Source organism: Drosophila innubila (assembly GCF_004354385.1).
Source record: "Drosophila innubila isolate TH190305 chromosome 2R unlocalized genomic scaffold, UK_Dinn_1.0 1_C_2R, whole genome shotgun sequence".
Taxonomy (NCBI): domain Eukaryota; kingdom Metazoa; phylum Arthropoda; class Insecta; order Diptera; family Drosophilidae; genus Drosophila; species Drosophila innubila.
In genome coordinates, this window is record NW_022995374.1 from 9,415,010 (window position 1) to 9,540,890 (window position 125,881).

General features: G+C 36.5%; 3 protein-coding genes across 3 annotated transcripts; 1 reads left to right on the top strand and 2 right to left on the bottom strand.

Moving 5' to 3' along the window:
- Positions 1 to 2,685: 2,685 nt before the first annotated feature.
- LOC117785349 lies at positions 2,686 to 101,855 on the bottom strand. The gene is made up of 11 exons (XM_034623307.1): positions 101,798 to 101,855; positions 40,141 to 40,931; positions 32,790 to 32,967; positions 31,888 to 32,114; positions 30,879 to 31,032; positions 27,475 to 27,614; positions 27,032 to 27,161; positions 17,013 to 17,141; positions 16,307 to 16,507; positions 3,136 to 3,314; positions 2,686 to 3,068 (listed from the first exon to the last, which is right to left on the bottom strand). The coding sequence occupies exons 1-11, from the start codon at positions 101,853 to 101,855 to the stop codon at positions 2,763 to 2,765; spliced, it is 2,493 nt and encodes an 830-aa protein (XP_034479198.1). The 3' UTR covers positions 2,686 to 2,762.
- On the top strand, positions 52,092 to 52,705 carry LOC117785350. The gene is made up of 2 exons (XM_034623308.1): positions 52,092 to 52,386; positions 52,451 to 52,705. Exons 1-2 carry the CDS (start codon positions 52,157 to 52,159, stop codon positions 52,545 to 52,547), a joined length of 327 nt encoding a protein of 108 aa, XP_034479199.1. The 5' UTR covers positions 52,092 to 52,156; the 3' UTR covers positions 52,548 to 52,705.
- On the bottom strand, positions 85,531 to 88,902 carry LOC117785348 (axoneme-associated protein mst101(2)-like). Its single transcript, XM_034623306.1, has one exon. It carries the CDS (start codon positions 88,817 to 88,819, stop codon positions 85,706 to 85,708), a length of 3,114 nt encoding a protein of 1,037 aa, XP_034479197.1. The 5' UTR covers positions 88,820 to 88,902; the 3' UTR covers positions 85,531 to 85,705.
- Positions 101,856 to 125,881: the final 24,026 nt, after the last annotated feature.

Genomic DNA, 125,881 nt, shown 5'->3' on the forward strand with positions numbered 1-125,881 from the left:
ATAATTTTATATTGATATTTTAATCGAAATGCATTAACTTGATTACCTGTTGATCCGCTTAACCGCTGAACCCACTTATAAAACATTTAAAATTTTTTGTATTTTGCAATTTTATTTTTAAGTTTTATTTCATGTTCATTTTGTCGTTTGTTGTTAGTTTGTTTTGCTTCACTTTATGCTAAATTGGCTATTTTGTCTGTTGCTTTGTCTCTTAAACTTTTACATTTGTTCTGGCCTTTTTGCAGATTTTCCTGTCTTAAATTTAACAGTTTTGGTTTTGTTGCTTGCCCAAATGTTGAACTTATCAATGCTATTAATTAATTGGGCAGGCTTTGAGTTTTATTATTGTTTTCTTGCTGGTGCGCCTTTTGATTCTATTTTCTGCTCTTTTTGGGTAAGTTGTCGCCCAATTACATTTTATAGCTACAAATTTGTTGGTGGTTGTTACATTTTATTGGGCCTATGACTTAAACCTTTGCTTATTGTATTCTCGTAATCTTGTCTGTATATAATTTTTGTTTTGCTCAAAACAGTTTTGCACTTTGCGCTACAAATGAATCGAGGGACTTCGTTTCATAATATGTACGTTTAAAAATTAATTTGCCACATTTTCTTTCGGGTTTTAGTTTTGTCTTATGTACTAAGAATTATGGTATTATTCGTATGTATGTTTTATTTTCTTGCTTTAATTATAAATAATATTTTTTAAATATTATCATAATAATTATTCATATAATAAATACAATATGCATTTGACCACCCTTTGTAATGTTTTTAATGTATATATACATAAATATATAATACCATAATATGTTAATAATTAATTTTGTTAGTTAACATGACGACGTGTTTGTTTTTGCTTTGTTAATACAATTTGCAATTTTTTTTATAATAATTAAAAACGAAAAACTCTTAAATCAACTTTACATTGCACACACACAGTTAGGCTATTCATAAATCCATACTTAGTAAATGCTTATTGGCATATTTAATTCAATTAAAATTATAATGTCACAATGCTTCAAAAAACTTTTTTTTGTCTTGTTTTTTGATTTTTATTGTGCTGCTGAATTCTTGGAATTCTGCGTAAACCTCCTGCATATGCATTTTGAATTTTGTTTAAATTGGCGTTTCATTCTTCTAAGTAATTTGTGTTGATTTTTACATTTATGACTTATACTCCTAAATACTGTCTTATTTCGTATGTAATTATATGGCGCGTACATGTACGATACATATTACTATTTCCTAAGCTAAGATGCTCTATGAAATAAATTACAAAAGCTTTGGTTTTATACATGAAAACATCGCGCACACGTTCTTTTAGCTCTACTTGGAGTTTATTTTAATTATTTTACAATAGCGCATAATAAAAGTTTATTGGTTTGGATTATTCTTCATTATTTATGTTGTTTTTTAATGACATTTAAATTTGGCTTGCCTTTGTAGAGTTATTAGATCTGACATATTTGTTGGTCTTCCCCTTTTTTTTAAAGAACGTTTAACACTTGATATATATATAATATTGTTGTGACTTTCTTTTACTTCAAAAACATTTATGTACATTTTGTATGTGTGGAGGGTTTTTTTTTGGAGCTAATAGTATGCAATGTTATGTTCACGTTAGTTCGTTATTTCATTTTTCGATATATCAAATGTTTTTTTTTTTCAATTTGTTGCAAAAAATCCAGTAATAATTATTTCAAGTTTTTTTGGTCATTAGAAATAATGTTAAATTAATTATTGACAAATAATAAAAGTTAAAACATTTAATTTGACTTTTCCTCATTAAATTAAAAGAAATAAATTTATTTTAATTTTACAAAATACATATAATTTAATCTTTCATATATTAATCGTTATCAATTATGTACTTACAGCTTGTTCTATTTTTGCCTGTTCAAGTGCGCAAAAATCGAAATGGAAGGAATTTGTTCGTACCTGGTAGGTTTTTTTTTTTGCCTTTCATTTACAATATAGTATATTTCAACTCTCTCTTTATCTCTTTAACTCTAATTGCCTCAAAATATTTAACAAAATCAGTCACTTTGCTTATTTTTCAAAAAGGAACTTAAAGTACAATAATTATGGCTCAACATTTAACAATATGTAAACGCATTTTAAAATTTCCTTTCATTTTAAATTTGGCATTTTAGTTAAGCACTTTGACTAGTACTACAAGTACATACACACACACTGATACAGTCACAATTACACTTACGGGTACATGCTACAGTATAAACATTGAGTATTCTTTATAAAGGGTTAGTGGTGTGGGTATTTGGGTAGGGGGGGGTTATGAGCATACATGTTTTGGTTTTCAATAAGAGGGCTTAGGTGACAACTTAGACGCCTACAAAGTGTGTGCAGTGTCGTTAGTGGATCTTAGCTTAGGGATTCAAGTTGCTAATTTCATTTTGATACTTTTGCTAATCGGTTACACATACACATACAAATAGCTTTTGAATAATAGTAGTTGTGGGTAGCAGCATATAGTAATACAGTAATACAGTAATACATATGTTAGATATAGTAGATACATGTATACGAGTATGTGCTTAGACATAGTGGGTAATTAATAGTAGATAGCTTTATGAATGGCATGCAATAGTCCGCATTTTCTCGCACTCTCTCTCTTTCTGATTCACTCTTTCTCTCTTACACACGCACACACACACACACACACACACACTCGTGTAAATAGACTCAGACATACAATATCATTGGCTATGTTTTCCTCTATCACACTAAAAAGCTTAAAGCTAATGGCATTGCAGCAGCGTAATACCAAAAAGAGTTAACACTAGGGCCAACTCGAGTCCCTGCTCGCTCGCAGTATTATTGCTGAAGACTGGGAAATGTATTTGTTCGGGTCGATTGAGCTCCTCTTCCTCGTCGTCATCAATTGCGTTCGACATTTGCCGATGGCGTTTCGTGAAGTTCACATTGAAGACGGCCTCAGCAACGCCACCTGGAGTCGAAACGATAAAGTAGAAAGTTCGAGGTACACGCTCGTGCATGCTGACATATGTCAGACGAGCCTCCTTACAGTAGGGTGTAGGTAGATCCTAAAAGAAAATAAAATTGAATTAATGACAATGAAATAATCATAAGTATTTTTATAATTCGACATACCTTAACCGAGTAGGCCAATACAGTGCTGCCATATTGATTTCCCGGCGTGAATACGCGATCGCCGTGTAACCAACGTGCCGCATGTGCTGGAGGATTTGCACAGAACTCCACATTAAGGTGCAGGGGTGAGCCTGGATAAGCTACGGGTGTGGCATTCAACGCCACAACTGTGGGTGCACCTGCAAAATAGCAAAGTTTAAGATTATACATTGCACATTTATAATTCTTGGGTCATTATCTCGTTAGCAACTTCTTGGATTTATCTTAAGTCTTCAGCTTGTTTGTAGTTTGTAGATCGACAAAGTTTGCGATTCACTGAGCAAACTAACAGCCGCTAATAGATGACATACATCGCAGTTGCTAAGTCAACTTGTACACAACTGTACTTGAGCTAAGCCACCGTGAGACACATCTGTATCCTCGCATCAGTTGCAATTAAAAGTGCTGCGAAAAGTTTAGTGCCAACACTATCGCCACTAATTAAAAACGTATCATCAACAAAATGGGCCGCAAGACGCCCAGCCCAGCCAGAGTAGGGCCAGTGTTGTACAATATGCAGAGAAATCAAAATAAATAGTGAACAACATGTCGTCGAGCAAAAAGTTTTTAAGAACGCCGAAACTTCATTAAAAAGTTTTTGGCAGAAGCAAACGAACGAAATTGTGTAACTTTTGTGGGTCACATGCTAAGGCCTTGGTTTCTCTTCGGATAACGTTGTGACGTTAGCCAACACTGTGACAATCCAATTAGACACATGTGCGCCCCCGACGCTTTCGCTAAGCATATTTAATTATCGAGAGGCACGAGAATTTGGCGATTTTCCTCATCAGTCTGGGGGTCTTGGGAGCCGGGAATTCACCAAATAAACTCCAGGAGTGGGCCACAATGGCGGCTCGAAAAACAAAATGGCTGTAAGTGTTAAGTAGAAATCAGTGTACGTTAGGGCTGTCGCAGTTAAATCTCATGCACAAATAAAAACAATTCGAAGCACCCATCGACGTTTCGCAAATTGATAACTCCCAGACCTAAACGACAAGCTGTAAAATCAATTAAAGCAAGTGAGTTCTCGGGGCTACGGTTGTGTTTATTCCGTGTGTGTGTGTGTGTGTGCGCATGCTAAATAATGCGTTCGTCGCCATTTTCGAGATATTCGGGGACAACTGGCCAATCCACCCACAAAAATCAACAAATGCAATTTATTTCACAGCTTAAACTGATTTCAGTGAAGTCCTAAACACACCCATCACTCAAAGAGGGTTAACACGAGTACTTCATACTGATTCGCAGTCCCTGAACTGCGTTTTAGCATTTTACCCTCCGCCCAGGTAACATCTTCATTATGGTTGTGAGCATAGCCCAAGGGTCAGCGCCTGGTCATTGGTGCGATTTTTAATTTGATTTAAGCATCAGGCTCTAAATTAAACGAGTTTTGAATTTTCTAATCGAATTACCAGCTATCTAACGGATGGAAGCGAGTATCACAATGTTCAAAGGAACATACATTTCATTTGTTATGAGATTTAAAAATAATAAAGAGACGATAAAGTCAAAATATGAATATGAGTATGAATTCTGTTTATATATTTTTGCTCAAAACCCTTCATTCGTTTCTGATAGTTATATTTAATTCGCAAGTATTTAAGATATTAAATAGTAAACTTAACTTAACTTATGTAAAACACATATAAATAATTAAAAGCCTCCTTTAGTAACTCTCTAGCATACAATCTGCGTTGCTTTCGTTTTCACAAATTCAATTTGCATGTTTAGCCGACTTTTAAGGAGTGCAAAGGTTTCTTGGCCCTCAGTTACATTAAAATATAAAGTAAAATTAACATTTAAACAATAACACCAAAATTGCATGTACTACAATTGTTGCAACTTGCAACAATAACAGTGAGCGGCAACCCTGGCCGAAAATAATAAAGTTTTACAGCTGAAAATTACTCAATTCCCGTTGCTCAGAAAAGTTAACTTAATTTTTGTAGTTGCCTTTTGTCAGCAAAGTTTCCAAAGAAGTGCAACGGCAACATCAACAACAACAAGAACAGAAACAGAAACAGAAACGTTTTGAAACACTTTGGCGGACCGTCGCCCAAGTGGGCAGACAAGGGACAATACGAGTACAGCGCAAAATGACAGGGTTGCAAATATTTCCCGAGGATGGGCACTGGCGAGTGGAGGGGCAGGCGGATGTTGGCAAACTGCGCGCCCCATTGATTGCACGTTACTGAAAGTCTTTTTTACTTTTTTTATACCCTGTACCCACTGGGGTAGGGTATTATAAGTTTGCGAAAGTTCAAAGTAAATTTCTTTTGCAGTAGGATGCGCCTCTGGGAAATATCTCGAATATAATATCTTTATTTGCACACAGTTTAAGTTTATTCCAAGTATTTAAATACAATGCAAAAGAAAAACTTTCGCACTCACAATAAACAAATTGTATTTCCCTACAAATAAAATTGTAAAAATAGAGCAGCATTTTAATGCAGCTATTGAAATCTGACTATAGGGTATCTCTTAGTTGAACAGTATTCCAATGTTAATATTGAAGACGCATTGGAGTCGGTTGGGTGTAGAAAAAACAATAATGACCGAAAATAATTGAATTTTCGCATTCATTCGCGTGTTGCAATTACTTTGTTAGCCGCGCCCGCATTCCAACTTCTCTGTATCTGTCTCTTTCTCTTTCTCTCTTTCTCTCTCATTGTCTTGGTCCCCACTGTCACTTCGTTGATTTGTTGTTTTTCCATCTTATTGCATCACTGTTGTCCTGTTATTGCGTTTTCTCAACGTTTATTGCGCTTTATGTGCAACATTTTATATTAAAATAAATCTGTATATCCATGTACTATTTATGAAATAAACAGTTGATATTGTTTTTAATTGTTACAACGAAAATATGGAAATAATAATATTTAGAATAACAAGCTTATTAGACTTAATAATTTATTTTATATTAAGTGCATACCCATTATTTAGTAAACCAAGTTTACTTCAAAAAGTGCTAAAAATAATACGTGTTTTGATTAAAAATGTGTATTGCTTAGACATACAAATCAAACTTGAACCAGGTAAGTTAACCATATTAATTTTTAAGTACTTGGGGCTTAGAGGGCGAAAAGTTTGTAAACTTCAAATAAATCTGAAACGCTTTGAAAGCCGTTAACTGTTTTGGGTGCTTGTCAACAAAATAATCTAAAATTCAATGCCAACGACAAATACGAATAATTCAATTAAAAGCGCCCTAAGGTAGGCAATACTAATGAAAATTCGCTAAGTGGCAAACCCAAGTTTCTTCTTTAGTTGCCAAAGCACGTTTATGCATACCCTGTACCAATTGAATACGGAAAAATTGACATCAATATTATTATGCGAGCTCATATTACTTTAATTAAAATATTTACAAATATACTTTTAAAGGTAAAATCTTAAATTTTATAAAGAACTATTAAACTTTTTCCAATGACCATTTTCCTTCGGAAAGTTCGGAAATTCGTTTCTTCTAATGTGAATATTTAGTTTTTATTCAGGTATTTTTTAATGAGCAGAATACAGGATATCATTTAGTCGAGTGGTTTTACTTCTATATTTGCAATTAGAGACCAATGAAAGTGGATTTTTGTTTATTACGAGCTGCCAGCATTGTTGGTAATTTTATTTGCTGCTTTGGTATTAAGTGCACACAATGTTTATTAATTATTCAAGGGCCAACATTGAGAAAGGGGACTGAGGCACACAGCGGGGTGTAGGACAAATGCCTCTGGTCAGCCAGTTGCCTTAGATGCTAACCAGGCAAATAAAGCATTGTAGTTGAACATTATGATTGTTATTTTCATTTGCTGCCTGTTGGATTGCTTGTTATTTTAGTATTTTGCTATATTTATATACATACGTACAAAATATGTATAAATATATGTACTTTACATTCCGGACGTATCTAAGGATAAGCAATTTAGACTTTCATGATTCTGACCGTTGCCCCAGGAGCATGTTTGTTTGTGTCTTTAAGTCAGGTTAGCACCTGTAAATGTCTGATTTATTTTGATTACTCTTCAGGGACCTTAATCTTCTATTCCATAGCAGATGCAATTTATTGTGTCCGAGTTGATTTCCCACAGTCACTGAAGCTGAGCAGTTTCTGCTGAATGTTGTAATTTTCATAGAATATTCTGAGTCTGTGTTAATAAATCGATCATTGAGATCAATCCTTTAAAGTATTATTAATTTTCAATTCAATTCGACACATATAACTCAATAACTTATCTTTAACCTGCTTTTCAGCATGTATTGATTACAAAGAGTGTCTGTTTATTTTGATTTACTTTGCTTACTAAATTTTAGTATTCAGCTTAACATCACTTAAAAGTTTTGAGGTCTCACTTTCGTGTTATTAGAAGGAAATAAATAAATAAAATGATAGAAGGGAATTTATTAAATTTTCAAGTGATAGCAGGGAGGAAACTTGCAACTTGTAAATTACACGACACACAACACAGCCAACAAAACTTTAAGTGGCACATGTGAAGCGATTTTTGGCAACTTGTGCAATTTGTATTGCCTGAATTGTAGGGGAGGATGGAGATGTTGGGGCTTGTGTTAGGGTTGATTCATTCAAAGTTTCATCTTGCTGCAAGATGCAAACACAAACTTTGTGGTACGACAAGACAAGAGAAGCTCGACTAGAGATGGGCACATGTGTATTTGCTAGACGACACGAGCACGCGTGACTTTTATTGAAAAAAAAAAAAAATTATTAAAATTTTGATTGAGTTTGAGATAAAGACAAGACAAGTTGTTTGTTAAAAACTGATACTTTTACTCCGGTTCAACAAATATTTTATATTGATATTTTGAGATGAAAAAACACGATACACGACCTACTCTAAAAACATAGATGAACATGTACAATCTCCACAATATCTACAAGAAGAAATCTTGACTGCTCGCTGCCAGGCAAAAGTTGCTGGCAACTCATTTGATATTGAAAGTGAAAGAGCATAGTTAAATATACTTATGCTACTGAATGCCAACGACTAACTGTTACTATTCACTATTACATGCTGGCTTAATTTGTGTTGACAACGCCAAATGAGGCCAGTGATGGTTGCCGCACGGGTTGAAGCAATGTGCGGGGTGCGGGATGAACTGTTGGTTCAGCACTTGATTCTGTACAGAAATACGCTTTGTAAATTTTTAAGATATGGGTTAGAGATATTTGCAGAAATAAACACAAACATACATCGAGTTGAAAAGTATAACATGTTCTTAGTTGCTTTTCAGTATTGCCACTTACTGCACTTCACCTTTGAAATAACCCTCTTATTCTCTGGGCTCTTTTTTGGATCTGCTGTTTTTAAGGTCGCTGCAATTGATTGCAATATTAAATAATTTGCTTCATGCTTTAAGTCTTATCAATTTCCATTAAACATCTTTTATAACTCATCCCGTAATGCAATGATAAAGCCAGGTTTGTTGACCAAATTGGCTGCAAAGTAAATATAAACAAAAGCTACAGTTTTCCCAGTAAAAGCGTGTCAGCATCGTGCTATCAACTGACCACAGGAACGCCCACTGCTGGAAAGTGGGGATTGTATCTCTAAAATGCACTATATGGCGCCTCATAAAATTTGTTGTGAATGAATGAGGGTGTGAACTTTGCGGCTGCCTGGCTACCAGTCAGTCACACACACACACACACACACACACACACACACACATATACAGCTCTTGGTGTGTATGTCAGGCCTATACTTTATAGTCTGACTTTTGACATTTTTATTAGCTTTGTGGCGGCGACGTTTAATTACTTTACGCGCTGCGTGCAACGGCAACAACAAGAACAGCAACGGCATTTTAATGCATTATCTGCAGCGGGGTCGTTGTGCCTGTCATGGCAATAGCAGTGACAATAACGACGGCACTTCACTGCACTGAAATACAATTAAAATTTGCATTTGAATTTTATTGCATAGCCTTAGGCGCACTGAAAATTGCAAATTTTATGCGTGAGCAGCTTATTAAACGGCAATGTCAAACGGATTGTGGGTTAACGGGCTGTAAACGAATTCTCTAGTAAAGTATATAAATATTGTGGATATTCCAAATACATGTATATTTATTTATAGCTTAACATCCTGAAGAACATTTTGAATTTGTTATTGCCTTATCAAATTTAATTAAAATATGCAATAGATTCAATTTTATTTAAAAAATGGTTTTCTGTACTATTTTTATATATTTTAATTTTTTTCTAATTAATCAATTAATAAATTGTTTAAATTAATAAGTTTGTATGCACAAAACAAGCGCAAAGAGAATAATGTGTACTATATATTAACTTATCTTATTTTCTACAATTGCAGACTATAAACTTTATTCGCTTTACAATCGCCGATAATCATGCAATCTTCATAGTCATCATCAGTGTCGTTAGGCGACAAAGTAATAATTAAATTAATAAGGTTTTCTGTATTTTTTTATATATTTTAATTTTTATCTAATTAATCAATTAATAAATTGTTAAAATTAATAAGTTTGTAGGCACGAAACAAGCGCAAAGAGAATAATGTGTACTATATATTAACTTATCTTATTTTCTACAATTGCAGACTATTAACTTTATTCGCTTTACAATCGCCGATAATCATGCAATCTTTATAGTCATCATCAGTGTCGTCAGGCAACAAATTGCATTATTAATGCGCTTCACTTACCCCTTTGCCCTATCTCCACGGTGCACTGTGGACCACCCGTCAGACATTTTTATTCGGCGAAAAAAATAGCTTTAGCAATTTCACATAATCCACTTGAGACTGCTGGTGGGGGGTTCCTGCTGTTCCCGCTGTGGAACAGTGGTCGTCATCATTATAAAGCGATTCAGTTGAAGTAGTGCCGCTTATTAGTTGGTGCAACCAGCGCATGTGGCAGCCGCGGGGCACAATTCGTGGCCTGACTCGAAATGGGACTCGAAAATAGCCAATAGCTTGAAGCTGCTCAAAGCTCACAACCCTTGAGCGAAAGCTCAGCCCAACAGCGATATCTTGTGGTGCAAATTTGCATGCTCGAGTGTCAATTTCAGCTGCATGGCTATTGCTTTGTTAGGGCATTCAATAAGTTATACGCTTTTGCCCTTTAAGCTCAGCTAACGACACAATTGAAGCATAAAGTGTGGAAGAGGATGGCTTTGGGGGTTGGCACTTGGTACTCGGGAATTAGTTTTCATATGTTTACGCATACAACTGCGACCAAGTGACAGACGCTGCTCGAGGGCGAGTTGAACTGTCAGCTTGTTTTACTGCTTATATCCGGTCACGAAGATGTCCTGAGATGAGTTGGGAGTTGGTAGTTGGTAGTTGGGTGAGGTATTATATGAAGGCGACTGGGCTTGATGTTGCTTTCGGCGACATTGCGACGTCTCTTGGCGTCTATTTGCGCAACTTTTGCAACTCATTTCCGCTGCAGTTGCAGACAGACACCCACATAGTCAGCAGCACAATATGACTATTTGACTAGATATACATACATATACACGTACATATATATCTGTCTCGCTCCCTTACGCAACATGGCTATCCCTCAAAATGATTTCTGTAACTGTCTGAAAAGTTTTTACATAGGGCATTTTGGGTCGGACGGCTATTTGCCTCTCAGATGACAGTTTCTCTGTTCAGATTTTAACTAACGACTGGCGACTTTCACGACACACACACACACACACACACACACACACACACACACACAGCATCTCCGCGGCACATATGGAATATTATAATTTAGTCAACTTGGCAAGATGCCTTTTTTAGTTGCCATCTCTCTGCTATTCTCTTCTTCACTCTCTCTTATTCTCTGTCACTTTCTCGCTTGCATGTTTTGTTTGAAAATTGAAGCGTAAAAATGAATGCTTGGCTGAACTTGTGAAAACGACAACATACACTCACACACACACATACACAAAACTAACATCAACAAGAGCTAAAGAACAAAACTGTAGAATAGTATATAGAATAATTGAGAATAAAGCAAAATTATTCTGACAATTTTTCAATAAATTTAAAAAATGTATTAAAAATTATTATATGTAATTTCGTTGCATTTAACAAATACAAATACCTAGTCTTGTAGAAACGGAAATTGGTTGCAAATAGGAAATTAAGCTGTTTAGTATAACAAGTTTGAGGGCAGTAAAATTTTCTGAATACTAATCTAAGGGACTATTCGAGTTTTAAGCACCAAATTCAACTATTTTTGTATGCTCTTCATAATTAAATATTTGGGTAGTTTACAGTTGAAAGAGAACTGTTTGAGTTATTTATTTTGCAATTGCAAGCAATTGATTTTCATTTCCAAAATACAACTTTAAATTCCTTTCGAACTATTGAAAATATATGGAAAATTCCCTAGGGCTCGAATTTTTTCATTATATTTTTTTTATTACTTGGGGGTTTTGATGAAAAATTGTGCTTTGAAGTTTCAGCGGCTTTCAGTTTAATTTTCATTTCGTTTGTGGCGCAGCAACCCTCGCCAAAATCCATTCAGAAAACGTTTATCTAATGCTTAAGATCGCGGCTAAGGGATAGAAATGAGGTGGTGTGCTGGGATGAGAGGTGCGGGGTATATGCCGTAAACATTTAACATGCAATTTGGCGCAGCTGCTGTAAAAATTGGAAAGAACTCATAAATTGCTATTTAAATGAGGCACAAATGAAAAACGCCAAAGGAGAAAACGAGCATACACTCATACATACATACATACTCGTCAATATGCACACACACACACACACATTTGTGTAGGAGTACTCTCTGCTTTTAGCCATGTTAGTATCCCCAGCAGAGCATTACCTAATGAGTAGAAACAATGCAATATTTGCCAGCAATGCGCCAAATTTCACAGCAAAAATTTGACAAGAAGAAAAATAACGCGTGGAAAATGAAAAAAAAAAAGAAAACGGCAATGAAAATATTTACGAGCTGCTTTGGGGTAGGAGATTGTTCCGGCCTCATACGTTGTATGTATGCACACATACATATGTACGTTGATATATATGTTGATCAAAAGGCATGCGGCAAAAAGGAACTTGCACATAACAAATTAGCATGCATAAAACAATGCCACCACTTTTCCGCGCTCCCCTTTCTCAGATTGGGGGCGTGTCAGCATACGTATGTGTGTGTGTGTGTGTGCGAGCATAAAGCAATATTTATGCTCATGCACGCATATTTTTGGAGAAGGAAAACCGTCCATCTCATAACTTAGCCTCCTCTCTAAATTAAGCATTGAATATGCGTGGCGCTTTTATTAGAAATAAGTCAAGAATCAGTAAAGACAGAGAAAGAAAAGAGAACAGAGAGGCATAATGGGAATTGTTGTTTAATATTGGACATGGCAGAAAGAATGAGGCTTTACTCGTTGCGCTCTCTTTGTAATAAAAATTCCATAATAAATTATTAGGACGCAGCCTAACAGATGTCATAGTCAAAAGCTAACAATCAAAGATTCAAATTATCAAATGAAATTTATTAAATCTTTCCTTTTTTTCCACGAGTAAATGATCAGTAAATCAGTATAAATATTATTAATTAACTAAATACTTCCTCATTGTAATCAAAATTAATAAATATTCAAAAGTTTTGCCTATTAGGGAGACTTAGATAAGTTTCTTTAGTTGTTGAAGAGCTACTCATCTCTAAGACGAGTAATATTTACATTATACGAGAAAGAGAATATTTATTAATTAAGTAATATTATATTGTTATTCAAATCAATAAATATTAAATAGCATAGCCTATTAAGGGGACTTGGATAGGTTTCTTTAGTAGTTGAAGAGCTCCTCATTGTTACGACTTATTAAAAGACGAAACTACTTTGCAATTTTGATTCCGATTGCCTACTGAGATAACAATCAAAGAGATAATCCGCAGGAACGCTGCAGTTAATTACAAAATGCCGACCTAAAAATTCTGACAACAAAAGTAAGCCAGGTAGGAGTAAATGAATTGCCGACTCAATGATTTTGTTCAGTTCTGGCTTTTAATTAGTTGGCTGAAAAATGTGCAGTCGAAACACTAAGAAAGCAAAGATTCACATAGACTTTCAATACATACATACAATATAAATATGAAAGTTGTGGCTTTTTTTTTGGGTGGGCGTGGCATGCTAAAGCGCTTTGCTTATGCGCCTCGATTTATGCAACAAATACGTAAGCATCAACTACTTGTATATACAGTACGTTTAAGTAAAAAAGAGAAGAGTTTCCGGTTGGGAGCGAAGGGGAATAAAATAAATGTGCATATGAATTTTGAAGAAACGGCAAAGTCTTGGCGGCTGCTGCCAATGCAAAAGTGCACTTACTTACCAACACACATGCTCACACAGACACACACACGCACACACTCACACAGATCTGCTAGCTAAATTTATGCTTGTGTTAAAGTTTCTAGTGCGTGTGTTGGCCAAAAAGTTTGCGAGCAAAAACTTGAGCAACAGCAGCTGCAAAAATTTTCAGCACTCACACAAATTAAATAACAATTTTCTCTCACAATTTCGCAACGTTTTCGCTTCGGCTTCAGCTTCAGCTTCAGCCTTGGCTTTCGTTGAGTTTTCTTTACTTTTCTTTTTGCCCACTTTTTTTTGTTTCGCCAAACGCTGTCGTTAACTTTATGTGGGCGTCCTTGTTGACAATGTATATGAGAAAGGGTGCGGGGCCGAGTTGGAGATGGAGGCGTGGCTAAGTCTGCATATGTTAAGTGGCTGCTTGCAAAGTGTCTCAGTAGACTTTTTCGCTACTTTTTGGCCCACAATTGGCCCAGAGTTGGCTCCCAGTTGGCCGCCATGTGGTTAGTGTTTTGATTACAATTTGTTTTAAGTAATTTAAATACAATTCAGAAATATTTTGTTTTTGTTTTATGCATTTTTCAGAAAAAGCGTAATTTTTTATTAGTTTTTAAGTGCACTTTAATGAAGATATTTCCGACTACTCCCAGAATAATTTATGAAAAAATTATTCGAAAGGAATGAGGCTCTGTTGGAATATTGACATTTAGTTTTAATTGAAAACATGAAGATAAGATGGATGAGATTATAAATACAACTATAGTAAATTATATTCAACTTATGCCTCTATTATTTGATTTGTATTTGTTTTATTAAGCAGTTACCGTTATAGCCTTATGTAAATGTACTTTTTTTTAGGAGAGATTGAAATTCTGCTCAACTTTAGTTTCTTTTCGCTGCAGTTAACTCTCGGGACAATTTACTGTTTATCACTTGGGTAAATTTATAAATGTTATTATCCATTCTCCCTTGAACTACAACTCTTAACAATTACTCTAGAGCTTCTTGCTTGTGATGCTCCTTGAAATAGAATATTATGAAAGAACCGGAAACTTTGTAGACTGAGAAACTTGCTCACTTTTTACTCTGTAGTTTTCGAGTTTGTGCCATTTTCCTTTTGAATTCTGTTTAATTTTAGAAGTAAACACAAATACGGAACGGACCCGAGTACAAAAACAGTGAAGCCATTTTTCCCAAGGGGTTAACATACTCAACTTCTGACTTGTCTGACTATCTCTTTCTATCGCTCTGTCTTCGTTTAAGCGTGTAGTAAATTTAATCTCTTGTGAGCCAGTTGTATATGTATCTATTAGAGTGTGCGTGCCTGTGTGTGTGTGTGTGTGTGTGTGTGTTTCACGTTTACAGCATTTTCATGCAGTTGTTGTTTCGTATCTTTTCACCTGCTATCTCCCTATATCACATATCCTGTCGTCTTTGACTCCTCTCATCTTGTTACCAGGCAATCCTTTCTAGCTCCCACTTGATAAATATGACTATTTTACGCTGCCAGAGAGCAACTTACCAGCTCACCCTCTGCACTGTTTCCTTGTAACTTGTTTATTCGCGTTAAGCGTTACCTGCAACGCCTCAGTCATATTTTACTTGCTCTCCATGTCGGTCTACTCCATGTCCTGTCTGCTGTCTCCTGACCGTGGCCCTGGCCCTGGCCCTGGATCTGTCCCCGACTGTGTATTTTGTTTATACAGCACTCAATTTCGCAGTTTTAATGACAAAATGTCTTACCTTCAAACTGTATGCGAATGAACACTATATGTATGTTCATGTTCATGTCTATGTCGGTATATGTGTCTGTATATGTCGTTGCATATGTTGTTCAGTTGTTCAATTGTCTCCTCCATCCGTTTGGCGCTCAACTTCAGCGACTTTGTTTGATTGCTTTGGCCACAGCTTGGAAGCAACTGTGAGCTGACATGTTTGTATTGCACTCGAGGGCTCTAAGTCAGGCTGGACTGACTGTCAGCTGGCATTCGCTTAACCCACCAGGAAGACAGCAGAAGCACTTGCCAAGTTTTATTGTCTCAGTGTCCACTTAGATTTCGCCTCAAGACAACTTAATGCTCCCCGCGTTTTGATGAGAGAATGGACGGCAAACACAATGGAGACAACCGAGTATAAGAGAGTTGAAAGTGTCAATATGAAATCAAAGCTTTGGGTATTTTCTCTAATTTCCGGTCGCATGATTTTCCATTTTTCTTTAAAATTCGAACACGTTGACATTGTCAGCTGAACGTTTTATTCATGGCGTATGCGTAATTTTTCCATGCCTGAGCGAGAACTGATTGGAATTGGCTCTGACTTCGCCGAGTCATCAATCATGCTTCGGTTTTACACACACACACACACACACAGGCAAAGATTTGACAAGTGTCAATGTGACAAGTCAGATAGAGTAAGAGAAAGGAAGACAGAGAAGTCCTTGGGCAAGTCCCGACAGTCAAATGCTAAGTAAATGTTCAAGTTTTGACAGCCAACGTAGGGAACAAATTATCAAAAGCTAAGACGCAAAAACTTTTCCTTTGTTTTGCAATGTGCTGAAAACTGCTGTCAAAGTTTTTAATGTTTTTAACTTGGTTCTGTCACCTGCCAAACCCGAAAAGTAGGCTACATAAACTGTGCAAAATACTTGAAGCTGTAACAGTTGTGTTGGAAAGCACTTGACGAACTACTTCCAATAGAATGTAATATTTCTTTAGATTTTTGCATATTTTCTATTTTCAAATCAAATCAATTTCATCTTAAAGCACCAAAAAATACTAACAGTCAGAATGATTTCAAAAATTGATAGTCAATAAAAAAAAAATTGGAAATTTCACTTACCTTTAACTGCAACGATGACACTTTGAAGCACTTCGAGCTTCTTCTTATTGGCCAGAGATTGGCCCACGCACTTGTAGGTGCCCGCATCCTGATACATGACATCTTTGAGCGAGAATTGACCCGTTGGTTGGGAACTGCCATAGCCAAGGCCACGGAGCCTAGCCGAAACAGGATCCAAGTGCGACCAACATCCCAGGGAGCCTATGGAACAGGGAGATAGCAGACAGACAGAGCAGAGAGAACATTAAAGTCATGGCATAAATCGAGAGGGCGCCATTTCTAATTTAATTAATTGACTATGGCTGGTACACAAGTTCTAATTTCTTTAATTGATGCGTTCCGAGTCGTAAACAACAAAACGCTTCCACTTCCATTTGTAAAGGAAGCCAACCCCCCTCCCGCCCTTGTGGTAGCCACCCAACTGCTCTTCCAGGCCGTTTGTCTTCGAGTATTTGTCGACGGCCTAAAAGTGAGCAAAGTAAATTGCACGCATAATTAATTTTCAATTGTGCTAATTAATGAATGGGCCTCCATTCTTTTACTCTTGGACTCTTCGATCTCTGCCTCAATTAGTATAGGAAAATGTAAAATTTAATTAGATACAGCGCTCATTTCCCTTAATTCACTGTAGACTTTCCATTGCTTTGATCTATTTATTTGATGCCGGCAGCATTTCAAGTTTTTCAAGTCTTTCAAATTTGCTTACCTTGCGGACATTGCAGCGTTACAGCTCCGCCAAGTTGCACCTCCAGCTGCCCCTTGTTGGGATTATGCGAGGCAGCTGCCACAGAGACATCCTGATCATCAGGCTCCGATGTGACATCCACTGAGTCATCTGAAATGGAAAGAAAATGTGTGAAAATTTATGAATATCTGTGTTATACTCTGCAGTCACATCTGTGAGAGCATAAAATATGATAAGCTTTTCAGCAATTGTCAATTGTGACAATATTTCAATGGCAAAACTGAGCTCAAAGGTCGACAGTTCCTCACCAGCCAGCTTAAAGCAATACAAATTGCGCTGCCTTGACGGGATGCGGGTGACACTTTGGATGCTGGAAAGCACCTGAGTCGTTCCCGGGCGTACTTGAAAGCTACACAATGAGTTGGCACTTCCGATTTGCGTGATTTGACTGGCTATTGAAGTTGAACGGGAACTTAAAGTGAACATCGCTGCTCAGGCAGCTGGAAAATTGAAAATTGACATAACTTTTACTCATCAATTTATGCTTAACATCATAAGTATGTTTAAGGGTAGCAACATATCTCTGATCCTAGACCTCAGCAGGAGTAGTAACGATCCAAGTTCACACTTGTCTACAATATTGGATAAATCCTCCTCATTTGCATCTGTTAAAGTACATAGAAACAGGGTATCTCTCCTAGCGACTAGAAGACTCTTTCTTCTTTAATAAGAATGAGAATGAAAGGCAAAGACATTACGATGCTTCATTCCAATTTCGTGGCCTGAAGAAAATGACATCAAATTTATGCGACATATTCATGCTGAACAGGGGGAAACTCGTAACTGGTAAATGTATACTGTGTGTGTATGTTTGTGTAATGTGCTGTGCTTTAAATTTCAAGCTGCTTTTGTGCCACATACTTTATAGCGCTGTTCATATTACGTATAAATTACAATTAACGTTGACATACGCCTAAAAGTATGCAATGTGCGGCTTTTGTTTGAGACCGGATATCATAACAATATGTTGCCAAGTGGATGCTTGGGCAAAAATCATGACAAAGGACTCCCGCAATTTGTCTCAATGTGGTTGGGTCTTCGAGGCAAGAACTTGGGTCACATACATCTACAGACCCTGAACAATTTTAAAAGTCCACCAATTTGTGGTTGCACCTCAAAACGCTCATAAAATTAGCCTCGCAACTCAAAGGTGAACCGCTTTTCAGTTAATAGAAACCGGTAAAAGAAATATATATGTATCCGGTGTCGTTCAAGTATTCTCCGAGATTGAGGTGTTCTTATAGATAACAAATGGGACAGTTCCATCCATGAATTGGAAAAAGGTTGTTCCCGTTGAGGGGAAAATAAATTAATTGTGGGCTGAACACTTGTAAGTACCAAAGTAAAAATTAATTGTGTGCTCATTTCGAAACAGAAACATTTGAAGAAAGTAGCTTGACATTGGTGATAAAAACAACCCCTAATCGTGTTTAGCAACCCTTGCGAATCTTATTGCTGACAATAGCGAGATATATTGTAAGCAGGTTGTCTTTAAAAAAAATCACGATGTTATAAACATTTTTTATTGTTGGAACATAAAAAGACAAAACAGCGCTGCTTAAATTGGCAAATTGAGGGATTCTAGGTATGTTACTCTTGCTATCTTTTTCTCCTTATACTGTTAAAAAATATTTGGGTTCTCGTCACAATTTTTAGTTGAAAATTCTTAGCTACAAAAATATGTCTAAAATAAAATTTTTAAGAAATAAAGAAAAAATCTGAAATAAATTACCGTAAATATTGTGGTATCTAAATATTTGTATATATATAATATTATATATAATATTATGTTTCAAACACCATTAAACAATTTTATAAGAAATAAACAACGAACTCATCAATTGCGACTAAAAATTGACCGCTTGGATTACTTCCAATAAATTAACTTGTATCTCGTTGTCCAGCACATTTCTTTGGTATTTTTGGCATAAGTTACTGCAATCACTTGTACTTATAATTATTCCAGACAAATTTATTGAACGATATCTCTTCTTAACTCCCTTCCCTTACGCAGCACAGAGCATAACATAATTCCCAGCACTCACTTCATGCATATGTATATATTCTGTTGAATAGCCACTCATAAGTACGAACTATCCTCCCCTAACAACCAACAAATAGAAAAAGATATAAAGACAACAAATAACTTCAAGTAACGCTCATATGTTGTTGGAGAAAGACAGAAGGAGGATGAAAGATGGGGAGATGGAGATTCCTCTTGGAAAGCAAAACAACAACGGAAACAAATATGAAGAGCAAACAATAAACACTAATGCAAACAGGAGAAATCAATATGCCACTCACGCAGGGTAAAAGAGAGTGGGAGAGAGACATAGCCAGAGGAATTGATAGATAGACAAAGGCTGCAAATTCTCGACAAGAGACTGTTACAAGGGCGGAGTGTATATTAAGTCTCACTATTTTCTCGCCGACAATAATTAATCATAAAGCATCAACATCAGCATGTTGACGTTGGCTTTAAGTAGAGCCTGCACTCCATGAATGCTTAAAGGACTGTTAAGTGTCCTGGATTGAGCTGAGATTGGGTTGACTTGGGTCTGTGCCTGCCAACTGCAGCTCAGTCACAGAATTCACACCCTGTTTGGGCAGTCGGAAAATATTCACACAACCCTTCAGTCTTTGTGCTCACAAGTTATTGAATATGGCATAATGTCGCCGTGCAGAGATTAAAAACTCTTTAACACGCTTTAATTTATATACCCATTTTTATTGATGGACCACAAGTATCTACAATATTTACTTATATAGTAATTAACTAGTTTTCAGTTTTCATTACCCACAAGTCTTATTTTTTATGCGCGAGTGCTCAAAAATGCATCAGCATATTTATTCATGAAGCTCCATCTTCAGCATCAGCATCAGCATCAGAAGAGGCAACAATCAGCTCAACTTACAAGCTTCATAAACAGCTAGCGGAAGCAACATAGCTGCATGCAACGAACTGGCGAAAGGGGCAAAGAAGAGTGGGAAAGCTGGAGACAGTTACTTGCCTCGTCAAGTGAAACTGTGTGGGTGCATTTGATTGCGTTTGTGTCTTGGTTATACATTTTAATTTTTTGTGCTGTCTCAACTTGTGTTGAACGTACCAGTATAGTATTTTTAGCACAATTTTTCGCATTTGCCTGCTACTATTTTTGTTGCCTTTGGAGCAGAGCTTATGACAGGGCTAAAAGCAATGGGATTGGTAGTGAGTTGGTTGGTTGGATGGTTTTCGTATTCAGTATACGATTAATTTGCAATGAACTGAAATTGAAGATGATTGCAATGTGCAGCATTATGCACACAAGAACAAGTAAGAAGATGAACTTTGGATTCCAAGGTAATGTTATACTTGAAAGAAACGTACAGAGCTTACTTTTCGGAAAACTCTGGAATCTTAAATAAAAATTAATTTTCATCTTAAGCCTAAGATTACAAATTGTGTTAATTCCAAAAAAAAAAATTAATATAAACATTATAAAAACATCATTTAAGAACATATAAAATGCATAATGGGTTTTTAATATATATTTAAGCGGCCAAGAAAACAGCATGAGGAAGAAAGGAAAATAAACGAAATGAGCTTTTTGTTTTATTTGAAGTAAAAGAAAAAACAAGTCAAATAAAATTTTATTGCAAATCTTCCTGTGCTGCCTTCAGAACCAATTTCTTGGTCACTCCTGCCCCAATCTGTAAGAGACCAAGCTGAAGGACAAACACATAGTGAAATGTAATCGCCGGCTATAAAAACAAAAGCAGCAAACAAAAAACTAATAATCATGCGCTCCGATAAACACAAAATTTCCAGAGGGCACGAAAATTCCAGTATAGGGGTAATGGGACAGAAGGGATGAACGGGGAAGAGTAGCCAGAAAAATGCTTCATATCGCATTGAATGAGGCGAACTTAACGATAAAGCTAAACCGCGATAACCAGTATGACTAACGACAACATATGTATGTATTTCTAAGGACATTACCGATTAGCCGTTGTCGACTGTTAAGTCGTAAGAAATAAGAATAAAGTCCCTGAAACGCAATAATTTGAGACAAAATACTCACGATAAAGTGTCAAATAAAATTTTATTGTAATTTTAAATCACAGAAAGCGAAACAAATATTTGTTATAAGAATTTTTTTTTTTGGTTATCTTATGACTTTATATAAATTTAACTCTACTTAAAAATCTGCAAATAATCTATTCGATTCAAGAAAGTATAAATTATGTCTCCTCTTATTTCCAAACGAATCGATATTTCTTAAGGCTTTATTTTACTTCATTTCTTGTAAGTCAAGGCTTTTACTAATTGCACTTTATTAGAAGAACAGCACAAACATGGTAGAAACCACTCAACATTCATTAGCCTCAAACTGAACTTTAACTCATTAATGAGGATGGCAAACAAACTGGTCTTCGTATACTTGGGATTAAGTCTAGCTACATATCGATAACTTTAGCCAATTACAGATGCGTCTCGTTCACTGTCACTTTTTACTTCTCAGTCTCTCTTCACGTACGTGTCAAATTAGCGACGTTTTAACAAGCTCACTGCGTCCGTTAACCGTTAGTTTCTCCCCCGTCCTTCGCGCAGCATCCCACATAGCTGGCAAATCAATCACGTCAAAGTGGCTAGCGAAAAAGTTAGAGAAACTACCTCAAATTGCCTACTTTTGTAACAAACGACAGGACGACGGGACGACAGGACGACACGACGACCATCGCATCGCATCGCGCTGTTGACTTTAGCCTTTAGTCCGCCGTATCCCTGAGCATGTCTTGTAGTTTTTGGGCGATGTTCCGTATAGGACACTGATTGCTTTTTCATTGCATTTCATCAGGCCCCGTCTAGGACACAGTCAGCCCGACTGTTGTGGAAATCAAAGTTTTCTTTTGCTACCTGCGCGGATTTTGCAGCTGAATGGCTGAAAGATTTTAGAACCGAGCTAGAAAACATATCGTCAGCAATTAAACGCGCATTCAAACGTCTGACTGGTTTTCAGTTTTTTTTTTGTGAGCCTAAGCTTTGGCTTTTTCTTTTATTCGTTGCCGCCGGTTGTTGAAATCAATATACTTTTTTTCAGTCCCCTTGTAGTTTCTTTTCTTTCTGATTTTTATGGTTGTGATGCCTTTTTTCCGGTTTGAGGGATTATATTTTATATCTTTTTCCAGTCTTATGTGATGCACAATTTATCAAATCTCTGCAGCTGTTTGCTAGTTTATGACAGCTAATTCTCGCATAGTAAATCTTATAGATATTGTTTTAAACTCTATCTGCACTCGCACACACAAAAATCTATATGGACTGTCATAAATTGACTGGATCCACGAGGTACTTTTATGGTACTATACTTGCCGACTGTTGCCAGAGTTTGATTTGCCATTTGGCAGTTTCGTAAACGTTTTACAAATTGATTTACGTGCTTAACATGTTGCCAGTTTCGTTGGCAGCCCCTCCAAACATTTCTTACAATTAGATTTCACTGCAAAATCAACAGCAAAAGTTTTTACAGAGCCTCCGCCCTCAAAACGAGAGGAAGAACGGAATCCAAGCCGTGGCTGACACATCAATCATCGATAAATGCCGATATGTCGGGCCATCAGTCGTCGCGAGGGTTGATGCGTACTTTCCTATGTGCTGACTTCACTTCTTGGCCTCTTTGGGCGATTTTATTTTTATTAATAAAGCATTTGTTTTCCCATAATGAGCAACGACAGCCGCCTGTCAGGATTCTTTTTGGTTTCTCGCCATTTTTTTTTTTTTTGCTAAAAAAAATACAATAAAATCTTGAAAATGGACGAAAAATCTCTCCCCTGGGTCTGCTTGGGCTGGAATTGTGGGTGTGCCATTGGCTTAAACAGTGGATGTGGCGGCTTCCTCGATGGGATTCACGTAAAAAGTGGAAACACTTTGTCAAGTTGTTATTACCAATAATATTTTTTGTGCTTTTCTTTCTTTGCCTAGTCGAAACTGCTGCCATTTGCTTTTGTTGGTGCCACTTCTGCCTCGGGAGGCGTCTGCCAGTCATTTTCTGTTTTTCGTGATTGATGAGCGCTTATTTTACGAGCTTTATAAGTTGCTTTTGGTAGGGCGCATTAAATGGCATATTTTTGTAGGTGCAAAGAGTAGCTCATCTTTGTATTCAAACTGTTTTTACCTAGGTCATGCTAAAAGCACCTTTAGTAAATACACTTTTCTTTGAAAATTAAAAAATTTAAATATATTTGTGTATATTTTAAATATATTTGTGTAATTCATGATGATCAAGAATATAACTATGATATATATTTATTGGATGATAAATGGCTTCGGTTCGAAAAAATTTCAAATTTTCTAGATGATAAAAATTTAAATGCAGAATCAATTAAGAGGCCAAATAATGATCAAAATGACATTGACGAAGTTATGAGAGATCAAAGTTTTTGAAAAAATGTCAAGGGGTAGGTATGGAAAATAGAATAATAAATGGCTTAGGTTCGAAAAAATATCAAATTTTCTAGATGATAAAAATTTAAATGCAGAATCAATTTAAAGGCCAAATAATGATCAAAATGACATTCCGCTTCAAAATCGGTTGATTTTTAATGAAGTTATGAGAGATCAAAGTTTTTGAAAAAATGTCAAGGGGTAGGTATGAAAAATTGGATGAAAAATGGCTTAGGTTCGATAAAATATCAAAATTTCTACATGTTCAAAATTTAAATGCAGAATCAATTTAGAGGCCAAATAATGATCAAAATGACATTCCGCTTCAAAATCGGTTGATTTTTAATGAAGTTATGAGATATCAAAGTTTTTGAAAAAATGTCAAGGGGTAGGTATGAAAAATTGGATGATAAATGGCTTAGGTTCGAAAAAATATCAAATTTTCTAGATGATTAAAATTTAAATGCAGAATCAATTTAGAGGCCAAATAATGATCAAAATGACATTCCGCTTCAAAATCGGTTGATTTTTAATGAAGTTATGAGCGATCAAAATTTTTGAAAAAATGTCAAGGGGTAGGTATGAAAAATTGGATGATAAATGGCTTAGGTTCGATAAAATATCAAAATTTCTACATGTTCAAAATTTAAATGCAGAATCAATTTAGAGGCCAAATAATGATCAAAATGACATTCCGCTTGAAAATCGGTTGATTTGTAATGAAGTTATGAGATATCAAAGTTTTTGAAAAAATGTCAAGGGGTAGGTATGGAAAGTTGGATGATAAATGGCTTAGGTTCGAAAAAATATCAAATTTTCTACATGATAAAAATTTAAATGCAGAATCAATTTAGAGGCCAAATAATGATCAAAATGACATTCCGCTTGAAAATCGGTTGATTTTTAATGAAGTTATGAGAGATCAAATTTTTTGAAAAAATGTCAAGGGGTAGGTATGGAAAGTTGGATAATAAATGGCTTAGGCTCGAAAAAATATCAAATTTTCTAGATGATAAAAATTTAAATGCAGAATCAATTAAGAGGCCAAATAATGATCAAAATGACATTCCGCTTGAAAATCGGTTGATTTTTAATGAAGTTATGAGAGATCAAAGTTTTTGAAAAAATGTCAAGGGGTAGGTATAAAAAATTGGATGAAAAATGGCTTAGGTTCGATAAAATATCAAAATTTCTACATGTTCAAAATTTAAATGCAGAATCAATTTAGAGGCCAAATAATGATCAAAATGACATTCCGCTTCAAAATCGGTTGATTTTTAATGAAGTTATGAGAGATCAAAGTTTTTGAAAAAATGTCAAGGGGTAGGTATGAAAAATTGGATGATAAATGGCTTAGGTTCGATAAAATATCAAAATTTCTACATGTTCAAAATTTAAATGCAGAATCAATTTAGAGTCCAAATAATGATCAAAATGACATTCCGCTTGAAAATCGGTTGATTTTTAATGAAGTTATGAGAGATCAAAGTTTTTGAAAAAATGTCAAGGGGTAGGTATGGAAAATTGGATGATAAATGGCTTAGGTTAGAAAAAAAATATCAAATTTTCTAGATGATAAAAAATTAAATGCAGAATCAATTTAGAGGCCAAATAATGATCAAAATGACATTCCGCTTCAAAATCGGTTGATTTTTAATAAAGTTATGAGAGATCAAATTTTTTGAAAAAATGTCAAGGGGTAGGTATGGAAAATTGGATGATTAATGGCTTAGTTTCGAAAAAATATCAAATTTTCTACATGATCAAAATTTAAATGCAGAATCAATTTAGTGGCCAAATTATGATCAAAATGACATTCCGCTTCAAAATCGGTTGATTTTTAATGAAGTTATGAGAGATCAAAGTTTTTGAAAAAATGTCAAGGGGTAGGTATGGAAAATTGAATGATAAATGGCTTAGGTTAGAAAAAATATCAAATTTTCTAGATGATAAAAATTTAAATGCAGAATCAATTTAAAGGCCAAATAATGATCAAAATGACATTCCGCTTCAAAATCGGTTGATTTTTAATGAAGTTATGAGAGATCAAATTTTTTGAAAAAATGTCAATGGGTAGGTATGGAAAATTGGATGATAAATGGCTTAGGTTAGAAAAAAAATATCAAATTTTCTAGATGATACAAATTTAAATGCAGAATCAATTTAGAGGCCAAATAATGATCAAAATGACATTCCGCTTCAAAATCGGTTGATTTTTAATAAAGTTATGAGAGATCAAATTTTTTGAAAAAATGTCAAGGGGTAGGTATGGAAAATTGGATGATAAATGGCTTAGTTTCGAAAAAATATCAAATTTTCTACATGATCAAAATTTAAATGCAGAATCAATTTAGTGGCCAAATTATGATCAAAATGACATTCCGCTTCAAAATCGGTTGATTTTTAATGAAGTTATGAGAGATCAAAGTTTTTGAAAAAATGTCAAGGGGTAGGTATGAAAAATTGAATGATAAATGGCTTAGGTTAGAAAAAATATCAAATTTTCTAGATGATAAAAATTTAAATGCAGAATCAATAAAGAGGCCAAATAATGATCAAAATGACATTCCGCTTCAAAATCGGTTGATTTTTAATGAAGTTATGAGAGATCAAATTTTTTGAAAAAATGTCAAGGGGTAGGTATGGAAAATTGAATGATAAATGAATCATATATAATACCTTATGAATTTATTTGCTTATGGTTTCAATACTTTGCTAATGTCAAATTCTTATATTTCTCAAGTTTCTCATTTTCTAAGCATGCACAAATTCAGAACCATGTAATGAGGCTGAAAATCACCTTTAGACCACATACACACACGCATGCACAATTTGCGTTTGCCGTGGAGAAATAAATAGAAAGGGAAACAATTTCAGCAGCCTGTTTTTAGGCAAAATAGCAACAATATTTGCAAACAAAGTGGCGTCTGTCAGCGACATAAATTCAATAAAAATATTTACAATCATTAACACGCGTTCAGCGCATAAAATGTGTATTAAACTCAGAGCACACTTCTCAAACTCAAATCTTCACCCGCAAAAAAAGGAAGAGAGAATATTGACAGCAAAATGGCGCGTAAGCATAAATAGTGTGTTTTGGTGGGAAATGGGAAAATGACGATATCTGAGGATGCGAAGATGTTGGGACAGAGGGTTGACAGTGTCGCTGCCTTTCAGCACCCACTCAATGCCAATGCCAATGAAATTTGCCACATTTTGCATATGGAGGGTAACGAAATGGCTCAAAGTACGCGGCATCATCATCACTGCAACCCTCAGCAAGGACAAAATCAAAAACGAGACCGAGACCGAGACCGAGACCGAGACCGAGAACGAGAACAGACATTGAGACTAGGATGAGGACACTCACATTAACGATGGGACGCACCATGTGCGACTGTCGTAAAACCCACTTAGAGTTTTTGGCAATTTTTTGACAGGGCCACCATTTTTATTAGATGAGAACTAATGGCGAAAATATTATCACGCGCCATTTTAAAGGCAATTTCACGCATACGAGGTCTAATTTATTTCAAGTACGAGTACTCATACTTACATCGCACACTGAGGTAATAACCAATCGACGAGTATTGAAAGTTCAGATGCCGTGATGTGCACTTGTACCAACCGGAATGCTCTCGTCTAATGGATGTAAAGTTGAGAAACCCGTCGCCAGTTTGAGGTACCTGTAAATAGCACAGATGATGAAAAGAGATAGAAATACAGAGAAATTAAAAAGAGTGAGAGAAATACGTTAAATTCATTTGGAGTAGAGCAAATTAGTTTCGGACTTTTGCGTAAACAATTTTTGGTAATTAAGGCAAGGCAAATAGTTGGTCCAAGCACTTTTTCGCGATAACTACACGAAAATCCATTTAAAACTTGCTCCTTGCCGAAAAATCACAAAGCGACCAAGAGCATTCAGAGCTGCAGTTTGAGTCAGAGCCAAAATCTGAGCCAAGAATGGGCTTACGTATGCATAAGTTTTATAAGACTCACCGGTGTGTCACCGTCGTCCTTCTGCCACCGCGGAGTGCTCGGAGGATTCGAGTCGACGTCGCACTTCAGGCTAACTTCGATGCCTTCGCGCAGGGGATAACCGAAGCCAGGTGTGCGCGAGATTGCAAACGAGGGTGTATCTGCAAAGGGAGAAGAAGAGTGAATAAGGATGGAATAACACACAGATACGATGAGATTTTCGGTTAGTAATTTTTCGGATTTCTGTCTGCGGTCGCCTGTCTGCTGTCTACTGTTGTCTGGCGACCGGAGACCGGAGACCGGCGACTGTGGAAACATCTACAAAATAGTTTTTTAATTAAAAAATTACGACACAAAAATAAACGCAAGACGAAAGAAACTTTTATAATTAAACTGAATGCAAATGAGTGTTGGCTATTTGATGTTCATCAGTACCGCAAAACTAACGACCATAGACACATTTCTCTGTTCGCATACATCTTTGAAAATTTCGTGTGCAACAAAAAAATGTGAATAATAAAAAGAAAAGATTTTAACAAAAGTCTTTATAAAATGTGTATCAGGGATATTAAAACATACACTACTTAATACTAAAATTAAATGCATTCTTATGAATTAGCAAATATTTGGAATATGCATAAGTACTATATTTACGTCAGTATAGTAGACAATGATCATTAATCCTGCAAAATTGTAAAGTTCTTAATTTATATTTTATTGATATTTTATACCATGATTTACACAGTCAATACTTGTTGGATTCTGTGATTTTACACCCTATTACTAAAATTTTCGTTCTATTTCGCAGCATACGAATATTCAACATATTTGTTAGATTTCATATATTATTAAATGTGAATAAATTTCAATATCAAATACAATTTTGGGAATATATCACAAAAAGCGCTTCGCAAAATGTAAATGTAAATAGTATAAATGAATGGCCCAAGCAGCTAGTTGCATTCAGTGCATATTTATAGCCATAAATAAAATGTTTTTAATCAGAGTTAGCCAAATGTGGAAAAATATGCAATAAAAAAATCAGAGTGCATTGAATTTAAATATTTTCAATTGGCAATGCACATTAAATTTGTTTGTCGGCTGTTTGTATATGTAGTATCTACAAAGGTCGCAGGTCTGAGGACAGTCAATAGACGGGGACAGACAGGAACTTGTCTGCACGCCATTTTGTTTGGCTTCATCAATTTGGGATATAGATAGCTATTCAAAGGAACACAAAAATTGTTGTAGTTTTTCAATCACGAACTGCTAAAGACTTGTGAAAATCAATTCATGATTGATTCTGATATAAAATGTGAATAAATCTATAGACTGTAATAATTTAAACAAAATCTGTATGTGTAAAATTTGCATGTGAAACCTATTTAGTTTGCATTAAAGCATATTTCTGAACGATTGTTGCCCTTGATTTGTCTGTCAACTGTCGGGATACAGTTGTAAAATGAAAAGCAGTAACAACGGGAACTATGAACACAATTCTCTGACTGTCCGAGCAAGTGCTTTCATGTATGTGCATTTTAATTTATACAACCCCAACAAACAATAACAATAAATGGAATGGGAATTTGAATCGAATGGAAACCAGAAACTCGTCTCTCTTCTCAGTTGTTCTTTGTTGTAAAACGTTGTGGTTGGGCAACAGTTGTTGTTGTTGTTTGTGTTGTTGTTATTGTTTCAGCTGGCGTTTTTGTTATTGTTGCAGGTCTTTGGCTGTTGTTCTTGCGGTTTTTGCAATTTTCATGCCTGGATAAAGCTCTCACATAGCCATCGGATGGATATAGTCACAGTCACAGTCGCATTCAGAATCCGCATTCCACAATCCACATTCCCATTTCAGGTCTTAGTCATGCATATCCCGCATGGCTTTTCTATATTTGCACATCAATTTCATGGGCCTCGATATGGTTTTCTACCTTGGCATTTGTCATGGCATTATGCGGCCTGACGTGCATTAATAAAGCCAATAGCTATGGCACTTTTGTTCTCTGCCCTGATCCTGGCCAGCCTCTGCTACCAATTCCAGCACGTGTCTGCGGCTTTGTTACTGCCAATTAGTGCGAGCCCTTCTAATTGCCGTTGGGTACCTGCCATTGATTTTGATTTGCAGCTGCCCGTTGCCGCCAATCTGAGTTGCTAGTGACATTTTTGTTTCAATTTTTTTGTGGCCTGGATAAAGTCACGTGAATGCTGAGGAATGAACAATTAGTGCAGTCAGCTCTGCTCTCTGTATGCTGACTTCTTAAGCGTTGTGTAAGCATCAACTATAATCCATCAAAAGGATTTCACGTCTGCTGAATAATTCTTTGCTCAGCTTGATAGTAGACAACTGTGTCTAGGAAAATTCACTTGAAGTTACGGAAAATTAATTCCAATTCTTTTGATGAAATAAATAAATACACAATTTCTTAAAATAATATAACATTTATGTTACATTTCATCAAAGCTCAGTTTATTATTTTTATTAATTGGAATGCCGTTTTGTAGTTACTCTAATTAGAATTAATAAGAACTCAAAGTGATGAACTCAAAGTATATGCTAATTTTTTCTTTTGAAACTGTCGTACTTATTACTTTGTGGCTGTTACTTTTTTCTTACATTCTCATAAAACGATTACATTTCTTTATGCATCCATCGACTTTTTAAATCCAATATACGCAATCTCAATCGTGTATGAAACTTTAAATATATAAAGAATACATACTAAATAGTATTATATTATATTAGCGAACAATCAATTAAAAATTGATCAATCCTCTGCTTCTTGAATGTCAATTATAGGGTATCTTACATTCGTACAGTCTCAACTGGAGCACTCTCACTTGTTGTTTCTGTTTTGTTTTGCTGCTGCACTTTCCATTTATAGAATATAACCCCGTTTTCCTTTTATTTCTGCAGCTGCATAATAATTATAAATTTTCCCTTGCCCACTGCCCCTCAGCATCCTCTTTGGTTCCGCCCAGGCCGCTGTGTGCCTCGTAGCGTGTGTTAACTTTTGCAATTTAACTTTTTAATCAACATTTGCCTTTTGGTTTTCACTTTTACTTGCTGCTCACTCTTACTTACCCCACCTGCACCACTCTCGCCTTCACCTTTGCCTTTTGCTCAGTCTATTAATTAAGCCAGGTGCGATTTACGTCGTGTTTGGCTTTTATTACAAACTTTTCTACATTTAAATATGATGTCAAATGAGTGAATGACTTAAGAGACTGCCTAATTGACTGTTTAACTACGTAAAATGCGAAATTTACATTTGAATACTGATATTTTTAGAAAATAATAAGAGATTTCATATAAATATAATTATTTTAGAAATAATAAATTATATTTTGTTATATAGAAGTGAAAAAATAATGAAATATTTTAGATTTTATTTTTAAAATAATGATAATGATGTCGTACTCACATTGCACATCCAGAAGCAAGGAGGCATTCTGCCGGATCTTCAGCGTGGGATGCTCCATGACACATAATATTCGGGCATTGTGATGGGCCCTGTAGACGGCGGCCAGACGAGACTCGCTCTTGGCACCACTGTTGATTTTGTAGCCGTTCTTATCCTGTAGATAGATAGAGTGAAAGTGGAGGCGATAAAAATTCCATTTCAATTTAAGTCTTAGCCAGGACAAATTGGGCGAAATGACGGGCAATTAGTCGGGCTTGTTATCAACGCGACATCATTAATTTAAATTAAAGCACAAGAGTAGGAGCAAGAGCCATTGGCAATGGCAATGGAAATGCCTACGCTTCTTTCACCACCACCACCACCTTCACCTTAACCTCCAGACACCAGACGCCACCATCCACCCACCTTGACATGCAAATTTGTTGGCACAGTTTTCAATCAATCATCCGGCGTGGTTGTAGATGGAGTGAACCAGACCAAGCACGCAAATTTGTGGCATTTAGGGTCTACGACAAACAAACACTCACACACCCACACACACACACACACACTAAGAGACACATAAACTAAACACTCAAGTGGACAACTTCGATGTGTTTGACAGGTCGTTGCATGTGGTTGGGTGGTTCGGTGCTTCGGTGCTTTGGTGCTTCGGTGGTTGGGTGGTTTATACAAAGCTTGACCAAAATGTCTGCTTTTCATTATGCTCGAGTGCAAGACAAACAAATTTGGCGCAACCGCAACTGTTCGCCCACTCTATCGTCCCGTCCCGTGTCGTCTTTTGGGCATTTTCCCGAAAAGCCTCTGTTATCCACACTTAATGTGTTTGCTGTCTGTCTCCTTGTTTGTCCATCTCTCTCTGTCTCTCTGTATGTCTCCCACTCCCACCCTCTCTCTGTACTGCTTGTGGTTTTTCAAAGTTTTCATTAAGATGACAATACACTATGTCAAAGTGTCAGCTATTCTCTACGCTCGCCTCGATGACTTAGAAAATCAGTTTCAAACTGACCTTCTCGTTCTTGATCTCCTCCAGTTCCAGCACCTCAGCGGATACCTTCTGCGCATGCCGATCCACTCCTGGACTAAGCAACACTTCCCAGGTGAGCGTGGGTCGTGGATTGCCGCCCTCGCTGACACATGCCAGGTTCAGCTCCGAGTTCTCCTTGACAGGCACAAAGATATTACCAGCATCCAGACGACGTGAGTCAATCAGCAGATATGGAGGCTTTGGACGATCTATGGAAGGTAAATATTAGTTTTAGTTGCTATTCAAAATTTATTAACTTCATTTATTATAAGGGTTGCTTAGTGTTGACAAGTTTTCGTTTAATTTGAGAAAACTGTGTACAGGGGTGTTAAGTTCAGTTAACATTAGTGTTGCTTAATGCTTAGTGTTGACAAGTTTTTTTAATTTGAGAAAACTGTGTACAGGGGTGTTAACCAAGCAAAAATCAGCCAAAGTGCCATACGCTTTTGGCGGGTTTTCGGTTGGTTTTTTAGCACATTAAAATTTTCTGTTATTTTTCTTGATATGTATTTTCTTATATATAGTTTATTTTAACTATCAAAATTCTGGAAACACTGTTTATAAAGCTGTTAAAATGTTACATACCAAAGGAAAATTCATTTGGAGTTACGACTCGAATTTTTAATAAAAACTCTAAAGTACAAGAAGTAAACTTGTAAATCAAAATTTTTCATTTGCAGCTAGCTTAACGCATACTCAACTGTACCATTGAAAGTCTAATAAAAAAGTTTGATGACTCTTGGCCTGCTGCTTTAGCCGTTGCAAAACTAATTTCGCCAATCTAAAAACCTCTTTAATATTTGTCAAAACTTTTATTTTTGCATTATCTATTGTTGTGGCTGTTTGTTGTTGCTGTTTGTTGTTGTTGTTACTTTGGTACTCACCAAGCACGACCAACTTGACGGGTCGAGCATTCTCGGTATAACGTCGTGTATTCTCCGCCTCGCACTGCCATTTGCCATCATCCTCGAGCATTACATTGGTGATAGTTAGCGCCCCATTAGCCTCCTTGATGAAGCGATAGTCGGTGACTCGCGACGTGCGGTCCATGGCATGCACCACCTGAGGGCAAAGAGAGAAGGAGGAGAAGGGTTATTGCAAAGGCATCTCACATTAGCCGTCTGCCAACTTGCAGCTTTAAATATAATGCCACTTGAGTTGGTGGCGACACCAGCGTTGCCGAAGTTATTATGCAAACGCTGCCTCCTTAACTTTTAATGTCATGCATTAAATGCTCGTAAATTCCATGGTAAATGCAATGAACCCTGCATTACCTGTTACAACATTCATCGCATGAAACAATTGCATTTATTCGCTTATTTTAATATACAGACATTTATTTACACTATCCATTTTCCTTTATTCACTTGCCACACACTTTATTGAAACAATTAAATGTGTTATAAATTTACCATTGAAACCCTGTCTGTCAATAACTTTACAACTTTACATAAGTATATTTTTCAAGGCATATTTATAACATTAAGCCAAGTAGTAAATTAAAAAAACATTACTTGAATCTCAAGTTTAAATTTTTATAAAGGTTACAGATTAAGATTGAGTATTTCTTCTTCAACGCGTTACACATTTGTGATCAATGGTTCTTTCCCAGCTTTCTGGATTGCAGCTGTTGGTCTTGTTCAAGGTTTAATGCGTTCTGAAATTTATGTGTACATTCAAATGCTGCATAAAATAATGAAATTATTCGTAAATAACTGAAAATATGCCACGTATTTAATGGTGGTCAAGGCAGCCTCTACTTATATAAATCATTAATAATTACATCATGTGCAAATTTATCAGGCAGCAAGAAATATTTCATTCGCTACGAAATAAAATACTGGGAAAAAGATCTTCATAATTACTGGACTATAAAACGTACTTGGAATATGATTAATGATCCATCAACTTTTGATAATAATAACATTTAACTATTTTCTTAATATCTATATTCTTTGCAGGTTTAAGGCAATAAATTCAATTTAATAAATGAGTATTGTTTATTGTCTAAAATATTCCTAAAAGTGAACAGAAACTGTGTAAACAATATTATAGTATGCTACTTCCGTTTCCGTTGCGTGCTAGTTCCCTGTTTTTGTTAGCCCCGTTTATGATTGTCGTTCCAATACATTTTTGAAATGCAACGCAAATATTTATGCGTGTTTGAAGTTTTATAATTTTTTTTTTTTTTTTGTTGACTCGTGCATGTATCTTTACTTCCGTTGAGAATTTGCCACATTTGCCGAAACGGCTATTGCAGAAATTTATTAACCTGCGGCGAACGGTGGACAATACATGGACGCATTGCAACTGGCAACTGGCGACCGACAACTGGCGACCGGCGACTGGATTTTGAGGCTGTGCAACGGCGCATTCAGTTGGAAATTTATGAGGTAACATGACACTGGGAGGTTTGCAACTGCAGCACACCTGCTGCTCTGTATGTGTATCTGTGTGCTGTGTGAATCTGTGTGTGTGTTTGTGATTTTGGTTTGGCAACATGGTTGCTAGACAAAAGCGTTAAATGAGCGTGGCAAATCCTTGTTTACAACGTCGAGCGGCCAGCGGATTACACGCTCTATTGTTTTGGGGAGCAGTTTTATGGAATGAAAATGGCATTCTGAAAGCCAGTTGTTGTGTTCCAAGCTGGCCAGCCATCGTTGGGCATTAAATCTCACGCATGCTTCATCCCGACTGCGATCTGTTGTCTGGTAATAATGATTTTTCGCCTTTTTGCCTCTGCCTCTGCCAGTGCTTTTGTTTTTGTTTTTTATATCCCTGTTCATTTTCCTTTTTGTCCTACAGCTGCGTCAATTCGCATAAATTGTTGCATATTTGAAGGCACATTTGAGTTTTACATGCGCATAACTTTGCATAATTTGTGGCGCCGTTATCTGGCACTGCTATTTGGGATTGGATACGTGTATCCTGGACATGGACGTGACATGGACACTACTATGTATTTTCCGTGTTATTATGGAAATGTATTTTCTAATTGCATTGTTTTAATTTTTACATTTAATTCGACCCTCGAAGAAGCCCATTTCATATGCACATTTGTTCTCTAATAGTATGTATTTATTTATGTGAATATAATATACATACATATATACATTATCGGATAGGTAGGTAGACAATTTAATTATTTTGCGGGAGGCCTGAAAAATATTTAACTTGACAAATGTTGTTGGTAAATTATGAAAATGCGGTTGAAATAATATTAGTTGAAAATTGTAGTTATTCGCTTGAATTACAAAACAGTAATAGAAATTGAAAATTTGAAAATTGTTTTTAATAATTATTCGACTATTTTTTTATTCTGAGACCAGAGAAAATTAAAATAATGGTGTGACGACTTTGACAAAAATAATAATAATAGATTTAAGTGTTGTAAGAAATTCTTTAAATTATAAGAGAAAAGTTTACATATTTTTTTTAGTTAATCGACTTTATTTTTATTCTGAGACCAGAGAAAATTAAAATAATGGTTTGACGACCTTGACAAAAATAGTAATAATAGATTTTAGTGCTGTAAAAAATCCTTATATTATAAGAGTTAAGTTTACATATTTTTATTTAGATAACGAGTAGTTTAAAGTTGCAGGCATGTTTTTCTTAAAATAGAAAGCGACTGAAAGAATTACTCACTGCCTGCCGTTGCTCCTTGTGTCGTAACTTTCGGGTTGTTGTTGGCCCAAAGCTACTAACTTCAAATTGCTTTCGGCAAATATATTAGCCTCTTGATAATTTTCAACAATAAATTCTTTGGCACACACACACACACACACACATATATACAGAGTGCGGGGGCTTGGCAGCTACTCAAAGAAGCTGGAGCTGGAGCTGGAGCTGTCTTCATGGCTGGGGACTCGAATGCATTGTGCAGCACTTCAGAAAGTACAACAAAAGTCGCTCATGTTGCAAGCTGTCACTGGAACACTTGTCGCTTGTCATTGCGCAGTTGCAGTTGCAGTTGCAATGAGCAGACGGCAGAGAAAAGAGTAGAGAAGATAGCGCTTAAGGCAAGAGCGAACAGCGAACATAAGCTCAAATGCAATTGCAAATTAAGTTTGTGGCAAATAGCAAAGGGGTGAGGGAACATCAGAGATAACGATATTATATGGGTTATGGTGAAACCCAAGAAAAGAAATTCAAATCCTCTATATAATATGACTGACATATCGATTGAGAAACTAACTTGATTTCTTAGAAAACTTATAATGTCAATTTCCAAATAAAAATATATTAAACTAAACTTGCAGAATCTTAAATTCAACTGCAATCTTCAGGAAGAGTATTTTAATAGCGGTGCTCTACTTGATGTTTTGTCTTAGATTGCAGCTGGCACCGTCTCCTCTCGCATTTATTTAGACATCGCCTCACATTGTTGCCGCATCATTGTTGTAATTGCCATGGTGCAACTTCCCTTCCCCGCCTTAATCTGTGCCATAAGCTCTGTGCATGTCTTCGCTTTCACATGGCTGGCTTTTGTTTTAACACAACTAATACAATTGCACCATGGGGAAATGCTGCTGACGCTGCGATGTTGCCAACGTCAGCGGCGTTGATTTTATTTGCCAGAGAAGGCATCCGACGCAACCATCAGATGCAGCAGGCAGCAGAGCAGGAGAGCCATTCTCCAGCAGTGCCACATTGCTCCTAACTTAATAAAGTCGTCAAAGGTACAAAGTGAGCGGCGTGTTAGCAACTTCCTATGTTACTCTTGTCTAGGGACAGACGATCTGACGTCGCATTGTTGATGATTTTCATTTGGGAATTTGCCCGCTTCTAATCTGAGTGATTAATTTCTTGGCTTGATGTGATTTACTTGCAACTGCAGCAACATCTACAGCTGTCGTGTACAGCACCACTCAGCCACCAAAACCCACAGCAGCAGCACCACTCTGCTAATGTCGTCTATTAAGTTGCTCCTATTTGACTAATGGAGGCTTGTCGCGACTTTTGACAGGCAAATCCCTGTGAGATTTATATGAATTGTGCGGATTGTGGGCAAATATAAAATAAAAGATGCTCTTGATAAGATCTGTTGGCCTTAAGCTCAAGCCATCACAATAGAAGAAATAAAAAGCGTATTAACAACAGGCCAATAAATATGTTGCAGTCTATGACAACAAACTATCCACTAACAATGGGACCATAAATATGTTGCAGACTACTTGTGTCAAGAGCCACAAAGTATGCAACAATGACCAACGACCAGGAATACAACAATGAAAAGTGCATATTCCTACTACGAATATACACACCTTCTAAAGCAAGTTGTAAAAGACTTGATGTTACTAATTTTGTACAGCATTTGAGATTTACTTTTATGACATAAGAATTTCAGTATGTGACAGCTCTCAATTTTACAAACGGCTTACCTAGACTGTAGTGATTTTAATTATTAAATAATTATTATATTGAAATTTCAATTCGGAAAAAGAAAAATTAAAACATTCAGTGAATTTCTCATACCTTTCTTTTAAACATAAAATTTAAACATAAATTGTCTTAATCTTAAATTATGAATATTTTTTTTGAATTTCTCATACTTTTCTTTTAAACATAAATATAAACATAAATCGTCTTAAACCTACATTACGAATATTTTATTTAAATAATTATTTTTAAAATTATATGTATAAATTTCATTTCAAATGTTTAAACCCAAATGAAAACTCGTAAGGATGTCTAAGCTTTTTGTCTCGAAATTGTCACCTCATAAAACATTGTCCAATAAAGTCAACAAAGTTTAAGAGAAGAATTTGATAGCCTGCAACAACATTTGCAACGTATGGCAACAACATCGGAGTGCGACAAATTTTGATGGTAAATAACAGCAATCTCAATCGATAGATGTGAATAGACGCAAAGATTGCAAGTAGTGTGATTTGATGGCCCAAACAAGTGCAGCAATCAGACGGCAGATAGAAGACAATACACAACACGCACACACACACACAACACACACAATACAACAGACAACATACATATAGGAGACGTGTCTGGTATTCGGGATTCGCTTCATGGCAGCTGTTGACAGCCAATTTGGGTGATTTTTTGGTGGCATTTCTTGCTTACACGTTTCGACATGGCGCGATATTGAATTTAATTTTCGTATAGAATAAACACTATACACGGAAAACACAAAACAACCGCAGCAACAACAAGAACAACATGATGGCAACTTTGTTTGCTTGTGCCACCCACAAACATGCAACGCTTTTTGCCAAAGCTACGCATACAAACATACATATATATATAAAGGTATGTATATATGTATGAAAGTAGATACTCTGACACTTACACCTGGGCCAGGTGCTCTTCGAAGCGTCAGTTAACATGCCAGCAAAGCGAAGCCAAGCCAAGCCGCAGACCAACAGTCGAGGCACGTAGTCAGAGTGTTGTTGTTATTGTTGTTGTTGCTGCTGCTGTTGTTGTTGTTGTATTAGTTTCAACTATTATTTGCCCATCAACAACTTGGCCTGTCCACTCATTGCTTTTGTTGCTCCTGTTGTAATTTACACAGACCAACAACAGCAACTGTTAAATAAACAACTAGAGGAGCAAAGTACAACGAGTTGAACACCGCACAGATGTTGAGTTGTTTATGTAGAACTTGTGTATAATGACTTTGTGATGAAGTTTTTGTGGTGCAGAAGAGGCATTGCAGAAGTCTATACAATTATGAAAGATATTTTTATAACGTTAATTATACACAAATCAAATTATTATTTTTTTTTTTATATTTTTAAGTTAATAAATTTATTGAAACACAAACTGATGAAATGTTGTCAGAATCAATCTTTACTTAAAGTATATGTTTTTTTTATGACTTTGTGGCGCAGAAGAGGCATTGCAGATGTCTATACAATTATGAAAGATATTTTTAAAACGTTAATTATACACAAATCAAATTGTTTGTTTTTTTATATCTTTTTAAGTAAATAAATTTATTTAAACACAAAGTGATGAAATGTTGTCAGAATCAATCATTACTTAAAGTACATGTTTTTTATTATATTTTCCAGAATACACTTAACATATGTATAAAGCAGCATTTCTATCTGCAAATGGTGTAAAATTCCGAATTCTCTCTTTGCATGTGTTGAGGGTTTTTTTCCTGCATTTATTCAAACAGTTGGCAAACTGTAAAAAAAAAATCTACTTTTTGGCTGTCTGAAAACTCCTGCATGTATGCCGGCAGGAAAGTTGTTATAATTGCATTACACGAAAAGGTAGAGTACGCTTTTTACCCAACGCATCGTCGACTGGTTGCACTTGCAATTACAACTCAATAACTTTTGCCGGATGGTAGTTAACTTTTTCGCCTTGTTTGTTTAATTTGTTGCCAGCTTTTTGGCGCTTCTACCGCCAGTTGCGTTTTTCTGCGTTTTCAATTTAACTTGTTAGTTAAAGCACGGCAGCAGGCCAAAATATAAAAAAAATACATGCACTTTAATCCAACACTAGTTTAAATTTGTGTGGTTGTAGCACAAAGTTGTAATTAGAAGATGCACGCAAAACATGAAACATTAAAAAATAAATAGAAAAAAAGCGCAAAGTTGGCGTTGGCGGACACAGAAGGTCGTTTGACAGATGAACTTTTAAAAGCTTTTGAGCATCACAAACTATCAAATAATAACGATTATCCTATTTGCATAATGCGGCATTTAAGCGACAAATAAGCAAGCAGCACAAAAGCCAGACGCGAAATGGGAATGAGAATAAAAGAACAGAAGAAATAAAGGACTGGCACTCGAGACGTCTGTCAGGAAGACAGGAGACGGAAGACAGAAGACAGAGGACAGCGTCCAAGGGGAGAAGCAGGCACAAAGGACAAACGCAGTGCAGGCGACAATAAAAAGCAACTAACTAACTTATACATGCTTACAATGACATACCCTATAAAAGTGAATATTAAATAATTCAAAATACAAATTAAATGTTCCGAGTTGTTAAAGACTTTTAATTTTGACTATATTTCGAGTATTGATACTTTATCTTAATACATTTATTAAAATACCCTATCCTTACTTGCTACAGGGTACAAATATTAAAATGCGAAACTGGCGAGACAGCTTAGGAGACGCAACGGAAGCAACAGAGGCTAACGGGTCGCACAAGAATGCAATTAAAGTCAAGAGCTGTGAGCAAGTTGGCAGCTCGGACAGCTGAAGTTATACTGGGATAACATTCAGATAAAGTACTATTCCAATTGATGTCACTTACCTGACCATTCTTGTACCACATGCTGGTGGAAATGTCGAGATCCACCTCGCACATCAGCCTAATCTCCGAATGCTGCTCCGCATAGACGACAGACATCTCCTCGTCCTCATAGGGATTAGGTGGCACTGGTCGCAAGGGCAGGACACGCGGTTCCAGTGGACCATCCTCGTCCAAAAGATCCCCATCATCGCCGCTCTTGGCAAACAAATCGCGCGTTGAGGTCCCACTATCAAACTCCTCCACATCGTCAATGATAATCACGGGCTCCTTCGGCTTGGGCTTCATATCCTCTGGCGCCAGATGCACCGTGGAGCGTGCTCGCTTCGCCTTCACCGTGCTCACCAGACCAGACAGTGACTTATTTGCATAAGCAGTGACTGCGGCACTGGTGGCCAATGTGCTGGCACTAGGGATGGCTGTGGGCAGCTGCAGCTCCAGTTCATCCTCCTCTGTCTCCCGACGCAACCTTCGCTTGGCCTCCTTGTGAGGCGCTGCCCGATGCGCCTGATGAGCCTGATGAGCCTGATGAACATGTCGGTTCTTCAGTTGCGCCTTCCATTTGGCAACCTTTAATTTGGCTTTTGCACAGTTTTTGGCACACTTCACATCCCCTTGCCTATGGTCAACTGCTGCATGATGTATTCTCTGTAGATCTGCTCTGTACGCAAACGGATTCTCCAGCGGCGTCTGCTCTGATAATCTGCGCCATTTGTTGTTGGATGCTTGTTCGGCGGGTGTTGTCTTTAGTTGCGACTTGGCATTGATATTTTGTGGTTGTGTGTAGGTGGTACCTATAAAATAGGAAGGAAATATTAATTATATTAATGTAGTCTGACAACATAACCTTAAACTTAATTAGTCTTATAGATCCTGGTGAGTTTTGGTTAAAATTATACTTTTCTATTATATAAAATTTGTATAAAAGTTGACCGAATGAATACCCATTCAGGATTCGCACACACAGTTGCAGTAATTCAAAACCATTTTCAAACAGCTAAACGACTCATTATTAAAACATCATCTCACAAATCCATACATAAACTCTCCCCTGTCTGTCGAATATACATTTGAGAAGCAACTGAAAGGTATCGACACAAATTTGGATGCATGAACAATTCAATTTACACCGATTTATCCGTTACCTGGCAACAATTCAGTCTCAAATCCCACAGGATATTCAACTGAAGTGATGCTAAAGTGCCAGCGGCTGCATATAGAAATAGTCGGAGATGGGAATATCAATTACACTGCAATGCAACGTGTAAACATTTCACATAGTACATACGCTTACAGGACGGACTCATGCATTCATTTATGACAATTTGAAAGGCACCAAAAATGGGTGCACTTGTAGTTAGTTCAATAGAGACTGAGATTTAGACTAGTGCAACGATTTTGCATGAATGCAAATCCTTTGGCATGCAAAACAATTTTCATGCTTTACTTTTGTTTGACTACAGCTACAATGTTCTGTCCCTGCTTGATTGCAGCTCCTCCCTGCCCCCTTCCCCCTGTCCCCTGTCCCCAGTCGATGTCACTCTGGCAACTCTGCATATTGTCTCGTGTTGATAAATTTGCACAAGTGTATGACAGGCTTTCAAATGGTAATTAATACTCATCTTAGACGGAGGCCATCTCTCAGTCTCTGTCTCTGTCTTAGTATTAGCCGCATTCTCTGTCTCAGTCTCAGTCTTTTGTCTAGTCTACTCTATCACGTTCATTGATAAGCACACGGTGTCTGGGAGTCAGCTACAGCCGTTATCTAGGCTCAGCCGCAACCTCTGTGGCAAGTTATCAAAAGCAGAGGCAGACACACATACTCTGTTCATGGTTTGCTGCATGGCCATTGTCATTTTCCTACATTTGCCTTTGTCTCAGTGATTATCTGGTAAGGGAAGGCTTACCTTTATTTAAGAGAGGGATTCATTGTGTCTAGTGTCTTTCCTTGTTTTCGTCGCTGTTTGCAGCTAAATTAAAATTGTAATTTTTCAAGTGAACGCACAAAAGTATGCAATGCGACTAATAAATTTGCACTCACAGCCATGGAACTCTTCTCTAGGCATAACTTTGGAGCTCTGGCGAAGCCTTTGCACAGCAGGATACGCTTATGAGTGAATATATACATGGGCGTAGACAGGACAATTTTTAAAATAAAGTAAACTTTTGAGTGGAGAGAATTTAAAATATCTTATTTAAAAAATAAAGTAACCAGCCGAAAACTAACCGAAAATCTGCCAAAAACGTATGAGTATAAAATTAATATTATGTGGGACATTTTGATGTCACATTTTATTTTTGAATTTTATCATACACGGTAAATAAAAATATTATTTTCCCCTAATTTCTATACTGACTACGCCCTTGAGTGTACTATACATATGAACATTGTACATACGTAGCCAGCGTTGAAATGTTTTCACAACAGCTTAAAGGCCTGCTACACTTCTTAACATCATGCATACATAGGCAGCCAGGAGAAGGACGATGATGCTGCATATTTCTATGTGTATCTGTGTATCTTTTTTGTTTACACACAGTTGTAGTTGTTTGCGCTGTAACTTAAGTTGTAAATGAAGATTGCGTCGGAAATTGCACAAAACTGACAGCGTCTTCGCTGTTCCAGGACAGGCCAAGAGAAGCCCGGCCAATTCATGCCGTTGCATCAACTCCGCCCATGTGCATGTAAATTTAATGAAGCTGCCACCTACACAAGCAAGCATTGCATTGTTGACTAAAGTAAAAAGGGGCGCGGCTCATGCATTTTGGGCGTGTGAATTTCTCCAACATACACGAAATGTGTTGCATACGTTGCGGCGCATAAATTGCTTGTGGTGCTCCGCTAAGAGCCCCGTCGCGTCGGTTCCCCCTGCTCCAGTTTCCCTACTCCTGTTCCCGCTCCTCATCCTCAGTGTGATTTGTCAGTTAATAAAATTGTTAGTTTTGGTGCTAAACTTGTTGGCTGCGTGCTGCTCGTTAGTCAGTCGAAGTTATGGTAGACACAGCTAGTACAAAAAGCAACAAGAACGTAAGGTTATCTTCGGCACCCGGATATCTGATACTCCTACCGAATCCTGCACTCAATTTTCGACAGAACGTTCATATGAAAACTATTTAATGTAGATATCTAAAGAATACCGATTGGAATTACTTAAGAATCTCGATTTTTTTTAAAGTATGAAGACCGAAATTTACATTCGGTTCTTGTATTATATTATATTAAACTACAATTCAAATATCATCCAACTTATTTAAACTCTGTAGCTGAGTAATGAAATATTTTTAATTATACTCAGATTGACTTTTTTTCATAGTGTTCATAAGACTGTAAAATTCATTTTGAAATTTGCAGTTTGCCTTTTGATCGTTCAGTACGCTTAATATTTTTTAAACTCAATATGAATATGCCACACATATTATTTTATATATATATATTATATTCTGAATCTTCAGTTTTTAATGAACAACTGCTGAATCAATTCACTTTTGCAATTATTGCAATCAGTTTTCCTGAAATTTTATTCCACATCCCTTCACGCAATTTCACTAAATGATATTTTCGAGCAGTGGACCAGTTTGTCGATTCGATAGATTTATATTTACATATTTGCATACATGCTTTTCACTTTATTTTATCCGCGACTCCAACTCTATCAATGTGCTGTGCAAAATTGCGATTGCATTTTCATAAACTGACAAAAGACGGGCACACGCGTGCCCCAGAGCGTATTGGGCAATCAGGCGCTGACATAATTACATGCTCGTATTCGAATACTATATGTCAGACTGATTATAGGCTGGCCAATCGATTCCCTATTACGGTTGGTTCAGTCTCGGTAGCGGAAGGGAGCAACAGTTACGAGTGTGCCTCTGGCACATTTAACGAGCAAATGTTATTGATTTTTTTTATTTTTTGCTTTTTCATTTTCGTTTGTGCACATTTTTATTTTTTGCCATGCAAATATTTAAGCGACATATCATGTATTTTTATTCGCTTGCATTACATTCGAAATGTCGCCCTGTCAGTGTTGCCTACACACTTCACTTCTTTTTTTAATTATGTCAACAGTAATTTAATGCACTCGTATTCAGTGTGTCTGTGAGGCGGATGAGAATTTCCATGTGTTGCCAACAATAATATTATTTTATGCAAATTTCAAGTACTCACTAAAAAACAGTTGAATCGCAAAAAAGTGCTGCTCGTATCTATCAGCATGAAAATGCAATGCTAATTAAAATGTGCCCAATTTAAATCAATGATTTATAAATATGCAAATTGACATTTAAATAATACCAGAGTTTTTATAGAAAGTGTTTTTTTTTGACATAGTTTATTAATTTATTTGCATTAAGTTAGTTATAACATATATTTTTTTTATTTTTTAAATTAAATAGATTTTTGTTTTAGCTTAATAGTTAAAATCGTAGCTAATTCCAGTTTCCCACATGCGATGCTCCACTGTAGACAAAGTTTTACGGAATGCAAGACACAGCGTGAAATACTCGTGCACTGAGCATTGATTAGGTTAATGTCCTTAACGTATAATGCCAACTGGCTTTCCGCTCTTTCCTTTCTACCTCACCTCTGCTCCCCTTCGCCCCTTTGCCCCTTCGCCACTTTGTCAACAGTCAAAGGAAGCACTTTAGGCTGCTGTTCGCCACACGACTCTCTGTACGTTGAGTGAACCGCTTAGCGGTGCTCACCTGTGTGGGGCACTCGTTGCAGTTGCACCTGGACGGAGCTGCATTTGCAGTGTGTACATGCTGCACTTGCTGCTGGCTTCTGTGCATTGTTTAAGTTCCATGACGTCGACAACTTTGCCAACCGCCACTTAATGCAAACGAAGCGTATAGGTTTGAGGTTGAGGCGTGGCAGTGTCTCTGTCTCTATCTCTATCTCTGTCTATAGCGCTGTCTTTCTCTCTGTGCCTGCACTTTGCCTGGCATGTTGTGCGGCTTTTGTGGCAATGGCTGCGTGGCAAACCAGCAAATACTTAACAACAACAACAACCACTGTGTAACTGCAAGATGTGCGCGTTTTGGCATTTTTGCTACTTCTCTGCACGTTGCTTGTGTTGCACAATTTTCTCTTATTTGCCCTTTCCCGCTCATTTGCTATTTAAACTAAAAGCCTTTTAATCGATTCTAAATGGGCTGTAAAATAATTTTGTTATTTCAAATTCAAGCCAAGCCAAATAAACCGACGAGTTGTCTAGCAATTCATTTGTTTGTACTCACACTTGTGGCTTTTGAAGCTGATGACACATGAAAATTAATTGATTAATATGTTACGAGTGCGGCTGATAAATTTGTCTACTAAATAAATTGCTTGTTTTGTTAACTATTTAATTTACTTTCATATAACTTAATTTGGATTTAAATCGTATACGAATATTTAAATGACTTTTTCTTATAGACAGAGTTATCGTTTACTCTCATAAATATATCAGCGAGATGGACAAAATGTCAACCATAAGGTTGACATGGAATAAACAAAAAGGAAACTGGGCCAGAGTTCAAGGTGGATGCAATTGGCCAATTTTTGGGCATACTCGTATGTGTTGACTGCTCTGCTCTGCAATTGTCTCAAATTAATTGTCAACTGTTGTCGTTGACTGTTCTCCTCTCTCTCTTTCTTTGTTATTGTGTGTGTTTGTCTCTGTCTGCCTGTCGTCAGTTTGACAAATTGCTTGTAATGGCTGACGCCAATTAAAACAATTTTTGCCGGCGCTACACCTTTTGCAGAAAGTTTCCCGATTCCAGTTACCAATTTTGCTGACCATCTTCCACTTTGTCTTTTTCTTCTTCTTCTTGTCTTTGTACTGCCAGTTGCTTTAAGCTGGGCAGAGTTTTAAAGTGGAATGAAGTAGCTTGCTAGTCAACAGCCTAATAGAAATGAATGCCTTCAGTTCTCAGCATCAACATTCTTCTCTCTCTCTCTCTCTCTCTCTCGCTTCTATTCGGTTTAAATATCTGTCTCTCATTCTCTTTGCTGGCCATGTGCCTTTCTCATATTTCTCACTTCAGCACGCGCACATTACCAGGAGAAAAAAAATAGATAAAACATCATATTTTATGGTGAAAGTTGCTTGGGTCGTTTGCTGTATATAATACTCTTAGATATAATGGTTCCATATCTCAAGGTAGCTCTTATCTCTCGCATTATTTATGTGGCCTTGTTATGCTGCCAAAAAGGTCAGCAGCTTGTTTTACCAACAGCTAAGTTATTCGTGTTTATAAATCAGTCACAGAGATTTAGTTCGCATTGTTATTGGATTTACAAAGCAGCAAAATGAAAATGTACCTTATATTTATTAATTCTATCATTTTGATAAATTTATTTATTAGTTACTTAATCAACAGTAAGTTATATTTTTTGTCTAATTTTTGCAGAGCTCTTGGGATAGGTCATTCAAGGGGTCAGTACTTAGTGGTTTTGGGTACTCTGCAGTTTTTGGGTCTGCACAAAATGCTGAGACAACAAACAAACAGAACAGTCAAAATGCCAACAATGTCCTGCGTTTTGTTTCATTTGTTGTCCTTGTGTGTGTGTGTCTGCAACTTATGCTCTTCAGCATGAATTAAACGCCAAAAATGTTCGAGGCACGTAAATAACTTCAGTCTAATGTTCGAGGGGCACGTGACCAAATTTCGCCTGCCACTTCCGCTTCTTATTTTATTTTTTGTTCTATTTTTTTACTTAATATTTTTTTGCGAGTAGACTGCAGACGATGGCACTCGAGTTTATCATGTTTTCATTTTAGACGCCATTGCCTTTTTAATTTGTGAACATTTAACATGCCAGGAGAGAGCGAGAAGTTCAAGGGAGGTCGGAAGGATAAAGGCGTAGATAGCACTTGCAACACAACTTTTCTGCTTGCATCCATTTTGTTGCTCTTGTTGTTTGATGGCTTAGCCGCAGTTCCGAATTAATGCAAATAAAACGAACTGAAGCGCAATAAAAGTCATTGCAGCTATTTTGTTGTTGTGTTTTACTATTGCTTCTGCCGTCTGCGGTATAATTTATTTATTTTCGCTGTAAGTCAGTTGATTTGATAATACACTGCCTTCAGGCAGACATTAACATGAGCTACATTTTATTAAATAATCGTTTTTTATAATATTTTACATTTCCCTTTTAATTGAATATTAATTTTAATAAATTTACAAATTATTTAACAGTTTTTTGTAGGGCATCACCAAGTCTGTTTGCTTTGTTGGATATTGTCTACTTTGCTGCGGGAAGAGCGCAATTAAAATGATAATTTCACAGTATTGTGTCACGCCCCAAACATGCTGCACTCTTTTTCTCCCTCTCTCTGTCTCTCTCTCTCTCTCTCTCTCTCGCTCTCGGTAAGAGCAGTTGCGGGACAATTGCATTTCGCACGTACTGTGAATTATAACCTGCCGCATAAAAGTATGCTATAATTTTGCGCTTAAATGATGCGTGCTCAGTGCCTGTGGCCAGTTGCTCAGTTGCCCAGTCCATTCCGGGCCTCCATTCCGGGCTCGGTTCGTGTCGCCGGTTCACTGGCCATTTGGCTGGAATAGTTTTTTGTGTGACTGCCTCGTCGCATCTATTTTACCAAGCACTCCAGCAACTATCCTTCAGTATTTTTTATTGCATTCCCAGCAGTCGACCGTTTTTTATGTGCTTTAATTAATTCGCTTGACCAACAAAAAAAAAGAAAAGAAAAACCGAAAATAAAGCAAAAACACAAAGAAAATCTTATTAATTTTGGCTTCCCATGATTAGACTCTTCTGAATGCACACAAATCCAATAAGACAGTCGCTTCAATTAAAATCAATAATCAAAGTGGATGGGTCGCCGGAATAAATGAAGAAGTAGCCGTAAGGCTTTCCATATTACTTTCCAATTCATTAAGCGTGCCGTCAACCCAACCAATCGCATCCCTTCACTCCCTCAGTACTCCCCGCTCTTCACTTCAATTCCCAATGCGTTGATGTGGAAATATATTTATTGATGCGTTGATTATTTTAGCAACTCAGAAGATATTCTTTTTTGGCAGACTAACTGGACATAGGTAAAATTGGAACAGGATGGCATGTAGTTGAGTGTATCTGATTTAGTAATAATACAAGTTTACAGATTAATAATAATATCTAATAAAATCTTAAGTTCACGTTATCTTTAAATAACTATTTAAATAGTTTTACAATTTTGTTGCTCACTGTGGATTTGTATTTTTTCTTTGTATTTTTGCACACATAGAATTTCATTTTATTTCAATTTAATTTAATAAATCACTCGACTGGGTCATTGTTTAAGCAAAATATGCAGACACACAGATATACATATTGTGTATGAGGGTGATTCAATAAATCTTAAAAAAACCCATGAATTTGTTATGTGATTTCTTTATTTAATATTTTGCAAAAGTTCAAGTCGAAATTTATATTAATTTATAGTTCGACGTTGGTAAATAAAAGAAAATCAATTTAAAATTAAGTTTTTCTATCTTATAAAACAACCCTCGTATAAATACAATAGCCCATCCGAAACTTTGATCCACATACAGTCTGGGATACTCAATCATTTTTACACTCAGGCAAGCAGGCAGACTGAAGGGTCATTGTGCCGACAGGCAGCCCTCGTCCTCGACTTCATCCTTGTCCCTATCAGGCGTAAATAATCACAAACGTTGGCTAAATATTAAATACATATACGAGAGAATGCTTTATAGGCTCGGATCGTTCGCTCGGTTCAATCAGTTGGCATTAATAGGCCGGCACACTCCATGTGGATACAAACAACCCCTGTCTGATGGGATGAAAAAGAATGTAACTGCCCAAGGACCAAATCAAGGGCCGCAATCTCAAGAAATACCAAATAAAAATACATATAATAATTTTGTTTTGAAGTCAAATTAAAGTTGCTCATACATGTTTACATAGCAGAAATGGTATCTTATTTAAAATGAGACCATTTTCAACCGCAGATAGTAAACGCCCAAGGGCAGCTTCTCCACCCCCTACCAGACAGCATACATTCTGGCATTCTAACTCAAGTCCTTTGGAAATGTATGTTAAATATTGAGCAAAAGTTGCAAATTACGTGCAAAAAGGCAGCACAAAGTTACAGGTACTAAAACATTTTAATAAACTGTTCTCATACATTAAACGGCGGGCAATTCACACATACCAACACGCACACACACACACACAGACATATGTACATAAGTACATGCCGACACACGCACTTGCACACGTAATTGGCGGCAAAACAATTAGTAACGTTTTTCAGTTGGGAGTCAAGAGGACTATGTCTCTATGTCTCGATGTCTGAGTGTCTGAGTGTGTGTGTGTGTTACCTGCAGTTTAAAATGTTTTACACAAGACTGTTCACAAGGGAGAATGCAGCAAAAACAAAAATTGACGAACTAAGTGCCAATGTGAGGCGCAAGTGATGACGCACAACTGTGCAGAAGAGAGGAGAAAAGAGGAGAGGATCCAACAGTTGTCAGATGACTCTGCTCACGACTGAGCAAACGCTCAAGAGCCACAGCTACAGTCACAGTCGGCAGCCAGAGGCAAGGCTAAAGCTACAGCTAGAACCCGAACATTGCAACACATTTTAGCAATTGAAAATGCAATTGCACTTGCAACTGCAACTGCAATTGCAGTTTTATGCCATTTTGGGCTTACAGCCAGCAAAAACATTTTACTCGCTTCTGGCCTCGTTATAAATTACCGTAATTTCAAAAACACTTAGTTGGTGTGCTTGAACGATTGCCGTCATGTGTGTGAGTGCAGTATGTGAGTGTGTGTGGCTATGTGAAACATTTGCATACGTGTATATTTTTTTTTTATTTACCAGCAACAACAGCAACGGTTCTCTTGCCTGACAGGTGTAAAAAGCAGAGGAACGTCGTAATTTCCGTTTGAAGCGCAGCAGCTGGCAAGTTGCAAATGTTAAGCATTTACTAGCATACACACACACACACACATACACCTGTCTGTCTGTCAGGGCTGACTCCTTGATTGGCTGCATAAGCTGCGGAGACAGAGACGGAGCCGCAGAATTGGAGCTGCCTTAATGGAAAAGTCATGCTGCTGTCGCCAGCTCCAAGTTGTCAGCAAGCAACAGATGAGAGACACGTTCAAAAGCTGTCGAATTTGGCCTACTTATGAACGACACGACAGTGTAAATTAAATAAGCATGGATACATATATCTACAAAGAAAAATGTACTCTTCTCCATATTAACAATACAGTGGCTCTAAGCTTTTTTAACACACTACCTTCTATATTGCTTAATTCACATTTAATATATAAATTTAAAATAAAATTAAAATTATTTGCTTAAGCTAAAATGCAATACAATTTTATTTATATCTTTTGCCCATTACAAGAGAAATTTATTTAAATAATAAGTCAAAGTAGTGTATGAAATAAGCTGAGAGCCACTTATAATAGTTAAATACCAGATACTTCAAGGAAATAATACAAACTCAGCAAATAATTATATTTAATTAATAATTTTATATATAAGAAATGGTATATTCTGTTGTTAACGTTCGGTTTAAGTTATTTAATAAAATATTCATTGATTTGCCGTTGGTAGGGGCCAAAAGGTTGAGTTACTGCATAGCCCACATGACGTATGCTTGATATTTGCGGATGACATTTTGCGACGTTGACAACTGCTTCAACTGCAACTGTTGCACATCAAAGAGACATCAAAATGTGGAAAGAAAAAGCTAGCAGCGAATTCTAAGAAATGAGCAAGTCAGAAAGTGGACGCGACAAGAATTTCAAGATACGAATAAACTTGCCGAGTTCTTTGAACAGTTTGAAAAGGTTAGCAAAGGAGTCGACTACATTTCTACCAAGTGCTCACCTTCACCTTCAACTGTGCTCGTTACTACAAGTACTCGTTGCATATAGTACTGTGCAGTGTGTGGACACTTGAAAACAAGCTCATCAGCTGTGACAACAACAACAAACGTTGGCATGACGATGATGTAGCCTCATTGTCAACGTTTGGCATTCCAACTGCCAGTCAACGCTCCTTTAGTTCATATCCGTTTGACCAAACTCAACTACTTCTCCTCAACTTCACATCCATTTCTCAGACTGTGGCAGTCGCTGCCCATAGTCCTTGTCATTTCCAATTGAAGACATTTCGATGTCACACTCTGATTTGCTGCCCACTCAAGAAATTCGCTGCAAGTCGCAATTGACTTGAGCTCGATGACAATTTAAAGCTAGAGGTATCTTCTAGTCTGACAAACGTTTACACTTATTTTCACATGCTACTTAATTAATTTTGTTACATCTGCAAAGATATTTCGTTTATATTTCTTTCCTGAACTCATTTTCCCAAAATAGCCCATATTTCTGTTGCCCGAATATGTCATCTGTTTTGTATATGCCCCAGAAACAAAAGTAATTTAGCTGCCAAGGTAATAAAGATGCAGCCATGAAGGGACTGTTGGCATTTGAGCTTGTGGCAGTAAGTCATCTGCTGCATCTGCATCTCTCTATGGTGCCGTATTGCGATTTACGTGTGAGTTTTCCACTCTCACGGGGTTTTTCTATATCCTGTTAAGCAACAAAGCTGTACATCAACTAGCTGCTGGGATATGACGAAATAAATTATCGTTTAACAGTGCGAATACGCAATAAATTAATTGTGCTGTGAGTTGCTAATGAATTTATGTAAAAATTCCAACAAAACATATTTTTTATTTATAATATCAAAATGAATTACTAGATAACGTATTTATTAAGTAATTTATTAAAACAATAAAGGATATGCTATATTATTAGGCAAATAACCTTAATCTGTTAACTAACAATTGTGATTTCTAGTTTCTGTGAAATATATCTGAATATTATCCAATTTTCTTTCTACCTGTTAATGTGTCTTGTTTATTAACAAATGCTTGACATCGAGTAGTTTGTCATTTTATTTTAGTTTTAGTATCTCCCCCATATAAATTTCGGTTAACAAAAAACCAAAAAAAAAATTTGCCCAAAAACTTCAAGGTATAAATGGCTAACTCTGGCACGCCCAGGGCAACTTCAACTGATACAAATGGCTTGGAGCTGCAACAGCTGATATTACGCAGCTATAAATCGATGAATAGACTAGTTAGCTTCTACAATGGACAACTGCATGATGAGCTGGATAATCTAATGACATCCATACAGCAGGAACAACGCCAAACTCGTTGCATCAGTGAACACAGTTCACAGCTAACGGAAGCACTTGATTTGAAATGGTAACCTTATGATAATACTATATGTGTAATAAAATATCATAATTGATTGACTGACTGTTTACAGTTTGGCAGGATTCAATAGGCTCAGCCAGAACCTGATGATGCGGCCCAGTTGCAGCAGCTTGGAGTTCAATAGCAGTTCTAAATTCCGGCAACTTTAAGACATCTACAGAACTTGGTTCAATAATAGTTTATTGAATTAAGGCACAGTGCCATTACACAATGAATTGAGCACATTTACCGATTGTTCTTTTTCAACAAGCTACTGAGTAAATGGTTTTATCAATTATTAAAGGTGAAATAAACATTTTTTAATTTATTTATTACGTATTAGTAATCTTCATACCAATTTCAATATTCAGGAGGGGTACAAAATTTATTATATTTTTTTCATGTAAAATATTTTGTTACGTCATAACCATTTTAAAGCCTTTACTTTGTCTCCTTTTAAAGCGCTAACGATAAGTGGGAGATCAAAATGTCTTATACACATTTGTCTTTCTAGTATATGCTCGGTCACTTATCGATATGTTGCCGATAATACTGCAGGGTTGCCAAGCTTTTCGGCAATAGAGTTACTGAGTATGAAATTGCAAATCCGTTGTGAAAGCCAAATGAAAAAACAGCTGATTCTGACATTCACAGCGGTGACATTGCAAGTCATTGGAAAATCATTGAATTCAGTTGGCATCCCCAAAAATATTCAGCCATTATTAAACAAAACCGAAAAGTGCAGTTACGCAGTGCAATTTCGAAGATGAAGCATAAGAATAAAAATAATGATTCTGATAAGAGAGAAGCAGGATCCTCTAACTCGAATTCAAATCCGAAGCGCATCAAACTGCAGGGTAAACCCGACAACTACTTTAACCTCTGTCAGCAGCAAGGCGTTGCCAATTTCGATGACATAGAGGTTGAAGAGCTGGATGAATCCAGTGCGCATAGCAACCAGGATGTTCAATCGGAAACGCAATACAAAAATATAATTGCCATGAAGGCGATGGAACGTGAGCGTCAGAATCGTTCGCGACAGGAGCAGCTTCTGGGCGAGAAGGAGCTGCCGGGTGTTCTGCGCTGCTTGGCTCGTGTCTATGATTTTCAAAAATGCTGCATGCTGGACAAGCCGAGAGAGGCGGCTGTTAAGCCGTTAGTTGCAATACCGCAGCCGGAGCCACAGAAACTGCGTGAGGTGCCAGTTGTGCCGCCAGAGCTATTGCCAAAGAATGTGGACAAGCCGCAGCAGCCACGTCCCACTCAAGCAATCACATTATCGGAATACAATCGTCGTTTGCAGGAACAGCAAACCAAGTTAAGTGGAAAGGCTGGAAGCGAGCTGAAACTCGAGACTAATCTACTAGGCAACAACATGATTCAACATAATTCCATCAGACCGCAAGCACGGCAACTATCGCAAGCCAATCCTACGGGTGGTGTTCGATTGACCCGCAAGCGGATTATTGTGGTTCCATCGGAATTACTTAGTCTGGTATCGCTTCATAATGTGCAGCTGCTGTTGCAGGCGTTTCGCTTTGTACCGCCGAGTGAAATGCGAAGATCGAATCTAAGGCTTCTGGAGGAAGTCATCATTTATCGCACTCATCGCGGCGAGCAGCAGCAATATCGAGTTATCGATAATGTTGCAGGTCTGTCCGCTGAGGAGTGGGGACAAGTTGTGGCCGTATTCGTACTGAGTCCCCACATCCAGTTCGTTGGCTGGCCCTATCGTGGTGATCCCGTTACCATCTGTCGCAATGTGTGCGCCTTCCACATTCACTTCCTGGGAAATCCGATTTATCGAGAACTGGAGGCCCTTAATCTCAATGTGCTGCATTTGCACGAATTCGATCGTACATATGACAAAGAGCTAATAATGGAATTCTGGCGTAAACTGGATCAGTTCATGGACAAAAAAGATCCACGGTTGGGCCTTGGCTTGGGCTTAAAGTAGCCACAATTGTTGCCAACCAGAAAAAACTGTAAATCGAGCGCATTTCACGTTTAGTCCGATAACACAAAAAGATATAAAAAATCAATAAATAAAATTGAATACAGCAGAAAGACAAAGACAGGCACTGACTCATACACACATACTCAGCCACCCACACACACACACACAAACGTTTTAGGGGTAGGGGGTAGCTGGGAAGATTGCCTGATGTTAACGCTGATAATAAAAAGTGCGGCAGCAGTGAAGGCTGTGACGGCGCATCAGAAAAATATATCACGTAAGTATAAAAATCATATAAAAACGTTGCGAAACTGCAAAGTTGGCAAAAAAAAATTAAGAGCACAAACAAGTCATTGGCAGAAGAGTGAAGAGGAGTGAAGTCAAGGAGTGTGGATGGAATGTGAGTGGTAATCAGCCGGGTGGGATACAAGACATAGGGTAGCGAAATGAAACGCACGCGTGAGGCAACAACTAAATGACCCACAAAGGAGCAGTTGTCTTATGTATTCCATTTCTGTATATATATATATATGTATGTAAGTCCCTATGCAGTATGCAGTGGGATTGCTATTTAGAGAGGCCAACTAGCTGTGTGAGTGTGTACATAAATTTATATAAATGAGCATGTGGTAAGTAGTTAAGCTTAACATCGTCGCATAAAAATCACTGGAAAACCGACAATTTTTATATTTAAATAAAATGCAGGGCATGGCAAGACATATAAGTGTGCTTAAGCTTAGGGAAAAGCAATAAAAACAAAGCCAGTGACGTGAGAAGCTGATGAAAATTTGATACGTGGATGAAAGCACAATTTAAAAACAGTTGCTGTCTAGTCCGGGCATTTCGATACTGTCAATTCTCAACTAAATTAACTGTATTGAAAATTGACTGTATTTTTTGTGTACTGAATTATTGTTTTAGCCAATGCACTACAAGCAACCAGCTGTAAAATAAATTACTAATTAGTAAATATTTATATGATCCTAGGATATAATTTAAAACTATGTTTATTTGACATAAATAAAATAATAGTTAATGCAATTGTTTTTAAACTATATTTTTAATTTTATCCCATTGTACGCTGCGAGCAGCAGCTAGTTAGTTAGTGGGAAGTAGCTGCCACTTTCATGTGCTTGACAATCGGCTTATTGTCTTACAGCTAACTCGATGACTTACATAACGTGTGTGGGACAAAGGCACGCTGATTGGAATGTAGCTGTAACAGTGGCGGTTGGTCCTTGTTGCCATGTGTGAGTGAATCGAGTTTGTCAATATTCAATTTTGTAAATTGAAGCAAAGTAGAAATAAAAAGTAAAATAAAATCGAATTCGTGCCAGCTAAGATAAAAATTTACGCACATGGAAGAGAAATTGAATAAACTTGAGAGGACAACTTTGCACTTTATTGGCGTTGCTCAAGAAATATATTTCCAAGCATCTAATCAAGATTTCTTAGCAAGTATGCGGTTGAAACGTATTTTTAAAGTATTTAAATGATCGCAGTTTTTTTTTTTGCCAAGCTATTGATTTGATTTAATAGAATCTGCTGACTCTTATTTTTTTTTACATCTCATTTTATGTCTTTTTTACTTAATTCTTAAACTGAACATAATTTATTGAGAACGACCATTTTTGAGAACTCTTAGCTTTTTAAAGTATTTGTGTTTCCACTCATTTTAAGTTGGTATCATTTGCTGGTATTACTTGGGACTTAGCACTGATCTCACACGCTTCAACACATTTTCCCACTTTTATGCGAAAGTTTTACTTTACTTGTATATCCAAGCTAGAGCTGCAAACTGCAAAAGCAACTTTAGCTCTTTTAAATCTCTATGCAACGAAAAACTTAAAAAGAGTGACTCAAGTTTCTAGCTTGTAAAAAAAAGAATCAAATGGTATATAGAAATAAAAGCAAAGTTGTTTAAAATAAAATGTGGCTATTTATAATATTTTACAGGGAGAAGATATCATACAATATAATATATAATATATATAAATATTTTTGATAAGAATCAATTAAATAATCAATAAGTTCATTGATTTCTATAAACAATAACAGAGTATTACAGCAATTCCATCTTAATGGGCCAGCAAAAATATCGACGAGACTTTGATGACTGCAAAACAACAGCAACCAGCAAACATGAACAACCACAATAAACAGATCCACAATTTTGTGGTGTTTTGTTTTCTTTTGTTTAGTTATTTGCCTTGTTATGGCCAGCTTTTGTCAATTGTTGGCATTTTACGTGTATATACGTACAGTGGAGGACAAAAGAAGAAAGGAACTGAACTGAATTGTGAATAAATTATGAATAAAGTCTGAGCATGGACACTCGACATACGCCGAGAACGAATGCAGTGACTTTCAGTCCTTTTCGCTCCCTTTGAGCCATGCAATTTAATACAATTATCGAAGTGGTAAACACAGATGTATACAGCGGCCAAATACCGGAATGCCGAATGTGAAAAGCAGGCACTGCCAATGAATAAACTTGTGTAAATGCAGTGCAAACAACTCGACGCTTAATTGCAGTTCAGCATCAGTTTTATAAGCTGGCAATGCAATCGCAGTTGTTAGTGAGCTGCCAAACGTGTATGGATCGTATTTACTTTACAAATGCTACGTTGCATGCAACCTGTGGCACTCACAACTCACAACTACAACTACATATGAGTGGGAGTATGAGTATGAGTATGTGGTCAGCACGGTAACTTTTCAACTTGCGCCAATCAAACAAGTTCAATAACGGTAATTAACAGTACAACGGCAGCGAACTGAAACCATTTGGCCTGTAATTTGTGAAAAGTTCAAAGCTATTAGCATGTTCCCTATGATAGTCCTAGTCCTAGTCCTAGAGTCCTGCACTCCATTTGAGTTCTCGTGTTGTCCTTTGCCGACGGCGACTTTAACGGAAATTCTCCAACCTTTGCCCTGGGTTAATGACAGCAACTGCCGACCTATCGCAGCGCGTCGGTTAAAGTCCATTAGAAGGGGGGACAGACGGGTAACAGGACATTTTTGTTGGCTGCCAGTCGTTTAGGCCCATGCACTTGGCCATTTGGCACTTGGCATGTCAGTTTTGATTGAACCTGATGGACGCCCCTAATGTGGTTTAATTGTGAATGATGTGCAGCAGTCAGAGCGGATGCCCTTAATGGTTATTAATGTCCACTTATAAACCGCCCTGTCATCTAGCCGTATTCAGAATCAGACAAGTGCAGCAAAATGACAGCAACTTTGAGTTCATTAATATTATATTATGCAAAATGGAGTACAAAGTATAAACAACGAATAAAAAAGCAAGTCTGTTAGCTTTAAAAATTATGAAGAACGTTTCTGGTTGCTTAAATATTACAAATATTTCATAAAATCTATCTTAAGAATATGATTTTATTAATTAAGTTTGTTATTATTATTATTTCTGGCAACACAGAAGCAGTTTCTTAAACAAAATTTAACTGGACGACAGAAAAACTTAAAATATATTATTATCTTATTTATAGGTTTTTAGTTGTAGTTTATTGAATCTTCTGGATGAGCTCTTCAATTCAGATGGTTCAGAAATAGGTCAATCAACAAAATGCAGTTTGTTGCCGTGACTTTCAATGTGTTAGCAGATATATCAATTTAGAGCATTTTCAAGCTCATATAAGCTACATACATGAGTACTCACATACCCTCAACGACACTCACATGTACTCACACCGAAATCCGGCTATGGCAAACAGCCGGAGGAATCGAGAACACGCAACCTGACGGGCCGGAAGCAAGGCAACTAACCCAGGGCAGAAACGGGTCAGAAAATATGTTGTATGTTGATGGGAGGAAGTGGAGGAGGATTGGTTAAGATGGCGGGTGCATGGTCTGGCATCCGATTCACTTTATTCTTTCGTTGAGGCAGCCACTTTAGAAACAGAACTCGAACATGAGTGCAATCAAATGTATTACATTTTGTGCAACTTAAGCGGCGACTGAAGTGCCGAAGACAGCTGAAAGAAAGCGAACGATGTGTGAGCGATTCAATGAAAGAACAAGAAAGAGAGTGAAAGAGAGAGAGAGAGAGAGGGAGAGAGAGAAATGGAGTGATTCATATATCCGCTGTTGGGTGCAATGATTTCCTGGGAAAGCTCGAGTCAAGGCTGCGGTTACAAAAACTAAGCAGATGAAGTGCTTGCCAAGATGATGCACAGGCGCCGTAAAGTATGCACCATGTGCCATAAAAATGGGCCAACGGCAAACAACTCGGATAAAGGAAATTGCTAGAAATGCATTTTGTGGCTTATGAGCCATGAAGCAACAACCCATAGCCAAATCTAAGCTGGAGACTGAGTCACCTTGAGCTACATAAGAAGCATCATATGACAATGTCTGGAAAATCAATTGAGTTTGCTCGACAAATATCCGCTTGAATGCTGACTGGAATGAGACAAATGAGTACACTGCAGTGACTTAGTGGATTTACTCATGAACACTGCATAATCGATACTTATTGAGAATCATCAATAGCTAGCAGAACGGCAATTAAATGTTATCGCATCAACATTATGCACAATAAAGCATTTTAAGCTTTCACAAATTTATAGTGTTTGCTAAATTGACTATAATGCCTAGTTTGATAACAAGAGAGTAAATGATGCAGACATGATATGATTATCCAACAAATTTAAACAGTGCTGCAGGATATGCAACTAATCAAAGTCAGTCAAAGAAGTAGTGAGAGGAAAAAGGAAGATGAGCTTTGCGCAGTTCTTGCCTTTTCAATGCGAATGGCAAACAAAGCCGAATTCCTGGCCAAACAACTGAAGGGTAAAAAAATTTAAAAAAAAACGACGAAGAAGAGCAGAGCAGTACAGGAAGGAACACACAACCAAAAGAAGTAAGTAAAGAACTTTATACCTAAAAGGGATTTATTTGATGACTTGTCTAACTCGTGCCTTTGACTCACACGATAACACTAACAGTAACACGCCTCCTCCCGCCCCCAACTGGCGATGCAGCACTTTTGCAAATTAAGTTTCGCAACTTTTCCCGTCTATTTGACAGTCGGAAAGGGAGCCAACGACGAGAGCACTAAAATGCGACAAAATGGAACGAAATTAAATGCATTTTGAAAAATGATAAAACTGTAGCCATCATGGCCTTACCATCTCCATAAGTGCTCGACAAGCCAAAAGGAGTACTTCAATTGAAAGGCACACGGTATAGACACATTTTTACGTGCTGAATTTACTTATTCTGTGAAATAGAAGGGTTGCTTACGTCCAGCTTCAAGTCGAATTTTTGAAAACACACAAGATGATTTTGTGTATGTTGGTTTTACCTGGAGCTGCAGTCGAAACGACTTGACAAATAGATACTCTGTACAGAATATTATGACGCCCAAAAATAATTTCAAACAACATTTTCCGCCAAAGGCATCGATTTTCTAAAGTAATAGAAGCTAATCTGAAGAAATGTGAACAAAAAGACTTTCTGTACAGAAAACTAATCAATATCTGTTTTTTAAAAAATTGTTCCTTTTAAACAAACATTATCAAAATAAAAGTCGTAAATTTATTTCGAAATTTATGTTGAATGTAATAACTAATGACAGTTGGAATTAGCTTGACTCTGAGTGTTTGCATTTATGCGACAGCATTAACTTAAATTTGTTTCATGTTTTTAATTAAAAGGGCCATTTCATATTTTGCAGGAAAATCTGAGTAAAGAGACAATGCGATAACATATAAAAGAAGACTGTGAAACTGACAGCAACAACCACAACAACAACAACAATAATAACAATTGCAATTAGCAAAATTCGAGAAGTTAGCTACACAGCAGACTTTCTCACACACACACACACACACAAAAACACACTTGCACACACGTGTTAATAAGTGCAGTGTAGTGTCATCATTGTTGTTGTTGTTGCAAGTTGCAGAAGTGGCTGCTGCCGCCACTTAAGTCACTGACTTGTCCAATTACTACAACAACAATGCATTTAAATGGTGCGCCGCAGGACACGCATACACACACACACAGACGCACTCAGACTCTCACACACACATATATATATATATATAGACATCGTCGGTTGCAGGTTGCTGGTCCGAGCAACAACGGAAGCGCCAACAACAAAGTTTTTTCATATCCTGTGAAAATTATTATACGCTTTTCGAAAAATATTTGAAGCCAGAGGCAAATACACACACGTACACACACACACACACACGCACACACACAAAATCATGGGTTTTGTGGCTGCACTTTTGACCAGGAGGAGCATGTGGACAAATTGGCAGCCTGGCGAGAACGACTCCAACATTTCGAACGAGTTGTTCGACAGTCAAGCGATTCCTGCACTTCCTGTCGACTTGTCTGCCATCCAAAGCGCGTTGGAAAAAAGAAACTTTTGCCAAATTGCTTTACTGCAACAGCTTGTGACCAACGTCAGCGTCAGTTTTAATCATTTTTCCTGATTATCCCACTGTGTTCGGTCCTCTCTACGCCACGCACTAAAAGCAAGTGTTTTCATATTTACGTTGATTAAATACATATCTTAAAATTGAATGCAAGCACATCTATGATTACAAAGTTCGATTATTAATTTATTTCTACTACAAGGAGTAGCTTACACCAAGGATAATCTTATAATTAAAGCTTAATCACAACCTTTGTTGAAGAATTGTTGATTAATAAATAGAATAATTATTTTTTATTTGTTTTATGATTTTAAGGCCACAGTTAAAATTAATTGTGAATATAGCAACAGCTTTAAATCTTAAGCCTCGCAGAAACACAGTTCTCAGATACATTTTTATAGTTTTTGACTGAAAATACTAAAAAAAAAAAGACTTTGCTCCGCTTGTCTATCCATTTTGTCTCTCTATATATTGCCTCCTTTCATCTCGGTGCAACTCTGTGCACATAACTCACGTTTCTCCTTCAGAATGCACTTAGTGCACGCCTGACACGCCCAACGACAGCCTTGAGTATGCCACGCTTAAGCCAATAATAAATTTCTCAAGTAATTTTGGGCAAAATCTGCACTTCATCAGCATTAGCAAAGATATCAGCAGTTTCCATCCGGAGCAATTTCCTTAACATCCCAAGGATTGTTGAGATCTGAAAAAATGTCTTATTATGCTGAAGCTAACCAATACACACGTAAAAGAACTTCTTACGTTAATTTAATTTTATCAGAAATATTGAGATGAAAGACGGCTTTTAAATTAAACGCGGAGAAGATGTCAAAGTAGTAATTTACTTTGAACTTACGTAGTTGTATAAGGGTGCGAATAAGTTTATCATTGGGGTGTCTACGACTGTTTGACTTTAAAAGCGCAATTTCAAGCTTGAACTCTCAGTAAGATTTAAATTACTGAAATCGAGAAGTTTGAAGCTTATAAGAATCGTATTAATTTTAAGTATGCCTTTTTCTCTCTGTGTATAATTGTCAAGCGTAGCATTTTAACTCTTGCAAACTTTAACAAAATGCGAAAAGTTACAAATCTTTGCGATAGCTCTGCGCCAAAGCAACGAAAAGAGAGATTAAAAGAGGGAGTGTGAAATTGAGTAGGTAGAATAGTCGTAGCTAAAAGTATTTATACTGCACTTAATTAATGCAAGCACAGTACAAATTTTTCACAGTAAAACATAATCGTGATAGAGACATAAAGTTAAAGAAAATCATGTTTTTATGTTTTTCATAACAATAACTTGATAAATACTAAAGAAACTGTTTCCTTGCTTTAACTTTCTTCAAAACATTTACTTTTATTTTTGAAATTTACTTGGCATTTCACTTTCAGCTTGTCTTCGTTTCGTCAGAATTAACCTTGATAAGCCAAGACGTGCTCATTAGCGAGATGTCTTACATGATTGAGAACCAGTTGAAGGTTGTGGAAACAGTGAGCATAGAAGAGCTGTAAACCTGATTTCATTAGCATATTTCCGACAACGTGCCTTACAGCAATCTCATTTGAACTTTGCACAAAACCAACACGTTTCCATCATTGCCATAATTTCCCTTTTTCCACTTTCCCTCACATACGCGCTTTCATACTCGTATACGCAAATTACATTAATTCTATGTATAAAGGCAGACGACTGAGAGTGCGAGTTTGTAATCCTTGAAATTCGCCCGAAGGTGAGCGTGTCAGAAGTTTTAAGGTCACACATCGGTTAATTATCATCAGCAGATAATTACAGACTTTTTAGGCCAGAGTCATAGTTGCGAATCTATGACTGTCAACACAAATATCAAATATTAATTACATGTACGCCGTCATTCGCTGTTTGTTGTTGCTGTTGTTGTTGTTGCTTGTCTTTACATACAATTTTGACATTGCCTGCCAAAGACAAATTACCATAACATCTCCTGTCTCTCTCTGCCTGTCTCTGTCTCTGTCCCTTTTGGTTTGTCGGTCTGTTAGTCCCTGTACAAATGTTTGCCATGACGAGTGTCAAATTAATTGACAGTTGCGTGGCTTTCCATTGTCCAACCACGCACCACTAAACGGACAGCTACAACGACATGGATCAAGTTGTGTCGCTCTCGAGGTGACGTCCTGACAAGTGGGAGTTGCGTTTATATTGCAGTCGAAGGATTTGCTCATAAACATAAACAAAGCATTGGGCACGTTTTCCATATTCGCGTGAGGACATGTCGTTGAATGCGAGCAAGTGAAAGGACATAATATTTGCTGCATTAATTAATCAACACATACGCACATAGCAGTGTAAGCAGACAGTGAGAGGGAGAGGGAAGGAGAAGGCGGAAGAAAGGGAAGTTTTAGGACCTTGCTTGTGAGCGATTTAATGAGCTCAAATGTGTTGAATGACTTGATTTTTGTATTAAGGAGAGGTTTAAGAGCTTTATTAAATAATAATTATGCATGACATGAGTTTTGATATTGTTCTCGAATGTAAGTACATAGTTATTGTTGAATAAATAAATATTTTTAAATATCGCCATTTAATCCCCAATTTACTTGAAACGCAGATAATATCGGAAAATAAATGGAATTATACTTTTATAGACTTAGCTTTGGTCAATCAAATATTTTATATTCGTAATTCTCCAATTGGTGAAAGATTTGATGCCACATTATGCAGACTGAAGCAAAGAATCAAACCAAAACCAACACAAGTTACGGTTTCGGCTCCGGAACGTTCCGAAACAACTATTTCGGTAAAATGATAAGGTGTCGTTTTATACTTATTATGACATCGAAGTAAATATCTATATGCAGAGAAATAAAATTTTTTGAACGAATTAAATAAAATTTAAATGCAGAATAAATCTAGAGGTCAAACCATGATCAAAATGACATTCCGCTTGAAAATCGGTAAAGTATTGCCAATGTTGTGACAGTTCGAAGCTCCTCAAGCCTCTGTTTAAGCAACATTACAAGTCAAAATATTTCATAATTTTTACATGATTTTTTACAAAAAAAATGAAAAGCCTCAGAATCAAGTTTAAAGTGTCGTTTTATACTAATTACGATATAAGGAGTTGATTAAAAGTGAAAGCTTGAGATTTCAAATTTTGTATTTTTAAAATTTCTAAGGGTCCCCCCTTACCATCCAAATCGAAATTTGGTCGAAAATAATTAATTTTTCTAAATGAACAAAATTTGAATACAGAATGAATATAAAGGCCGAACCATGATCAAACTGACATTCCGCTTGAAAATCGGTAAAGTTTTGCCAAAGTTATGACAGTTCAAAGTTGCTTAAGCCTCTGACCTAGCAACTTAACAAGTCAAAATATTTCTTAATTTTGACATGATTTTTTACAAGAAAATGAAAGGCCTCAGAATCAAATTTTAAGTGTTGTTTTATACTAATTAAGATATAAGGAGTTGATTAAAAGTGAAAACTTGAGTTTAAAAATTTTGAATTTTCAAAATTTCAAAGGGTCCCCTCTTACCATCCAAATCGAATCTTGGTCGAAAATAATTATTTTTTCTAAACGAACAAAACTTGAATACAGAATGAATTAAGAGGTCAAGACATGATCAAAATCACATTCCTCTTGAAAATCGGTACAGTTTTGCCCAAGTTATGACAGTTTGAAGTTCCTCAAGCCTCTGATGTAGGAACTTAACAAGTCAAAATATTTCAACATAGAACCATGGCTTTGATAGACGAAAAAAAAAAAATTTTCTAAATGAACAAAACTTTAACACAGAATGAATAAAGATGCCAAACCATGATCAAAATGACATTCCGTTTGAAAATCGGTTGAGTTTTAACAAATTTATGACAGTTAAAAGTTGCTCAAGCCTCTGACCTAGCAACTTTACAAGTCAAAATATTTCTTAATTTTGACATGATTTTTTACAAGAAAATGAATGGCCTCAGAATCAAGTTTAAAGTGTCGTTTTATACTAATAACGTTATAACTAGTTGATTAAAAGTGAAAGCTTGAGATTTAAAATCTTGAATTTGCAAAATTTCAAAGGGCTAGTTTCGGTTGACGGTTCCGATACCGGTTACGGTATTATTCCCTGGGCTCAGGTGAATTGGGGAAAAAGGGATTTTCCTTGGCAGGCAGTTAAGAACTTTCCAATTAACTTTAATCTCTTTTTTGTTATGTGGACTCATAGCAAGGCCTAGCATTCAGATTTTTATTATTTTGCTAACCACCGGTAAATAACAAAAACAAAGAGAATTTCCAACAAATGGATATTGACTCTCCCATATAGTAGTCTAACTCCCCACACTTCATCATTCACTTATCCACTCATACTGAACAGATCAGTAGTCGGTGCATTTGCATGCCAGCATTTTGAAATTCCTGTCTGGACGGGATTTCCTACAGCAACGCATAAATGCATCGCACTGGGAACCATCCAGCCGATTATGCATGTCCCATGTTTCATATTGATGATGTGCCTGTGCCTGTGCCCAACCCAGCGGGCGTCTTCTGAAAAATAAAACGAAAAATAGTTTGGTTTTTGGCCGAGAGCAAGGGCAAAGCTTTGTGGCCCATACTGCAATTGAGTTGCATAGTTTTGGATTTGTATTTTGGTTTTGGTTTAGCTGAGTTTATTTGGTTGGTATATACTATACCCCCAATTTCCCTCCTTCCACAAATGCAATGCAGTGAACGACGTAAAAGACACACACGAGGCTGACTGTGCTTTGGGAGCGACCATTTTGTCAATTGGCTGCACTTGTACCTAGTTGAAAATATGCAGAAAATCCTTGGTGACTCCTGGGTCTACACCACCGATTGCCATTTCGGCTTTAATCAATTTCGTTGATTGCCATATGCAGAGTTGTATCTGTGTTAAGCACTTCAACTTGTCTGCAACCAAAATTGTTGTAAGTTGTATTGGATTCGAGGCATGATTATTGGAAAAAATTAACTTTCTGGCTAAATGTTGAACGGAACATGCTTAATCAACTTATATGATAATAACTTAATTTGAAATCCTCCTTAAGATGTTATGTTACATTAACCTATACAAAACTGGGTTAAACACGCTAGTTGTTTATATTTTCTTTTTTTCCCTTAATTAATTATATGCCATTGGTTTTGTGGTTCTTTGACTAATTTCCTTTGTTTATATTTGTCATTATATTTTCTGATGTTTTGTTATTTTGTTGTTGTTCGATATTTATGTGTGTTTAATTGCAACTCATTAAGCATATTAATTAAATCACCACATTTATGCAATAAAGTTGCTCAAGTGCGGTTAGGGCAAGGGGTTAAAGCGAGCAAGGGTTGTCAGGTTTTTCAATTCGAGCAACGTAAAATATTCAAACAAACAACGACGGCAAATTAACATGAAAAACAGGATAATTTTTATTTAAAGAAAACTGCATTTTTTTGATTGTGGAAATTTGCATACGCAATGGAGAATGAGAAATAAAAAAGGTAACTGTGCAATCATAAAATTTGAATAGCTGCGAAAAATATCATTTATAGTTGTACAAAACGGTTTTTTTTTTTTTAATTCGAGTTCAGTTGTTGCAACGTTGGAATTATTTTAAAATTACATCGCCAGTTGTATAATTTACATTAAATATTACACCAATAATGTCAAGCTGATTAAAAAATGCACACACATAATTAACACAGAAATGCCACACGGTATTAATGAAAAAGGGAAGAGTTGTGCAATGGGAAGTGAACGACTTGGAGAGATACCCACTAATTGATTTAAAGGTTGAGCAATTATTATATAATGTAAGTTTTAAATGACAAGATGACGTCTATTTGATGGTCAAACACAGGAAAACATAATTAGAGACAGCTATGAATGAATACAAAAACCATGTGTATGCATATGTGTGCTTGTTAAACAGACAACTCAATTTTAATGAAGCGACACGTGTTCTCGAAGACACCTGCAAGTCTTCCTGGATGTGCACATGCATCTGCCTTCTAAAAATTCAAAAGCCAACCGTCTAACACGCCATGTAAATCACGCCCAAATACTTGACAGTCATGTGATATTGAAGGTGAGGATAGAGGAGATTTTCATAGAATTACCTTAATTAGCCCGCTTTCCGACAACACACAGAGTGACAGAGAGTAATAGAGAAAGCAAGAGAGAATCGGGGAGAGGTGAATACAAAATAAGCAAGGTTTTGGGGTGATAATTTTCACAACATGAGGTTTGAACAGCGGGTTCTGGAATCGTGCTTTATACTTGTGCATATCTCATACAATGCTCTCTTTCTCTTTTCCCTTCTCTCTCTCATTCTCCTCGTTTTTGTTAATGGTGTATAAACTTAGGATTAGTTTCAGTTGGAGGCTGCGCTTTGCCGATAACCATAAAATTGAGCTGTGCCTCGCGGTTTGAGGACACGCTGACACGCCAAGCATTTAATATGTAGGATTTCCCAGCTTATGTCAGAGCTCTGACTCCTGCTGTCCCCATCGAAAGCTCAAGTTGAGTGACTGGGAAGCGTTACAAGAGCGCAAATATGTATATGAGTGCGGAATTTATTGGAAATATTCTAGACAAAATTCATGTACAACCTTATAGCTAAAATGGCATTTAATGTTTTTTTAGTGTATAGTATTTCATTTCCTAGTTCAGACATTCAACTTTTATAAATAAACAAGGCAGTCTCATCATTTTTTTTTTACCAAAAACTGCGTTAAATAGTTGAGTGGGCTTATATATTTGAATCTTTTAAATTTCTGCCTAAAATGTTTTATATTTAAAATTTTCCGAGGTAAAATATTCGAATATATCAGGAACTTTTTAAAACTTATTTAGTAGACTGATAAAGTCATTTTTAAACCCCACACTTTTTAAAAAATATGAAAAACTGAGACGGTTTTATTAAATTGGCCTGCAGACAGATCAACAAACAGAAAAACATGAATAAAGAGCCAGTAACGAACGTCTACAGATGTTACTGAATGAATACGGCTGACCATACAATATTTAAATTTTCTATAAATATACAAAAATACATACATATATATTGCTGAAAAAACATATATGTATGCACTTTATGCAATTACCCCACATCAAAATATAAGAATATGTATCTTATTTACATATATGACAATACAATAAGAACAATCACAGAGCACGTGAACACTCTTTTATTTTGGGTGTCAGAAAATACGAAAGCCGATGTTGGCCGCAGGAAAAGCCGAAAGAAAGAAGTGCAGTATACGACTAGGAGATACCACTTAAATATTTGTTGGCGGAAGTAAAGCATGAAAGTCGATGGTCTACAATTACTTTAATTGCTTTAAATCATCAGTAAAAAAGACATATTCGTAACATTATTAAGTAATTATGCAGTTATATACTATATATAAAACCGAGCTTCATTACACACTCTTTGACAAGTTTCTGATTACAGGGTAGTAGGAACATGAGAATGATATATAATGTAACAGTGTCTGGCTGAATTTTGCATGTGTGTACACAAATTAAACAAGATGCAACACTCAGGCTGTAAACTGCCTGGATGCCAGTCGCCAGGCTTGCGGCCATTCTGTCTGCCCATTTGCAGCGGCTTCTGTCTAGCATTTTGCACCCCATCCCCTTGCCATCCCCTTCCCCACCGTTACGCATTAAGCGCCGTTGTTGTGGCGCCACGGTCCCACAGCCTCGAGACCGCCTTTTTGTGGGCGTTACGCGTGACGCCAGTTGCAGCCGCCATTAAAAATTGCCAACAGTGACAAAAATGCAGCGACAACTGCAACCGAAATAAACAAGAAGCAAACAAATTGCGTTTACTTTGAATATACAGAATATTCATTGTACTAATTGAACCATGATTAATTAAAAATTATGTTATTATTAAATTCTTAAAGAACATTAAGGGATAACTGAATGGTTATTGGGCAACCCGAATGATTTATAATTTTAATTTTATTTTCATTTATTTATTTAAATCCATTTTTCTACGTTTTGCGAGATAGTTTGCAGTAAAGCAGCAATTTGTAATTCAATTAATTTATGTGTTTTGACAAAATTAATAAAATTTTGTAGGGTATATTAAAATAGCACAAATTTATTTAAAGGCAGTAAAAGACGCTCAAATTTATAATTGTAAATATTATGATGGCAGTTATCAAAAGTAACCAAAGTTAGTATGACTTTATTTATATATTAATCCAGGATATGAAAATACTTTTTCAAAAACATTTTTAGTTGGTAAATAAAAATATTTTGAATTTGATTCTGAACGAAATAGATTAAAACAATTGCTTAATAGTATACTTGTAACAAAGGGTATGTCTTAGTTGGGCTCTGTTCATTGGGAATAACTGTTTTCAATTTTTTGTGCTTTGCTTTTGTCACATTTATTGCTCTTGCATTGTTGACATTTTGCAAATTAAACGGATTTCCGCCAAAGGCCATTTCCGTTGGCCGTGACCACGCCCACTGTGTGATAAGCTATTGAAAGCCGCTGCGCTTTTTACCAATTTCCCAATACCAATTTAGTTTTTTATATGTTTTATATTGTTGTATTGACAAATGTATTCTCTTGTTTTTTACTCTCAACTGCCTGCACTATTTTGATTTCAGCGTCTCTGGGATGGAAAAGGAGAGACACAGGAGGCGATATGCAGTTTATAACAGTTGACTGCCTGCGGTGCTGCTTTGAATTCTGTTGTCACAAAAGAAACTTTAATAGAATTTTGCTGGCTATTTGCATAGGACGCAGCAATTGACAAGTGCTTCGTTATTTGTTATTTGTTTGTGTATTTTCGCTACATTTTTTTCGTACCGCTACAAAAAAATTGAATACTGTATTATAGGATGCAATCATTATTGTTGTTGTTTTTTCTGGTCTCCTATAAAATTATGTAGCTTGTTAATTAAACACGTTAGGCTCCAATGAACTGGATACGCACGCCAATTATCCAATAAACAATTGCAAAAATCAAAAACAAAACAAAAAAGAAAAACAAAATCCAAACAAAATAATATGCTTATAATAAGGCAATAAAAAGTGCATAATAATGGAATAATTTAAATCGAAAAGAAAAGCTAACACATAATTAAATTAAATTAATTATCTAATATAAAATGCGAGTTTTCTGCAAAGTAAGCGCAAGTTATATAAAGTCAATAAAATAACATTCCGTGTTGATCTGAAGCAATTATAATTAATATTCCACATAAATTGAGGAGAAATCTTTCTGGTTGACCTTCAGCTGGCACCACAAAAGTTATATAAGACACCTGACGTTTCGGCATTTCTGCTGGCTCATTAACATATTGAATTTAAATGTCATTTTGTCAGACAGAAACCCCAGGGCAGGGCAGTCTTAAGAACATCCCTCAAAAGCCAGAAAAATGCTAAACTAAATTTTTTGCCTTTTGGCATTTGCATTCTTAAACTCAAAGCCAAAAGAAATTGCTGCGTAAAAATTATGATGAAGCGACTCATCTGCATATTTTGTCGTTGAATTGAGAGCATGATTAAATGCCCAGTCATGCCGATGCGCCAAAAAATGACGTCAATAGAGTTGTTGTATTTGAATTTCCATTCAAATTACAATACAAATGTTGAAAAAAAACAGCAATGGCTCTTCATTGATAGTGTTCGACTAGGAGATACTCATTCTACTTCATCTTTTTGCCCATTTTCTATAAAATATTTAAAAATATTTTTAAGAAAATAAAATGATTTACTAAAACATGTGTATTGCTTTTTAAAATTGCATAAAATGCAGTGCCGGAAAAAGCTCGATATATGAAGGTAGTCTGATGATTTGCTTGGGACTCCCCTTAGCAATTTTTCAAATCGAAACACTGTCATATACACTCTGCAGGAACCATTGGTCCCCTGTCGGTCATCATTTGTGTTACATGTATTTAGCAAAAATAAAAAAAGAGCTGGCGGCCACGTGCGCTTTGTGCTGCACCGAGAAAGCAAAAATGTGGCCAAAAGTCCCGCAGGATGTGCACACACACACACACACACTACCAGAAATGGTCTAACGAACAAAATGGCGACGACAGCCCCACAAAAGAGTGCAAGTTTCGTCCGCGCGAGGCGTAATTGCTTTAAATTTGCGCTTGCGACACGGAAAACCCTGACTGAATCAAATTAGCCAACAAGGACAAGTACAAAATGGCCAAGACTTTAAGGCGCCCTTAAATCCAAGCAACTTCATTAGCGCGTCCCATAGCATTAATGTAAATTTGCAACAGTAAATTTATGATCCTAAGAAGCCAAGAGCGAATATTGTTTCAATAATTTATTGACGCTTGAACAGCGGAAGTGTACTTAATGCCACGCCTTCGCGCCTGGGTGCAAACATAAATCAGGCCCAGTCCACATATAAATTCTAGGCGACAAGCGTCCGGTTAAACAGGTCACAGTATATGGCATTCAAGTACGTAACGTATATATCTTTTTTGGCCTCTTTTGTTATACCCTTACAAAGGTCATATTATTTTTGCTGCGAAAAACCTGAGTGACCAGCTAGGTCGATAAAAATATACCCATGAAGTTATATAATGAGTTTTTTATTTCAATAAAATGTCTTAGTTGTTAACCTTGTATCAGAACCAAGTTGCATTCAACTCTGAATTATTGCATAGCCACTTTATATTTCTGCAAGTGTATTCAAGTTTCGAATAACCGTATGTTTGTTCCCTTTTTCATTTAACAATTGAAAAACAGCAAGCACGCAAACAGAAAGAAAGCAAACAAAAAGTTGTCTGCACAATTTTTTACTGGGTCATTTTGTACATTAGACAGCAAAGAGTAGAAGAAAGATGATTAAGGAGTATAAACTCTGCGAAATGGGTAAAGTTTGGAGTCCGAAATTTACAAATAACTAGAATGTAATAGAACGTAAGACACCCTATAAAAATAGTTAATAACATATATAAAACTGTCTTTATTATCAACGATAACTGAAGAATAAAATTTAATTTTTTTCTGTTGTCAGACTATAGTAAAGTAGTTAGAAAACTACAATATTTAAAATTGATTGCTGTACCTGGTTACAGAGTTTGGTCAGAATTTCAGAGCAGATGACACAGCAACCACAAACACACACACACACACACACACATACACATGCAGCACACATAAACTTAATTGTGATCACAATTAAATTTCTATTAATTGCACAGGCAGCTCAAAGGTGCTGCCAGCAGCTCCAGTTCAGCCTGTATCCTTCTCCCCTTTTCATATATTCAGCATCCTAACTATTCCCTGCTCACCGAGCATTGCTCGTCAGTATAATTATGTTATTTTGGCTTTTGTATGCAACCAGAATCTAGAATGTCTGCAGGATGTTCACTTGTGGAAATTGAATTTCAGGTAATTTCGTTGCATGACATTAGGTGCAATTACGTAATATAAGATACTCATACAATGGACAAAGTGTTGGTCACTTACAACTCTTCAACACCAACTGACTTTCCCTTTCTTCTCGTTTCTGTCTTGCTAAGTGATATAAATGGGGCTAATTACTATGCTTATACATGTATATATGCTTATAATGTGTGCTTATGTGATAGTGAAATATGTATAATTTGCATATTACAACATCCTGGTAGATTATGTAAATACTTAACAAATCATTTCAGTTAATAAAGACTGATAAAGCGCATGCCTCTTATACATTGATTGTCGTACTATATTGATGTACATTTTATCAATGTCTCTAAAGTATTATTAATTATGTAGACTTATAAAAAGAGGTCAATAAATTATAGATTAATCTGCAAACTATCGAGTACTCTAACACTTAAAGCAATTGTGTTTTAAAAAATTCGAAAGATATTTTCTTATAGTTTTTGTTCGCTTTTTGGGTCATATTTAAATCAAAACAAGACAAAATTATCAACCAGTTGGGATTTTTATTAAGGTCATTCTGTGCATTTTAATAAATAAATCAAATGTCGGAGACGCAAATCCTTTCGAATTGTAAGAAGGGAAGGCCCAAAAAATATGGAAAATAATATTGACAACGTCCGGACACCATTGAGAATCAAAAACATTTGTGATACTCGTATTTTTGGGAGACTATGTGATGCGTGAACTTTATGCTTGCCTTAACCTGCCAACTGTTTACTAAAGCCAAAAACCAATGGGTTCACAAGAAACGTGCAATTTTCATTACGTATATTATCATGGTAATGATGAAAATGACTTTGATTTTCGTTAGAATTTCTTCATTCGTTGCTTTGATTCAGAATTATGTATGCTGATATGCCTTAAAACGGATGCCATAACATACGAGGACATGCATAAACATTAAATGTATCTATGTGTATGTGTATGTGTATTTTTGCTTCTACAAATAAAGAGAGCAAGGATAGCCCTAGCTCTAACTGATACGAGTATCCTTGGCTGAATTGGGGTCCTGGGCCAACATTTGCCGGCGCATAATGCTTTCAAAGCTGCTGTCAGCCAGCTGCGCTACTTGAAGCAATTTATGAAGCATTTTACTTACTTAGCTGCTGATTTACTCCACCCAAACCCACCGAGTTGTGTTTGCACTTCAGTGTGTGTATGTGTGTGTGTGTGTGTACGAATACGAAGAAGAGGAAGAGGAAGACTAAGAGTATAACAGCTGGCAAGAACCTTTACAGCACATGTGTCTGCGATTTTTCCATGAATATGAAATAAGTTTTTGCCTCGCATGTGCGTAAATAAACAAACAGCAGAAAACAGCAACGACTACGACTAGAAGCTTGTCGGTTCCCATGGAAGGAAACTCAGCTCTGCTTTTGCTTCTGCTGCTCCATATTCCGAGTCGTGTAGTCCTGACTGGCGATCAAGTGCGTTTTTGCAAACGATGTTGCATACTTTTAGGCAGCTGGTTGCTTTCCATGTTTGCCCAAGGCGTTGGCAACCTCAAAATGAGAAGCCAAACTAAACTAAAGATCTATGCTTTATTCTAACTTATATTCATGTGAAAAATATAACAGAATTACTTTTAAAAATTACTACAGAATGCCAGAAAAATATATAACTCTACAAGAAATTTAATTTGTCTGAGCTACAGAAATTCGAGTAGACAGACTTAAACCCAAGGTCAGAGTCCAGAAAACTTTCGTAAGCTGTAATGAAATATTTATCGAAAGTGCCAATCGATGGCCAGACAACAATGACGAAACATTTTATTCCAGATGCTCTCTAATTTCAAGTTAGGGCGGACATAAAAGTAATAGTAGAGAGGTGAATAAATTGCCATAATTGCACAAAGCAAATGAAAGAAGCAACGGAATCGCTTCGTTAGGGCTCCCTCTTCTGTATATTTGATGATTCGCCAATTTTGTCTGGCGGTTGTGAGTTTTTTGAGTTTGTCAGTTTGCCAGTTTGTCTGTTTGTTGCTTGTTTACATAAAAATATTGCCAGCGACAGCGGACGAGCGAAAGAAAAACATAATGAGGCAGACAACAACCCACATCCAACATGCAACATCCAACGAGTTGATGGCAGACGCGAGTGACAGGGCAGACATCGTGGAGACGAGAACGCCTGTCTGGCAGTCTTTGTGTCTATCCAAATGCAAGTAAAAATAGAAAAACAAAAGAAAATGGAAAAACGTGGAAAAAACTACCAGACAAAGTGGTAAATAGACGTAAAATGCGTGACTTTCACTTTGATGTTGCGGGTGACGATGCCGTCGATTTGACCGTGCTGCAAAAGCCAAGCAAAGCGAAGTTGGCTCTGAAATGAAATACGGGAAATTCTCAAAGTACCCTGTTCTTTCACTGATGTTTGCATAGACAACACGTGCAGACGACTGCGGTGATTCCCTCAAAGAACTTAAGCTCGACTGAACAAAATGCCGGCAGCAGCTGCACATCAGTCAATAGAAATTGTGTTGAATCCGGCTGATAGTCCAGCATCAAAAGACAGTTACAGAGACGGCAGCACACAAAATATATAGACGACAAATTTTAATGTAAATAAATATATTAAGCAACTGGTGAACACTATAAATAAACTTTAAACTTTATTTTTTATGTTGAGGCTGACTAATTAGTCAAAAGATTAGACAATTAACTATAATTTATTTCGAACAATGATGAGAAAATAATTTTAATAAATTTCTAACCATATTTATAATTCATTATTTGCAAAAAATATTTTTAAAGACCTCTAAAATATGGTTATAAGCTAAATTTAAATAGGTTACTGAGCTAATAATTCGAATTTAAGACGCTATACATAATAAAATCTGTTTTTTTCTTGCTGAACTCGTTTTCAACTGATAAAAGCAGACACAAATTTCCGAGTTCCCTGAAGCTAAGCTTGTGACAAGAATCAACACATAACCACAGAGACAGGCTGACAGATCTGGCCAAGCAAAGTTGTGAATACAAACAAGGACTAAACGAAAAAAAACTAAACAAAAACAGAAGGAAATACAAGGACAAGTAAGACATAGAAGTCAAGCTGCATGTGGCACACCTTAAGGCGAGTTGCAACTTGCAACTGGAACTAGATTTGCTTGATGTCTACTGCAGCGGTGTCGGGGGCATCAGAAGGTGCAAGAGTAGCACTGTCCCATTAAGACTTTGACTGTCGGAGCGAGTGGCAGTGCCTCAAGCCAAGTAGGTGCATTTAAAAGTGCTACAGTTAATAGTTGGAAAAACTTCAGGCCGATAACGTGGTAGTTGCGAATTTCCTAAGACAAACAAAACTTAAAAACTGTGAGATAATGAAGCGTAAACTTTTCCACACAAATAAATGAAATGGACTAGAAAAATTATGCGGTGACCGTGCCTTTGAGCAATTCAAGTGTCAGCCGAGACGCCATTTCCTTGAAGGAGCAAAATCAAATCTTAGACATTGCATACTTTGCGGCTGTCTGTGATAAAAGTTTGTCGGAGCGAACGCCAAATTGTGTGTAAATACTTAAAAAGTCGTTAGTGTCGGCAAGAAATAGACGCCTATAAGCTGTGGGCAATGTCCAAGATTGCGAAACCAAGCAAAAAGATGGCAAGTCAAGAAGAAAGGATAGAAAAGAGGGAAGGATGCAAGAATTATGAGCATATTCAAGTTGCAAGTGCTGCAAATTTTTAATGAGCATCGCCTACTAAAGTCGTCATCATTAAAAATATGCAAGCATCAACATTGATGATTGATTGAGTTCAGTTGAGTTCAATTTAGTTCGATTTAGTTCAACTGAAGTTTCGCACGCTGCATGCTGTGTGCATTTGGGGCGTGGCACTGGGGCGCAAGCAGTGACTGCCATTAATTGCGCCTGAAAGCGTGCTGCAATAAATTTGCCTAATCAAACTATTTAGGCGCTGTGTCTGTCAGTCACACTGCGGAAGTCAAGCTGCTGCCATGGCCATTAGAAGCCGTTGACAAGCAACGTTGACGGTAACGAGATGCAACGAACGATGAGGAGGCTCACATGTTTTGCGTGCTTTTAGGCTCTGGCCAGACGACACACATAATCCTAATTAATTGCCAGTATCGGGCATCAACAGCATGCAAAGCTGCATTCACTTGTGCTGTAATTTGAATGCATACCCCAGTATCCTGGTATCCCAGCATTCTGCATTTGCCTCCTACCCATCTCCTGTTCCATCGAGCTGGCTGACTGTCTGACTGACTGACTGACTGCTTGGCAGGTGCACGTGAGCACTTCGTGCGCGCCATTTAGTCGTCGTGTCGCTAGACGATGAGTGCTCCCTCCTCAGGTGGCGCCGTTCATTGCGTTTCATGTCACTGTACCATTACTTCCCTTTGATTTGCTTTGCTTTGCCAGCAAAAGTCGTATTGAATGTGTTGAATGGCGGCCAAGCTTCGTCAGCAGCGACTGCAACGCATTTCATGCACTTGGTTGAGCTCTGAAGTTGCTTAGCGCGTTTGATGTTTGCAGCCGCTGCACTATGGAACAATTTCCCAAGATTCCCAAGATACAAACAAAAGTTTTTTGTAGCATAGCTTCTAATCAATCTAAGTTATTATGTTTTCCAAGTGCTCATACTTTTTTTAAGCACTCTTTTTCCTTGATATATAAAGATTTCTTAATTCATTTATTAAATTAACTTAATTAAAAATAATAGTTTAATGTTTTTCTTATTCGTTGGCATCAAAAACTTGTTAATCTGAAGACTTGTGAAAAGTAAATTAATACACAAAAAATATCAAAATTTCCCACTGTGTTCTGTGCTATTGCTCATTTCAAATGCGTTTGTGTGTGTGTGATTGTTTGTGTGTGTGTGTGAGCTCCTATGTGATGCTATAAAATTAAATGCATGCAGCGAATGTGACAGATGGTAAAATGGAATGAACGGGTACGTATTATTTAATGGGAAACCACGAGGATGTCGATAAAATAAAGTGACAAATGAAATTAAGGATATTTTCGTAGATTTTCTTTAAAATCAACCAAACCAAACCAAAAATACTTTTTGCCTACCAGAACAGAGCAGCGTTCCCCTAAAGATTAAACCAAATGGTACAGACAAGAGTAAAATTGGTAAAAGTTTAGTCCAAGTGGTAAAAGCATCAGAAAGAGTTCAACAAAAGATAGAAGAAAAGTTCGGTTAAAATACGCCACAATAATCGAAGTTGAAGTCGAACGTCAATGGCTAAAAGTTGCCAGTTTTAAAGAAAAATGGGGTCTAAAATTGGAGAAGCAATAATGCCAGCGGCCAGTGGGTTCCAAAAAGTATGCAACACAATTTTAATTAGTTTTGAAAAGTATTTTAATTTTTGCAATTTGTGTGCCACACGGCGGCAGCAGAAATCTCGAAGGATATCTTTTACAAAAGCAATTGTTTTCAACTCCCGACACCCAATGTCGAACCGATGTTACAAGCTCAAAGCTCGTTTAATACGGCACATTAATGATTATTAACATTATTAGTTGTAATGAGCGTTGTCAGCGTGCTTTAAAGTTTTTCTGGGAAAATTTGCCAGTTATTCAAAGAATGAGTGCGTAAAACAAAAGCGAGCAAAACGCAAAAACCCAACCAACAAAATAAGAGCAGCACAAAAATTGAAAAACCCAGCGAAAGTTGAAAAAGTTTTCAGAAATATTTGCAATTATTTTTCTGTTTAAATGTAATAGTGGCGTTTCCAGTTTTTCCCTTTTTTTTTTCTTTCTTTCTGCTTTGAAACAAAAAGTTTGTTTAAACTATGCGGCCGGGTTGTACGGCTCGCAATGTTGGTCTGTCTATTCGTCCATCGTCGCTAGTCGGTTCTACTGTCCGCCTGTCTGTCGGGACGGGGAATGGTGTTGGGGCTGCTGGGTGTGGGGTATAGGGTATAGGGTGTGAGGTGATGGTTGCCAGTTTAGCGGTTGCATAGAGCATGCTGAAAAGTATGCTTTGATTTCGTGGCCGTCGTTTGACGTTTGGTCATTACGTGGAATTCGGCGTTCGAATTGTTTGTTCTATGGTTTTTCAGCAAGCTTTGCTCATATATTTTTTTAGGCTTTTTTCTCTGTTTTTGTGTTTTAGTTCACAACTAAAGTTTGAAAGTTTTCAAATTAAATGCAAGAATTTTGCAGAAAAGTTCAGCTAGAAATAAAATTTAGCAAGACAGACGCATTTTTAGGTTTATGGAAATGATTAGTTTAACTTACGCTAGAGCATAGCACTTACCTAAAACGAGAAAAATCAGAGAAAAATTAGTCATTTTATATATTTCTAGACAATCAGCAGAATTTTTTTAATAATCCGCATTGTATGTATTTAAATATTTCAAATTATTGTTTATAGGGAAATTTTTGTACTAAATCGTAATGTAATTTTAGATTGTACAGAAGTCAAATAAAATTATTCAAAAATCATATTTTCAGTCTCTTAAATGAGTTTGATTTTTTTTTAAGTTGGCTAATTTGAAGTTCACATTTCGACACTGAATTTGGCATCCAATGTAGACGTCATTTTCATCAGTAGATAATTACTCACAAGTCATTTGTGGCACACAAAAACAGGCCCTTTTGACGTAAAACCCAAATGCCACATGGGAACTCAGCTTGACAACAGTGTTGTGAAATAGAAAACCCCAAAACGAGACTGACAACGTTGCAGACGTAAATGTCTGACACGTATGACAAAATCCAGAAGCTGTAGAAAAGACAGGGGTGAAAATGGGGTTGAGGTTGGAGTTGAAGTTGACGGTGGCGTTGACGTTGGCGTTGGCGTTGGAGTAACCACAAGCAGTGAACCGTGCAACTAACACAGACTTTTGTTTATATGTCATACAAATTACTCATACGTTAATAATTTAAACCGATGGCTGTTGATGACGGCCAGTCGGAGGCGTATCGTGTTAAGGCGTCTGCAAATTTGCTTTATATCCAATATCCACACACTGTCCAATCAATACGAAATGAAAACCAAATAAGCATTGCCTACGTCTGCATATATATGTCCGTCCGTTTTTCTTTCTATCTGCCAGATGAACTGTCTGTCTAGCCATGAAAGCGGCACCTCAAGCTTATTTACTTTGTACCCGATAACTTTCATTATCATGCCCAAAAATTCATAACCTAAGGCATGGAAAGACATAAATACGCCAAGCAATTTATGTGATTGTCATGTGTGTATTTGGGCGCACGAAAATTCATTATTTCATCAATAAAACAATGCGGCAATCAATATTTTAACATGTATTTTTGTTTACTTTAGCCTGCCTGCCATATTGTGTGGACATTCGAACTCGTATACGTATATTTGTTTATTTGCTTCGGGCAGATTTCATAACCAGATTCCTATAAAACTCTGAGTTGTATTTATTCAAAGCACTTGGTGACAGGTTCAAAGCATAGCAGTGTGCTATAAATTCATAAAGCAATTGGATTGAAATTTTTATTAATCAACACAAAAAATAGGTAAATGCTACAGTTGAATTTTGAGTATTAAAAATGATTCCATTTGCATTTAAATGAATTTATCGTGACTCTTTAAATACTTTAGGCTTCTTAACATGCATCTATTTTAGTAAATTAAAGCTGCAGAAAATTAATCATTTTGTAAATCTACTTTAATTTTTGTTAGATTTTAGACAGGAGTAATTTAAGAATCGGACTCATCATATCTGTACAATTCATCCTCTTTAAGTTCGAGCAACTTAATCGACGACTGTGTATTGCCAATTAAATAGCCGCTCTTGAAGCGGTGAAATGGTAACCAGATATTTGAGCTCGGTCTCAAATTCAATGGCATCCGAGCAAATAACTGAGTCCACTGAAGAATCCAAGACTTAAATTTGAGCTGTGCATTTGTATCAGATTTTTCTGGCCGTATACCAGACCGTTGTGGATGAGTTCCAGTAAGATTCCAACAATTTGGAAAATCTAATTTACTATTCGAACGTATCGTTTTGAAGCAGTATCCCAAAACCTTTTTTAAGGCAACAAGTTCGAAAATCTTACACAGAACAGGTGATGGCCAGTTAGTCAATATATATTTACTTAATCCATCATCGGTTTTATGTATGTCATTGTCCTTGATATGCCTTGTATATTTGCTCACTTCACTCATAGACTTCTTCTTTGGCTTTTCCTCTAGACATATTTTGCTTGATTTGCTTTGAGTTTTGAATTTATCACTTTTTTTACAAGCCTCTTTCCAATTATGCAGTTCAATGTTTTTAGAATTCTTTTTAAGAAAATTCTTTCTACCTACTGCCTTTTGACACTTTTCCAAAAACTTTCCCTCTTTAATGCATATCTGAGCACCTGAGTTCCTTGATTTTGCCACCGGTTCCCAACACTTTTTCGACAAGTCTTCTATCTCATTGCTCTTCCTTTCTGGATATTTGCAGTTTTTTGGAATCGACGGAAGAACTTTTCTAGAAGTATGCCACATTTTATATAAATCGAGACCATTTTTGGTCGATAATTTTAGTTCATTTTTAAGTTTTGTTAACTCTCCTGGAATTTCATTATGCCTCATTTCATGTGATGCCGCTTTACATTTACCTATATTTATCTGTCTAAGTACAGGTATTTTAAGCTGCGGTCTTTTACTTATTTCTTTCGTATTTCTTTTCATTTGACCGTTATTAGCATCCGTAACTATTTTCTGAAACTTTAATTCCGAATATTGACTTAACCTATGACTTTGACATTTGTAGTTTTCGAGGACATTTTGCAGGGAACATTTATTTTTTAGTCGCTTTAATCTAATTCGCCTTAGATTTTTGCAATGCGTAATAATGCTATCGATCTCTTTTACTTCGGAATTTATGTTGAATTGTTGTTGGTCGTTGTCATCTTTAATTTTTTTTGAACGTGTTCCAATATTATTTATATTCTTTCGACTTTTTGCATTCATTGCAAACTTAAACGCCAAGTCCATTAATCTTATATCTCCGTCATTATTGTTGTATTTGGAATCTCTGATCGGTTTCGATGTTTGCAAGTTTTCGAGTAAAGGCCTTTCCATTTTTTGTGAATTCAAATACAAACCTTTCGTTAAATTTGAAGAATTCTTCAGCCAAGCACTTGTTGTTCCCATATGCTTAGAAAGTTTCTCAGACGGATCTAAGCATTTCTTGACTGTTGATCTGTTATACGGCTTATCCCCTAGTCCAGAGTTCATCTTTGTACGATTAATGGCCAAGTTTCTTCTATGATTGCGTATATTGTTTTTCTTTTGCATGTCAATGGTGTATCTTTGAATTTTTTTCAGCTCCTTTTCCGTATTGACTGAAATTTTTTTAATGACAGGGCTTGGTGAACACCAACCAAATTTCTTTTCCCACATGCGAAGACTTGTGAGAATCTCTTCTAATTTCTTGCTTGGCGGTTCACTACTCCACATCTCATTTGAGTTCTTGTCAACAAAATGATATGGGCTTAATTTTTCCTTGTACTCCGATCCTGAAGTTGGTTTGCTGGATGGCAAAGAATGTTTACAGTTCAGGTCAAATTTTGCTACTGGTTTAAGTAAAGCATTTGTATAAGTGGACATGTTTACTTTGGTTATTAGAGATTTTTCTGTGCCATTTTTATACTTCTTATCTTCTACCACTGCACAAAGTCCACTTTGAGCTGAAGACTTATTGCAATCATAGAATCGATCGCGCAGAATATCTCTAAATCCAATTATTAGACTCTTAGAGCCTTTGTACCACAGTGAATGATTTTGAGCCATTAGATTCGAATTTTCCTGTCAAGTCAGGGAATTATTATATGCTTCAATAACACATTTATAACTGTCACCTTGAGAGTAAAAAGATTTTCCGGTTTCAAAGAACTTTTGTTGGTGTTAATGCTTAGAGGCGAATGAGAACGCGAAGAATTATTCGTTCCAAGACTGCGGCATAGCAGTGGCTTTAGTTGAACTGTGTTATAACTGCGCCACATTTTTTCAGCACCCAACTTAATAATACCCAGCGGTGGTCTGATAACGCCCAGATTGCCAATTAATTTTGTATTAAAAAAGAAACCAAACTATATATTTTCATACCTATACTTAAAACAAGTCCCCAATTTTTAATATATTCTGATACTACTTGTTGATTAAAAAGTCAAAACTATCCATTTGATATTGCAGCTACAATTTCAGGCTGCACTGAACCTTGAGTAACGTCTCGGCGGATTTCTCCAAAGCGCATTTCTCCCAGTCGGATAACTGTGGACGGATAATGGCTCTCAGACCACCCTTGTTGACAATACACGGCAGAGAGAGAAATATCTCATCTGTGATTCCACACATTCCCTTTGCATTCGTGGACAACGACAAGATGCGATTGCTGTCTTGAAATATGGCCGATATAACGTCCGCTATAGTCAGACCAACAGCCCAGTTTGTATAGCCCTTAATTGACTTGACATTAAAGGCCGCTTCCACAACTTCCTGGTGCACCCTCGACCACTGCATGGAATCATCCTCAGTGCCTATGGCCGGGTGTAGCGTCTTGAGTCGTACACCTCCCACGGAGACCGTCGACCACAAAGGCACTGATGTGTCTCCATGCTCGCCGACTACAAATCCGTGTACCGAATTGGACGACACCTCCAAAATGTGGGAAAGGAACATTCGAAACCGGGCAGTATCCAAGTGGCAGCCAGTACTGAAACATCGCTCATATGGTAGATTGGTTACTTTCCGAGCCAACCAGGTCATAACATCCGCGGGATTAGCAACAATAATAAATATGGCCTTGGGGCTCTGCTTAACAAGTTCTGGCATAACTTGTTTAATAATATCCGCTGTCTTTTGGGATACTTGCAGACGTGACTCGCCGGGTTTCACACGTGCACCTGCTGTGACCACAACAACTCTAGAGTTTTTAGTGGCTTCAATTTTGCAGCTATGTTCAATGTGACAATTATGAAGAAACATAGTTCCATGTATCAAGTCTAGTCGTTCTGCACAGCACAGTTCCTCATTAACATCGAATAAAGCCAAGTTGTTCGTTACGCCCTTGGTGAGCAAGGCAACGGAGCATCCGATACCTACAGCTCCAGTTCCGACTACAGATACTTTGTTACCATCTTGGGAATCTTGTTTCTTCAGATTCTTGTAAAGACAAGCCTTAAATGCGTTCATAAGTTGAGTTCTCTTGCAACTCATATCCGATTTACTTCTAATAGAAGTTATAAGGGCTGTGACATTCAATGCAGTCCTTAAATTGCTTTGACGATTACACTCCATTTGAATGGATGCAAATAGTTGGCTTAGTACGCAGCGGCGAGGTATCATATTAAATATGTTATTTGGGGACTTTTTACGAATCTTCAACAGGATTCAGAATTTTGATTCTGCCGAATATACAAAATAGTTTTCCTGACAATTTCATACTAGGTTACTTTCCAAGAACAATACAACAATTCAAAAATGGGAAATTTGTTTAATAAAAGAAAGTATATTAAACACTGCAATATCTTTTGAGTAAACAATTCCTTTTGAATACTATTAAATAATTGAATCGTTCCTTCTTCTTAACAGCGGAATTTAAGTTCAACCGTTTTGGCACTCTTCTGGATGATATTGAAAGATCTTCCTGTTTCGACTTACTTCTATCAATATTTAATATGTTAATAATTTAATTGAAATATGTTATAACGTATTTTTTTTGTAATATACCCAGAAGTGCATCGGTAGCTCCCAAAACGCCAATTTTTTTAAATAAAAAAGTGCATGTAAATCTGATTACCTATTTTACTTAGCTCCACAATTAACTTATGTTAAATATTTCTGTATACGACTACTATCTGTACTTTTACAAAGTCCAAAACTATACACAGGCTACAATTTTAAACTGCATTGAACTTTAAGTAACGTCTCCGCAGATTTTGTAAGTTCACCTTTTTCCCAGTCGGATAACTGTGGACGTATAATGGCTTTTAGACCACACTTATTGACAATGCATGGCAGAGAAAGAAATATCTCATCTTTGATTCCACATATTCCTTTTGCATTCGTTGACAGCGACAAGATGCGATTACTGTTTTGAAATATGGCCGATATAACGTCAGCTACAGTAAGGCCAACAGCCCAGTTTGTATAGCCCTTAATTGACTTGACATTAAAGGCCGCTTTCACAACTTCCTGGTGCACACTCGACCACTGCATGGAATCATCCTCAGTGCCTATGGTCGGGTGTAGCGTCTTGAGTCGTACACCTCCCACGGAGACCGTCGACCACAAAGGCACTGATGTGTCTCCATGCTCGCCGACTACAAATCCGTGTACCGAATTGGACGACACCCCCAAAATGTGAGAAAGGAACATTCGAAAACGGGCAGTATCCAAGTGACAGCCAGTACTGAAACATCGCTCATATGGTAGATTGGTTACTTTCCGAGCCACCCAGGTCATAACGTCCGCGGGGTTCCCGACAATAATAAATATGGCCTTGGGGCTCTGTTTAACCAGTTCTGGCATAAGTTGCTTAAAGATATCGGCTGACTTTTGGGATACTTGCAGTCGTGTCTCGTTGCCTTTAACACGTGCACCTGCTGTGACCACAACAACTCTAGAGTTTTTCGTTGCTTCAATTTTGCAGCTGTGGTCAATGTGACAATTGTGTAAAAACATCGATCCATGTAGCAAGTCCAGTCGTTCTGCACAGCACAGTTCCTCATTAAGATCGAATAAGGCCAAGTTGTTCGTTACGCCCTTGGTGAGCAAGGCAATGGAGCATCCGATACCTACAGCTCCAGTTCCGACTACAGATACTTTGTTACCATCTTGGCAATCTTGTGGCTTTAGATTCTTATAAAGACAAGCTCGAAACGCATTCATAAGTTGACTGCTTTTGCAACTCTCACCCGATTTTCTTCTAATAGAAGTTGTAAAAGAATCGACATTTGATGCAGCTTGTGGATAGTTTTGTGGATTGCACTTATTTAGAATTGATGCAAATAATTTGTTGAATATACAGCGGTTAAGCATCATTTTAAAATAATTTAATTTGGAACTATCTGTGAATATAATTTAGAATTTTTGATTGACTTAATCTGTATACTACGCCTTACAATTTCAAACTGGGTTATGTTTCATTATTTGTGAGTTTATAACAATAAAAAGATTTTGGGGTCAATGTAGCTTCTTGTGATCATGAGTTTCGTGCGAAATAACATAAATTAACATCTGTTGAAGATTCTATTCTTTTTATCTTATTTAATAGCTTAACCGTCCCTAATGGGAAAAATAAAGTAACTTTTTATTTTTTTCGTTGGTCAATAATAACACTATTGAGTCCAAAATAACGTAGCGTCTCATAGAAACACTATTAAGTATTTGAAAATTATTTCCTTGAGAAAATTACTGCCGAAAATCTGAATAACTTACTTTTAGATGGAAAAGATATTAAAATTAATACAGGATAGTTTAATTTTTTTCTTTTACATACATTGAGCAGTCGAAAAAGCATAACATTATGTGAGAAAAATAAGATATTTACAATAATAAATTTGTATAAATATTACGTTTGAGGCCAGCCAGCATGAAGAACAGTGCTTACAGAAATTGAAGAGGAAATGTACTACAGTTTGACATTACACTGAGCTTCGAGTAATATTTCCGCAGATTTGTGCAAACTTTTTATCTCCCATTCCGAAAGCTGCGGATGTATGACTCCTCGCAAACCCCACTTATTGACAATACACGGCAATGAAAGGAATACCTCATCTTCGATACTGCACATACCTTTTGCATTAGTGGACAACGACATGATGCTGTTGGTGTCTTGCAATATAGCGGATATAATGTCTGTGACAGTGAGGGCAATTGCCCAATTTGTATAACCCTTAGCGTTTGACACCTTTTTAGCTGCATTTACAACTTCCATATGTACATTCGACCAGCACATCGGATCTCTCTCGTTGCCTATATCTGGATGTATGCAGTTCAGTGGTATCCCTCCTACCGTGACAGTAGACCACAGAGGCACAGAGCTGTCCCCATGCTCACCGATAATATAGCCATTCACCGATTGCGTAGAGACTCTCAGCATGCGTGCAATTAACATGCGGAAGCGTGCGGTATCCAAATGACAGCCAGGACTGAAACAACGTTCAAAGGGTAGATCGGTTACCTTGCGGGCAAGCCAGGTCATCACATCCGTAGGGTTGGATACAATGAGAAATGAAGCTTTGGGACTCTGTTTAACCAGCTCGGGCATAACTTGTTTGATGATGTTCGCTGTCTTTTGGGCTACGTCAAGACGAGACTCATTGGGTTTACGTCGTGCTCCAGCCGTGACTACAACAACTCGCGAATCTTTTGTACTTTTGATGGTCGTAGATTTTTCAATATTTAAGCTATCTAAAAATAAGGAGCCATGTATCAAGTCCAAGCGTTCTCCTTCACACAGCTCTTTCTTCGTGTCGTAGAGAGTTATGTGGTTAGTTATGTTTTTAGATAGTAGCGTAATGGCACACGCCATACCAACAGCTCCAGTACCAATAATGGACACTTTTGACCCAGATTGAATGTCATGTTTCTTAAGTGTTTTGAAGAGACAGCATCGGAAATGTTCAGTTGGCTCTTTAAGAGTCTCCTCAAGTTTTCTTTTTCTTAGTTCTTTCTGTCTGCACTTTTCTTTATCTTCACATTCTTTTTTCAAAGCTTTCTCTTTGCGCACTTTCTTAAGTTTTTCCTCTTTCAATTTTTTCTTATTGACTTCCCCTTCCCATTTCATTAAACGCTCCTCTTGCTTACACTTATTTAGAAGAGCCTTATCCTTGCGAATTTTTTCTTGCTCACGTCTCTTCCTAATAGTGTCTTCTTTCCGCTTATTCTTAAGCTCTCTGCATATTTGTATGAGTGCCAGTTTCTCTTGTTTTTTTTTTAAAGCCTCCTCCCTTAGATTTTTCTTAAGCGCTTCCTCTTGGCGCTTCTTCTTTAGAGCCTCTTCCTCACACTTTTTTAAAGTTTGCTCTTCACACTTCTTTTTTAGAGCCTCCTCTTCGCACTTCTGCTTAAGAGTTTCTTCCTCACACTTTTTCTTTAGAGCTTCTTCCTCACACTTTTTGTTTAGAGCCTCTTCATCGCACTTCTTCTTGAGAGTTTTGCCTCTACACCTCTTCTTAAGGGCCTCAACTTTGCACTTCTTTTCTAGAGTCTTTTTCTCGCACATCTTCTTTAGAAGATCAGCTCTTTTCTCTTTTTTAAGTGCTTCTTCTTGCTTTTTTTTCAAAGCCTCCTCTAGTTTCCTTTTCTTAAGAGCCGCATCCTTTTGTTTCTTTTTAAGAGCCTCTTCTTTCTTTTTTATAGATTCTTCTTCAAGTTTCTTCCTCAAAGCCTCTTCTCTGCGCTTTCTCTGAAGAGCCTTTTCTTCGCACCGTTTTTTAAGAGCTTCTTCTTCGCACTTTCTTTTAAGATCCTCGTCACGCCTCTTTTTAAGAATAATTGCCTCCCATTTTTTCTTCCGCTTTTCTTCTTCTCTCTTTTTCTTTAAATCTTTAATTTTTTGTGTCTGTTGTTGTTGACACTTTCTTTTACGCTGCTCTTCCTTGCGCTGATTGTTTTTCTCCCTGCACAATTTTTTTAGAGCCTCTTCGTCGCATTTTTTTATTAGTTCCGCTTCTTCACACATTCTTTTGAGACATTTCCTTTTTACATTGTCCACCTCATGCTTTATAAAAGCCTCTACTTCACTGTTTGCCCTCTGCACTTCCTCTTTTAATTTCTTTTTTTGTCTCTCGACTTCAAGCGTTAAACTGCGTTCATTTTTTCTTATATCTACTGTGTCTTTGTTTACCCTAGTTCCAGATTCTCTGCACATTTGCTCTAATACTTTCCTTTTACACATCTTTCGAAATTGAGCGGCAAGACAATTGTAAGCACGTGCAAGTCTTTCCTGTTCACTTTTTGTCAATGATTTTCTAAATGTACATAAGTCCTTCCATTCGTTTTCAATGCATTTCTCTAATTCTAAAATGTACGGATTTTTAAAATTACTAGGTATACCACTCTGGCTATTTCTTTTCATCTTCTTTGTATTATTACTTGTATTATTTCTTTGCATTTCAGAATTATTTGTTATTCGATCTTTGACCTTCTTCTTTACTGATTTCTTCTTAATCGACTTATATTTCTTTTCTTTTAGTGGTAATCCAATTTTTTCACGTTGTTCCTTACTCTCGCAACGTCGAATTAATTTGTTAATCTGTACCCCTTTAGCCCTCAAAATACACTTCTTTTCCAGCTTCTTTTCATTACAGAACTTTCTTTTAGCTGACTTTTTACATGCTCTTTTAATGCCACGTGACACGCATTGCATCAATTCTTCCATTAATTCCTTATTGTTCTTACTTAACGATTTTGCTTCTTTTTCCCAAGCTTTTACTTCATCGTTAATACATTTACATTCTAACTCCCTAATTACCTCCATATCTTTCCCTTTTCGTATTTCTTCCAGTTTCTTTTCCTTTTCTTTTCTACGCTTATCCAATATTTTTTTGTATTCATAACAAGGATTCTTTTTCTTTTTGTCAGATGCACCAGAGTCGGATCCTTGACTGTATAAAACACGCGGCGGGCTTTTAAGCGATGTATGAGGTTGATACAATCGATTCACAGAGTCGGCTAGAACAGAAAATCCTCTAAGAAGGGACTTGCGGCTAAAAATATTAGTAATTCGACTAAAAGTCATGCTGAATGGCCTTACTTGAATTTTGAAACTGCAAGAAACAAATTTGCCTAATATAAATTAATGGCTTGGGTTTTTAATAATTTTGACATCTCCTAAGCTAGAAAATAATGTCGAATATATACCTGACTATTTTTGACTATGTTGCTTTTAAAAGCATAAGCATTATTGATTGTGCAATTAAAGACAGTAAAAAACTTCGATATAGGATAGGTCAAATTATTGTACGGAAAATTTTTCTGAATTAAGTTACTTTATGTTCAAAACAGATAACTTTGCCCTCGGGTTTTTCAAAGTAACAATACGCTTAGGCATTTTACATTAATATCCATAAGAATTATATTCTCATGTATGAAAAGTTAAATTATTTATATCTAGTATTCATATGAAAGTTCAAAGTCTGTAGATTACTATTTGAAAAATTCCTTAGTCAGAAATATTACAGCATGCACTAAACATCATTAAGTTGAGCCTCTATTATGTCAAAATTTTAAATAAAAATTCAGATTATAGAAAAAGTTATACATTTTTTTTTTGGTTTTTTTTGGTCGCAAAATTTACGCGTAATCCTTCAGTATGTCTCTAGGTAGATTCATTTTAATATTTCATCGTAGCCCCTTGCTGAGAGGGTTATCTATTCTTACCGACTGTATGGACCGAATGCATTTGCCAACCTCAATAAGCAGTTGTCAAAGACTTCGGTATAGTAAAAAATCTGACTCCGACAATTCTGACAAGAATTCCAATCCCTGCGAAGAATATAGCAAAATTCTTGACAAGCGTTTAGAAAACAAAAAGAAGGAAGAGGAAGCTCTTAAAAAGAAACAGGAAGAAGAACAAATTAAGGCACACGAATTACAATGCATTGAAAAACACAAGAAAGCATGGGCTAAAGAAATGGAAGGTTTGAATAGGAAGGATAAGAAGTTAATGGAAAGCATGATGGAGTGTTTGTCGAATGGCATGAAAATGGTATGCAAAAAAATAGCGCAAAAGAAATTTAGTAATGAGAAAGAACTTGAAATTAAGTGCAGTGATATAGCTAAAAGTGCAAAGATCAGAAATTTGTTAGAGAAGTGTGATAAAAAAATATCCGAAAATAAAAAGAAGGAGGATGGAAAACAGAAGGAAAAAAAAACAGAATTAGCTAAAGACAAGATTGAGAAAAAAGACTCAAAGAAAAAAAGTGAACAAAAGAATAAGTCAGGTAAAAAGCGAAAAGAAACGAAAAGTAAGAATCGGAAAGAAGACTGTAAGGAAGATCAAAATAAGTCAAAAAAAGGTACAAAGGCTGTGAAAGAAATGGTAAAACAGCAGACTCAGAAAACAAAAACTGCTAAAAAGGATTCGAAAAAAACGAATGCGAGTCGTAGGAAATCGGATAAATGTGAAGGTAAGGAAAAAGACAAGAAAGCAAAGAAAGTAAATCAAAATACGGAAAGTCAGGAGCAGAAAAAACAGAAGAAGCAACATACAAAATCGGGAAAAGTAAAGTCAGAGAGAAAAGATTCAAAGAAAGATAGTAAAGATAAAAAAGATCAGTCACCAAAAAAAGGAATGACAAAGAAGTGTAAGCTCCAGAAGAAAGACTGTCTGGGAAGTAATAAGCAGTCGAGTAAAAAAGGAAAAGTTAAGAATGTAAAAACTCAGGAAGATAAAAAAAATTCTAAAGAGGGAAAAGAAAAGAAAAGTAAGGTTCAGAAAGGAGACTGCCAGAAAGATAAAAAAAAGGTGGGTAAAAAAGGAAAAGAAATTAAAGTCAAAACTCGGAAAGACAAAAAAATTTCTAAAAAGGGAAAAGACAAGGAAAGTAAGGCCCAGAAAGGAGTCTGCCAGGAAGGTAAAAAACAGTCGAGTAAAAAAGATACAAAAACTCTAAAAACAAAGGTCAAAGAGCAAACACAGAAAAGTAAAAGTGTAAAGAATAAATCGAAAAAAGCGAAACCACTTGGTAAGAAATCAGGAAGTGCAGACAATATTGATAAGAAATCCGCAAAAAAGCGTCCAGTTAAATCGGAAGAAGGAAAAACAGGAAAGTCAGAGAGACAATGGTTAGATCTGGAAGATGGTTGGAGAAAGAAGAAGGACGGAAAATCAGGAAAGTCAGAGAGACAATGGCTGGATCTGGAAGATGGTTGGAGAAAGAAGGAAGAAGGAAAAACAGGAAAGTCAGGAAAGTCAGAGAGACAATGGCTTGATCTGGAAGATGGTTGGAGAAAGTCAAAAAATCGGTACCTAGTAAAATTGGAGAAATGCATTAACAGTCAATGGGCTGATGTTTGTAGAATTCAGAAAAAGTTCTCAAAAGAAGAGCAAGAAAGACTTGCCCGTTCCCGTGAGTGCCTTACCGCTCATTTTAGGGAAATGTGTAAACAGAAAGTATTAAAAGAAATGTGTGAAGAGTCTGGACAGGATAAAATCAACAAAAGGTACGAAAGTATAGGCGGGAAATCTCCTCAAAAGATTAAGAAGGAGAAAAAGTCGACAAAGAAAAATAAATCTAGCATTCCAAACGCCCAAATGGATAAGGAGTGGGGTAAATTAGCAGATGAAGTGCAGAAGGTAAAGAAGGAGGAGGAAGCTTTTATTAAAAATGAGCTTGAGGGTCTTGAAAAGAAATGCTTTCAACAGATATGTGAAGAAGAGGCATTGAAGGAAAAGTGCAGAGAGCTGACTCTAAAAGAAAAGTGCAAAGAGGAGGCTCAGAGGGAAAAGTGCAAAAAAGCGGCTTTGAAAGAAAAGCCAGAAGAGGAAGCTCTCAAAAAGAAAAAGAAAGAAGAGGCTCTAAAAAAGAAACAGAAAAAGGAAGCCCTCCAAAAGAAAAAGAAAGAGCAAGCCCTCAAAAAGAAAAAGAAAGCGGAAGCTCTAAAAAAGAAACGGAAAGAGGAAGCTCTCAAGAAAAAGTGTGAACAAGAAGCTCTCATGAAAAAGTGCATAGAGAAGGCTCTCAAAATGCAGAAAGAAGAAGAGGCTCTTAAGAAAAAATGCGATGAGGAGGCTTTTATAAAGCAATGTGAAGAAGCTGTGAGGAAACGTCAAAAGCAAGAGGAAGAGGCTCAGAAGAAAAAACAGGAAAAGCCTCTAAAAAAAAAACATAATGAAGAATCTCAAAAAAAGAAGCAAAAGAAAGTGACTGAAAAGAAAAAGCAAAAGAAAGAAGCTGCTAAAAAGAAGAAACAACAAGAGTCTCCTAAAGCAAAAAAAACGAAAAAGTCCCCTAAGAAGCAAAATGAAAAGAAAAACGACGAGGATCTTCAGATGAGTGAAGACGAGAAGGCTGTTATGAAAGAGTGTGAAAAGATGCTCAGGGAACAATGCAAAGAGGATCTCAAAAAACAGCAAAAAAAGAACGCTCTGAAGAAAAAGCAAAAGAAAGGCCAACTTAAGAAAAATAGCGAAGAAAGCGAAAAGGGGACACATAAGAAAAAGAGCAAGGGCAAAAAAAATATTAAAAACAAGTCTCTTAAGAAAAAGCATAAAAAATGCCAAAACATGGAGGCTCTCAAGAAAAAACGAAAGGCAAAGACACTCAAGAAAAAACAAAAAGCTCTGAAGAAGAATGAGACAGAAGAGGAAAAGTAATAATAGTAGAAAAAGTTAATGTCCGAATCACTTAATAAACACAACTGATTAGTCATCTATATATAGTCTTTTAAATGACAGGAAAATTTTTATAATTCATAATATTAAACCACTTTTGTGATGGCAACAACACGAACACAATACAGCAATTAAAGTTGAACGCCGGAAACAGAAAAAGGTGCTCGAAATAAGAAAAAGACTGAGAAAAGTTGCCACCACTCAAGTCGCAATATTAACATACATACACGTAACAATAAAAATGAACACGTTATACACATGCATGTACATTGTACATGTGCACAATTACTATATGTGAGTGTCAATCCCACAGCGGATTTCGACTCAGATGCAGATTCAGATTCAAAAATTAACAGCAGCAACGGCAAAACAAGTTGCAGAAATTAATGACAACATAAAAGAATTTAAACAACGTGTTGCCAACGTAATTGCGGCAAAAGTTTTGAGTGTACGTATGTGTGTGTGTGCTGGTGTGTGTGTGTGGCAAAATGTTAAGCATACTTATGTACGCCACTGTCAGGAACCACGGTGGGTGTAGTCAACTTGGCTCGGCGTTGTCTGCTGCTGTCTGCTTGGCGGCGCATGAAGTGAAAATTAATTTCTAAATGCGGGAAATTAACAAATTACAAACAACTCAAGGGGCGAAGAGCAACAGGGCAGCAGGTGGTAGTTGGTAGGTGGTTGGTGGCAAGTGGCAGGTAGTATGTGGGAGGCAGGCGGAAGTAGACATGCCATAATTTACACACACGCACACACACACAAATACATATAGACACAGAGAAGCCCACTTGGCGCATTCATGCGCATCAGAGAAATTCGTTGGGCAAGTTCCATAGAGGACTCAAGGTGTTGACGCACAGGTGAGACAGACATTGTCTTACCTTTGCCTGCCAGCCATGAAGTTGTAGACATATTTCTACACTCACACATCCAAAAACGCACCACTCATGCACTCAATCTGCTGACAGTTGACAGCTTTGCTAATTTCCAGCAGTCACCCACCGAAAATTAAGATGGGGATCTGTCTTGGGCTGTCAACGTTACAACAACCCCCTCCCACCATTGTATGTGTCTCTGTTTTTGGCACCTGCCAGCCCTGCCAACCCCTACCTGATTTTTACACCACACCACAGCTGATGCGGTCGCGCTTTCAGCATTTAATTAAGTTGTGCTCCATTTTATGTTCGACAAAATTGTTTGTCTGCCGCCTGCACTTACTGTTACCTATTTTAAGACTGAAGAGTCAACGATGTGGTGATGTGGTGACGTGGTGAGCGTGTGTGCATTAGTGTGCGTGGCCATGGGCGTGGCATTTGGTAATCATGTTGTGGTTGTGGCTGCCACAAAGGGGAACGTGTTGGTGTCATTTGTTGACACTTTTCGGGGTTAACGCAGATTTAACAAATATAGGTAGGGTAGTTGGGTATACTCGACTAAAAAAAAAACAAATGTATCTTAAATTAAATATTACTTAACATAAATCTTTTTCTTCTTTAACATGAGACAAGATAAAAAAAAAAGAGTTTACTTTTGAAATGAAGCTGTATCTGTACTTAAAAAAAGAAACAAAAGGTATCTAAAATTAAATATTACTTAACATAAATCTTTTTTTTCTTTAACATGAGACAATACTAAAAAAAAAAAAGTTTACTTTTGAATTGACGCTGTATCTTTGTCATGGATTTATCTTCAGACATTTTCCAGTTCACTGATTTCATTCATTCGTCATATTTGATTCCTTTTTTTTTTTTTTAGATATTCACTGCACATTGGGCATTGTTAATAGCTCGGTTGCAGTTCCCATTCAATTCAGTTTTTTTTTATTTTTATTTTTTTTTTGTAGCTGCCGCTGTTGATTGTTGCATAAGAGCTTGTCAAGGATAAAGCACTGGAGGGCATTTAGCTGTTCAGACGTCGTTGTCAACGATTATGACTGTGATTATGATGATGTACCTCCTATTGTTGCTGTTATTTCAAATCAATGTTAAGCTTCGAGGCTGACGCGTCACAAGGACAGTGTCATTGTTGCTATTCAACTCTAGGTTTTTCATTACCATTGATTTTACAATACGGAATGGCGTCTAAAGTGCAGACTGATGGCCTTGCAGAATTGTATGCTACTTGGTTTCATCCAACTTGTGAGTGATCTGATTCGTAGATCTGATTGAGTACTTTTGGTTTTCTTCAGAATACCCTTTAACTTGTCTTTTTAGTTTTGAATTTAAAATTGTACACCATTTATAAATAGTAACTTTTATTTGTAACATTCTTGCTTTTAATTATAAATAAACCATTCATTCATTCATGCACCATTTATAAATAGTTATTTTTATTTGTAACATTCTTGCTTTTAATTATAAATAAACCATTCATTTATGACTCTAGAAGTACATATTGGTTGCAGAGTTCACTCTCAGAATCTGCCTGCTCAGCCCATACTTTATTTCAGCAGATTTTGACTTAATTTACTTATAAACAAGTCCCGTTTGTCAGAAGCAGGTGCTTAGAGAAGAAAAATTAAAAAGTTGCATGATATATGTAATCGACTCACTCCCGCTGCGCCATTTTGTTTTACAAATTCGGTTGGCAAATAATTTGCTACAAATTGAGAAGCAGCAACTGCAAATAGATATAGACCGAGCTCAACCGCAGTCAGGACGACGAAACAGACACCGACACAGCTGCGGTTGCCAAATTATTTGCGAGTGTATATATCTATGTGTGTATATATGTGTGTGTGTGTGCGAGTGTGGCATGTGGTTAGTTAAACAAAAATGCTGTGGCTGCAACACAGAAACACATGCCAGGGAATAACTGGGTCATTGGCAGAAATGTCGCTGCCCCGATGTATTAAAGTCAAAATTAACTAACACAATTTACAACATTCACATCAACGACAAAACCAAACCAAACAGCAAAGACCAAGTAAGAGATCAAGTTTAACGATAGCAGCCAATATATGGGTTGTCAGAGTGAAGAGAGAGGAGGGAGGGAGGAAGAGTCGCCCAGGCTGACACCTGTTCCGCTTGATTGTGCCCGGTACGCTGTTACATCATGAAAGGTTAATGACGGCTGCTGTCAGCAGCGAACAGCGAAGGTCAGCCTCCCAAACATCCTTGCTCATTCCAAGCGAATGATCCTGCTTCCTTCTTCCTTCTTCGTTTTCCCTCTTATAACTTTCAGTATTTTATTCCCCAACAAACATTGTCCTCATTGGGGTTTTTGTCCTTTATTGGGTGGATTCATGCAGCAGGCAAAAGTTTCGTTTCATGGGCCCAAAGTGTAACAAAAATACAAAAATGGGAGGTGCTCTCTTTATGCGGGGTAGTGAGCGGTAAAAGCTACTGTGGACTCGTGCTAAATAGCAGCGTTGAGCTGCTCCTTCGGGGAGGCTGGGGACAACGCCGAGCGTAAAAGTTAAATGAAACGAAACACGTTAATGGCTTCTGAAACCGTAGTGTGCGCGGTAAGAGCTGGGGCATTGACAGGTTGCTGTGTGGCAAGTGGCAAGTAGCAAGGCGTATACCAGGTGGCAGGTTAAAGCTCAACCTTCAGTTTCTGCTTGGACCATAGCAGCCCATTGAAAGTGAAATTTTTCAACTAGTTAGCGGCAAAGTCCTTGTCTCTAAATTTCTCTAGCTTATTTCAAGAGGGGCCGCCATTGAGCTCTGTGATAAAATGATATCGTTGGCTTAGTTAAATAGCAATAAGCAGAAAGGCAACCCAAAGTCGTTGACTGCTTTAGGTTGCTGTATCTCAATCACAGCGTCGTTTTTCGCTTAATATTAAGTTATTTAGGCTATTTAAGAGGCGAAATGAGTGGACGCCTCTCTCTATCTTTTACTGGTCATTAAAGTTAAATTACAGGATATTAGGTTACTTTTATCCTGTGCCGCATATTTCCTTGCCTTTGGGCCAAAAGTTACGCTGTGTATTTTCATTTGCTTTCGTTTTCAGGTATTTCAGGACTAATAGCCATATTAAAGTTGTCTCTCATTTATGAAAGTGAAAGAGAAAGAAAACGGAAAACACTGCAGGGCATAATTAAAGCAAAAATTACATTTTTATACCATACATACTTACTATGCAAGTAAATTAAAGAAAGCAAATATTTTCCACTGCTTTGTGGCACAAACTTGCACTCAATTGTTCGCCACAATAAACTTAAACGAAATGAAGTAAAAATTCAAGAAATGAGGGTTCCAACTGACAGAGAACCACACAAAATAAAAAGAATTATGTATCACTTCGTTACGACTTACTTCCACCTAATTTATTTTCACTTGCTTTTACTCTCTGAGGAAAGCGGCGACTTTGTGTGTCTGTGGTCTGCAGACAAACAAACTGAAATAAGCACGAATTGAACAAAAGTTGAGAGAGAGAGAGAAAAGGCAACAAAATAAGAAACATTTCCACAGTCAATGTGTCACTGTGAAACGCTCCAATGCTGATTTTTACAGTAAAAATTTGACAAGGTTATCAGCTCTTAATATGCTTTATTTCAGCATAAGAACCCAAATACTTATTATTACTAATTTGCATGTCATTTAACAAATAAGTATTAAATTCTATTGAATTGGTACACAGACTTTTGTGAGCTACAGTTTCAACCTTTTTCACTTTAGTGTTTCCACAAGAGTGCCAAGGGTGTGAACTACCAACTACAAGGAGATAAAGACAGCAAACGGAAAAAGCTGTATAGAATTTGACTTTGTTGCAGGATTGCATTCAACTGCAACGGAAAGTGCAAATGCTTTCGACCTTCTCACCTTATGTTTGGCTCATTCGGCCTGGCGGGCAATGCCTCAAAATGCCTTTCAAGTGCCGTCGTTTTAATCTCAGGTGTGCAATTTAGTGTGTGGCCAATTTTTGCCAGTCTAGCCAAGCCGGAAGCCACCAACCAACCAACCGAGAGCCCAGAACAGAGGTCTGAAAGCTGCCAGCGTCAATTTTGTGTTGACCACACGGTGTTGCACGGTTTTGTGGATACTTGTGTTTGTATTTGTGTCTGTGTTGCGTTGCACTACACTGAAACTGAAAGGTTTTGAAATTTAAAACGGAAGTACACGTTTTATACCCCTTTGGGCTTTTATTGTTAGCTGCGTTTCCGCTTTTGGCATTTTTTGAAACAACTAGCGTTCTTTATACATTTCATATTTCCGCTTCAAGTTGTTAAAGCTCCATGAAATAAAGTTTCTTTAAGAATTATCCTAATTCCTTTTTCTCAGTCTTAACTTTTGTTCTACATTTCGTATGATATATTAAACAGTAACGAGCAGAGCCCAAAAGAAAACACAGACAAGATAAATGTGGGAAGATCACGAACCGAGGACAGAAAACGGCGCCAACCATAATTTTGAACATACGACAATGGCAATGTGGAGAAAGCAAGATGAGAAACTTTTAATAATTGCATTTTGCAAGCAGCTTCAACTTCAACTTAAACTTCAACTGGCCAACATAATAAACTTCGCGACGGACCGGACGCGCCGAGGTAATAGTAGAATAGTTGTGGAAGTACATCCAAAGAAATCCCTAACCCAAAAGTATCTTCTTCTGTCTGTGGAGCTTTTGGACGCTGCATCAACACCAGGCAACAAGACAATCAGCGGCGTCTATGGGCCACATAAAATAACCGAAAAGTAATTCGCCACAAAAGTAAACTTGAGCTCACAAAAGTTGAGTTTTAAAATAAACTAGCTGCAAACTGTGTTTTTCTTAAGTGGGACAAGGACGGAAAGGGGAGCAGCCGCAGTTGGGGCACTCAAAGCACAAAAGGCGCATGTTATATAAAAGAAAGTGGCTAACTAAGTCCACGACGACGAGTTGCAGCAGCTCAGTCTCCTCAGCACTGGTCTCCTCAGCTCTACTCGCCGGCTCTCTGCTGCCTCAAGAGTCATCCATGAGCTGCTGCAATTGTCTCTCCCCTTTACCCACGCGTGTCGCGGCGCGGCGTCTGCTGCGGTCGTCAAGTAGACTCAACTACTCTCCCAGAATATGCCAGAAGTGAGCCAAAATTGAGTAGAGTAGTTCGCTTGAAAACTAAAATTTAAGCTAATTTCAGCAAAAAATTTCTATTTCTATAAAAATTTCTATAAAAACTAATAAATAAATTAATACAACTCTACACAAAAAAAGTAAGGAAAATTATATAAAATATATTTAAAAGTCATGGACTGCAATTTTATTCATGCTATGCAATGTTTGTTGAAAAATTAATAAATAAATTAATACAACTCAACGAAAAAACAGTAAGAGAAATTATATAAAATATATAAAAGTCATAAAATATATAAAAAATTAATAAATAAATTAATACATCTCAACCCAAACAAAGTTTAAAAAAACTATATAAAATATATATAAAAGTCATAAAATATATAAAAAAATTATAAATAAATTAATACAACTCTACACAAAAAAAGTACGGAAAATTATTTAAAATATATTTAAAAGTCATGGACTGCAATTTTGTTCATGCTACGCAATTTTAGTTGAAAAATTAATAAATAAATTAATGCAACTCAACCCAAAAAAAAAGTAAGGAAAATTATATAAAAAATATATAAAAGTCATAAAATATATAAAAAATTAATAAATAAATTAATACACCTCAACCCAAAAAAAGTTAAAAAAAAACTATATAAAATATATATAAAAGTCATAAAATATATAAAAAATTAATAAATAAATTAATGCAACTCAACCCAAAAAAAGTAAGGAAAATTATATAAAATATATATAAAAGTCATAAAATATATAAAAAATTAATAAATAAATTAATACAACTCAATCCAAAAATAGTTTAAAAAAATTATATAATATATATATAAAAGTCATAAAATATATAAAAAATTAATAAATTAATTAAACCAACTCTACCCAAAAAAAATAAAGAAAATTATATTAAATATATATAAAAGTCATGGACTGCAATTTTTTTCATGCAATGCAATATTTGTTGAAAAATTAATAAATAAATTAATACAACTCAACCCAAAAAAAGTAGGGAAAATTTTATAAAATATATTTAAAAGTCATGAATTGCATTTTTTTTAATGGTTTTTATAAAAATAAAACCATCAATCATATATTATAATTATTTGTTAACTTATAAAAATTAAATTCTTAGACTTTTATGTATCTAAACTAATTTACTAACAAATGTCAACTAAAAAAGGCAATGAAAATCTCTTTTTAGAATGAATTTTAAAATTAAAAAATTAAGTTAAACTAAAGAAATTAAATAAAATTCAAAAATATTTTCTGTGCTATTTAATTTTCATCTTGTTTGATGATTCAGGTCAACGTGAATGCGAGCAGAGAGGCCGCATAATGATATCACTGAGCACACCCAAGCGCCACTTTATTAGAACTGGAATATGCTTCATCGCCGTTGTTGCTGTCACAATTCAGTATTCAACACATTTCGCTTAGCCCGGCATCAAGATGATATTGAGGGTCTTTAGCATGGCGAGCACGTAGCCAACTCACATTCAGCTTAAATACATGGATAAAATGTTGGACATTAAGCTCAAGGGAGTATGCAAAGATAAAGATATTCTATGATGAAGCGACAGTAAAACCAAGAATGAAGGTAAATTGTCAAAGGCCAAAAATTTCACAAAAATGTGCTGACAAATTTCACACTCCACCTGTGTGTCTGTCAAAAATAAAGGCAAGCAATATTGAAATGCTTTAAAATTTAAAATTGTGCACATATCAAACGGGATTGCTTTCAAGAACAAGTACAGTGTGTAGCTGACTCGAGAACTTGCTGGGAGTGTGGCAGTGGCCAAACATTTTTATGCAAAAATATTTTTCATGTCACTACCGAACGGGCTCGGGGCTGGAGCGTTATATTCTCCCTGGCTGTGCATTTGCCACAGACTTTTGCATGCATAACAAGTCAACGAGACGGCAGGACGGACAGACAAACAAACAGTACAAAAGAAAAAAAGAAAAAAAAAACGCTGGCAGACAACTGAAACGACAAGGGAGGGGAGGTGGTAGAAAAAGGCAACGCTGCGACGTCGCGACGTCAGCACACAGGAAACGCATACAAAACTTTAGCGGGCGGCGCATTTCGTAATCTTTGCAAATAAACGCGTGAAATTCCAAGGCGCACCGCAGTGGAACATGTGCCGCAGCAAAGGGCGGTGGCACCCGCAGGGCAGCATTGGGATATGGCAACGATGCCGCCATTTGGTCGACATGTGCTGCACCATTTTGGCACACAGCTCACACGCCAAATTGCGCATTCAGATTAAAATTCTTGAACGCGTATTTCCGTTTTCCTTTTCTGTGTGTGAGCGTGTGTGTGTGTGTGTGTGTGTGCGCTGAGTAGTCGGATATGCCGGGCATTTTCTTTGCCACTCGTTACACGCATCTGACTTTAAGTCTTACACACCCAATGTGCAGCTACTGTAACTATAGCCGTTTGAATCATAGCATATATTTTGTAAGGCACATGTGGTTAAGTGCAACCTTCAAATAACCCTGGAATGCAAAGGTTTGAACGATAATATCAAATCAAAGGATTCTATAAAAACAAACTTATATTTGTAAGTAAGTTTGTTGTCAGCATTTATTAAATTGTTACAATATTTTTTGATCCAACAAACTAATTTTGAAATTTACAGAAAATAATGTGGCTAAAATTTGCTTTATCTTTCCATAATTAAATAAATAAGTTATTAATTTTAATAGGTATTTACAATTTATATTTCTCAATATTTGAAAAATCAAAAAAAAATTTCATATTTAGTATTGTTTAGTTCAAGAGGTGATAGGTTAGCAAATTTCTTTTTTAACTAGCAAATAGTAATAAGGGTTGCCAAGTAAATGACATATCACTCATACGCCATATTGCCTTAAACGCCAAAGCTTATTATGCAGGGCCAGCCCTGATGTCCTATTGGAGAACAGACCCTAAGGCCACTAGCACACATTATTTGTCCAACATACGCTGTGGGTTAACCGCTGTCCGCTCCAACAGAAACCCCCAAAAACGCTCAGCAAATAAAAGAAACGGCATTGTTTGTTGCTTGTGGCATGGCATATCAAGCTGATAAGGGCCAGCAGGATCTGAGTCTCTATACTGATACTGTTAGCCAGAGACTCGTACTCCCACTTTTGTGTCTAAGCTTAGGCAGATGCGTTGTGAGGGTGCTGGCACATAAATAATGTGACCTGCCTGACTGCGATTATCTGCCAACTATTTTTCACACGTTGCCGACGTACAAAGTGGAGCATTCATTTTCAACAAAGCATTGCCCGGAAATATATATGAGCTAGATGACTCAGAGGGGCCACTTGGCATATAAATTTGGGGAAACTTCTTTAATGGCGCGAAGCCGGCAGGAGTGAGATACTACTTACATTGTACTAAAATAATGAACAATAATATCCAGAGGCGTCGATCGAATGTCGGTCTCATGACTTCATCACTTCTTCCAATGATGTTGTGTGTATTTTGCTTGTTGACTGCTCCAAAATCGCTCAATGGCACATGAGTGGGAATCTGAAAAACAATCAATAATGTTTGAATAATTACAGAGGAAATTTAACATTTTTCTAATTAAACTATATTTCAGAGTTGACATCAATTTAATTAATTAATTTCCATAAAAACTTTATTCTTTTCTCTGACGTTTAATGTCTTTACGAGTGAGGGAATGCTAGGATAAAAGGATAAATATATAGAGACATCATACATCAGTTAATTTTCGACAGCATTTTGTCTGCAGTGTTTGAAGTGCATTGCAAACAAAACGTTACCGTTACAAGCTGAAATGTGTGCATACTTTTCTCAAACACTGTCTGTGTGCTGTGTCTGTCACAGAAGGCAAACAAAATTAGTAGCAAGACTAAAGTAAATTTTTACAAACAGGGGTTATCTCGTTATTATTCTCGTTGCCGTTGCCGAGTCTCATGATCATGTCTATGGTTTAATTTTGCATGAACGAGTAACTCAATAGTTGGGAAAGAAGGATTAAACGAGAGAGTAAATGAGAGTTTAGTTTAACAAGGGAATAATTAATAGAGGTATTTAAAAATATGTGATTAATTCGCATAAGACTTTAATTTAGCTATGCAAAATATATTAGTAGTAAATTGCACTTAATTATATTGAAATTGTCAATTTTCCATATATTAATCTCAATTTAATTTTAATAAATTTAGTGTTATTAACTAACAATTAATTATTTCAAACTCACTGCCAAACTAGATTTTATTGTTTTGTTTTATTTCTATTAATTATATGCTGTCTATTTAAGTCAATTTAAAATCAATGACAAACTCATTTTAGCTCATTTTAAAATAGTTTGAATTAATTTAAAGGCGAATCTCTATCAAAATTAATTTCAGCAGCAATATAATGATAACAGATGATATTAATTTGCAATGCGTTGAAGTCATATAACACATTTAGTTAAAGTAATCCAACTGTAAGAAATATACATGGCAGCTACAGGAACTATAACAATGTCAGCATTGGGCAAACATATCACGTGATCAATTTGTCACACTGGCAACAACAACGAAAATATCAACAACAGCAACAACAACAACAACACAATATAAATGAAGTAGCCACTGCATTGATGAACGCACTGACAAACTGTACAAACAAACAAAAGGACAGAGGACAATCAACCATCTTCTCAATTCCAGGTTCAACTGCCAGCTCAACATTGTGGCCAACAAAATTGACAGAAACAGCGACGGGATTTGACGCACATCATCAATATATGTGACTATGTGTGTGTGTGTGAGTGTGTGTGAGTGTGTGTGTGTGTTGCTATTTTTGTTGAGCTTATGACATGTCACACAGCTGTCATTATGCAAGACGAACCGTCGAAAAAAAAAAGAAGGCCAGTGACAGACTATTACATGGGAATTGTTTGTTATATGAGCAGCAGCTACAATCGAAGTGGGTTGGACATTGCAGTCAGTCAGTCAGTCAGTTTGTTGGGTTACTCAATGCCACAGACACATCAACAAATCTGGCTTAATATCAAGTCTCAGTCACTTTGTTTGCACTAAATAAAATGTGAGAAAAATTTAGATATTTTCTGTTTAAAAGATCTCAGCGCCAATAAATCAAACTTATGACCTAGGCTGGACCATTAACGGCAGGTGTTCTCCGAGGGAAAGAAAGAGAACACATTGAATTCCAGCCACATTTTTCTCACGTCTGCCGGCAAGCTGATGCCAAATACTAATAAAAACCTTCTGCCTTTTATTTATTGCTAAAATGTTAAGTAAAGTTTATGGACTTTAAAATAGCTGCACAAATTGTCAAAGTATTTGCTGTAAAATAGGGTTAAAAAGGATGAAAAATATCGCAAGCTCTTGTCTGATTTCCAAAATACAAAAATACGTTTTAAATAATCGTAGTTAGGCAATATAAATTCCAAAAATACCATAAAATATTTGAAGTGTGATAAAATGGGAAATCGCACACACACACACACACACACAAGCTTAGCACACAGACTCGAAAATGTTTTAAATCAAAGCACTTATGGGAGCTTACAAGCCTCGTCATCCATTTCCAAATTAACCGTAAAGCGCACAATTCATAACTAAAACCTCAATTAAAATCAAAGCCGTAAACACTGGACGCAAGATTTCAAAAGAATATATACAAACAATTACAACAAAAGTGCAAAATTTAATTGCCACAATTTTAAAGCCACAAGCGGCAGCAACAACAGGTACCCGACATTGACGATGATGATGATGATGATAATGATTATGAACATGATGATGATGATGTGAAAATGCAACCAATGTATAAACAATAAATTCCAATGGTATGTAGATTTTTGCTTATTTACCGCAACAATGCAAAACTATCTGAGCCAGTCAAGTGGGCTGAAATGGGCGTAACTTGGCTTATTGTGCAGCTTTGTAACATTGCACACGAACATTTTTTGGTTAACCACAAAACCGGTAAGGGGGAAATGGGAGCAGAGTGGGGTTAACAACAAAATGCAAACATTTGGCAGACAAATTAAATTTACATAAAACTCGCAAAAGCCGCTTGCAATGTCAAACAACAAGCACGACAAGTAAATAAAATCTACAATAAATGGTACTTGACTTGGATATATAATATTTTAATTACAAAAATATTCAAAACTCAAAATCAATGCTTGAAAATGGCTTTACTATAAATTACCATGCTTATAAACAGATGTTAAAAATACTTTTTGTATTGGCTGAGCTGCAAATAAAATCTACACTATCTACAAAAGATTTGTTGGTGTTTTGCATACATTAAGGCGCTTTTAAAAATTAAAATTGTGTTATTATTTGTTTTTAATTTCACAAATTTTAATCGCGCGCACCAAATTATGTCGTCGAATAAAAACAAACAGAATTGGCTTTAAGGATACTTTTTAGTGGATGGAAAGCTAATTTATTGTCAGCAGCTATGGCCTAGTTACCATTTTGATTAGTGAGACTGTTGGATATTGCCAAGGAAAGGCTTATAGTGAACAAAAATTAAATTTATTTTGAATATTGTGAGCTGTGTACAATAAAGCTTTGTTAATGAAAAATCCATGAATTGTGAAACTGCAAACGACTTTAATCGAAGTCTGTTTATATCTAAATGTACTAATTGCCGTTGTAAGTTGTTTCAAAAAATTAAGTCAAATTAATTGTGTTGCTTGTCACACTGCTAACTTTCACCTGCAACCTGCAAGCGGCTCTATTTCAATGGTAAAACAATGCCACTGCTGACACTTGTCGGCCACCTTAATCAAAGGCTACACTAAGCTGTGGCAATGTCAAGGGGCAGAGAGAGACGGAGACAGAGACGGAGACAGAAACCAGGCAAAAACCAGGGCAACAAATGGAAAGTTAAACAGCTTCGACAGTGTTGCCAGAGTTCATTGTTTTGGGTGTGCGGCTGGCAGGGTGACAACCACCAACCACCACCCACCTCCTAGCACAACCTCCTAACACTACCACTATCACAATTTCCACATCGACGCGCTGCGCGTCTGCCGAACGGCACTTTGAACAAATTTTTCTTTGTCTTTTGCATGCGCTGCCACACACAGCAACCCCCAACCCCCAACCCTAACGCCCTAACGCCTTCAAATTGCCCACACATGACTTATGTGGCATGGAGAGAAACAAATGTGAAAGCAAAAAAGTCAACATATTGAATAATGATTGGGTAGCGAAAGACTTTCGCACATATCAACAGCAGATACAAAACAAAACAGAATAGATATTGCTTCGCTTGAAAGATTCTGTATAATTTCTAGATATAGAACGATTATTTAACAGTTAAGGCTATTACACAAAAATAATTCCAATCAATATATCAGTTATCAACTAACTCAAGAGTCGTTTAAAAAATCATTCTTGTTTCGAATCAATACAGGGTATTTTGGAATCGAATTTAACCAACTGTTTCACTTGTTTATCTACGTTTTTCTAGGCTATTTTTTGCCTTTCATTGTATAAAGTAGGCGATAAATTTGAGAACTGCTGCAAATGCTGCAAAAATTAATGATGCGCCTTTTTATTGTTTTCGTTGAAGCTCCCTCCTTCAACTCTCTCCCTACTACAAGTCTTTTCGAAAAGAAAAGAAAAAAATTCACATTGCTGGTGCTTTTTATGCGATTTGCGTTTTGTGATAAATTTTAATCGAATTTCACTTTTGTTGCCTCTGGGAGGAGGCGCAGCTCACATTACATTTACAACCCCAAAACCCAGGGATACCCTAACCGACCCTCGGCACTGGGATACTGTCTGCCATCCTTTGTCATGTGTGTGTCATGTGTTTTTGTGTGCTTTTATTGAACCCGATAAGCATGTCCGATAAATACTTTCATTGTAATTGATTGATATTCCAAGCGGCAACATTCGCTTTCGCCATTTCGCTACTCGCTATTTTTTTCTACGAGTATCTTTGTCTGACATGGGATTTGTGATTAATTGGATTTGCTTTTTGGGTAATCTACAACAAATTGAAAACGGCACATTAAAGTGCTCCAAATGCGTTTAAATCAATGTCGCTGATGCCTACTTTGCCATCAAATGGCCAAGACAGAGAGCTTAGACACGACTACTAGTCTCATTTGGCTTACAAGACACCAGTCTGTAGAAGCGCCAAGACAATTTCAACTAACAACTGGCACATTGCCATTTGGGTTACCTGGAAGCCACATAATGTGCCATCTGCGGCCAAAGGAAGCCAAAGAAACGCCAAGACAATCAAGCAGCAAAGTCAACACTACAACTAGTTGACTCAAACTTAACCCAGAATAAAAATGGAAATAGAATAACGACTGCAAAATTCTCCACATTTATAACAGACAAAATATCTAGATTCTAGAATAATTTTGAAGAAGAACTTTCGCGACTAAAGTAATTTGTTTTGTATTCTTAATTTAAATAAAAATGATACTTGCTAATATGTTGTTTCTCAACAGTAATAAAAATAATAAATGCTGTATCATAAACCATAACAAGATCAACTTCAACTCGAATTGTTATAATCACGCACTCAAAATCTGAACTCTTTTTAGATTGATGGAACTAAAGCAAATGCTTTTTATTTCCCTCTACTCGCAGATTGAAGAGTCACATCCGCTTGTGTAACTGTGAACGATTGGAAGGACCTATGAAGTTGATCGAAATCAAATTAAAATTTCATGCTTTAACATTGTGCTCCAATTACTGTTGCAAACAATTTATACGCATGCTGGTTCGGGGCCAAGGCAATTTTTCAAGCCAAAAACTTTGCCTGGGGGACTGCGAACCAAACGGTTGTTGTAATGTCATGAAAAATGAATTTTTCAATATACAATAATAATATATGTAACACAATAAATTGTGAAATGCAACAAAAACAAAAAAAAAAAATGAAAGTATAAAGCGTTTGGAGAATGCGGGACACAAGAGTAAAATGTTATAAAATTGTTATCGAGCGCATAATAGCAAATGTTGCAAAATAACTTTTGACAAAGTGCACTCAATATCAAACATAACGAAAGAGTGAGAGAATGAGCACCCATTTGTGTGTGTGTGTGTGTGTGTGTGTGTGTGAGAATCACAATAAAAATCACAGAATATAAGGCAAAGGCTGCAACAAGCAACATGAGTTCGCGTTACCAAACAAAATTGAACAGTTTTCTGTCCTCTTGTTATACCCTTAAAAGCGACTAATGTCATAATGTCTCATAAAATGTGTTACGCATGTCACCTATCTTTTCATAAAATTTAATTTTAAATAATTATTTAATTTTATAATTATAATTTCATTCATCTCTTATTTTAAATGACGAATTTATTATTATTTTTTCATTATACTCTTGATCAACATTAAATACAATTTTAGAGCATATATTATTTTAAAGATGTTTTAGAATTAAATATAATTAAGTCAAGCAATTAAATATTAATTACCAAGAAAAATTGCACAGTTTTCTGTCCTCTTGTTATACCCTAAAAAGAGGCTAATGTTTGTGAGAGAGATTTTAGATTGCATTATTAAAACGAGTCGCCTATCTAATCAGAAAATTTAATTTTAAATAATGATTTAATTTTATTATTGTAATTTCATTCATCTCTTATTTTTAATAATGAATTTATTATTATTTTTTCATTTAACTCATAATCAAGTTTAAATACAATTTTAGAGAATAGATTATTTTAAAGATGTTTTATCGTGATTCAGTTTGAGTTGTTGTGGCGTTTAGAGCAACTGATAGTCGAGCTTACGATTTTTTATTTGTTTTGTTTTGTTTTGGCAAAGCTGCTCGCATATAAATTGACACAATTCCAGCATTGTGTCGTTCTTTGCTGCGTCGTCTATCACATTGGAAGTCAAGGCAACCTCGTTGCATAATGCATCACACAAAAGTATGCAATGCAATATTTTCCCTCCCTATTGCGGTTAGGGGAGTTGATAGCATCTGATCGACTCGTCTCCACAAATATATGTACCAGGATATATGTCAAAATTGTTAAATGGTTTGAATTGTGTTTTGTAATGGATGCCAATGCCAGCGGCGTTGAGTTTTCAAAACAGCAAATTAAGCTGGCAAGCATGCCAAAATGTATGCAACCGAATTTCGTATTTCAGCTTTAAAATTCCCCGAAACGTTCGTTGCCAGTCACAAGCTTTACATGTAACCAAATTACGAGAAAAGGGCACAAGAGCAACACATGCGTTACATTCGCGAGCGAGAGTGCCGCAAAATATGCAACAATTTTCGTGTGCAGCATGAAAAACGAGACCGAAAAAAGCACACAAATTGGAGAGGTTAAGCAATGCAAGACAATGATTGCCTAAAAGATACCAATTAAATAAAGTTAAAAATTTAATTTCTTGTTATAATCTTATTACTATAACTTTTAAATTAAATAATTCAATTAAAGAGCTCATCACGATTAAAATAATATTCGTCAATAATTTAAAATAAACACAAATTAGTTTAAAAGTTGAGTGATAAGCTATTAGAAAAATAAATTAAATTATAGGTTTTATTTGTACTGCTCATCACTATGTTAAATAGTACTTGTAAATGATAAAAATATAATACATTTTATTCGATTACATTTATTGTAAATAATTCATAATAAATATAATTACGCCAAGCAACCAAATATTAAAATATAACACATTTTTATGACATTTAAGTTAAAGAATTGAGTTTATAATATTTAAGCGTATAATCCCTTCATGGATTCTACAGGGTATACAAAACCAAAGGTTAACAAGTGCAGCGCAAAAATTTCACTCAAGTATGCGGACAGCGCGTACAAAAAAAGGTGGTGCATAACTAGGAGCTGGCAGGCCAAGTCCTGGACCTGTCCATGACAGGCATGCCAACAACTTTAGCTGGACTCGAAGCGGCCCAGTTGGTACTACAGTTTGCAGTCTGCCCTCTTCTTTGCTCTTCTCTTTCTTCTCGTTGTTCGTTGCTCGCTGTTTCATGCCTGTTTACAGCCGAAACAATGGCTTGCATATATAACGCCAAAAGTTATGCAACGCCTCGGTGCAATTTTTGCTTTGTGTGTATGTCTGTGTGCGTGTGTGTGTGTGGGCGCTAAAATGTAACTATTAGTTGCACATTGTTTGGCAAGGCGACAAATTCTTGCCCCAGCCATGCGACACGGCGTTATTGTTATTACCATGCCCACGCAGACGGAGGCGTGGCCATTGCATATGTTGACAAGCCGAAAATGGGGTCAGTAGTAAATCAACAACAACAGCTCACACGAACGGGAAATTGAGAATGGGCAAAAATAAAACATGCTGAAAAACAATGGCAATCACTGTTATATAGCATGTGGAAAATTGATGTTGCACAGTTTTAGACATTGCCGTGTGCAACATCCCTGATTAGACCATGGAAATTTCATGGATACACGAGAGAAATCGCCTGATCGCTATCGATGGGTCAAAATGTCAAATGACAAATTAATGATGAGCCAAAAATAATAACTTATAATTGGAAGAGTACTATAAAATATAATGACTTTGTTTAACAAATAAATTTTGTGTAACTAAAGTAAGAAATACTTTAGTTCTGATCGACAAGTCTTTTTCATCTAAAATTTTGTTATTAAATTTGACTGTCCTATCTAGTTTTAAATTATTAAATGGCTGCTGAAACTTTTTCTCTACTTAATTTCAAAGATATGACAGATATGTATCAGCATTTCCTTATGCGGCCATTTCCTGATGGGCACAGAGCTGACAAAAGGCAATTAATCAATAACTACTCAGAATGGAAAACCGAGTGTGAATGAATCAATTGAACGAGCTTAAAATCATGGCAGCCATTGTTCTCTCTCTCTTTCTCTTCCTCTCTCTCAATTGTGCAGAGACCTTGGGCTACTTTTGATGAAGAGGATCTGAAACAAGAATTTCGCATTTGGAACTTGCTGAAATTTAAGTGTGAATGAGTGTCAGGCATTGTGCACTGTTGACCATACAGAATGCGAGTCTGAGTGCGTTATTGAGCTCAACTTTAGAAGAGTCTTTGCTTGTGACACTGAGTGATATGCTGACCAATTATAAAGAAATAAAAGTGACAAAATTTGGTTTTTTTTTCTACTATATATGTGTTACTGAAACAGAGCAAACAATTTATAGTCGTGATAAATTTTGGTAACAACACGAAAACCTTCAAGCCATAACTTTACAAAAAGCAAACAGTGATAGCGTTGACCCAACTAAAAGTAGGCAACACAAACATACAAAAGGGCAACACTCACACACACACATGCACATAGACACTCTCACACCGACATAAGCTTAGCGGAAACCACAGCAAGTGGCGCCACAGCGGCAGGTGGCAAAAGTTTGCGTGCCAAATGCTCGTACACAGACAAATGCCAAAAAGTCACTGGCAAAATCAAAAGGTGAACTAGTGTACGTCTTTGTGTGTGAGTGTGTGTGTGTGAGTGTGTGTGTGTGAGTGTGTGTGTGTGTGCTTATGAATGAAGGCGCTTTGCCAAAGCAAATAGACGGAAGTCAGAGAGACAGATAGACACAAAGAGAAGCAGAAAGAAAGAAAACTCTGTCACTTACACATCCCTGAGAGCGACAACTAAACGACGAACATTTAAAAAACATTTTAGATTTTTACGCCACAGGAAATTTACAACAAGATGAGAAACACAAAATAAATCGCTAACAAATGTATTTTTCTTACAAATGTCCTAGAGTATTCTGTAATTTATGGATGGAAGAATCCAAATAATAATCCAAACAAGGTTAAGTAAATATACGAGTTATTTAAAAATTCTTTGATAGAAGCATTCAACTTCAGTTATATCTACTATTTTTTGTACTATTTGCATATCCTAAAAGCAGGAAATTCGAGGTTTTTTTCACTTTCAACTAAATTTTAATTGTTTATTATTGTTGTTATATATTAAATGAGGCTTCATCTATATTATGGGACATTGAAGCATGCCAATTTATAAATTTGGCAAACTCCACAAAGTTGACCAAAACGTTTATTTGTATTTTCCGATAAATGTCGAAGCGTTTAACCCGACAGGGAGGTTAATTAAAATCAAATAATCTTAGTTAGCTATTTAGTTCTCCCTCTCTGTCTCTGTCTCCCTCTCCCAATTACTCCCTCTAAATATTACTCCCCCAACCACATATAATCATCCAGGAATTGAATTATACACTCATACATAGCCAAACCGGACAAAATGTTATAAATATAAGCTCATTAAAAGCTTAGTCACATTCCGTTTTTCACATGTGTGTTCATGTCCGTTCGTGTGTGTTTATTTTAATTAGATAAAATTGCATCTACATAATTTTAGGTGCATCAATTCGACTCTCAAATTAATTTATGCATTTGCTAATTAAACGACCTACAAAACGTTATGATTTTTCATTTCAATTGTATTTGCTTGACCAAATGCGTAATTCAATTGCCAGATCGCATGCATAAGAATTGAAAATGTGATGTATCTAATTAACCTGTTAGTGCATGATTCATTTAAATGCTAGTTTATGTCTGTAACACAGCCATGCCACCTCTTAAAAAAACAACAAAAAATGCTGCTGAACACTTCGCGGCGCCACGGCAATTACAGCTGCAACCGGGTAAAAAGAAAGGTTGCTTTCACCTCCATGAGGAGGACGACGATGACGTTATGCAAGCTAAATCTGTCAATTATAACAGCTCGCTTAAAACTTTGTAAAAACTGTGGGCGTAACACTTGAGACACGCCCCCCGCACACACATGGGTCTAATTAAACAATTACCAAGGTGAGTGCCACTTAATTAAATAATTTGCTGCCATGCGGTTGTAAGCTCACAACAAAACAGCAACAACATCCACAACATGTGCGCGTGTACGTGTGTGTATTAGTTCTAAACGATTGCTTAACATTTGGAGTGAAGCATTAATACTCTACTCTAGCATATTCATGTTAATATTAAAGATCTTGAGTTATGAATGTCTGCTTAATTTATTTAATGCAAACGAGTCATAAATATTAGGTTATTTTAACAAGACTTTAAATTAAAATATAGATTGAGATCTAAATAATTTATTTAATACAATTTAATTTCAATTTTAAGTTGATCAACTTGATTCTACAATTCGACAGTTATTATTAATATTAAATATTTGTTCAAGTTGTTCAACTATAATAACATAAGAGTATTTTTCTTTATTTTAATTTAAACCTTATGTATTTCTAGGCAGTTTTCCACACGTTTCACGCACTTGCTGATAAATTCATAATGTTATATCCCCCACCAAAATATTATTATATTATGTATCGTCAGCAGGGGCAACATGAGGCGTTGAGGCATTGGTGACGGGTGGCTCAACATTTGCCGCACACGCACACACGTACACACACACACACACGCACACAGAGGCAAACACACGCACACACACACACGCTGGCAAACAATTACATGACTTTTGTGTACACATAAATGAAATTATGACATATTTAAATGTAACATGCGGCAACAGGCAACCACTTCCCCAGCCACAAGGCATTGCCTAACTGTACACGGCCGCCATGACAGCCGACTTCCGTTTCCGTTACGCTTGCCATGTTCCTAGCATTTCACCTGGTCGTGGCTGTTGTTGTTATTATTGCTGTGTTGCTTTCACAATTTCTATTTTAACAACGTAAAAAGCTGGCTTACGTTCAGGCAACCGACCTGTACAGTGTTACATGGCTGCGTGCCATGATGTTAACGTTGTTAGGGTCAAGTGTCGCACGACACGTCGCCTATGTTAATTATGTGACAATTTAGTTGCGTGTCGGGCAATCAAAATAAAGTGTGAACGATGAGAGCAAACAACATTAAGATATATACATACAAATGTGGCACAGCTATCAAGATTTTGAATCGTAAACATTCTGTGGAACATCAAAATATTTAATTAATTATCCACAAATGCCACAAGGAATTTATCCTTCAAATGTGTATATTAAAATTAGTGAGCATTCGTGGTTTCTCAAAGTATTAACCAACTAATATACTTTGCTGATACACACACCCATAAACGTAACTATATTAAGAAGAAGAACAGCAATCCATTAAAATCAGACCAAAGTACATGGAACAGCTGCCATGTGCTGATTTGCCTGTTCGTTGATGCGTTTTGTTTATTTGCTTTCCGAGGCTTAAATGATTAATTAAGCGCCTCAATGTATGCAAAAACATTTGCCGTGTTTCAATTTTTGCTGTTATTGTTGCTGTTGTTGGTGTTGTTGGTGTTGTTGTGTGTGCTGTGTGCGGTGTGAAAATCACGTGTTGAAAATGGCGTTAAATCAGCGTATGAATGGCCTTCGTCCTCACTCCACGTAACTGCACAAAGCCAACATACGCGTACACATACCAACAAACACACAGACACACACACACACAACCTATCCGAACACAACATCACATACTCGTACACGTGAGCTTGCATATTTTGATGTCATAGTTTTCGGCGCTTTGCCGTTGATTTTAATATTTAAATAAATGCTGTTGTTGATTGCGCATACGCCATGTTGTTTTCCCCTGTTGTTGTTGTTGTTATTGTTGCTGGTCGGAAAAGTTTGCCACTCACGTTTGGCAGCAATGCGACATACATGCACATCATGGAATTTGATTCAACGTATTTAAAAAAAGAATGATTGCATTTCATTTAATTTTGAACACTTTTAATTTCGACGTAAACAGAAATGATATAAATATTGACATCAATAGAGACAGCTCTGTGCAAATGCGCTTAATGATGATGCGAATGCATTGATTGACTGATTGGCTGATTGACTATATATTAATTCATTTAATGCAATTTTGCCATTGATGCTTTATTTCGAAGTGATTAATTAAAAAGCATTTGTCCGACAACAAATATGCAATGCGTATTAGCCATATCATATATACTATTTGCGGCTTTAACTCTATAAGACCAAATCGCAATAAAGCTTATAATTGTGGCAATAATCAGCTGAAAACTATGTTTAGAATCAAAAATGAAAAATCTAATGACAGCCGATTTATAGTTTTTTTTTTGTATTAAAATACATAAGATCGATAAAACATGAATGGAAAGTATAATTCAAAATAATATTTACAAATAATTGATTGAATTCTAGTTGCAGTTGATAATTGTAATTGTATGCAACAAAAAAATTATAACAGCAATACAAGTATATATATTATGTACATGTTTAAATTTATTTGACTTTTTGTCTCCTGAAATTTTTTCACTTAATTTTTTTAACAAATTAAAAAAAAAAACACAAACGTAACTATATACTTCATACCATTTAATGCATTACATTGACAATAGAATGTATATTGCAATATAGCACTCAAAACTTTTACAACTGACCTAATAAATTGGCGCTCAAATTGATTTTCAAACTAACAACAGCCAAAGCAAACTCCCAATAGACATCAAAATATTGTTATGTCTCTCTTTCTATTCCACACTTTTCTTTCACTCACTCTCTCTCTGTCTCTGTAACGAATACTATGCCACTAATTCACTGCATACTTTGTGCGCATTCATTGCCAAAAACAGGCATACATATTTTAACATATTATTTATGGGACATTTTCTGGCAACCATTTCATAGAAAGAAATAAAACATAAAAAAGGTACAGAATACTTTAATCTGTATATATGTTTGAAAAAAGACAAGATAGATTTACGATTGCATACTTTTATGCGCGCACTCAAAAATTAAAATATTACTCTTTTGCGAAACGAGAAGCACTTTTAATTTATGAAATATTCTATTGTCAGGACTAGAATAACAATAACCACTAGACAATTGTTCCAAACAAAAAGCGCCACGCATAAAAACCATATGTGACATAGCGTCCAGTGTTGCCACCCTTTCACACAAAACTCTTCCACACTTATGCATATATTTTCACACGTTTTAAATACGAGAATCTCGTTTACTTTGTACACATTTCTGTATTCACCCAATTTTGCCGCATTTCGTTGGACTTTTTTAGCTTCAGCTTCAGCTTCAGCTAGGGCTTCAGAATGTGGCAACCCTACCTCCAAAAAGCACCATACTCCTCCAACAAACGACCAATGGACGCTGTCGCTGACAGGCGGCTACTTTGGGGCCGCGTTGCTGATGCTTTTCACATGGTTTTGAATGAATGACACACAAAGTTGGTTTTTCCACTTTTTCTCCATTTTTATTATTTGTTTTTTTTGTTTTTTTTTCGATTTTTTGTGCTGCGTTGTTTGTTTTTAGGTTTTGCGTTGGTGACATTTTTATGAATGCTTCAAATTTTTGCTCGCATTTCTTTTCTTTTCCTATTTTGGCCGTCCCGGGTCGGGTTTATTCATGCGGAATGCGACGCATAGTTTTTTGCCCTTTCGGCTTTGTTTGTTATTGTTTCGCTCAGGACCAGGCTCAGTACCAGACTAGAGCCCTTTTCAACGCAAATATGTTCCATTAGCTGTGGCATTTTAGCTCGACTTTTTCTCTGTTTTTATTCTCTGTTTCCCATTTTCTTTTGATATAACATACATATGTATTTTTATATATATATGTATATTTTGACTGCGTTAGTTTGTTCGTTTTGGCATGTGTTCATGTTTTGCATTCCATTTGCTTTGTTGGCATACTTTTCTAAATGGAAATTATAGTCTAGTGCGCTTGCATGTCGAGTTGACTGCCCGCCTTTTTAGCCATTAATTTATGTAGCATAGTTTTTGGGCACACATTATTGCCAGCTGCCAAGAGTCAGACTTTAACTCAACTGGCACTTACATGACATCTCTTGCTTAAAAAACGATTGAAATAGATAGATATAGAAACTTTTTAAACTCCACAACAAAGTTTCCAAACAAATACCAAAGCAAAGAGAATTCAGATGAGGTTGATGTCACCTATACAAAGTGCACTGTACTTTACTTTATGGCCAACAAAACGCTACGCAGTAACCATTTGAGCAAACACACCAACAACAATCAAACAATAGAAGAAAGGCAAATTGAATGAGCAAACGCCACGCAATGCAATTTACTGCATTGCTTTGGCTGCCCCCAACCCTCCCCCCTTCTCCTTTCCACCTACTGTATTCACCCCTCGTCACAGTCCCCTCGCCTCTCCTTCTCCCTCTGCCGATGATCCGCCTTCCAGGCACTTGTGTTTTGGAAACTCGTCAATGGAGCTTTGTTTGCTTTTCAGTGTTTAAATTTAATTGGTTTCCTATTTAAATTGCATTCGGTTCTCAATTTTTTTTTTTGTTCTCTCTGTTTTTATTTATTTGTTTGGCTTTGGTTTCGCATTTGAAGCACTCTCTACCTATAGAAACATATAATTTGGCTTTGATAGCTGCTGTCGCGACAGCTCGAGGGTCTACAATAAAATGCGAAAGCTTCCAAAAATAAAATACCCATAAATTGGCCATTGCCCAACGGTCTTTGTTGTCCTGCGACGTATAATTACAATTTGTGTGGCATACTTTATGGCAATGGCGCCAGGCACATTTATTTAGATAACAGATTGTAGTTTTTCCAATTAAAATTTGTGCGCTTTTCAATTTTATATTGTTGCCATTGAAAATTGCATCTGCGCCAGGAATTTTATACAAAAAGTCCCCATTTACTATGTACACATTTAAAATATTTTACTACCGACTTTTAATGACACACTCGGGAACAAGACATTACGTCACATGAAGTAATTTTACTTACTTACTTAAAATTTTTCGTAGCGATTCTTTTTTAAGCAATGAATTATTCAAGTTTAAAGTATTTAAAAAGTGTATCAGACAGAATAACGTTTAAAAATATTCTAAATTAAAGGGAAAACAATAGTTATTGTAATTTCTTAAGATTGTATTGTGTAATTCATTTCAAACAAAAATTATGTACACTGCAACACAAGTCGATTATTCAAACAGACCTTTTTAAAAAGAAAAAAAAAGAAAATCATTAATAACTCTAATATGTGTGGACTGTGAATTGGGGATTGTGAATTGTGGAGTGTGTGTGCGGTTGACCGGATAATATACAGTCGAAAGCAATTGAAGCGCATGCACAGATTCCATAAGGGATTTCTTTTCAACCCTTTCGACAATGCTCAACTAAAGTGGGGTCGAGTTAGACACAAGAGCAGCTAATCGAGAGAAGGGCAGCAGGTGCGATAAAGAGGGGAGTAAGCACACACAAATAGAAATAGAAAAGAACGCATAAAATATTAATAATAAGAAGATTTGCCCACTGACTGCCCAAACAATTGGCAAAACTTACTGGTCTGCCAAGTAATCCCATTACTGGGGTCAATGCGCTCCCTGAAAGACGAGAATCGAATGTAATCCAATCGAGACTTCACTGCGGGTTGAAGTTGAGCCCAGCTTGGAGTTGTGTTGTGTGTTTGAGCTCAGGTTTGACTTTATAATACACTACAAGTTGGCAATAGAAAAGGAAAAATCATAAGCATAGCACCGGATGCGAAGCCAAGGGCGCTACGAGATTGGCAGAAAACTTTTGCAACTCACAGTTGTACGTGTAATTGAATTCTGTGGTACGTACTCCAGGTCATCATCATCGCTGGCGTCAATTTATTTGACCACGTACTGTGTGTGTTTGGGAGGATTGCGGACTGCGGACTGCGGACTGTTGTGGAAAGGGGAGAATAGGGGAATGGTCGATGGCTATGTGAGTATAACACGCCGAAAGGGTTAAGGCTTCTGTGTAATCGTATTGGCCAGGCTAACATAGCGCTTAGTTCGGTTGTACTGTTTGCCCATTTGTCTAGTTTCTGTGGACCGAACCATGCACGTTTCTAATTTTATGCGTGGCTTGTTCAATTTCTTTTTTTTTTGGTCCAAAAATGCCGAGTGTTGAAATATTTTTTTCCCTTAATTGTGTTCGGCCAGAAGTTCATTAAGCTGTGAGCTGTTTATTATCTAGCGTCGGCTTAAAGGATTGTGGCTAGAAGGCGATTAAAATGCTGCAACAAAGGGACAGACAAATCGTGTTCTGAATGAAACCAATTTGGCAACGGCAACGAGCCACAAAACCACATTCGTTTAACCAAAATAAAATACAATATAAATCAAACCAAAATTAAATACAATGCTCATCTACATAATATGAAAAGTAATATCTATATTGAAATTAATTGCCATTTTCTAATGGAACATTCCCCAATTATCCTATCAGCTATTCCTTTTCATATTTGAACTGGTCTATTTGCTAAAAATATAGTAAAAGGAAATGTCAAGCAAACATTTGAAAAAGTAAACCCAGAGTTAAGCTAGCTACCATTGCAATATTTTAGCATTTATTGCAAAAAGTGGCAATGGGGATAGAAATGTATACCTGTAGATCAAGTCGTAGGAGGCAAAGGAGGAGATGGATGTGGCAGAAACATAGAATAAAGCCGCACAAAGTGTCGTCACCATTGTAACCAAGCTGAAATCAAATACATTTGCTTTTAAGCACAATTGACATTTTGCACATGACATGGCAAAGCAGAGCAAAGCAGAGCAAAGCAAAGCAAAGCACAGCAAAATAGTGAAAGGTGAAAGGTGAAATGTTGCAACGTTGGCGGTAAGTTGTTGCATCCTTGACTAAACCCATTGCTGGCTGAGACGGAAGAGTGCAAGCATTATATGCTTGTTATAATCCCTGCCAACATTTTTATTGCAATTGTCAACTTGGGCCATAAAGCAGCGCAGAATCTGACACCTACAAGTTTCGGAAGCGAAGCGACACAAATTGAAAATATGACAAGAAAATTCGTTTTGCTCAGCAGATTCAACTGGGTCGGGGCCACAGCCAGAGGAGTGGGAAAGGGAAAGAGAGGAAAGGGAAAAGGGGAAAAAGGGGAAAAAGGGCTGATGCAGTTTGCTAACTTGTAAAGAGTTGGCGTCGAAAGCATATTGATTTCAGGGCCGCAGGGAGCCGAAGCGTGTTTTGCCAACGTTGCCAAAAAATACAAAAAAAACAAGCGATAACAAAAAAAAAAACCCAAGCGAAACGAAGAACCAAGAAAATAGCAAATATATGTTCTCCATTTGAGTATATGTATATGTGAGTATGTGGAAATTGCAATGAAAAGTGCATGAGCATGTAGATGTGCATGTGTCAAGGTGAAGTCAGCAAAATTCTTTTGGTGCACTTTTACGTTGGCTGATGCTGCAAATGTGTGCACTGAAGCAAAAGAATAATATTTTACCATCATTGCAAGGCCAGCAAAACAATGCGAATACGAATGCGAATGCGAATGCGAATGCCATGGACTGGCCCATTGATATGCGAACAATAAGCCAAGCATATAAAACAGCTAACTGGATGCAACCAGATGATGCTGACCCAATAGAGCTTCTTTCGCTTTGGCATCCATGTAGCTCTTCGCACTGCAACTTTACGATCCGATTTCGCTTTATGCGCTATCAAATCACTGTAAAATTATGGTACTTTTGGGGTTATTTAATAATGTGCGAGTCAGCAGAGAATATATGTACTACATACATATTTCGTATATGCGAGTGCTGGACTGACTTTAAAGGCGCCAACCGTTTTCACTTCAATTTCAATATATTATACTGAATAAAATTTGATTTTGCGGTAAGTAAATGAGCAACAGTCAAGATTTTTATGGGCACCGCAAAAACTGGGCACAAATCAAAAGGCATAAACATAACGAAGCACAACTTGAGGCTCAATCCCAAGTGGACCTGAAACATTAGCGCACTTCAAAAAAAGTTTTATTGAGGCCAGCCGGCTTTTTGCTTTCATAGCAAGTCCGAGTTCCTTGCTCTTCGTGTCATAAAAATGCCATAAAATTGTTTAAAGCCATCAAATAGGCGCTAACCAACAGCAAAGTGCACTTGTTGAGCATACTTTCAGGCGTTGCGAGACTTCCAGAGACCTACCGGCTTTTTTTTATGTTATAAGAGCGTTTAATTTTAGTTTGCCTCGAGCTTTCTAACAACTTTATATTGCCGGCGGTTGAAGAAAACAATAAAGTATGTCTATTATATGTTTTAAAGCCAACTTTATGGCTTTTATGCGTCGAGTGAAACGATGCTTCAAAGTTTGACTAAAACAAACTAAGCTAAAATCAGCAGCTGTTTAAGTGGGTTAAGGGCCAGTCAATAAGCCGTTATGAAGACTTTGGAATCATTATGCAAAAGTTTTCATGTTATAAAATTTTCAAAGTTTGGTGAACTATTTTCAAAAAATATGCTTTGTATATTTGTATGTCCATTCTATCTGCCATCTGCAAATCTCCATTTACAAATCCAAACTAACTGCCACACACTTATTTGTCTTAAGCACTTCAACTGGTCACGCCACCCCAAAGTATGCAACATTATTCAAACACGTTTGCGCCTGTCGGAGTGTAACTTTATGGCTTTACTGTGGCATCACACTCGGCTAGGCAGCAGAAGGCATTAGGGAAAGCGTCGACAATGACCACAAACAATGCCTAAATGTATGCAATAAAAACTAAACAAATCGCTGCCAATGGCACTTATTATCACCTGGCTAGATTTATTACCTGCTGACCGCAAAAGACCAAAAATTAATATGGGAAAACTACGTAGAAGAAGACCAAAAAAAAAAATATAGCAATGAAGGTGAGCAACATTTATAAATGGCAACTAAAATGTAACATGAGAAAATACATTTACTATAAGACCATTTTCTGGGTGTGTGTGTGTGTGTGTGTCCGTGTGGGCGTGTGGGCGTGGTACACAAAGTTGAGCCGCTCTCTGGCAGCCTTTTGATAAATTTACTACACAAATTGAGTCGCTAAATTAGAACATTTATTTTTGTTGCCCAGCGTTCTATTTCCTTCCCGTTTTCCTTTTCTTCATTTTTTTTTTTGTTGTCTGTCGAGTTGTTCTTTCATTCTTTATTTTATTTTTTTTTTTTTGTGTGAGTCCTCAGCAAAAAAAATTAAATAAAATAAAAAGCAGCGAAAATAAAAGAAGAGCAACCCCAAGTGCTTTTTCCACTTGATGTGGCGTCCAAACCACACACCGTCCACCCTCTTTGCCTTCATTATTTTGGCAGGACGCATCGACATCGACTGGCTGCACTTCATACTTAAGCTCGACCAAATCTCGAGAGTGTAATTTATTGTTATCATTTGTTTGGCTAAAAGCAAAAAGACGGGCTCCAAAAGGATGGCGAAAATGGAAGCAAACCAAGTGGGTCGAAATAACGAACCGAGTCTTTTATACTCTTAAAATTCAAATTATATTATAAATCAAATTCAAATAAAATGTATGTTTTATAATCATTAGGCAATAATTTAATAATTGTTAATTATATAAAAAAGCATTAAAAAAATATAATTTGTTGACCTAAAATTACAAGTGTAAATTTAAACCACCCGCTTCAAGGGTATTACAAACCGAGAGAAAAAAGCCCAAAGACAACGCAGAGAAAGAGAGAATGAGAGGGAGACACCACGCCTATATATGTTTGTACGTGAGTGTATGTATGTATTATGTGGTATATATGTATGTACATTTGTAGGTAGGTATACCATTTAGATAACTAAAGTAATTTATTTTATATGGGGGTCATGCGCTCATGGACATGCGAACATAAATAGCAAAAGGCACACAGTACACAGCGAACATCGCACAGCACACAAACACACACACACACACACATACGCACACATACGCACAGAGCTACTGTATGTATGCTAGAAAATTACGCAGAGAATCTGAGACAGTTCCTGTCTGTGGCACAACTAGGACCGAGGTCGCACACATACAGATACATGTAGAACAATAGCGAATCTTTAGCCAGACCGGTACTGTAAACTATTTTATTGCCTACTTTGCGGCATTAGCATGCGAATTAACAAACTGAAAGCAACAATTTCAGTCGCTGCGATTGGTAAAAATAAAAGAAAAACCTTGCGAAAAGTCTGTGTGCAGTAAATTGGATATTCCGAATTATTTCAGGCCAAAATTCAATTTCCGGCAAATACGAATTGTGTCGCAAAAACTTAATTAAGTGTACTACTCGTAGTTGGCCTCTGGCTGCAGCTTTCGAATGTTCGAATGTTGTGTAAATAGTTGTGCATACTTTCTGTCGTCCTACTGGCAAAATCATTTAATTAGAAAATTGTTTAGCAAGTGAAACTTCTGAAAAATGCATAACAATCGCATAACTTCTGGCATAGTTGTGGACTTCGCATTAATTGAGTCAATGGGGGAGGCATTAAAAATGCAAAGCCTACATTTATGTAGCTGCGACTTGAGCTTAATTAAAACCCAGCCCTTTAATATGCCACTTGGGAAACTCACAAGGACTCGACGTCGAAACACACACGTATGTTAATCCCCTTCCCCACAATTCATGCCTCACCCCTTAAGCTCACGTAATGGCCTATTAGCCAGGCATTTACAATGATGCCAATAACAAGAACTAGGACACAAACACAAACACACACACACACACATTTACATGTGGTCCAAACAAATTATTACATCCTTATGGCCTAATATATAAATTTAGAGCCCAAACAATGGCCAGCGGGTAGCACGACGAGCATCCTCTTGCTGATAAGATTTCACTATTGTGGGGAGACAAACCCTGCTAAATATACTAACCATTCTCATTGTCCCTACGCCCCCACCAGGGGGGTCTTCTTCACCAGGGGACCATTATCTGGGCCGTAGTGAAAAAATTACTTTAAATTTATGACCAGCAACTGGACACACACACTTTGCATAAAGATAGCTAATATTTTTAAGCAATACCGTTTATTTCCTACAAATTTTTCTCTTCACAATCTTTTTAAATGTTAAACTTGCAATTCAAAGAAATAAAAATGTAGATTTACTGTAAGAGAACTGGCTAGAAGCAGCTTAGCACAATTGCATAATGCATACCCTGAAACACCCTCAACACATATGCATACACTCAAGCTCAAGTGGTTGCATTCTTAAATTGGATTAAGTGGTTTTTACCAGCTTCCAACTACCAACTCTGCAAGTGTGCTAAAGTTTCAATTGGGGTTTTTATTTTTGTTCCGGTTTTGGCTGTACGCTTGAGAGAACTCGAATTTAATTAAGAGTAAATAAATAGCAACGAAAAACAACAAATAAGAAATGTGTTTGTTTAGATGCAATTGCAATTGAAATATGTAGATAGAGTAAGCGTAAAAGTAGGTGAAAAAGTAAAAGTATGAGTACAAGATGCAACAGCTGTCAGTTTGCTTAACTGAAATGTAAGTATAATTCTGCTCTTGTTAAAAGTTTTTTGTCTAATTGCTTAGTAAAACGTCAAAAATGAAACAGAAAGTATATATTCTTGCTAAACCAAAACATTGTGCAACATTTTTAAAGGTTTTCATCTTTTATTTGAATGCAAAATTCATTCTTCAAATACGGAATTTATGCTCATGGCCATTTAAAAAGCATAAAACAAAAGCCAACCGAAATTCGGAACACAATTTATGAAATGGGAAATGTATGCGATACAACAACAGTAAAAATACCTTAAAATCACAAACAAAGCACCAACAATAACTATATTTAAATCGACTCAAATATGAAAGTAGAAAATTCAGCAATTTAGCAAATAAAATACGAGATTAAATACGTAAGTGCATTTGAAGATGGTAAATAAGAATGGGATAAACACATAACAATAAATAGTTAATACAATAAAATTATATTACAAATTCGTATCTTGCTTATACTCTGCATTAATTTTAAAAATTTCAACATAGTCAAGAAGGAAAGGGGGAAAGCCTGAAAAGTTGTTGAACAAAATGTATAATCCTTGACCAAAGACACTTTGATATAGACGGAAGCAAAGTTTTTAGCCAAAAATTGTTATAGAAATTCCAAGCTTATCATTCGATTGCGACACCCCATCTACACTCACATCTCCAAAGTCATTTCCGTTAAGATTAGATTAGTTTTACCCATCGATTTGCCATAAAATAAACGCATTCTCAACTGATTTTTTTTTATTACTTTATCTTTGGCTAACAAAAGTACACCAAATATTTACATTTTAACCATAGTATTGGCGAATCGAAGACCAAAATAACCACAACAAAGCAGAAGCAAATGAACTAAGCATTAAGAGTTGCCATTGATCCAATATAAAATTGGTTTTCACTTCAGACTTCATTATCTCGGTTCCTCTGTAGCTGTCGACCATATTTTGGTTATCCTTATATTTATTTCACATCGAAATTGTGCTTAGGGAGAGCTGGCTGCCCCTTGACAACCCTGGCCCGTCTTTAACAGCATCTGACAACCCCAATGCAAGCAGCTTTTGGCTTTGGCGGCGCTCAGGGACCGGCGGCCATATTCAATATTGTTTATTCTATATATATATACCCTGTATCCGAATATAACCAAGAGTGTACTCTTAGTAAAGTTGTGCAAATGTAAGGTTAGTATCAGTTAAATAGATATATGTATTTTTGTTTGAATTTACATTTTATTCAGGTATGCAAATTATTGTAATTATAGTGATTTTTTCTTAATTAGCAAACAATTTTTGTATTCATGAAAAGTTACAGAATTTTAGTTGTCATGTTTTTGATTCAATATATTATTTGTTAATTCATTTATATATTTATTTCATTGATGCATGTTATTTTGTTTTGGATACTCTAGGGTATACATTAGTCGAGCATTCTCAATTAGAGAGCTCTTGCTTGTTTTGCAAACATTCGTGCTGCTTTGCTTTGGATGTCTCCTCCTTTTAGCTTTTATTACCTAGCTTCAGTTTTACTGCAGTTCATCCTTGATAAAGGCAGCAACTTTCTTGTTACTTAGGTTTTTATGCCTCGCTACGCATTTTTTTGTTGCGTCTTCATGAAATGTTTATAGCCCCGTTCACTGGCTATATTTGCTTTTTATCGGCATGCCCGCCTTCCGTCTCCCCCCCTTCCTTGTCCTGCCTCAAGCTACCAGCGGGGGGGTTTCCTTATTGATTGAGTGAGCCGCCGTTGCCACTTTGGAAGCCCCCCTCCCAATGTTTACCAGTGTTTCCGTTGTTGTTGTGACGTGTTTTACATAAGTTCGACAGCAAAAAGTGTCACGTTTATCTAAGCTCCGATATTTTGTGGGACTATAGTATCCGAGGGTGACTGCTTATTAATGTTTCATGTTATTCCGATGACGTGCGGAATTCTTGATTGACTGTTTAGGTTGATATTATAGGATTTTTCATTGTTTGCCAGCTTTCAAGTAGTTGTTGACTTACTATAAAATTGTTTATAAGCAGAGCGTTAAATAACTTTCAAAACTACTACTTGCAATGGAAATTGCAAATGATTTGCATACAATTTGCTGATATTATTCGATTAGCTGGTCAGTCCACGATATTCTCTATCCACACTCCTTTATCACTCCATTAACACCCGCATCGATTTAAGCTGATTTCCAATGTGAGCCAAGAGACAAGTAGCCAGGCCATCAAAGTTTGCCAAACGCTTCGCCAATTTAT

Coding starts and splice junctions, on each gene's coding strand:
- LOC117785350 (XM_034623308.1), top strand. CDS start 52,157: ATGGCTAACTCTGGCACGCCCAGGGCAACTTCAACTGATACAAATGGC. Junction 52,387..52,450: donor GAAGCACTTGATTTGAAATG/GTAACCTTATGA, acceptor GACTGTTTACAG/TTTGGCAGGATTCAATAGGC.
- LOC117785348 (XM_034623306.1), bottom strand. CDS start 88,819: ATGACTTTTAGTCGAATTACTAATATTTTTAGCCGCAAGTCCCTTCTT.
- LOC117785349 (XM_034623307.1), bottom strand. CDS start 101,855: ATGAGACCGACATTCGATCGACGCCTCTGGATATTATTGTTCATTATT. Junction 27,615..30,878: donor CTTGCTTCTGGATGTGCAAT/GTGAGTACGACA, acceptor CTCCCTTTGCAG/ATACACCCTCGTTTGCAATC. Junction 17,142..27,031: donor TTATTACCTCAGTGTGCGAT/GTAAGTATGAGT, acceptor TTTCCATTTCAG/ATGACTCAGTGGATGTCACA.